This window comes from Pinus tabuliformis, chromosome 4_2 (assembly GCF_031772625.1).
Source record: "Pinus tabuliformis cultivar Carrire ecotype Pingquan chromosome 4_2, CPIR1, whole genome shotgun sequence".
NCBI classification, from domain to species: Eukaryota; Viridiplantae; Streptophyta; class Pinopsida; order Pinales; family Pinaceae; genus Pinus; species Pinus tabuliformis.
Genome location: NC_142304.1, coordinates 86185278 through 86329456, shown reverse-complemented (window position 1 = coordinate 86329456; position 144179 = coordinate 86185278).

The following is a 144179-nucleotide window of genomic DNA, read 5'->3' as shown; positions in this document are numbered from 1 at the left end:
CTATCCACAATTTCTGTAGTTGAGGATCTAATTTTTACCATATATTCACATAGAGATTAGAGTAGTTTATGGTGTTGCTCATATATGCTAATTTAGCATCTTGTGCCCATCATTGTAAAATGAATATAGGAGTCAACAAATAATTGTGTTTCATTAATGAGACTATATTAGAGTCGTTATAATTGTATTGATGTGAGGGTTGAAGGAGATAGGGTTTGTGACAACCAAAATATAGAGAAGACATAATCTACTAGGGTTTGATATATTTGGGTGACAAGGAACAAGGATATGTGGCGAAGAGATTAGTGAAAAATTAACGGTCGGCTTGGTGGTATTCATGCTTGTTTGTTGGGGACCCTTTGAAGTGGCTACAAGTGGATTAGTGAGATGCCTTCCTATACCATGTTTGCTAGTTATTGTTTGTTGTTCATGGTGGATACCCTATCTAGGATTTAGAAGCATTCCAAGTGTCCTTGTATTTTTCAAGCTTAATGGACAAGTTTTTCCAACTTTTGATAAGCTAGTTGGTATGTTCTTGTAACTTCATTTGTTGTATAACGAAAGTACCCTGATGTCCACACATTTTATACATATAGATTTGGCTTTTAGAGTATATTCCCATAGAAATTAAGTAGTTTCTAATGTTGGGTACAAATGCTAATTTAATATAATAGTGAGTATAATTTGTTGAGTAAGATGATTGGACGATTGGATGCTTGAATCAGACAACAAGGATCCTTTCTATGAGAAGTGCTTGACATTTGGAACGCATGCTTGGAGAGTCCAACACTTGAGGATTGATCTCTTGACATGTGTACACCTTGGAGAGTGAGAACATGACTCTTTCTCTTGTATATTGAAATGGCCCTTGGATGTCATTCATTAGACACCCTTACTTTAAGGCTATGGACCACATTAGTGTTAGTGGGCGCCCACTAACAATAATGTGGTCCATAGCCTTAAGGTAAGGGTGTCTAATGAATGACATCCAAGGGTCGTTGCATCCCTACGTCAAGCTTTGCCAATATTTCGCCAAAAGGTAATAAGGTGGCAACAATTAGCATATCTCCATTAGGATAATATGTTAGGTAGAGCAGCCAAAGCAACAACATCCACCTTAAGAATTCCTTGGCAACAAAAATAAGAAATCGCCAACACATCCACAACATTCCCCTTTAACATTCTCATCAGGAATCAAATATGGAATTTTGGCCTAAAGAATATTTGACCAAGTAAATATTATATCACATTGGAGCATACGCGTTGAGTAAGAGTATCTATGCACTATATGTTCAGCTTGGACAAAAAGAATCCTCATCGTGTGAATTGTCTAACACTTCAAGCCCATTAATGTAGAGAGCATCATTGGAGGATTTATCTCTTTACATGTATACAAGTTGGAAAGTGAATGCCTGAATTCATTACCTTATCTTGTAGATTAGGCACATGATTCAAGAAATTAAAGAAAATTCAGAAAATTTGGCAAACATTTTGATTGTTTTACTACTCTAATCAAATCTACTTGTAACAATGTTTTGTAACTGTAGTTAGACATGCGAGCCTCCCCTTTTTAGCTCTGCTTCACTAAAAGATAACTTGTTGTACTAATTGAGGTTCCTTATTTGACATTGGACACAAACTAGCTTGCATGACTTGCCCTAAACACCTAGAATGCATCTTAGCCCCCAATTAGGCCATGGATTATTCACGTGGATCCTTGGATCACTATGCTATAAGAGCTTTTATAATGTAAACTTAGAAAATATCCTAGAGGACTTGGATGATATAAGTGAGAAATTAATGATGGACTTCGTGGTGTTCATGCTAGTTTGGTGTGCACCCTTTGACGTGGCTACAACTAGCTTAGTGTGATGCCTCGCTAAACCACGTTTTCTAGTTATGGTTTGTTGTTGATGGTGGATACTCTATCTAGGGTTTGGAAGCATTCCAGGTGTCCACATTGTTCTTTTTCTTTCAACAATGGGTCATCCCTGAATTGGGGCTTCGACACCATTGGGTAATAACTCAGCCAAACCCGTGTACACATCTGGTACCATTAACGTACTAAGGTGCCAAACCGTAGAAACCTCCAACATATAGGCTCACACCCCCAATCAACCTGCACCCAAGAATGCACACCCTTCTCTGCATTTACGATCCCTCAACCTATGCCACTACCTCCAGGGCATCTTACTCAACCGGAAAGAGATGCTCTCAAACTCCTGCAGCTCGAGTAGTTCTTGCTGGTCTTTGACCCTTCAAAGTATGCTCCAAGTCCTTATATCAAACCCTTGAATCCTCCAACCTCCTGGTTCACATCACCCATCAACCTGAACATAGGCAATGTACGTCCTTTTCTGCACCTAAAGTTCTTCGGGCTATGCATGTGGGGAATCAAGCGTGGACTTGTAGGTATTCATGCGAGTTTGTTGTTCACTCTTTGAAGTGGCTACAAGTATCTTAGTGTGATGCCTTGCTAGGCCATCTTTAGTAGTTATGGTTTCTTGTTGATGGTGGATGCCCTAGCTAGTGTTTGGAAACATTTGAAGTGTCCTATCCTATGACAAGCATGAACGACATGTACCAACTTTTCATAAGCTAATTGGCCTGTACTTCTAACTTTATTGTTTGTAGAAATGAAGTACATTGCTATCCACAATTTCTGTAGTTCAGGGTCTAATTTTTACCATATATTCACATAGATATTAGAGAGTATACGGTGTTGCTCATATATGCAAATTTAGCATCTTGTGCCCATCATTGTAGATTGAATATCGGAGTCAACAAATAATTTTGTTTCGTTAATGAGACTATATTAGAGTCGTTATAATTGTATTCATGTGAGAGTTGAAGGAGCCAGGGTTTGTGACAACCAAAATCTAGAAAAGACATGATCTACTAGGGTTTGATATATTTGGATGACAAGGAACTAGGATATGTGGTGAAGAGATAAGTGAGAAATTAATGGTCGGCTTGGTGGTATTCATGCTAGTTTGTTGGGCACCCTTTGAAGTGGCTACAAGTGGCTTAGTGAGATGCCTTCCTATACCATGTTTGCTAGTTATTGTTTTTTGTTTAGGATTTAGAAGCACTCCAAGTGTCCTAGTATTTTTCAAGCTTAAAGGACATTTTGTGCCAACATTTGATAAGCTAGTTGGTATGTACTTGTAACTTCTTTTGTTGTATAGAAAGCACCCTGATCTCCACACATTTTATACATGTAGATCTGACTTTTAGAGTATATTCCCATGGAAATTAAGAAGTTTCTAATGTTGGGTACAAATGCTAATTTAATATAATAGTGAGTAGAATTTGTTGAGTAAGATGATTGGACAATTGGATGCTTGAATCAGACAACAAGGACCCTTTCGATGAGAAGTGGTTGACATTTGGAACCCATGCTTAGAGAGTCCAACACTTGAAGATTGATCTCTTAACATGTGTACACCTTGTAGAGTGAGAGCCTGACTCTTTCTCTTGTATATTGCAATGGCCCTTGGATGTCATTCATTAGACACCCTTAGTTTAAGGCTATGGTCCACATTAGTGTTAGTGGGCACCCACTAACAATAATGTGGTCCATAGCCTTAAACTAAGGGTGTTTAATGAATGAAATCCAAGGGTCGTTGCATCCCTACGTCAAGCTTTGCCAATATTTCTACAAAAGGTAATAAGGTGGCAACAATTAGCATATATCCATTAGGATCATATGTTAGGCAAAGCAACAAACTCAACAACATCCACCTTAAGAATTCCTTGGCAACAAAAATAATATATCACCAACACATCCACAACATTCCCCTTTAACATTCTCGTGGGGAATCAAATATGGAATTTTGGCCCAAAGGATATTTAACCAAGTAAATATTATATCGCATTGGAGCATATGCCTTGAGTGAGAGCATCCGTGCACTATATGTTCAACTTGGACAACAAGAATCCTATTCATGTGAATTGTCTAACATTTCAAGCCCATTAATGTAGAGAGCGTCACCGGAGGATTTATCTCTTTACATGTGTACAAGTTGGAAAGTGAACGCTTGAATTTGATACCTTATCTTGTAGATTAGGCACATGATTCAAGAAATTAAAGAAAATTCAGAAAATTTGGCAAACATTTCAATTGTTTTACTCCTTTAATCAAATCTACTTGTAATGAAGTTTTGTAACTGTATTTAGACATACGGGCCTCCCCTTTGTAGCTCTGCTTCACTAAAAGTTAACTTCTTGTACTAATTGAGGTTACTTATTTCACATTGGACACAAACTAGCTTGCATGACTTGCCCTAAACACCTAGAATGAATCTTAGCCCCCAATTAGGCCCTGGATTATTCATGTGGATCCTTGGATCACTCTGCTGGAAGAGCTTTTATAATATAAACTTAGAAAATCTCCTAGAGGACTTGGATGATATAAGTGAGAAATTAATGATGGACTTTGTGGTGTTCATGCTAGTTTGGTGTGCACCCTTTGACGTGGCTACAAGTGGCTTAGTGTGATGCCTCGCTAGACCACGTTTTCTAGTTATGGTTTGTTGTTGATGGTGGATACTCTAACTAGGGTTTGGAAGCATTCCTGGAGTCCACATTGTTCTTTTTCTTTCAACAATGGGTCATCCCTGAATTGGGGCTTCGACACATTGGGTAATAACTTAGCGAAATCCGCGTACACATCTGTTACCATTAACATACTAAGCTTGCAAACCGTAGGAACCTCCAACCTGTAGGCTCACACCCCCAATCAACCTGCACCCAAGAATGCACACCCTTCCCTGCACTTGCGATCCCTCAACCTATGCCACTACCTCCAGGGCATCTTACTCAACTGCAAAGAGACATTCTCAGACTCCTGCGGCTTGAAGAGTTTTTGCTGCTCTTTGACCTTGCCAAGTATGCTCCAAGTCCTTATATCAAACCGTTGAAACCTCCAACCTCCTCATTCACATCCCCCATCAACCTGCACATAGGCAATGTACACCCTTTTCTGCACCTAAGGTTCGTCAGGCTAGGCATGTGGGGAATCTAGGGTGCACTTGTAGGTATTCATGTGAATTTGTTGTTCACTCTTTGAAGTGGCTACAAGTATCTTAGTGCGATTCCTTTCTAGGCCATCTTCCCTAGTTATGGTTTCTTGTTGATGGTGGATTCCCTAGCTAGTGTTTGGAAACATTTGAAGTGTCCTATCCTATGACAAGCATGAACGACATGTACCAACTTTTCATAGGCTAATTGGCCTGTACTTCTAACTCTATTGTTTGTAGAAATGAAGTACATTTCTATCCTCAATTTCTGTAGTTGAGGATCTAATTTTTACCATATATTCACATAGAGACTAGAGCAGTTTATGGTTGTTGCTCATATATGCAAATTTAGCATCTTGTGCCCATCATTGTAAATTGAATATAGGAGCGAACAAATAATTGTGTTTCATTAATGAGAGTATATTAGAGTCGTTACAATTGTATTGATGTGAGGGTTGAAGGAGGTATAGTTTGTGACAACCAAAATATAGAAAAGACATGATCTACTAGGGTTTGATATATTTGGGTGACAAGGAACTAGGATATATGGCGAAGAGATAAGTGGAAATTAATGGTTGGCTTGGTGGTATTCATGCTACTTTGTTGGGCACCTTTTGAAGTGGCTACAAGTGGCTTAGTGAGATGCCTTCCTATACCGTGTTTACTAGTTATTGTTTGTTGTTCAGGGTGGATACCCTATCTAGGATTTATAAGCATTCCAAGTGTCCTAGTATTTTTCAAGCTTAGTGGACATGTTGTGCCAACGTTTGATAAGCTAGTTGGTATGTATTTGTAACTTCATTTGTTGTATAACAAAAGTACCCTGATATCCACACATTTTATACATTTAGATCTGACTTTTAGAGTATATTCCAATGGAAATTTTAAGAAGTTTCTAATGTTGGGTACAAATGCTAATTTAATATAATAGTGAGTAGAATTTGTTGAGTAAGATGATTGGACGATTGGATGCTTGAATCAGACAACAAGGATCCTTTCTATGAGAAGGGCTTGACATTTGGAACCCATGCTTGGAGAGTCCAACACTTGAGGATTGATCTCTTGACATGTGTACACCTTGGAGAGTGAGATCCTAACTCTTTCTCTTGTATATTGCAAAGTTTGACGTAGGGATTCAACGACCCTTGGATGTCAGTCATTAGACACCCTTAGTTTAAGGCTATGGGCCACATTAGTGTTAGTGGGCGCCCACTAATAATAGTGTGGTCCATAGCCTTAAACTAAGGGTGTCTAATGAATGACATCCAAGGGTCGTTGCATCCCTACGTCAAGCTTTGCCAATATTTCTCCAAAAGGTAATAGGGTGGTAACAATTAGCATATCTCCATTAGGATCATATGTTAGGCAGAGCAGCCAACTCAACAACATCCACCTTAAGAATTCCTTGGCAACAAAAATAAGAAATCACCAACACATCCACAACATTCCCCTTTAACAGTCTCGTGGGGAATCAAATATCGAATTTTGGCCTAAAGGATATTTGACCAAGTAAATATTATATCGCATTGGAGCATATGCGTTGAGTAAGAGCATCCATGCACTATATGTTCAGCTTGGACAAAAAGAATCCTCATCATGTGAATTGTCTAACACTTCAAGCCCATTAATGTAGAGAGAATCACTGGAGGATTTATCTCTTTGTCTACAAGTTGGAAAGTGAACGCTTGAATTCGATACCTTATCTTATAGATTAGGCACATGATTCAAGAAACTAAAGAAAATTCAGAAAATTTGGCAAACATTTCAATTGTTTTACTCTAATCAAATCTACTTGTAACGAAGTTTTGTAACTATATTTAGACATACGGGCCTCCCCTTTGTAGCTCTGCTTCACTAAAAGGTAACTTCTTGTACTAATTGAGGTTCCTTATTTCTCATCGGACACAAACTAGCTTGCATGACTTAACCTAAACACCTAGAATGCATCTTAGCCCCCAATTAGGCCGTGGATTATTCATGTGGATCCTTGGATCACTATGCTGGAAGAGATTTTATAATGTAACCTTAGAAAATCTCCTAGAAGACATGGACGATATAAGTGAGAAATTAATGATGGACTTGGTCGTATTCATGCTAGTTTGGTGTGCACCCTTTGACATGGCTACAAGTGGCTTAGTGTGATGCCTCGCCAGACCATGTTTTCTAGTTATGGTTTGTTTTTTATGGTGGATACCCTAGCTAGGGTTTGGAAGCATTCCAGGTGTCCACATTGTTCTTTTTCTTTCAACAATGGGTCATCCCCGAGTTGGGGCTTCAACACCATTGGGTTAATACTCAGCCAAATCCGCATACACATCTGATACCATTAACATACTAAGGTTCCAAACCGTAGGAACCTCCAACCTATAGGCTCACACCCCCAATCAACTTGCACCCAAGAATGCACACCCTTCTCTACACTTGCGATCCCTCAACCTATGCCACTACCTCCAGGGCATCTTACTCAACCGTAAAGAGACGTTCTTAGACTCCTACGGCTTGAAGAGTTCGTGCTACTCTTTGACCTTGCCAAGTATGCTCCAAGTCCTTAGATCAAACCCTTGAATCCTCCAACCTCCTGGTTCACATCCCCCATCAACTTGCACATAGGAAATGTACACCCTTTTCTGCACCTAAGATTCGTCAGGCTATGCATGTGGGGAATCAAGGGTGGACTTGTAGGTATTCATGCGAGTTTGTTGTTCACTTTTTGAAGTGGCTACAAGTATCTTAGTGTGATGCCTTGCTATGCCATCTTCACTAGTTATGGTTTCTTGTTGATGATGGATGCCCTAGCTAGTGTTTGGAAACATTTGAAGTGTCCTATTCTATGACAAGCATGAATGACATGTACAACCTTGTCATAGGCTAATTGGCCTGTACTTCTAACTTTATGTTTGTAGAAATGAAGTACATTGCTATCCACAATGTCTGTAGTTGAGGATCTCACTTTTACCAGATATTCAGATAGAGATTAGAGTAGTTTATGGTGTTGCTCTTATATGCTAATTTAGCATCTTGTGCCCATGATTGTAAATTGAATATAGGAGTCAACAAATAATTGTGTTTCATTAATGAGACTATATTAGAGTCATTATAATTGTATTGATGTGAGGGTTGAAGGAGGTAGGGTTTGTGACAACCAAAATCTAGAGAAGACATGATCTACTAGGGTTTGATATATATTGGGTGACAAGGAACTAGGATATGTGGCAAAGAGATAAGTGAGAAATTAATGGTCGGCTTAGTGGTATTCATGCTAGTTTGTTGGGCACCCTTTGAAGTGGCTACAAGTGGCTTAGTGAGATGCCTTCCTATACCATGTTTGCTAGTTATTGTTTGTTGTTGATGGTGGATACACTATCTAGGATTTAGAAGCATTCCAAGTGTCCTAGTATTTTTCAAGCATAATGGACATGTTGTGCCAACTTTTGATAAGCTAGTTGGTATGTACTTGTAACTTCATTTGTTGTATAACGAAAGTACCCTGATGTCCACACATTTTATACATGTAGATATGACTTTTAGAGTATATTCCCATGGAAATTAAGAAGTTTCTAATGTTGGGTACAAATGCTAATTTAATATAATAGTGAGTAGATTTTGTTTAGTAAGACGATTGGAAGATTGGACACTTGAATCAGACAACAAGGATCCTTTCTATGAGAAGTGCTTGACATTTGGAACCCATGCTTGGAGAATCCAACACGTGAGGATCGATATCTTGACATGTGTACACCTTGGAGAGTGAGAGCCTGACTCTTTCTCTTGTATATGGCAATGGCCCTTGGATGTCATTCATTAGACACCCTTAGTTTAAGGCTATGGGCCACATTAGTGTTAGCGGGCACCCACTAACAATAATGTGGTCCATAGTCTTAAACTAAGGTTGTCTAATGAATGACATCCAAGGGTCGTTGCATCCCTACGTCAAGCTTTGCCAATATTTCTACAAAAGGTAATAATGTTGCAACAATTAGCATATCTCCATTAGGATCATATGTTAGGCAGAGCAGCCAACTCAACAACATCCACCTTAAGAATTCCTTGGCAACAAAAATAATAAATTGTCAACACATCCACAACATTCCCCTTTAACATTCTCGCGGGGAATCAAATATGGAATTTTGGCATAAAGGATATTTGACCAAGTAAATATTATATCGCATTGGAGCATATGTGTTGAGTAAGAGCATCCATGCACTATATGTTCAACTTGGTCTACAAGAATCCTCATCATGTGAATTGTCTAACACTTCAAGCCCATTAATGTAGAGAGCACCACTAGAGGATTTATCTCTTTACATGTGTACAAGTTGGAAAGTGAACGCTTGAATTCGATACCTTATCTTGTAGATTAGGTACATGATTCAAGAAATCAAAGAAAAATCAGAAAATTTGGCAAACATTTCGATTGTTTGACTCCTCTAATCAAATCTACTTGTAACAAAGTTTGGTAACTGTATTTAGACATATAGGCCTCCCCTTTGTAGCTCTGCTTCACTAAAAGATAACTTATTGTACTAATTGAGGTTCCTTATTTCACATTCGACACAAACTAGCTTGCATGACTTGCCCTAAACACCTAGAATGCATCTTAGCCCCCAATTAGACCCTGGATTATTCACGTGGATCCTTGGATCACTATGCTGGAAGAGCTTTTATAATGTCAACTTAGAAAATCTCCTAGAGGACTTGATGATATATGTGAGAAATTAATGATGGACTTGGTGGTATTCATGCTAGTTTAGTGTGCACCCTTTAAGGTGGCTACAAGTGGCTTAGTGTGATGCCTCGCTAGACCACGTTTTCTAGTTATGGTTTGTTTTTTATGGTGGATACCCTAGCTAGGGTTTGGAAGCATTACATGTGTCCACATTGTTCTTTTTCTTTCAGCAATGGGCATGCCCGAGTTGGGGCTTCGACACCATTAGGTAATAACTCAGACACGTTTGCGTACACATCTGGTACCATTAACATAGTGAATACCATTCCATTCAGAGACTACTCGATCTGGTCCTTCTCCCCAGCTGCTCTAGAGTTGTTATCTCCTCATAGCAGGAATAAGGGTGATCCTTCCAGTCCAATGGATAGGCAGAAATGAGAGGCATATAATTGGATAACCGGATAGATTTCTTTTTTGGACTGATAGATATAGGCGATGAGGTACTATCAATATGCATAAGTATTATACCCAACAAATTCTGTCTATAACTGAGTGGGTCAAAATGATTCTTTAAAACCTAGAAGAGTCCATCCTACATCTGGATATGATGTGCTATTTAAATAGCAGATGAAGAGGACTGTAGATCCACCACAAGAGTGAATGATTCCAACTGAGAATCCCACCAATTTTGAGCCACACCTTCCATCTGGAGAATCACAAGTTCACTTGCTTGCTATCAGGAAGTTGGGGCATTGCTCACTGGGGCATTGGAGCATTGCTCACCGAAGTTGGTGTTGCTCCGCCTTGCTCGATTTCCCACTCGTTTCCAAAAATCTGAACAATTTCAATTGCTTTCCATCAGGAAGTTGGGGCATTGCTCCCTGGGGCATTGGAGCATTGCTCACCGAAGTTGGTGTTGCTCCACCTTGCTCGATTTCCCAGTAGTTCCCAAAAAACCTCTCGCCTTAGTGATGGTTGGAGGAAGCGGGGTTGGAGGACGCGGTGCTGGGTGCTTTGTTTTCAAAAAAATAAATTTAAATGTAGCCACACCCTTTTAGAATAAGAAATTTAAATTTAAATGTAGCCACAACTTTCTAGAGTGTTTTGTTAAAGAAATTTAAATGTAGCCACGTTATTTTAGAAAGTGAATTCTATTGGGCCTTCATCCATAGAATTGATCATTCTTAGTGTTATTTGCATTCCATAGCATCCCATTATATCTCATCCATAAATTCAACCTAAATAATATAAATATTTGATGACCCATGTTTCAGGTTATATTAAAAAAAAAATTATACAAATATCACATTTTATTTTTTGAATTTAATGTTTATTTCAAAATTGTTATATAAATTATTTCATTTAATTTAATATGGTTTTAATAATATTTTAAAACATCATGAATTTATTATTTGGACTTTGATTTTAAAATATTTTTGCATATAAAAATTAAAATTATGTGCTTTTATAGGAGGAGAACGGAGAGGTGACCATGGACGACTAGGGTTTGGGACAGACCTGCACAGAGCACGACGATCTGTCATCGCTCATCAGTAATAAGACAAACACTATACGACAAAGGAATAGTAAGAAAGCGATGGAAACCCCCCAGGGGGAGGATATGGCGCCTCCCCCTAATGATGCTGAAAACATTCCAATGCACACAGAAGCTGTCAGGAAGGAACACCAGGAAGATGCCGGAACAGATCCCGAAACTTTTCCTAACAATACGAACAGGAATGAAGCTCCCAAGGCGACGTCAGCTACTTATAAGCCTGTAGCTATCGAAAGACCTAAGATTGGACTCCCAAGTCACCGGATCAACACTCAAATCCAGTACATGAGGGATCACACATTGATTGGAAAGTTTATAGGCTTTTGGCCCACAAAGAAAGCTTTGCATGGCTGGATAACAGCCAAGTGAAAACCGAAAGGGCACATTACCTTGCAGTTGGGGCCTAAAGGCTTCTTTACAACGACTTTCAATTTTATAGAAGATCGAAACAGAGTCCTTGATGGAGGACCTTACTTTTTCAACACAGCAGGCTTATATCTGAGAGACTGGATTGAAAAATTCAATCCGGATAAAGAAGATTTAAGCTGGGCACTAGTTTGGATCTGCATTTATTCCCTCCCTTTGGAGTACTGGGAAGAAGACTCGCTGCAAGATATTAGGAACGGTTTAGGGGAATTCATTAAAATCGTGGAGGAGACAAAACTCAGGCGTTATACCTCCTATGCCCGCATATGTGTCTATATGCATCTCAGCAAAGCTCTCCTGGACGCGGTAAGTCTGTACCATGATGATTTTAAATGGATACAATCAATAGATTATGAGCATGTTCCATTGCGATGCAGGAAATGCCATGCCCTTGGCCATCTATTCTGAGACTTCCCTTCAAATCTGGAAACCTCAACCTCCTCCATTTCGGACAAACCTGACTTGGATGGGTTTACCAAAGTCACCAACCGTAAAAAGAATCACAAAAACCCTCTTCAAGCCTTAAAAAACTTGTCGCCAATGCCTCTATGCCATCCACAAGCAATAGCTTTGAGACCCTGAATCAATCGGAACTAAATAACTCTTAAAACCCTGACCATTCAGAGGAAATCCCCAAGATGACTCCTCATTCCACTCCCTCGAGCTCTAAGAAGGCCCAAAAGTCTGCGCAATCTATAGATCTTAACTCCGCCTTTCCCGGTCATTCCTCGAAATGTAATACTCAGGTCATGGAGGTTGATAACGTGCAACAGGAAACCACAACTGTAGCGGAAACAACAGCAGAACGAAGTGAGACCCAACACATGGAAGAGGAGCCGAAGAGCTTTGACATTGGAGATCTGGACATACTAGGACTAGAACAAGCTTGCAAGAAAAAAGAATACGACAAGATCCCAGAAAGGCAACTGGAAACCTTAGAAGTCATCCTCTCCAGAGCACAACAGCAAAGATCTCTAGGCATCCAACCTAGGAGTCAATGGGATGGTAAAAACATTTCTAAAGACAATAAAAAAAGAGGAAGGAAAACTGATCTTCAAAGAACCATCTGCATTGGGGAAATGCTGGTGGAATCAGGAAGATGTTCCAAGCTTACAAAGTATTACAATCCCCTACCTAACAATGCATTGAGCCAGGAAATACAGACTGATAAAAAACATGATTCAACAGGAGAAACCCCAAGTTTTCTTCTTGCAGGAAACCAAATGTAACTCTACATTACTGGACTAGACACTTGCAAAAGCATGGCCAGGCAGCAAAGCGATAGCAGTGGATGCCTTAGGTGCATCAGGAGGACTAGCAATAGTCTAGAATGAATGCGCTATCACTCTAAATAACATTCATGCGAATAAGCATTTCATTCAAGCAACCTTCCATATTACAGGGACAAATGTACATGGTCACCTAACCAATGTCTGCTTCCCCCAAGAAGCAATGAATAAGATAGACATACTGAATACTTTAGCTTTGACCAACTCTAAAAGAACTCATCCAATCTTTATCATAGGAGGAGATTTTAATATGATAAAAAAGCTAGAAGAAAAAAGAGGAGGCAGGGCCAAACTGGACAATGAAAGTATTCACTTCAAAAACTTCATCCAAGATAATTGGTTCATAGATATGTCATTCAACAATGGAATATACACATGGAATAACAAACGAGCAAGTGCACAACAAATTGCCTCTAGATTAGATCGATTCCTGGTATCTGACAATGCAATCCATCTTAGAGGAGACTTCTCGGCGTTGATCTTACCAATATCAGGATCAGATCATTAGCCTATCGCATTTCAATGGCAAAGGCCAGAAAACACCACATGAAGGCCTTTACACTTTGAGGCTTTCTAGATGTCACATCTAGACTTTAACAACCTGATTAATGCGGTTTGGAAAAATTTCAAACCCCCGGATGGCACAAAAATGTATCAATTCCAACAAAAGCTCAAAAATCTCAAGAACAACATTAAACAATGGAATCAACTTACCTTTGGCAACATCTTCCAAGCACAAGGCATTCTACATCAAGAAATGAAAAAACTACAGCAGAGGATCATCATGGAAGGAAGATCTGAAGACCTCTCAGAGTATGAAAAACATCTACAAACACAAATAGCCGAAAGAGCAAAGCAATAAGAAATACTTTGGAAACAAAAGTCAAGAGTTAGATGGCTTAAAGAGGGCAAAAGAAACACAAATTTCTTCCATCGTACTAATATCCAAAGAAGAATGCATAACAACATCACCTATATCCAGAATCCGCAAGGGGAACAGCTAGAAAAACATGAGGATGTAGAACAAGAGTTTCTTACTCATTTCAAGCAGGTCAACCAAGAACCTCAGATAGATCATGTTGGAGAGGTAAATCCCCTCCGTGGACAGAGGCGATCCCCACTAGCCTAAAATGGGTCTAGCAACAATCAAACAATGTTATCACGCAAGTTCCTAATTGCAAATTAAAGGTGGATTATGAGAGCCTATTGGGATTCCAACGCTAGTGTTGTAGAAGAGTTGACACTCCCGTTCCTTTGCTCCGACTGGTCACGATCCTCACAATCTCCGTGAATGGACACCTACACATGCAAAGAACGACATGAATACAAGCGTAAAATCCAATAGATGCAATTATATATCGGTCAGAAAAGATATAACTCCAACATCATCACAATGAACAACAAGAATGGAACCATAATGATAGTCATTTATTATTGATAATCAACAAAGGAGAATACAACCATAGTTTTGACGTCAAATCCTCCTTTGGCTGGATGATCAGCTACATAGGTCTTGCAAATCTTGTCAGGATTGGGAACAAGCCTCTCTCTCTTTGATTATGAATGCAAAGAAGACTCTTACAACAATCTCTCAGACTTCTGACAATATAATTCTCCCTATGCTCCAAACTCCCTTGTCAAATGCAACAGAACAAGCTTTTATAGATGGAGGAGGAGGAAGAGATACAATGAATCCAGACATCCATGGGATTGGCATTATCCTCGAAAAGCTATTATGGATAGAGGAAAGGGAGATACGATGAATCTCGACATCCAAGAGATTGGCATTATCCTTAAAAAGCTTCATGAGTCGAAAGGAAAAAACATTCGGGCGTGCGTTTGTTAAAAAGCTTTTCCAAACTTGGTTGGCTCGGGTATAACTCTGAGACAGAGCGCCAACTAGCGCGCCCTCTTTGGAGGATTTCCCCCATTGGCACGGGTAATACACTGCGGATCCGCGCTAATGGAAAAAGGGACTTTTTAAGGATATTCTGCAGGAGATGTCTTCAAGGCATATGAAGTCCATACTTAGGGGAACATAATGCAAGTTTTTTTAAGTTATGTCACTTCTTACAAGTCCCGGAATGAGTCCTCCAAAGTGCGGGAAAAGGGTAACAGGGACGGTGACAAATGGTGACAAATTACTGTGTAATAGGATGCCCCCTAAAGCATGAGGCCCGAGAGAGAGAGAGAGGTGAAATGCTTTACAAGAACACATGCAGCTGCCGCCGGAGAATCTACATAGAGAGGTACAACTGATAGCTCAAGTACATGATATAAGTGGTATGGGCGCAACCATCCATAACAGAGTACATAATAATCTAGATCCAAGGTATGGGCGCGGCCATCAGGTGAGGATCGATGAATAGACTCAGGCATGGTCGCAGCCATCCAGCGAATGAGTCATGTAACAATAATCCACAAAACCGTAGCCTGGATTCCAACAGATAAAATCCAGGGTCTTGCGCTCCATCTCGACCTGAACAAAAGTACAAGTTCAAGCATGTGAATACATGAGTTGAAGTCGAACATGCTTGAACATCGTCTGATTACCAGTCAATAATGAAAATTGTTAACAGACGCGAGAGGTACCACCATTAATGACAATGGCCCTCAAGGTACTATAGGTACAATCTACAGCGTGTGAATCAGTGAGCTGGCATCGAACACCCGTAGAATCATTTGATCGGAGGCCAATGATGAAAACCTCACGTCGAACACAAAGAACCTGCCATTGAGGCATGCAGGCTCCAAGGCACCGGAAGGGAGTCTCTAGATCAACTTCCTGGATAATGAGCTGGAGTCGACAGGAGGTGACCTTTATTGAAGGTGGGCCATAGTGTTTCCCACATCATCAACACGAGACAGAGGAAGAATGTTGTGGTAAATTAGAATTATGTGAGCTGTCAGAGGGAGGTTGTTATTCTGCAGAGGTCAACTTCTCTTGAACATATCGGTGGCACGACAATGGACTTGGCAATATTTGACATCAATGGATCAAAGGTCATGGTGACGAGGCAATGAGAAGATGAAAGGTCAAATAGGATCACCCAAATCCATGGAGGCAAGTGAAAAACAAGATGAGATGTCCCCACCCAGACATGAAAGCAGACAAGTGCCATGTTCAAGAGTGACATAATGCCGACACGACAATAATTATGGTTCCATTTTCCCTCACCATTTTTGGCAAGTACCCCAGTTATTTTTATTAACAAGCTTGACAGGGATAACATATGCTTGTAACGTCATCTCGACGGACTCCAATGTCATCAAGTTTTAATGAGTCTGACAGAGGAAGAATTCAACGTCTTTTCATGTTTAGAGAGTTTGAAAAGACAGCAGAAAAGAAAACTCCAAGGGTGTCCTTTTTCGTAAAGTTGTGTCTCTCGAGCCCAAAAAATTATAAAACAATGCTCGAAAGAATCGCCCAACCATTACGATCGAGGAGTACTTTTCATGAGTAGTGATTTCGACCTGAAAAAGTAAAAAAGCAATCGAAACCACGTCGCTTCGTAACCATTAACAAACCTGAAACGACAAGGGTCCGACGATCTTTTCGTTTTTACATGGTCGGAAAAGAGTTTAAAGATGACCGCCTCTTATTTACGTTTAACGCGTCAAGAGGGATAACTCGGTGATCTTTTCATGTTTAGCGAGTCAGAAAAGAGCTGAAAGATGACTCCACAGTGACTTTTTCGTGTATTTACCGAGTCCGAAAAAGTATAAAATACAACTCGTTTCACCATCGAAGTTGCGTAAAAGACCTGTCGCTGCACAAAAAGCAAGCGTAAAATCCATTTTCGACCAAAGATATATTAAAATATTCAAAAAGTAACTTTTTAAACCTAAGTCAAAAAGTTATAAATATGGTGAAAATGGTAAAAATAGAATCACTTTTACTTTTTACCTCTCTGAAGAGTAGCAGTGGTCTGTTTAGGGAGTGAACTTCAAACGGTGATTATAGCCAATCCGTGCAACCATTCAGGATTTCGTCGGTTCCAGGTAAGAGGCGCTTCCCTTAGCTCCATTTCCATACATTTTTTTATGCATTTTTCTTCTTGATTGGCCTCTGCAAGGGGGAATTGCAAAATTTAGGGCTTCGCCCATTGGGGCGGGTATCCGGTACGGACCCACGCTAATGGGGCGATTTTTCTAAAAGGGTCATGCTCATTGGCGCGACTGTTTTAGAAACAGTCGCGCCAACCACGCAACTCAATTTTCCGCTTAAAATTTCCCAACGCATTTTAAATCTAACTGGATTGTAAGCTTACCTGTGATCTAATCGTGATTTATATGTTCTTGTGGATGTAAAGAAGCAGGAAAAATGGTAGTAGAATGGAAGGAACGAGAACATGATGCCGAGGATGCTTTGGCCCTTGAGGATGAAGGGTGCATGAATGCCCTAAGGGACTGCAGGATTAAGAAATTCTTTCTTACGCCTTACTTGCGCGCTCAGCTCAAGCTACTACAATTCATAATTGATCTGTGGAATGTTGATGACCAAGTGTTCCGTTTTTGGGACCAAGTGCTGGGGCTCGATGTGTCTGATGTCTACTTCATCACGGGGTTGTCACGGAGAGGGGTGAGGCCTATTTTGATTGGAAGTAGACCTTTCGGGGAGAAGATGACTGAAGTTCGAGACCGAGTGTGCCCAGGAGCACAATTTGGAAGGAACAGTGCAAAGGTGGATATTCCCACCGTTCCGGACTTGATTCTCAAGGTGATACTATTCACCATTACTCAAGCTGCAGGGGTGCAGGCACCCCATGAGGCGAGAAAAAACGATCTTCTGTTAGCCACAGAATGCCTAAAACCTACCATCTTTGACTGGGCCACCGCAGTGACTACTAACATCAAGAGGCAGCTAACAAAGTGCAAGCGAGGAAAGGTAAAGCAGTTTGGGTATGGCTTGATCGTGGTATCGTTCTTCTTGGAACGATTACCAATTTTTCAGGGATAGGGAGCTATAGTGGCTGATCCTTTGCCACGAGAGCCTAGGATGGCTCGCTGGGCAGCACTGATGCCCAGGGGAGGAGGGGGCCAGCAGATGTCCTGGAGGCCCGAGTTCTTTATATGGCTCCGCCGTTAGCTGATTGTGGTGGAGGATTGGTCATACGCAGTGACTGACTTCATGGGAGACCCAGATCTCCCACTACCCAAGGGAGAGGAGTGGGACGAAGAGCTGGGTAAGATCTCTTTTTGTTTTCTAATGTTTTATATGTTTTTTTTTTCGTTAATACATTTTTGTCCTAACAACAATTGTATATACATGCAGATGTTGGCCTAGAGCGACCAGTTGGCATGTCTCCCATCACTCGGAGGAACCAGCCCGCAGCCGACCCTCAGGAAGAGGGTGCCGAGGGGGATGAACGGATTCAGAATCTCGAGGGACTCGCCCGAGGGATTCCTAATTATGCTAGACTAAGAGATATGCCACTAGCATACCAGAGGCACACAATGGGGGTGCCTAATCGTTTCCATCATCTGTTGAGACGCTTGGTGCACGCGGTGTTGTGCTATCATGAGCACCATCGGGACTAGACTCCTAGGTTTCTTTTTCATGCATATTTTTTGAGAGACATGTCGTCTCTAGATGTATTTGAGAGGAACATGTATTATTTTTTGAACTGTATGATGCACGTGGTGCAAACATTGCGACACACACACACACACACACACATATATATATACATATGCCTATTTCTATGGTTTTATTATTGTGCTTTATATGCTTTCTTGCATGATGTTTTATCTATTATGCAAATGTCTATCTAATACATGGTTAGCCAATGCATCAGTTAATGTGTTCAATTGTCTTGGAATATGCTGATATGTGATGAAATCAAAGTTACTTTCTAACAATCTCACACGTAAATACAACCTTAGAATGCGATGGTCTCTGACGGAATATTGCCCGTTAAGCTGGTGGACGACAAGTTGAGATTCTAGGTTCACTACCAGTGCACGAATGCCGAGATTAATTTCTTCAGCAAGTAGTTCAATTACAGCACAATATTCGGTGACATTGTTAGTGGTACGACCCAAACACACACCTTGAAGATCTATCAACTCGCCATGAGGATCATAGATCACCGACGCCGCAGAGGACAAGTTACGAGTATTGCAGCAGGCACCATCAGCGAAACCAACATAAGGTGTATTAGACATCTGCACAAGAAGCGAAAGACACAATAAGTGGCAGTTACGCCTTCAAAACTAAAACACACACACACACAACACACCTGCTAAAGTACATGTATGTACAAAACAAAGTGTACAAGCATCATGCATAGTACTTTTTCAAGTACAGCCCATTTCAGGGCTTCCCGAGAGGGTTCCCTTCATAGTCAATTAGCTCATAGGCCCCTTTTTGCAAAACTTTCTTGACAATGTAAGGACCTAGCCACATAGGCTCGAGTTTTCCTGCTCCCAGCTTATCGTTTGCCTGATCGTATAGCAGGACTAAATCTCCCTCAACAAAAGAACGTGGATGGACAGTCTGATCGACGTGAGTCTTGACTCGCTTCTTTTGTGCTTCAATGGCCAAAGAGGCTAGGTGACGGGTCTCATCTAGCCATTCCAGGTAAAGAAGGCGTTCTTCTAGCGGAGTAGTGTTGGGAAGTAGTTCGACAGCCAATTTTAATGAAGGGATTTCACACTCGATTGGAAGGGTAGCCTCCAGTTCATAAACTAGTTGAAATGGAGTGAAACCGGTGGTATCCTTCACGGAGGTTCAGTAGGCCCACAAGGCAGGGAACAACATCAAGTGCCAGTTAGACTTATGCATGCCAACGGTACGCTGAAGCATTGTAACCAAAATATTGTTGATAGCTTCAACTTGGCCATTGGCCTGAGGGTAGTATGGAGTCGAACTATCGTGCCGTAAGCCCAGTTGGGTTGTTAGTTCCGTCATCATATGATTACGGAAATGCTTCCTGTGATCAATGACGATGGCTTGAGGGACGCTGACTCATGAGATAACATGGTTGAACAAGAATTGTGTCGCTGTGTGACCCTCTTCAGTTAATGTGGGCATCGCCTCGGCCCATTTAGTGAAGTAATCAACGGCAACGATAATATACCCATGTCCCCCGGCTGAGCAAGGGTTACAAGTCGTATAATCAATGCCCCATTTTGCAAAAGGGCCGACGGTGACAACAGGGTGCAATGGAGCGGGAGGCGCACGCATCTTCCGCTGGTATATCTGGTACTCATGACAAGAGCGGACGACAAGAATGCAATCCTTAAAGATAGAGGGCCAAAAGTAGCCAGCAAGGAGGATTTTTTGGGCAGTGGCATATCCGGACATGTGACCACCACAGGCGCTAGAGTGGAAGTCATTCAAAACACGCTCAGCTTCCTCGAGAGTTAGACATCGGCGGAGAACAGAGTCGGCCCGAGGCGGTATAGTGTATCCCCAATGATACGGTATGGTTGAGATTGATGACAGACCCTTCGCCAAGCGTCCTTGGACAGGCCAGGGTGAAAGGAGGACGTTTGCAGATATATGATGATATCCCCTTACTAGGGATCGAGGGTGCTAATGAGAAACAAAGTCTCATCCGGAATATGATCCTTTGAGTGAGAGGGTAGGGAAGAAGATGGCAAAGAGCAAAGTAACTCAGCAAATACAAGGGATTTCTTGGACTTCGCAGTGGTAAATTCCAAGTCAAACTCTTGGAGGATGACAATCCACTTTGAGTACTTGCCCCCCAGCAACTGGCGTGACAAAATGTACGTCATGGGGTTGCAATCAGAAATCACGGTGGTAGTGCCCAACAGAATGTAGTGATGGAAGCGTTGGACAACACAAACGACGGCCAAAGCCAACTTCTCGACATAAGCATATCGAGTTTCTGTGTCTAAAAGGTTGCGGCTAAGATAATATACAACATTCTCAGTGTCATCATCGTCAGTTTGAATGAGAACCATGCCGATAGTGGTGTCGGCGACGGCCAAATACAGAGTATAGTCGCGATGATAGTTCAGAGGACACAACAATGGAGCGGAAACAAGGAGACCCTTGAGACGCTCAAAATATTCCTGACCGACGGTATCCCAATGGAAAGGGACGTCTCGCTTTAGCAACCATGTGAAATCTTTAGCCACCTCGGCATAGTTTGGAATGAATCGTCTCAGAAAGTTTGCTTTACCCTGCAAGCTTTGCAATTGTTGTAAAGAAGCAGGGGGAGGAAGATTCACAATAGCCTCGACTTTAAGGGGATCCAAACGGATGCCCTCTCGGGAGACGATGAACCCAAGAAGTCGGCCGGATTCAACGTAGAAGACACATTTGTGAGGATTGAGTCTGATACGGTAGTGTCAGCAGCAAAGAAAGATATCGCGAAGGTGAGTAGGGTGGTCCTAACGTTTGGCTGAATGAGCTGGTAGATCATCCAGGTATGCTTGTACAATGTGGCGAATGTCATGAAAAGCGTAAGACATTGCACGTTGGAAGGTAGCACCAGCATTTTTGAGACCGAAAGGGAGCTTCTTATAAGCAAAAGTGCCCCATGGACAGATAAAAGCGGTCTTGTGTTGATCAGCGGGGGCAATATTGATCTGGTTATACCCAGAAAAACCGTCCATAAAAGAGTACATTTCGCTTCCGGCACACTCGTTAATAATTTGATCAATGAATGGTGTGGGGAAATTATCTTTAGGACAGGCCCGATTAATATCACGATAATCGACAAAAACACGGATGATACCCTGTTTTTTATTCACAGGCATGATGTTGGAGACCCAATCTGTGAGTGGGATAGGGTAAATAAAACCAGCTTTAAGAAGCTTTTCCACTTCCGTCTTAATGGCTGCAGCCTTGCGGGGGTGTACGGGGCGTAAACGTTGACGAACAGGCTTAGCACCTGGATACGTGAGTATCTCATGCACCACTATGATAGGATCAATGCCGGGCATTTCTTCGTAGGACCACGCAAAGACGTCACGAAATTCGCGAAAAAGATTGGTATAGAGTTGAATATCCTTCGGAGTACAAGGGACTCCAATGTGAAGATGTTCAACAATCCCTGGTTTCACAAAGATGTCGATAGGCTGGGTTTGCGTGATGTTCGCCATATTTCCTTCAGAGGACACTTGATAAACTTGGATAGGTGTTTGAAGGGTTTGAAATGGGAGACAAGGAGCAAACCGCTTGAGACAAGTAAGCATATCCTGATGGGCAGGGAGAAACGAGGAACGATGGTGAGAATGATGCCAAGGAGGTTCCTCGCGAGACATAGTCTCGATAATGGCTTCGTCAGAAGGGAATATTTCTTTTAAAGGGTCTGAAGAAGTCTCATCTCAAAGCCATGAGGATGGAGCGAATGAGTCGGGAACCTTGCTCAAAGGAGCAGGTTCAGGAGAGGGAGCCGATGCAATAATGACTTCGACGTAGTTGAGCTCGGCAGGACTCAACGACATCTCATCGCCCCAAGATTCTACTTGATCAGTGGGAGGGAAGATCCACGGATCAAAAATGAGTAGTAATCATATTGACGGAAGCGATGTTAGGAGGTGGGCGAGAAAAAACACCCATGAGGGCGGGATCTTTAAAAAGCCAGGCTCCCAGACTCTCATATGATTTGGAGGTATGTTCCACAAAAGGGATGTTGCCTTCAGAAGAGGAAGCGAAGAATGAAATCTGGTCTACGGTAACAATCTTCCCTTGATGAGGGAAACAGATGATACGAAACAAAGATGAAGCTACAACTTGCATCGCGTATGTGCAGCTACGTCTGAGAAGTAGGTTGTAGGTAAGATTAGCATCAACAAATTCAACTTCCATCTCGACCGTCTTCCCTTCCAAAGAGATGGGAAAACGTTGGAGTACACCATAGGGATGGGATGCTCTTCCATCAAAAGCTTCCAAGGTTGTGGGAGACTGGCTCAACGTCGGAGAACCAATAGCTTTCCAACAGGCAACAGACATGATGCAAGTTGAAGCACCTTCATCAATGACTGTACGATGAATCGTTTTGGAATTAATAATAGCCTTTATGAGGAATGCGATTTGGTGAGGCAGTCTCGGCGTATGGCTTTCCAAGTCAAAAGTAATCAGATCTGAGTCGGCCGGGTCTATGCCACCGATAGTCGATAGCAAGGACTTCCTCTGAGAAGGGCAGCTCTGGAGAACTTCTAAAGCGGACATAGCAGACGAAGTCTGAGCTAAGTCCTCAACAATATTGTAGTGTTGTGCAGCACGAGCATTTGGGTTGTAAGAAGATTTCTGGAGTACTCCTTTTGGAGGGGGTCGAATAGGCATCTCAGTGCTAGGTCTCTCGATGTGGAGCGGGCCTGAACTGGATGGAGGAGCACTAGAGGGGACCTCAGGCTCTTTCCCGACAGATGATGGATATTCTTTTGTTCGAGTACTGATGTGGACAGGTATCGTTCCAACCATAAATACTTGAGAACCGAAGGAAGATGGAGGTTGAGAGGGGTTAGCCACCATTTGAGTTTGTTGCAAGGGAAAGGGTTCTTTGAGCACCGCAGGAGTCCTAGGGGCGCCTTTCAACAAACAACTAACTTCGGACCATCTAGGGCGGTCTTTGGTATAGTGATCGTCATCACAGATAAGACAATGATACTTGGGTTTGCGCTTGGCACCTTCCTCAGGCGGAGGTTTAGGGGAGTCCTGTTTAGGTTGATCTGGCTTATTCTTCCCTTTTCCTTTCTTTTTTCCTTTCGAGGCTTTGTCTGCCATGGTGGAATGGATGGCATTGACCTCGGAGGTAATATTTGAATTGGGTGTAGCCTGAGAAGTGTGTTCATTCGAAGCATTTGATTTTTTCTTCCCAGGGTTCGCAGAATTTTTCTTCAAGGATGAGTTAACAGAACCAATAATACCGTCAACAGTTGGTGTTGGCGGGGATTTGGATGTTCCTAGTCTCGGGGCATCAGGAAAATAATCATACAATGTACGAGACTGGGAATAAACCAAGTCAAGGTACAGAGCGCGCGCGATTGCTTACTCTTCAGTGACACATGCCCCCATGGCAATGTCCCGTGCTATTGGAGGAACAAACGAAGTCGTAAACCAGTCGGTAAGAAGTTGGTCGGGAATCCAAAACTTGATCTGATCCGGATCTAAACAGGAACGCAACAAATTACAGAGATAACCATATACAAAAGATGCAGCGGAAATAATACTTCATTTCATTAATGGAAAATACTGAAATATGCTTACAAACAGAAATGGCAATAAACTAGCTAGGGCGATGGTAGCTTATCTCTGAGAAGAGATGTGATGGCTACATGCCTCTGAACTGTGTTACAATGAGGCTCGAAGGCCTATTTATTGTTGAGAAACAATGGAAAAACCCTTAACATTCCAAAACCTAACCCTAGGAGATGAAACGCCAAACTGTGGGCCCCGTTTGGGGGTAAGTTGGTACATCAACTTCCCGAGGTCGTAACTTTGGCATATGATCTCCGTTTGACGCGTACAATAGCTCATTAGAAAGATCTATCCGAGCACTATCATTGTTGGAACGGGCAACACCAGTCCATTCCATGGACCCGTGTTGCCCCCGGATTCCCCAAAAAATGTCGTTTAGGGCCTCAAAACGGCTCCGGAAGTTCAGGACCCGAAAAACTGCTAAAAATAGTAAGTTGTGCTACAATTAAGGAAACTGAAAATGCTGAGAAAGACAATGGTGGGGGTCCAGGTGGACTTGGCAGGTGGCCACCAATATCCACCTGGATCATTCCTCCCCCCTTAGGAAGCAATGGTCCCCATTGCGTTGAGCTCCTCCATGAGATGAGGAAACTTCTGCTGAACTTGTTCCCTGGTGAGCCACATGCCTTGCTGAAGGAGTTGGCCCGCTTTGACAACGCGATACAGTTGGATATTCTATTGGCGAGTGTTCTTGATCTGTGTGTCCATGATCCGATCAGTTGCAGCTTGTTCCATGCAATCTGGATTTAATTCTGTGGGTTTGAGCTGTTCTGCAATGTCGGATGTGTTTAGCAATGGTGGAAAGTATGGCCGAAGGCGGTCCACATTAAATACTGGGTGCAGGCCAAGGAATGGGGGAATGCTGAGCTCATATGCATTGTCTCCCATAGCCTTAGTAATGGTGTAAGGACCATATCGGAGTGGTCTCAATTTCCGATAGGCTCTAGTAAGGCGTTCCTTTTGCAAATGCAACCAGACTTTGTCGCCCACCTGAAACTTGTGTGGCACCCGATGTTGATCATGTCGCTGCTTGTACTTGGCATTTGATTTCTCAAGAATGTCATGGACCTGCTGGAGAATATGTTGGATGCGCTCAATGAAGCTGGTGGCCTTATCTGTTTCGGACTGGACATGAGCTGAATTCATGTGAGTAGCTGCAAGTGGCATGGCCACATCAATGGGGCATAGTGGCTGGAATCCCAAACCCACCTGAAAAGGGCTATGGCCAGCGGAGCTGTGAAGAGCTCGGTTGTAGCTGTGTTGAACGTAGGGGAGGCTCTCGTCCCATGTGCGTGGATGCTTTGAGTTATACATGCGCAGAATGTGCACAATCATCCTATTGACAACCTCTGTCTGGCCATCAGTTTGAGGATGGAAGGCTGTGGACTTCGTGAGTTTGGTGTCCAGCATTGACCAGAGACTGGACCAAAAGGTGCTAAGAAACCGACTGTCCCGATCTGAGATGATAGACTGTGGGATCCCAAAGTGCACCCACACTCGTTCAAAGAAGAGTTTAGCAGTGGCTTCTGCTGTGATATTCTTCTTGCAGGCCATCATAATGGCCATCTTTGAGAACCTGTCGACGACCACAAAAACACAGTCATTTCCATGCTTAGTGGAAGGAAGGCCTGACATGTAATCCATGGAGATGGATTCCCAAGGTCGACTAGGGGTAGGCAACGGGGTATAGAGGCCTTGCTTCTTAATGGTCGGTTTGGCAATGGCACAGGCAGTACATGATCGGATGTACTTCCCAACATTCTGTCGAAGATTCGGCCAATAGAAATAGCTTTGCAGTACTGCCACTGTTTTCTCAACCCCGAAATGCCCAGCAGCCCGACTGTAGTGTGCTTCCCAAATCATCTTGGCACGCTCACTTGAAGGAACATAGAGGTGACCGAGGTGGCATAATAGGGCATCCTGGAGGTGAAAATCTGCAACCTGCCGACCCTCCAAGAGTGTCTGGTATGTGTGGCCGAATTCTGGGTCGTTTTTGTAGAGAAGTGACCAATCAGAAGTCTCGTGCCCGCAAGAGTTGAGCACGGTGGTTAGCGCCATGATCGGTGGTCGACTGAGGCAATCTGCAACATTATTGGTGCTGCCCTTTTTATACTTGATATTCAAGTGAAACTGTTGCAGGTATGTAGACCACTTCTGATGGCGATCATTCTGCAATTTCCCTTGGGTCTGTATGAACTGCAGAGGTCGGTGGTCTGTGTGGATGACCATTTCCTTCCCCAAAATGTAATGCTTCCATTGTCGGCAGGCCTGTACAATGGAATACATCTCTTTATCATAAGTGGGGTACTTCCGGACTGTGTCTGAAAGTGTTTCACTGTGATATGCCACTGGATGTCCATGTTGAGTAAGGACTGCCCCAATAGCATAGTCAGAGGCATCTGTCTCGACCTGAAATGGTTGTTGTAAATCTGGTAACGCGAGCACTGGTGCCGTGCAGAGGCGATCCTTCAACTCCCTGAATGACTTCAGTTGAGATTCAGACCAAAAGAATTTTGCTTTCGCCCCGCCCTTGGTGACTTGACTCAAGGGCCAAGAAATATGAGAAAATCCCAACACAAACCTGCGGTAGAAGTTGGCAAGACCTAGAAAGCTGCGGAGCTCTGTTAGAGTGGTTGGAGAGGGCCAATCCCGAATGACTTGGACCTTGGCTGGATCGACATGCACCCCCTGTTCATCAATGATGTATCCCAGATACTGAACCTCGTTCATGCCAAAAGTGCATTTCTCCAAATTGGCACATAGCTTGTGTTGCCGCAGTGTTTGGAGAACCTGTCGGATGTGGTGGAGGTGCTCTTCCCAACTCTGGCTGAAGATCAGAATGTCATCCAAGTATACTACTACAAAGGAGTTGGTGAATGGCCACAAGATGTCATCCATTAGCCTCATAAAGGTTGCAGGAGCATTCGTCAATCCAAAAGGCATGACCAACCATTCGAAGAGGCCCTCCTTGGATTTGAAGGCAGTCTTCCACACATCTGAGGGTTCAATTGGTACCTGGTGATATCCTGACTTCAGATCGATCTTGCTGAAATATTTCGCCCCCTTTAGTTGGTCTAGGAGGTCATCAATCCGCGGGATCGGGTACCTATTACGGACAATGATCTTGTTCAGCGACCGATAGTCAATACAGAGTCTCCACGTCCCATCCTTCTTCTGTACCAACACTATCGGGCTCCCACAGGGCGAAGAACTCGGACGGATGTGACCTTTCTGCAGGAGCTCCTGAATCTGCCTCTTGATTTCATTGTTCTCCAGAACAGAGCGCCGATAAATTGGTCCATTGGGTAGCGGCGCACCTGGGGTCAGATCGATGGAGTGCTTGACTTGACAGTGCAGAGGAACCCCTGTCGGGGAGGTGAAGATGTCTTCGTACTCCTCCACAATCTTGTCCATCTGTAGCTGCCGTGCAGAGGGACCCCGTTTGGAGGCCGCGGCCACTGTCTTCTTCTTCCCTTGAAGGCGTATCATCAGGAAAACAAATTTCCTGGTTTTGGAAATGATCTTACTGCATTGTTTTGCAGTAATCAAAGAGATGGCAGCAGGTGGTGCTACCTCTGGTATCCTGAACAACTTATTTCCCAATGTAATAATAACAGCACGGGGCCTTGATTCATACACAACATGTCGCTTCCACAAGTATGGTTGTCCTAGTAATACATCACAAACTTCAAGGGGAGCAATGTCACACAATACCTCATCCGTGAAGGGCTTGATGTTGTATGGAAGGCGACACTGCTGGCTCACGCGAAGATCTCGCCCGTGGTGAAGCCACCCAATGGTGTATGGTTGTGGATGTGCTGTGGTCGGTAAGCCCAACCGCTTCACGACCTCTGCCGAAATGAGGTTCTTTTGACTCCCGCTATCAACAATGAACTGTATCGGGGAGCCCTTTACCCACATCTGGGAGTGGAAGAGACGCTCCTCCTCCTCTGGATCTTCGGGTTCATTTTTCTGGATCTTTGCGGTAGCAACAGTGGCGCTGGGATCCGCATCAATGATCTGCTTCCCTTTTTCATACCCCTTATCGGGTTCTGACTCAGAGTCGGAATATGCATCTGATTCTGAAACCTTTAGCTCAGCCACCAGTGACTGCTTGGCCCGACACTCACTTGTGTTGTGAGTGGAGCTCTTATGGAACTCGCACCATTTTCCATTGTCCTTTCTCGGCTTCGTGGCGTTGCTCTTTGCTTACAGCTTCGGCTGGTTGTCTTGGGTTGTCCCGCCTTGGCTTTGTCCTTTGTTCTGTGGTTTAGGGGCACCTTTCCCCTGCTTTGGATTCGCAGATCCAAAGTCTCGCTTCTTTTGTTTGAACTTCTGCTCGACCTTGACGGCATACCGGTATGCTGCGCCGAGCGAGGGGATGTTTAGGAACTGTATTTCTTCCTGGATGTACTTGTGCAGGTAGCCACGGTATTTGAGTATCAAATGTTGCTCCGAATCCTTGATACCCAACTTTGTGCGAAGGGTATGGAAAAGATTGGTGAACTCCGGCACGTCTTGGTCCCTTCCCTGCCGCAGCGTGGTCCACTTTATGTATTCATCCTCATAGCTTCCGACATGGTAGTACTGCTCCTTGATGGCATCCTGGAACGAGTCCCAGGTGGGTGCGGCTGAAAATAGTGAGCCAGTACTTTCATCCTTCTGCTCGCAGTAGGTTTCCCACCAGTCCTTGACGTGGGGGGCTGCTTTGAGAAGAGCAAAAACAATATTTTCCCGACTCGAAAATTCATGAACAGAAAAATAACCCTCTAGCAGATTTAACCATTTATCTACGGCATCGGCGTCTATCTGACCCTCGAATATGGGGATTTCAAAATTAACTTGTACCTTAAAGGGTGTGGCGTTTCCAGAGGAGCTGCTGGAAGCCGATGCGCCGCTTCTGGGTAGCCGCTGAAGGAAATGCGCAAAGTTGTCCATCATCGCGTTCCGTTGTCGCTCGAGCGCTTCTTCGAGCAAGATTTTGATGGGATCTCCTACCCCCTCGTCTTTCTTCTCGTCCACCATGGGAGGCCGTCGGGATTTGCGAGGCTGGTCTTGCAAAGGTTCAACCAGTTCAAGCCCTAACTCCTTATATCCCGACCTTGTTGGGGACATGCAAAGAAAAACAGAGAAAAAGCAGACCGCTCTGATACCACTGATCCGGATCTAAACAGGAACGCAACAAATTACAGAGATAACCATATACACAAAGATGCAGCGGAAATAATACTTCATTTCATTAATGGAAAATACTGAAATATGCTTACAAACAGAAATGGCAATAAACTAGCTAGGGCGATGGTAGCTTATCTCTGAGAAGAGATGTGATGGCTACATGCCTCTGAACTGTGTTACAATGAGGCTCGAAGGCCTATTTATTGTTGAGAAACAATGGAAAAAACCTTAACATTCCAAAACCTAACCCTAGGAGATGAAACACCAAACTGTGGGCTCCGTTTCGGGGTAAGTTGGTACATCAACTTCCCGAGGTCGTAACTTTGGCATATGATCTCCGTTTGACGCGTACAATAGCTCATTAGAAAGATCTATCCGAGCACTATCAGTGTTGCCCCCGGATTCCCCAAAAAATGTCGTTTAGGGCCTCAAAACGGCTCCGGAAGTTCAGGACCCGAAAAACTGCTAAAAATAGTAAGTTGTGCTACAATTAAGGAAACTGAAAATGCTGAGAAAGACAATGGTGGGGGTCCAGGTGGACTTGGCAGGTGGCCACCAATATCCACCTGGATCATGATCATACGTCGATGTCGTCTCCATTCATGGATATGATCATAGACATGCGTAGCCGTTTTCTGTCTTAAGGATGTCAGGAGGTGTGTACCTGTTTCATATCGAATGGGCAACTGAAAATGAGTGAGAAATGCCATAGCCAACGAGTTAAAATCCTGAAAGGATTCGCGAGTGAGCTCAATATACCACTTAGCTACAGAGCCAGTGAGAGTCCTTTGAAAAAGGCGAAGCCGAATCGAATCGTCAACCCACGAATTGGATGAACACCACAAATGATAGGTCATGACGTGAGCTTGAGGATCTTCATTAGCTTTACCATCGAATTTGGGACAATCACCGTGAATTTTCGTCGGAACTGGAGGCCAATACGGATTATGGAGAATGGGATCATTGGTCAGTTTTGACACATCCGGTAATTCTAAGGTTGCTAAGAAGGGTAACTGAGGGTTGAAGGACATCTGGGGCTGCGGGTAGGATGGAGCACCAGGGTTCCAACCAACTGGTGGTTGCCCCCATGGGCTTTGTCCGGACAGATTTGGCCCCATATGGTTTTGTCCGTAGGGATTCTGTCCATAGGGATTTTGGTTCTGCCCCCCAGTGTTCCATGGATTACCAAACTGTCCTGCAGGAGCACCATATGGTTGCGGATAATTCTGATAAGGATTTGCCTGCAGTTGTTGATGATTTTGATATGGGGCAAACGAAGGTTGCCCTTGGGGTTGCTGGTAACCATAAGGTGACTGGACTCCAAATTGAGCTTGAGAAACAGGCTGAGTTTGATAGACTGGTTGGGATTGAACACCAACTTGCATTTGAAAACAGGATGGGGCTTGGGGTCTAGCCTAGGGCATAAAACCGGGTTGAGCTTGCGAGACAACAACCATTTGAGTTCCTGGTTCAGCAGCGCCAGAGGGATGTCCTGTAGGTTGGGCTATCTAGCCAGAAGGGTGACCTAGTTGATATTGAGGTTGGCCCACCTACCCAGAAGGTTGTACTTGCTAGGGGTGGAGTTGTTGTTGCACAATTGAGGGTTGTCCTGACAGACTAGATGGCCGAGTGGGCTAGGCAGTTGGTTGGCCTGATTGGATTTGAGGCTGGCCGACTTGCCCAAGTGCTTGACTATGCTGGATAGTGGGTTGACCATACGGTTGACCAGTTTGTCCAGATGTTGGACCATACTGGACATTAGGTTGGTTTGGGTGAACATACGATTGACCAATTTTTCCAGTAGGGTAACCTTGTTGGATACCAGGCTGGCCTTGTTGAACAGAAGATTGACCTGGGTTACCAAAAAATTGATCATAAAAGGTGAAATACGGACCACCAGAGGCCAAAGGTTGTCCTTGGAAGGCTTGTCCTTGTTGGCTCCCAGGTTGCCCTATGTAAGACTATTGGTCTTGATTAGGTGGCCCTTGGGGTTGACCAAACGATACTTGGCCACCGTGATAATAGGTGGGGCCCCAATCAATTCATAATGGGACCGAAATCTCAACCATCGGTTGAGACGACAAAGGCCTACCAAGATGTCGTAAATACTGGTCGTATGGTCCCTCTGCTGGGACATTTGACGTAGGATCAACGACTCCGAATATAGAGGCCGAAGGACCACTGAAAACGGGGGTCGAAGAAGCTACACATACCGTTGGAATGGTTGGGATTGAGGTAACAGACGTACTGCGACTTTGTGGAGTAAAAGGCTTCGTGGTGGGAAAGGCAAGTTGTGACCAAATAGAACTCGTGGAGGGAGTCCTAGAAGACATAACATCTTTTAATGCTTTATAGCCTGGAGGTAGTCTCCTAGTAGTAGGGATGCTACTAACAGGTATAGGTTCCGTTGCGGTGGGAATTTCACCGCTCGTCGCAACGGATTCTTCAGTTGAAGTAGGGGATACTTCCGCCATATCGGAAGAAAATAGTGGGGCCAAAACACAAGGGGAAGTGTATTCCCAAAAAGGGATACCGTCTTCAGAAGGTTCCCAAACGGGGTTCCAATGAAATTCGTAAGTCTCGTCGCCTGGAGCACGAGAATTAATCGGTTGTATACTCGGAATAACATGAAGAGTATCACTCACAACCGGTATCTCGACAAAGGATGAAGATGAAATTGGTAATTCCGCCAGGATGAAAACTTCACAAAATCCTAGGGAAGCTAACGAGAAAGGGCCCTACTCAAACTAACGCAAACAAGATCTAACCGGGTAAATGTGAATCGCGGCCGAATAAATTTTAAGACAAAGGAACTGAACTTGACCTTTTCATGTTTTAAGAGTCGAGGAAAGGACAAAAAGATGACTCTAGTCTCCTTCGAATGTTTAGTGAGCCCGAAGTGACAAATGCTCAGGTGAGCCTTTTCTTGTAGGGAGTCCGAAAAGGATCAAAAGTGACTACTCTGGAGAACTAGGCAAAGGGTTTACCAGACAATCCATAAAACTGCATATACACCTTGGCAATCATTTGAAAACCGCGGACTTCCCATACGGCAGTCAATCTTCCCGAATGTTGTGTTCAGTGCATTACGGCTTGTAAGGCGGCAGACACGGCTTCTTGTGGATAAAGGATGATAACCTAGTGGGGTCTCCACATATACTCGACGGTACGTGGGAGCACAAATCCTTGCTAGAACACTATCGAGTGACAAAAGGAGGAATCACCCAACCATGATGTGAAACAATAGTGACTAGGTTTAACGTTGCCGGAACACATCTCTAGCCTAGACCTCTAGATGTATGCGTTAATTTCCAATGCATTTTTAGATTCATTCAGCTCATTTTATGGTTGATCTTTGATTAGGTTTCAGTGTCCAGGTCCTACCGTATGTAATCTCTCACAATTTCCTAAATGAAAGCTATATGCCAAAATCTATCATTTCATTCGATGAATGCTAACTACGGGAGAGTTGAGATCTTTCAATCAAACAAAATGATCATAAAACAATCAACAATGACTCTAATGTAGCTAATGGCAATAAACGAAACTTTTTTTTTTAAAGTCACTAATCGCTTAATGACAATGAAAAGCTCTAATTTCCATTAAATAATGCAATGCAAAAGAGATTGTTCGTTTTCTTTTCGTTGGAAAAATGCACTAAACAAATTTTGAGAGATAGTAACAAAGAGTAAAAAGACAAATTTCACTCAATGAAAACAGAGCCAAGTCTGAAACACCAAGACAATCTTTCAAACCAAGAAAAATCACGAAAACCTCAATGAGCTATGTAATCTAAGCCCAAATGAAGCCAAGCGAAATCTAAACAAAAAAGAGGTAAATTGCTCAAACAACACAATAAAAACCTTTGACAACCACTAGACAAGTGCAAAAAGTAGCCAAGAAGTCGACTAGACAATCAAAGAACCAAAAACTCCGACGGAAGGCTTGATGCACAAAGCCACTAGGTGCCCTAGGGCTGGAATATGAAATCGATGGAAAGAGGCAAACACCCGAAGGATGAAGGTAAAAAACCAGTCAAACAAAGCTCTTACACACTCCAGTAGTTGAAAAAAATGTGATAAGACAGAAATCCAAGCTCAGAAGGCTTCCAAACAAGCAAACTAGAAAAGTTCACAGGCCTGGCGCGACTGTCAGGCTGTAACTTGTGCTTTTAAGGGATTAGCGCGAGTTGCTTTTGTGCAACATGCGCCCACTGGCGCGACTGTCGAGGAAAAAACCACGCTAATCAAGTTTTCTAAAATAAAAATGAGCAGTCCACGGCTTGATCAATAGTATCCAGACAGACCAGGCAGCAAGAGACAACTTAAAAATTCAACCCAGAAAGCTTATCTAAGCAATCAAAACAAGAGAAAACCAAGGTGCAAGAGAAACTCCAAGCTGTTTGGTTCGTAAACCAAACCGGAGATTGACCGAAGTGGTGTTGATCTACTTCGCTAATGTAGAGCAATAGCGTTTCGAAGGCTACCTGGCTGTACTTCAGGCTCCGTCCAAAGTTTACGAATCAAACAACAAATAGCTTCCCCAGCGGAGTCGCCAAATTGTTGGAGAGGTAAATCCCCTCTGCGGATAGAGGTGATCCCCACTAGCCCAAAATGGGTCTAGCAACAATCAAACAATGCTATCACGCAAGTTCCTAATTGCAAATTAAAGGTGCATTATGAGAGCCTACTTGGATTCCAACGCTAGTGTTGTAGAAGAGTTGACACTCCCGTTACTTTGCTCCAGTCGGTCACGATCCTCACGATCTCTGTGAATGGACACCTGCACATGCAAAGAATGACACGAAGACAAGCGTAAAATCCAATAGATGCAATTATATATCGGTCAGAAAAGATATAACTCCAACATCATCACAATGAACAACAAGAATGGAACCATAATGATAGTCATCTATTATTGATAATCAACAAAGGAGAATACAATCATAGTTCTGATGTCAAATCCTCCTTTGGCTAGATGATCAGCTACATATGTCTTGCAAAGCTTGTCAGGATTGGGAACAAGCCTCTCTCTCTTTGATTATGAATGCAAAGAAGACTCTTACAACAATCTCTCAGACTTCTGACAATATAATTCTCCCTATGCTCCAAACTCCCTTGTCAAATGCAACAGAACAAGCTTTTATAGATGGAGGAGGAGGAAGAGATACAATGAATCCAGACATCCATGGGATTGGCATTATCCTCGAAAAGCTATTATGGATAGAGGAAAGGGAGATACGATGAATCTCGACATCCATGAGATTGGCATTATCCTTAAAAAGCTTCATGATTCTAAAGGAAAAAACTTTCGGGCGTGAGTTTTTTAAAAAGCTTTTCCAAACTTGGTTGGCGTGGGTATAACTCTGAGACAGAGCGCCAACTGGCACGCCCTCTTTGGAGGATTTCCCCCATTGGCGCGGGTAATACACTGTGGATCCGTGCTAATGGAAAAAGGGAACTTTTTAAGGATATTCTGCAGGAGATGTCTTCAAGGCATATGAAGTCCATACTTAGGGGAACATAATGCAATTGTTTTTAAGTTATGTCACTTCTCACAGGTCCCGGAATGAGTCCTCCAAAGTGCAGGAAAGGGGTAACAGGGACGGTGACAAATGGTGACAAATTACTGTGTAACAGATCGATTGTAGGCTATTGAGAAAATTACTAAGAATGTCCCAAAGATCATAACAGAGGAACACAATCAGCTCCTCCTTAGGCCAATACCTTTAAAGGAAGTGGAGAAAGCCATGTAATAACTCAAAGAAGGGAAAGCGCCTGGCCCAGACGGTTTCACATCCAATTTCTTCCATAGCTTCTGGGATCTAATCAAAGAGGAGGTCTGGCAAGTCGTTGAGGAATCCAGAACTAATAGATGGATGCTCCCCTCTTTGAACACAACCTTCATAGCTCTCATCCCCAAGGAAGAACATTCTCAGACTCCGGACAAATTCCAACCTATTGCTCTATGTAATGTCATATACAAAATCATCTCCAAAGTTATTGCTTCTAGACTAAAACCTCTGTTTCCTTTACTCATATCGCCCAAGAAATTAGGCTATGTGGAAGGACGAAAAATCATGGATGGCATCATTCTCACTCATGAGATTATTCACTCCTTAAAGCAATCCAAAAAAGCAGGTATGCTCCTAAAAATTGATCTCTCCAAAGATTTTGATAGTTTAAGCTGGAAGTATATTCAAAAAATGCTGATATTCTTTGGCTTCTCACCCCCATAGGTTAGATGGGTCATGAGTCTCATAACGTCTACCTTTTCCATTTTGATCAATGGGATCCCTTCGACCCCCTTTCACGCCTCCAGAGGAATCCGACAAGGAGATCCCCTCTCCCATTTTCTGTTCATCATAATGGCGGAAGGACTGGGAAGAAGCATCAAGGAAGCTCTTCACTCCCAGCAACTGAGAGGACTATCCTTTCCCAACACCCCTGCCTTCACCCACCAACAATTCGTGGATGATAACATGTTGTTTGGCCACCCCTCGGTCCAGGAAGCCCTTAAATTAAAAACCATTTTGTTTCAATTCTCGGATGCCTCTGGAGCTTGCATTAACAAGACTAAATCCCAGATCTTTTTCTTTCATACCCCTGCTATAACCAAATCCTCAATTGCTCAGATCTTGGGATTTACGATAGCTACTCTCCCCTCTAAATACCTAGGTGCTCCTATGAAAGTTTCTGTTTTAAAGCACTCATCTTGGCAATTGCTCTTGGAAAAATTGGAAGCCCGTCTCTCTTCCTGGACTTATAGAGCGCTAAACATGGCAAGCCATCTAGTCTTAATCAAAGTTGGGTTGCAATCCATGCCGCCTTACCTTTTTTCAGTTCTGGCAGCGCCAAAATGGGTTCTCAAAGAAATTAAACATCTTCAAGGAGCCTTTTTATGGGGAAACACAGGACAGAAGTGAAAATGGGCTTTGGTAAAATGGGATACAGTATGCCTTCCAAAAATTTCTGGAGGTACTGGGCTTCATGATCCTCAACATAGTAATGCGGTCATGGGAGCACGCATCTAGTGGAAATGGATCTCGGAACCGCAGACTCTCTGGGCTATCCTTTGGACAACAAAATATGCCAATAATCGACTAGTAGATGACTTAATCCGACTCACAGAAGTTGGCCTAGGCTCTCTAATCTAGAATGCAGCTAAACATCACAAGGATGTAATTCAACAACACAGCTTCTGGGAAATTAGGAATGGTAATAATGCAAGGTTCTAGGAAGACTCATGGCAGCAAAGACCCAAGCTAAAGGACGTGATCAAACCCCACCAAATACAAGACTGGGAAGGGCAATTGATGGTAAAGGTAAATCAACACTGGAGGCCTAACCACACACTAGGATACAAGCAATGGCTGAACTCGGATCACATCATCAGGCAAGGCACACAACTCATCAAGGACAATCCGGAAACAGAGTTATCAATCAGGAAAATACGCTAATTTGACAAGAAGGATATAATTAGATGAGGTTATGAGGCAAGAGGAACTTTCACTACACAAGAGGCTTATAATTTAATTATACGAAATCAAATAGCCAAAGACCCACTATGGAACAAAGTATGGACTCCCACTATTTGGCCAAAAGTTTCCACTTTCCTCTGGCTGCTATACCAAAATAAAATCCTCACTTGGGACGACCTACAGAAAACAAGCTTTCATGGGCCTTCTATGTGTCCCAACTGCAAACAGGCGGAAGAAACCACTGATCACCTCATAAATTCTGGCCCATTGGAAAATCAACTATGGGAAAAAGTTAGCTTCAGATGCCAAAAAGATGGAAGAGTTAAGGAGGATATCCCAAACACTGTGCGCACTTGAGCAACCAACCCTTCCAAAAGCAAACTGTTAAATGCTTTATGGAAACTTATCCCAGGTTTCCTTATGTGGATTGTTTGGAAATAAATAAATTGTCGCATCTTCAAGGACCAATCCTCCCCTTTAGAAGTCTTATGGAATAATATGTGTCAAAACCTTCGGGAAACCTTAATGCTTCAAACATGGTATGAAGAGGATTATCCCACCATTCTACAGGAACATAATATATGGGCAAACTGGAACCTTCAGTGGAACCATATGCAAGCAAATCAGGGCAAGACTTCATCACAAGGAAATACACCAGACAGATGGATCCCTCCGCCCCAACATATGATACAACTTAACTTCGATGGAGCGTCTAAAGGTAATGCAGGCAAAGCAGGATACAGAGGAGTCTTCAAGGATCACAAGGGCATTCCTCTTCTAACCTACATCGGCTCTATTGGTTGGGATACGAATAATTCAGCTGAATTAGAAGGAATATGGCAGGGGCTTCTCCTTGCTCAACTCCATGATTTCTTCCCACTTATAATTGAAGGGGATTCTCAGATTCTCATTAACATTGTTAATCAGATTCTGCAGGGGACTCCATCACACAAAGTTGGAAGCAGTTGGAGATTGGCAGAACGATTAGAGCACATTGAACAATGGATTTCAACCTATAGAGCAGTAACCCTTAAACGCACTCATAGGGATGGAAACAAAGTAGCAGATCTTCTAGCTAACATTAGAGTAGATAGTGGAAGGACCTTACATGCAAGCACACTTAATACTATCGCCACTACTCTTTAGTTACAGGAATACAATGAATTGGTGCAGATTGAAATGGTACAGGAAGAAGAAACGCACTTGGATGTGGGTGATTATCAAGGTCAGTAAGATGATGAGAGGGTTACGTGGCGGAAGGGTTGGCCACATAACCACATGCATCTTCCCCCATGCCAACCTGAGACGCATTCAAGGCACCTCGCAGGTGCCATTTAATGAATGTTATGGCCAAGACAGAACCACAACACTCATAGCTATGGCTCCCGCAGACCATAATGCAATTCCTCCCCCACTGATCCATTGTGTTTGCCCTCCACTGGCCACAGAGCCCTGTTCGCGCACTGTAACAGGTAGCAAATGCTGGTTGCTAAGTTGCATTGACCTGGGCAACGGATTTCATTATTCCCACTCCAGACTCTACAACTTAGCTCAAGCCCAGACTTCCTTTGTCCATTCTCTGCGCAGTTACTCCACCATCCCCTCTGCTGTTATCCCAACTTTCAATCCTACCATGGTCCGACACCAAATGCGAAGCAGGAGAGGAGGCACTCGCGACAGGAGCTTGCGCCCTCCTGCAACGCCCAGCTCTGACTCCATCTCCCCTACTTCCTCAGCTGAAAATCGCAATCTGCATAGCTCCTTCTTCGTGCGTTACCAAAACACCTGCAGCAGAAGGGAAAGGGCTAGGTTCCATGGCACAAGAAGGGGGGATGCGGCTGTTCACACTGCCAATTTTCCCCTACCTCTGCATCCAGCTCCCCATACCACGCAATTCCGGTTTCGCAGCACCCTGAATCGTCCCGTAATCATAGCCACCGTTACAATCACTTTCACTGAAGAAATTGACCCGCCAACCCCTCTGCCTGAGCACAATGATGAGCCGAACAAGGCAGAACCAAGCATCAGGAGCATTCGCAATCCCGACAATCAGCAAGCAAACGAAGATAGAGCCACCCTACATGGTAAAGAGTTGGCTGGCAGCCAACAAGCTGCGAAGGTAAGCTTGGTGACATGCAGGCCTCAGGCAGTCGACTGGGCGACACGTCTAGAACGCGAGTGGGCGCAGGTAGCATCGAGGGAGTTCATCCAGCACATGGCAGTGGCACGTCAGATGAGGATGACGATCCAGACAAATATGTGTGTCCGATTGTGGAAGAATCGGCCTCAGACAATCTCTAGTCTCAACACTTGCCAGCCAGGTGTCGTTTTAGCCTGGTGGATGCTTTTTCTTGATGACTAGGCAATTACGGTTAAGTTTGTGTGTTTTTCTGGTTATGAATCTGCAATATCTAAAATGTTTTGTTGGTTTTTTAGTCAAAACTGATGACCCATGTGTGGGCTTTTTGATTTCTTGGACTAGTTTCCCCTCTGTTGGGGTAGTCAATGATAGATAGTCTTACTGTGTGATGAATGATGTTCAGTACTTTTGAGGCCAGGCCTCACTGTGACTACTTTTCTATATCATACTAATAGAACAATTTTACTTAGAAAAAATAAAAATAAAAATTATGTGCTTTTATATTTGGGCATAATTACGGTTGATAATGGCAATTGAGACGAGTCCATCCCAGAGTTCATCTCATAAACGGTGCCAGTTCATCTCATAGCTAACACAAGAGTATACGGTGTCCCAGGGTTTTATTGCCTTGACAACGTATTTGGTAGCCTACGGAGCTTTTATTTTTATATTAAAAAATATTTTAAAATTATAAACATTATTTTATTAAAAAATTAATATATCAATAATTATTTATAAATTAACATAAGAATATTTTAATTTATTTATTAATTTAATTTATGTTAAAAAAATTAATATCAATTTAAAATAAAAAAAATTAATATATTAAAAATTATTTATAAATTAATATAAGAATATTTTAATTTCTTTATTAATTTAATTTAATTTATGTTAAAAAAGTTAATATCAATTAAAAAAAATAGACATTTAAAAGTTTTTTCTAAATATTTAAAAGTAACATTACTTTTTAAATAAAAATATTCATGAAAAGTATTATCTTTATAACATCATTCCAAATGAGATAATAAAAGCTAAATTGTTATAAATATATTGCAATATTTTTTAAGGATGTAATTATAATAATATTTATTTATTTAATTGGAGTGAGAAGTTTTGGAGAATTATTAACTTAAAAATATTGATTCTTATTATTTCATCAAATATAATTATTTCATAAATGTCACAAATAAACCAATTATAACTGGGTTCTAAGAATTTGAACTATAAAACAAAGGAAATAAATTCTTCACCAAATAAATTTTAACATTCATAACACAATCATGTATCATTTGTATAACTTATGTAATATTTTTAAAATAATAATATTTTTTATTAATTAAAAAAAAAAAGATGATATTACAATGTTTTATTATTGATATTAAATTTATTAAATAATATTTGATAATAATAATTACAATAATAGTATTTTGATATTAATATTATTATTTTTTTAAATATTATAATAATTTTAAAATTAAAAATTTCAAAAGTATCAACATTATATTTATATATATATATATATATATTCAGATTTTTTATTTTATTTTTAATACAAACAAAAATAATGTATTATGTTAATAATTCATCTTGAATAACAACACAAAAATACAAAAATAACTAATAATAAAAACCATGAAAAATAATAATAATAAAAATTATAATAATTCATAATAAAATGCAGTAAAAGAAAAGAATTGCATTTCATCACCCATACACTCTAAGCCCAAATATTCTTTTACGATTCCTGATTAATTCTCTGTATGTACACTTACAAATTGACGAACTACTTGTATAGATATTTCTCTCTAATTCTCTATAATTATGCACATGCTCACTATGTCCATATTCCACATGATCGATCCCAATTGCATAAATATTTTTCCCTAATTCACTATAATTATGTACATGCTAATTATGTCCATACTCCACATGATCGATCCCAATTCCCTAGTATGCACCAAATGACAGTGATTTATCACACCCAGGCTCCACCAAATGATAGTGATTGATCACCCCTAGGCTAGGAATTTCAAATCCGAGGCATTCTAAAGTCTCTACAACTCTAATTTCATTTCAATCATTTTACCAAAAAATGTTGAAGGGTTGGGAAATCCACCCGCCATTAACACCTTCAAACTCCAGATCTATTGAATCCTAACTATGTCAATATGTCCTTGCTAATCATCCAACTATAATCACATGAACGTAATACAACAAAAAAATAACCATTCAATACGAAGTATATGAAATGGATTGTAGTTATGCTTAAAAGACATTAGAAGCCATGTCCCAAGCCAAATGCAATACAAAAAAAGAACCATTTCAATATGAAGTATATAAAAATGGATTATATTTATGCTTAAAAGACATTAGAAACCCTGTCACAAGCCATCCAAGTTCATTATTATATGTAAACTCTTTAGTGTTGAAATGATGATATAAATGAGAAGGGCTACTACATAAATAACACATGGTGATAAATCCTAATAGCATGCCTTTGTATCTCATAATTCATGATTTATTTACATGCACACAGATATGCATCCATTACTATTAATTTCATTGATCTTTTGATAGTATTAATTAATCTTTAAATACATTTTATTTTAACATTTCCACAACATTGATTATATAATTCTAAATTGAAATTTAAATTAATTAACACAACCTATACAACTATATATTCGTCTACAAATTTAGCATATATATATATATATATATATATATATATATATATATATATATATATATATATGAAAGCACGGAAACCCATAGTACTTTTCCACATTTTGTAGATGGTAAATTAGGTAAACCCTCGGCCCTAGTTACGGGGCCTTACCCCAAGGGAATGGAAGAGCGTCAAACCTATGATCAATAATAACTAGCAATAATATCAAAGAACTTCACATCTAGCCCTTAAGGCACTTTTTTTCTATATATAAAAAAAATACAAGTGCCAATACTATTTAATTTAACCATTAACGATATTAATTAATTTTTGAATACATTGTCCTTTTATATTCTCACAACATAGATTATGTGATCTTAAATTTAAAATTCAAAATCATTTACACACTCTCTACCAACATGATTCTATGCATAAACTTGTAGTGCCCTTATAGTCCTATATAAACTTTGACCTCTACAACACAAAGAAAGAAGTATAATCTCAAAAAGAGTTATGGAATAATTCATATGGATAGGGTAAATATTACAATGTGTTATTAATTTATAGTGGATATAAAAAGATATCTTATAAATAGAATCAAGAAATAATGTAATTATATAAAATATAATATATTTATGTAGTAAAGGTAATTATATTGAAATACAAAAGTTTCAAATAAATAATTTTGTCTTTAGATTGGGTAAATATGGAGGGAGACACGATAGCTCATACATGTCAACCATTTCCCCCTTCAAAGGAAAATACCTTGGTATCATCTTAATGCATGGTAAAATCCCTAGCATGAGACTCAGCCAAATGAGGCAATAACCCTCCCCCAAAGGGAATGCTAGTACGATCCAAGTTGAGACTTCTAGAGCCATATTCAACCTATCAATCATTAATATCGAGGGCATTTATGAGAATTATAGGCAAAGGGAGGTGAAGAGATCTAGTGGATTTGAGCTTCAGACAAGATGCCTCATCAAAACTAGTGGAAGAGGACAAGTTCATCATCACAAAATACCTCTCTCTTGGGTGTTGAGAAAACATGGTATAGTTATATTGAGTACTATTATTGGTTGGTTTCTCAATCGATGCATTCACAATTTTTCTCTTCGGTATAAAAGTAGAGTGAAAGAGCCCACTCCAAGGGGCATAAGAGTAGAATGGGACCAAATTATAGCACATCTTAAGACATAGAGAACTTACCAATCATTGTGGAAGCAATTTCTAATCTCGTCTTATTTTGAAGGTAGTCTCCCTATATATAATCAATTTTATGGGTTCTAGTTTTAATTTTTGGCGAGACCTAAGCAATTGGGGGAAACAATGTTGAGAGGAGAAGGATAGAGTCAAGGAGGCAAGAAGAAACATGGTCATGGCTCGGTAGGTTGAGCTTCTTCATACTCCCATCCACCATTCAATGAGAGCAACAAGACACACTAGGGTAGCAAAGCAATGCAGCCACGAATTGATCTCAGAGGAGGCATGTCAATTGATGATTGAAGTGGAAAAGTGGATAGTAGAAAAATGTAAAGGATTAATAGAAGGAAAGTTTTAGATGGGTTGGAAGGTTGGCTATCATAACCCCTTCACTCATGCACCAAGGACACAAAGTTTGAAAGGATTGAAAATATATTTTAGACAACCCATGTCATTTTAGCTTAAGCAATGGAGAGAGCTCAAGCTCTTCATGATGATGCTCTTCAAGAATTGAAAGAAAATTTAAATTGATGTGCTAGGGGGTAATGGAAGCTACTTCAAAGTGGAAATAACTTTGAAGGGAGACCTAAAGGTGGTATAGGTAGAACCATTTGGGGAAATGCTACCAACCCCGTCATCTTAGACAAGTTAGACTGAGTAATGGACTTGTTGTTAGCTAGCATTCCCCTTACCACTACTACTGAGGAATATGGAATAATGACACTATCTCAACAAATATAGGCATTATATTCTAGTTAAGGATTCTTTTCATTTTATCTATTGTATTTTTTGCCAATATCTTAGGCATAGGTTAATACAAAGATGCATGGACCTATTTTGGGACCTTTGTTTCTATATATTTTTGTTTAGATTATTTCCATAATGGCCAAACTAGTGAAACTGGGAGTTGTTGACTGGTTTCTTTCCTATAGGCTACTATTCCTCACTCTAATGCTTGTACCCTATTTTTTTTTATAATGTGAATGATTAGTACATTATAGTTTAAAAATAAAAAAGACAACAAAAGGATATTTATACCAAAATCATAAAACACTAATTTTTACATTTTTTTCCTGTGAAAAAGAAACTCGTTATTTCATTCATATTGAAAAGAAAATACATTTTATATATACACACAAAAGTGTGCATTCATCAAGGATCTGCCCAGATCCTTGTGTGGTTAATCATTGCATTGATTATACTACTAGTATATATGCTTACATTCTTCCGACAAAAAAAGTAAAAAATAAAAATAAAAATAAATATAGTACAATTAGGGAGAACAAGTAATGTATGAATCACCAATATTCCCCTTCTTTCCCTTCTTCTTTTGGACCAAGTGCCAGACCTCAAGCTTGGGATCCACTGGAAATAGGGGAAAAACACACATCGATGACTCTGGTGGGTTTTCTTTATCTGATCCTAATCCTTCTGACACATGGGCTTGCTTTATACCCCCCTATTTCATCCTCCCTTTGATTCATTTTTTGTTCTAATTTTGTCACTTGTATCGGTATTGCGTATGTCCCACACTGATTATAAGTAGTATCAATATGATCTTGAATGCCCCATTCCTCTTTTTCTGAATTCTCCACGATTTCTTGTTCTTCTTCCATCTCAAAAGTATATATGTCTGTAAACTACCATCCTCTTGGGTTATTTTCCTTTTTTTTGGGAGTTTTTTTATGTGTGGGCATCTGTTCTTCAAATGTCTTGTTTGGAAATAGTATCTACATTTGAAAATTGTGTTCTCGTAGTCCATAAATTAGGACCACTGGATATCTTTGTGTTTTAGAATAATGTGATCTAGTAAGCCTTTTCTTAAATCAATCTCCACACATATTCTAGCAAAGGTGAAAATGCCTTTCTCAGTTCTGTCATTGTCCCTCTTTTTGAATTTTCCCAAAGTGTTACCTACATCCTCTAGAACCTTATGGTGCAAAAAAGAAAGAGGAAGATTTGTGAGCCTACACAAACCGACATTTTTGAGACCACCATGTTTGTTGCATCAAATTCTGAGAACCATGGGGTTATAAAGAGTTCAACATTTCCCCAAAACCAAGGCCCTTCATTTAAAAAAAAATCATATTCTTTCTCTATATCAAAATGTAAAATGAAGAATCCTTTGGAGCATAGGTATAGGTCATAGTTAGTTGTCCATGAGGAGAATATCCATTGATGTAATGCTTTTGGTTTTGGCCAAAACCCATTAAATCGACAAATGGTTGCCTTTTTTGCATCGTAAAGAAGAGGGTTTTACCTCTGAAAAAACAATTTTCACTATTGGGGGGAGCTCCATTTGTTCAACGATATTATTGTCCCGAGATGTTTTGTATTTATTCTATAGAGGTGGAGGTTTTTTTTTATAACCTCTTTAAAAGAGGTGGTTGTTCCTTTTTTTAATACCTCTCATCCCCATATTCAGTATAATAGTGGATTCCCTTTGTATATGATATTCTTTAATATGGCTTAAATTTTCAAGAACCCTCCCCTCAAATTGTAGATTTTTTCAAAGGACTAGTATGCCCATTTATCCCCAATACTTTTTTTCATTTTTTTAACAATGTTTAAGCTCCTCACCCAAAATATTAAGGTCTTCCCATATAATTTTTTTATAAAATTTTGAAAAGGATCTTGAGCATACCCGCTTTGACCTTTAGTTAGCTCAGATCTAGAAAAATGGAATTCCACAATTTGAGAAGGAAAGACCCAAAAATTTAATGAGAACAAACTACAATCATAACCATAAATGTCTAAATAGAGCATATACTAAACATCGAAGAGAGGGTTTGTGGGGACTTAAACAGAGACCCATAACAGGCCTTTAGGTCATGGCGCTCTTTTGCTCCATATTTTTCATACCCCACACCAACTGTGTAGAAGCACCTGTGGCAAGAAATAAACATACCCCAAAAGCATATAAGCCTTGTAACCCCTTCGCATATGAACTAGAGCAAATGTGCACTGCAATACCAATCGAAAACTCCATTTACATAAAAGTTGTAATATTCCTAATGGAAAAATTAATAGTAATACCAAAACATTGTACAAGGAACAACAGAAGAGATAAGGAATCACAACCCAAATCAAAACAAAATAAACACCAACAAAAGATTGTGAGCCATTTTATTAATATATTGAAAACGAATGCAAACAATGAGTTGAAATGATATAACCTAGGCTTGCTATGAAAGCCAAGAAAAACTAGGAAAGAGCTCAAACCCAAGTGTGGAAGTGTCCTCGAAGTGATCTGCGCACTACCCATAAATAATTTCTTGTTGGCTATTTTCTGGAATGGTGATCTCAAGGCTGAATACTCTTCAGAAGGCTTTGAAATTTTATCCACAAGATGCTCTCACCAAACCCACAAAAACCCAGAAATGATTTGGCTTAAATCTATAACAACCTTACCCCACCCGCCCCGGTGGACCGTCTATTACACTCTATCCAACTCCTCTTGTATTGTCAGAAGAATGGGATTATTATTATTATTATTATTATTATTTCCTTCATTCATTTTAATTATCAATTCTCATTCTAGGATTTGGATGAATCCTCTATGATCCTCAACTCTTCCTTAGAGCCTCTTAACCTCGCATATATATATATATATATATTCCTGAGTACCACTTTTGTGATTCACACCGTAGAAGGTCACAAAGGAATAATCATAGAGAAATTCGTGGAAACTCAATTGCGATTCACACTGATAGAACTTCACAAAGAAACAATCACAGAGAAATTCATAACTCAATTGTGATTCACACCAAAATCCTTCTTTTCTATTATAGAAACATTCTAATCATTTTACAAGTAATTAATATTGATCCCTTCCTTCCTTTATATAGGAATTTTGAGGGAAGCCTCATTTCTCTAGATTCTTCATTTCAAATCAACCCCAAAACAAATAATCCAGGTATGTCCTTAAAGACATGCTCATTTTGAATCATATCTAGAACAACTCATCCAGGATTTTCCTTAGAGATATGACTTTCACAAGGTCCTTCTATAGATAACACTTAAAGTGGACTATGGAAAATTTTAGACAATGGAGATTCCTGAGGAGGAACCCACGAAAGAAAGTAAAGAAAATTACAAAAAATTAAACACGGTGGAGATTCCTGAGGAGGAACCCACAAAAGCAAGTAAAGCAGATTACAGAAAATTAAACATAATGGAGATTCCTGAGGAGGAACCCATGAAATCAAGTAAAGCAAGTTACGGAAAATTAAACACAGTGGAGATTCCTGAGGAGGAACCATGAAAGCAAGTAAGTTGTGCACCACTCATGAAACAAAGCAAACCGTGCTACACAAAGGATATTAATCATGGGTGAACCCCTCGAAAGTCAAGAAAGATGAAATGAGAGTCTACCAATCTTGTCCTTTCGGACTTCTGTCAGAGTCATATTCATAATTAGAATCACTGGGTACTTCATGATGAGGATCAAGATTTATTCTAGGTATGATTTGAGTGAGCCAAGGTGGCTCATGTCCAAAGAAAGGTGAAAAAGATGAAGATGCTATAAAATTATCACAACTGGCTGGTAGAATACCGATTTCTTAAAAATAATCGATGTTGATGTTGAAGTGATGGCCTGTTGGAGAGATGTTAGGGGTGATCAATACTGTGGTACCTTGATAAATCAGGTCATATCAAAAGATATCATATCTCATACTACCTTCTTCCATATATTTATGAAGAAAATGTAAAGTCCAATGTGGGCTTACTTTACCTAGATCATATTTCCTTGGAACAAATGAATACTTCATCAGATCGATCCATTGGCTCCAGTGTCTGAAAGGGTAAACAACATCTTCATAATACATTATAATAAAAATTCTTCCCCAAGCTCTAGCATATTGCAGAATTCCATAATAATCCATCCAAGTTATACTTGGATAAAAGATATAAACAATTTTTGGGTGGTTTTCCCTGGCTTGACCAAAATAGATATGATTATTATTAATGAGGCTTAAATTGATGTTATAATTGTGTCTCCCATCCTCAGAATTAAACCATTTTTCTAAAATCATTTTCTGGATCTCTAATGGTAATGCAAATTTTTTTTTGGGAAAAACCATCCCTGTAGAACTGATAATGACATGATGGGCATAAATCGATTTGGGATTGGGGTTTTGAAGAAATTTCTCCTATCTCGATTTTTTTTAATGGATATAACCGTTAGATCTCTTGTTCCTTCTCTGGTCATCATGTTAGCGAGATAGTTTTCTTTCCTTTATTTATAGATAATATCAAAATCAAATCCTTCGAGCCAGAGTGCCCATCTTAGGACTCGGGAATTCCCTTGTTCCAACATTTTTTTTATTTTGTATCATACCTTTCATATGTTTGTGATATGTTTTGACAGTAAAATGCACACTTTTTAGGAAAAGACGAAATCTTTTAATCCCATTCTTAATAGCTAATATTTATTTATAGGAGGATGGATATTCAATTCAGTTGGCGAAAATGTTCCTGAAGCATAAGCGCAAATATCATCTCTCTTATGATGATTTAGTATAAGAATAGCAGCCCAATAAGAGTCAAAAGCATTCGTTTCTAAAATGAAAGGAAAATCATTAATTTCATATTTGATGCATTGAACTACTACAGTCATCTGTGGTAACCATACTGAATCCTTTTTTAATCTTTGCTGAAGAATTTTGGTATCGTTATCTTGTTATGGGTAGAATTTCCAAAAATAGTTCAAACATCCCAAGAATCTTTGGATAGATTTGATATCATGAAGTTGGTCCGGAAATCTCAATAGGGATTGTAGAACATGAGGTTGCAATTGAATCTTCCCTTGGGAAATATATAGTCCAAGATATTCGATATTGGTTTGAGAAATGATGAACTTATCCTGAGTGGGAGATAGAACTAAGTTTTGCTTAAAAACAACCCACTAAAACAATTCAAAATGCTTCTTGTGACGTTGTATGTCTCTATTGAAAACTAAAAAATCATCAATATAAAAATAATAAAATCAAAATTACGGAAAATATCTTCCACGCGTTTTTGAAATTTAGAAGGCACATTCTTTAGGCCAAATGTCATAACTTTCCATTGGTATTTCCCTCCTGGAACAACAAAGGCGGTCTTATATCTATCCTCAGGATTTATGTCTATCTACCAGAAATCACTTTTCAAATCAAAATTTCTAAATACATTAGCACCTGATATTTTTGCAAGAAGAATATCTTTGTTGGGTAGAGGATACCTGATGGGTTCCAACGCTTCATTTAATTCCTTGAAATTGATCACCAACCTCTTTTTTCCTCTTTTTTGTTCTGAGTGTTTGTTGACATAGAAGGTTGGGCACACCCATGAACTTTTGCAGGGTTCAATTTAATCTTCTATCCAAGAGTTGTTTGATTTCTTTCTGGCACAAATTTTGCTTTGTAGAGCTCATGTGGTTGGCAGATGCTTTTTTTGGTTTTTGATCAAACCCTTTTTTGAAAGGAAGTGATAAAAAATACTTTTCCTGGAACCAAAATGCCTCAGGATGCTCTTCTGTGCATTCTATTCTAAGCTTGTGTGGAATGCCTTTGAGAACTTCTTGCCCATGAAGGTTAGCATGTTTGATAATCTTTTTAATGTTTGACAAGTCTTCAGTAGCTTCAGTGACTGTATCCACATTATCAAGAGGAATCCTACTAGAGTATATATTTGTCACCGAGACAAATACTTTCTCATTTTGGACACTAAATTTGATCTGGTCCTTATCAACAAGCATAGGCATGTGTATTTTTACAAAATCTTGGCCAAGAAGAAATCAGATCCACTATCGTAATTATACAAAGTAACATATACAATTGTTGAAGAAATATATATAGGAAAATCATGAGCTACATAAGAAATCTTCATGAGTTGTTTGTTAACAACTTTGAAATGTACCTTTGTTGGTTTCCAATAATAAGTTGGGAGAGCTTTGTAATTGTAGCAACTACTCATGGCTCCTGTGTCATTTTGGGAATCCAGCTGATAGTTTTTGTATCCTGATATCTTGATGGAAACTGGAATGACCATAATATCTCCAATGCCACTGATTTCTTTTGGTGGTTCTTGTTCTGTGCTCAATCCAATTGGTGTGTGTCTTGTCAAATATAGACGATACAAATTTATAATCAAGTTCATCTAATTGTTAGACCTTTAGTTGAATCTGTTCTACTATGTTGACCAATTGTTGTCTATATTTTCGTAAAATTTATTCAAGTTTTATGATGTCTTCAAGGACATCATTGTGGTCGGAGTCTCTGTTGGGTTTTGGTGTAGATTCTGTCTAAACCATTATGTAGGAACAAAGTCTTCATCAGGCTGGGACCCCATAGTCAGTGCATCAATTTTCTTTTGGATTCATCTCCTTGGGATAAATAGGCTTGGATTGAGTGAATCCATCTGTCTCTAGAGACTAGTTATCTGTTGTTAAGTCTTATTAAAAGAAAACATAAGGCAATTAGAGAGATATGTACAATCGCCTTCACTTGTAGGATCATCTGTTACTGAAATTTTTTGAAATGCATTTTCAATGTCACTATCAGAATCAATATTCATAGAAAAGTATTCAAATTCAGAATTTGAGTCAGAGACTAAATCCCAGTCAGCTGGATTATGTGAGGAGTTTAAAAGTTCCATAAACTTATTCTAGATCCCTCTTTTGTTATTTTCTAGACATTTATTTTCCCAGTGATATTTTCTCCAAACATTTTTTATTCTCTAGCTGGTTTTGATCTCTTTCTGAATACATATCTATTCTTGGGGAATTTGCTTCCTTGATGCTCCTTCGTTTAGAATGGTTAGGGAATCTACGTCATGGGCTTGAGCACTTAAAATTTTGTCTTTGGGATATATGAGAACTCTCACTGGAGAAGTTCTTAAAGCATCCAAAGTTTGTGAGAAAGAGTTGAAAAGATCAGGACTAAAACTTAGTTGTTTCATGACATTCTTTCAGGTATTATAAGCTGCACACTCGTTCCTAAGAATTTGAAGAATATGTTGTTGTAAAGAATCTAAGGATAGTGCTTGTCCGCATGGGGTAGCTCAAGTGGCAATGGCCGTGGAAATGAAGTCTCACCGAACCGGAGATCTTGGGTTCGATTCTTGTGCTACCCTCCCTGGAAATGGGGTGAATAAAGGACATGTAAAAACTCGAAAATGAGAAGGTCCCACCTAAGCTTACAAAAAAAAAAAGGATAGTGCTTGGTGAACAAGCTATGGAATTTTTCCTGGCATTGATGCTATATAATGATGTAGATATGCAATATTTTGGTGGTCTATGATTTTATAGTACAAATTTTGCATGGTGCAATAGTATTCATCTAACAAATCTAGGTTGCACAACCTTTTACTCATGAACTTTTGTTCATAATGGTCAGAATATGTTGATAGAGTACCAAGAAACGCATGGGATAATGCCATTAACATTGATTCAAGTGGATCTTCATTTTAAAAGATTTCCATTTGTTAAGATCTTTTTAATGTTTCCCACCAAAGTCTAGCATTCCCTGTTAGTGCCCATGTCACTTGTATGACTACATCCTTTCATGTAGTCTTGAGGTTAAATTTTCTTTTTCTGGCCCATGCATTAATCTGTTGTAGTAATATCAGTGTTTGATCTATGTTTAAACAATCACAATTAATGAAAAAGGTTGATCCTTGGCTGTTAAAAGAGGAGTAGTTTCTTCTCGGGCTTCTGCTGATGACATGTGATGAGCCCATTTAGAAGATGGACTGGTTTTTGATTGAGATCCAATATCAGACCCTGTAGTTCTTGTAGCTTTATGTGAGAAGTTAAGATTCACTTCTCTTATGTTTATAAGACTCACCAGTGTCTTCTTGTCCTGCCATCTTGATTTTATAAGTTTTGAACTTTTCTGACTTGGTTTTAATCATATCTAGCTTTTCTCTATCTAATCTAGCTCCATCTGTTATTCTTGAAGTATATAAAATTCATTAAAAATAGCTTTCAAAGATAAGGTAGAAGATGACTTAGAATTTTTGACATAAGAAAAATTCAGGCCTTCAGCTTTGACTTCTTCACAATTTGGAGGAGATCTGGGTCTAGGTAAAGAGTCTTGAAAGCTAGACATTTCCTTATTGATAGCTCCTCATTGAGTTATGATTTCTTTTAATTGCTCCTCTTGCACATTCTGATGACCATACATAGTATCATATGTTTGGTGTATCATTATGACATGATCTTTGAATTAAAGAACATCTTTGGCTAAATCAATTAAGTTTTGAGCCAAACATACAAACTGATAATTATTGTAATTGAGAAATTTGACTGGCTCGGTAGGTTCATCTTCTAACGATGATCGATAATGCAAGAACTGAAGATCACTTTGAACATAACCATTTTTAAATTTTGGAGTATTATTTGTTGGATCTAAGCTTCTCTCAGGAAGTGTGATTATGTTTCCAGGTCTTTCTTTGGGAAGATCGTACATTTTTATGTCAGATGTGGGAATCATGATACAGTCAGGACAATCAGAATGTTGACCATGGTGTGGCTGGGAACTTGATGGAGTATCAATAGTCTGGTATTTATATTTGGGATTTTTTGTATTATTTTGAAAATACACACAAGATTGAGAAGTGATGGATTTATTCATATGTACATGACTACCAAAACTAGTAGTAGGTATAGTAGAAACTGACAATCTCGGAGGAATAGAATCTTTTTCAAGACGTGCTGATAGAGTTTGATTTAATGGGTTTGGAGTCTGGAATCTGAGACTAGTTCTGCCATCTCCTATGGTACCACTCTCAACTAGTGGGATGTGTTAGCTAATTGGGGATAATTTTGGGAGAGAGGTTGGTACGAACTTGACCATTCTTCAGGAAGAGTTAGCTCACTAAATCCAATCTGGAGTGGAGTTGCATTGCTAGGGGCGACTACAACTCCTTCTTTGAGTGCTCGTTTGTGTACTTTGGAATTTATAGGGGGCATGCTTGATGTGACAAAACGGATACAGAATGTGGTATGAAGTTGAGCTATTTGGGTATTAGGAGCAAAGTTAAACCCATGGAATTTAATAAATGCTTGCAGGAATTCATTAATGTAAGGGTATGTCAATGAGACCTGGTAGCAAGGAATCACTGATGACCATGCATCATTAAAATCATTAGCTCTAGAATCAAGGACAGAAGTTAAGCATGAAGTATTTAGTCCAGGTCACACGAGACGATTGATTATGAACTTTATAAGCCCAATATGAATGTATTTAAATCCATTTTCAAGACCCAACTCTACATCTTCCTTATGGATCAAAGGAACTTGGCATCAGAGCCAAACCAAGGTAGAGGTAGAAAGGGTTACATGTTGTAGGCGAAAGCTGAAGGTCGTACATCTTGATAAGTCCCTGTTGAAGACCAGTTGAGGTTGTGTTTTAGGCATGAAGGCATTAGACCACGAATTGCAAAGTATTCTTGTGATTTTTCAGGTGTCTCTTACTTTCTCTCTTTGGATTATATGGATTCTAGGAAAAATTATTTGTTTTCTGAATCACGTAAAGAAGCACATGAGAAAAAATGGTCTTAGTTGTCTTAGTTATTAAATAAAGAAAATAAGGATGTATTGTATAATACATGAGTTATCACTCAAGAATTTGATCCTCAGCCAAACTGGACTCCTAGATATTGATGCGGATAAGATATATAATATGTCAGTGTTTAAATTTACAAGTACTAGTCTCTTTCGATTTTCCTCTGTGAATATTCCTATTTCCTTGTTTGAGCAATTCTACCAAGTTCCTTTGATCCATAAGGAAGATGTAGAGTGGGGTATTGAAAATGGATTGAAATACATTCATTTTGGGCTTATACAGTTCGGAATCAATCCTATGGTGTGACCTAGACTAAATACTTCATGCTGAACTTGTGTCCTCGATTATAGAGCTAATGATTTTAATGATGCATTAATAGGAGACTTCCAAAGTACTTTAAATAATGGTCTTGCATGGTCATCAATAATTCCTCACTATCTGGTCTCATTGATAGACCCTTACATTAATGAATTCCTGCAAGCCTTTATTCAATTCCATGGGTTTAACTTTTCTCCTAATACCCAGATAGCTCAGCTTCATACCACAATTTGTATCCATTTTGTCACATCAAACATGCCCCATATAAATTACAAACTACACAAATGAACACTCAAAGAAGGAGTTATAGTTGGCCCTGTCAATGTAACTCCATTCTAGATTGGATTTAGTGAGCTTACTCTTATTGAAGAATGGTCAAGTTCGTACTAGCCTCTCTCAAAAAATTATCCCCAATTATCTAACACATCTGACCAATTGAGAGTGGTACCCACAGGAGATGGTAGAACTAGTCTCAGATTCTAGAATCCAAACCCATTAAATCGAAGTCTATCAGTACAACTTGACAAAACTCCTATTCCTCTGATATTGTCAATTTCTGCTATACCTACTACTAGTTTTGGTAGTCATGTACAGATGCATAAATCCATCACTTCTTAGTCTTGTGTGTATTGTCAAAATAATACAAAAAAACCCAAAAATAAATATCAAACTATTGATACGCCATCTAGTTCCCAACCACACCATGGTCAACATTCTAATTTTCCTGACTGTGTCATGATTCCCACATCTAACTTAAAAATGTATGGTCTTCCCAGAGAAAGACCTGGAAACAAAATCACACTTCCTGAGAGAAGCTTAAAGCCAACAAATACTACTCCAAAATTCAAAAATGGTTCTATTCAAAGTGATCTTCAGTTCTTGCATCATTGATCATCTTTAGAAGCTGAACCTACCAAGCCAGTCAAATTTCTCAATTACAATAATTATCAGTCTGTATGTTTAGCTCAAATCTTAGATAATTTAGCCAAATATCATGTCATAATGATACACCAGACATATGATACTATGTATGCTCATCAAACTGTGCAAGAGGAGCAATTAAAGGAAATCATAACTCAATTAGGAGTTATCATTAAGGCAATGTCTATATTTCAAGACTCTTTACCTAGACCCAGATCTCGTCCCAATTATGAAGAAGTCAAAGCTGAATGCCCGAATTTTTCTTACTTCAAAAATTCTAAGTCATCTTCTACCTTATCTTTGAAATCTATTTCTGTTGAATTTGTAGATACTATAAAAATAACAGATAGAGCTAGATTAGCTAGAGAAAAGCTAGATCTAATTAAAACCAAGTTATAAAAGTTCAAAACTTATGGAATCAATATGGCAGGACAAGAAGACATTGGTGAGTCTTCTAAACATAAGAGAAATGAATCACTTAACTTCTCACATAAAGCTGCAACAACTACAAGGTTTGATATTGGATCTTAGTCCCAAACCAATCCATTTTCTAAATGAGCTCATCACATGTCATCAGTAGAAGCCCAAGAAGAAACTACTCCTTCTTTTAACAGCCAAGGATAATCCTTTTTCATTAATTTTGTTTGTCCGAACATAGATCTAACATTGATCTTATTGAAATTTATTAATGCATGGGCCAGTCAAAGAAAACCTGACCTCAAGGCTACATGGAAGGATGTATGCATACAAGTGACATGGGCACTAATAGGTAATGCTAGACTTTGGTAGGAAGCATTACAAAGATTTGAACAATTGGAAATCTTAGAAAATGAAGATCCACTTGAAGCAATGTTAATGGCATTATCCCATGAGTTTATTGGTACTCTATCAACATATTTTGACCATTATGAACAAATGTTCATGAGTCAAAGGTTGTGCAACCTAGATTTGCTAGATGAATACTATTGCACCATGCAAAAGTTGTACTATAAAATCCCAGACCACCAAAATATTGCATATCTGCATCATTATATAGCATCAATGCTCGATAAAATTCTAGAGCTTGTTCACCACGCACTATGTTCTCAAAGTATCTCAATAGATACTCTATCCTTAGCTTCTTTACAAAAGCATATTCTTCAAATTATGAGTGCACAGCTTACAAGACCCGAAAGAATATCAAGAAGCAGCTAAGTTTCAGTCCTAATATTTGCAACTTTTTCTTAGAAACTTACCACTTTGGATGCTTTAAGAACTCCTCCAGTAAGAGTTCTCATATATCCCAAAGACAAAACTATGAGTGCTCTAGCCCACGACATAAATTCCCTAACCGTTCAAAACGAAATGAACATCAAGGAAGAAAATTCCCTAAGAATATATATGTATTCAGAAGGAGATCAAAAACCAGCCAGAGAAGATAAATGTTTCATTTGCGGGAGAAAAGATCACTGTGAAAATAAATGTCTAGAAAAGAACAAAATAAGGATCCAAAGTAAGGTTATGGAACTATTCAACTCCTCACATAATCCAGTTGACTGGGATTTAGTCTTTGAATCAAATTATGAATTTGAATACTTTTATGTGAATGTTGATTCTGATAGTGACATTGAAAATGCATTTCAAAAAAATTCAGTAACAGATGATGCTACAAGTGAAGACGATTGTACATATCTCTCTGATTGCCTTATGTTTTCTTTTAATAAGACTCAACAACAAATAGCTAGTTTCCACAGATAGATGGATACTCAATGCGAGCCTAGTTATCCCAAGGAGACGAATCCAAGAGAAAATTAATGCACTAACTATGGAGTCCTAACCTGATGAAGACTTTGATCCTACAAAATGGTTTAGGATAGAATCTGCACCAAAACTGAATAGAGATTCCGACCATTATGTTGTCTTTGAAGACATTAGAGAACTTGAAGAAAGTTTATGAAAACATAGACAATAATTGGTTTGCATAGTAGAATAGATTCAAATAGAGGTCCAACAATTAGACGAACTCAATTCTAAATTTGTATCGTCTATATTTGACAAGAGACACACACACCAATTGGACTGACCACAGAAGAAGAACCAACAAAATAAATCATTAGAATTAGAGATAGGATGGTCATTCTAGTTTCCATCAAGATACCAAGATACAAAAACCATCAATATGCCCAAATTGACACAGGACCCAAGAGTAGTTGCTGAAAATACAAAGCTATCCCAACTTATTTTTTTTATTTTTTTAGCTGTGGTTCACGGTCATTGAGTGGCCGCTACATCCACGGTAGAGAAGTGGGGCAGTTCCACCCGAAAGGATCTGCCCGTCGGCCATAACAGGCCTAACCTTGAGGGTGTCGAGGAGATTTGACCTCGTGACCTCCCAACTGGGAAAGTGCTTAGCAACGGGAACTCGACCATTTGAGCTATCCCTTGGGGCTTATCCCAGCTTATTATTGGCAACCAACAAAAGTACATTTCAAAGTTGTTAACAAACAACTCGTGAAAATTTATTATGTAGCTCCTGATTTTCCTATATATATTTCTTCAACAATTGTATATGTTACTTTGTATAATAATGATACTGGATCTGATATTCTTCTTGGCCAAGATTTTTTAAAAAGACACATGCCTATGATTGGTTATAAGGACTAGATGACATTCAGTTTCCAAAATGAGAAAGTATCTGTCCCTGCGACAAATACATACTCTATCAAGATTCCTCCTGATAATGTGGATACAGTCACTAAAGCTATTGAATACTTGTCAAAAATTAAATATATTATCAAACATGCTGACTTTCATGGGCATGAAGTTCTCAAAGGTACTGCACATAAGCTTAGAACAGAAGGGACAGAAGAGCATCCTGATCCATTTTGGTTCCGGGAAAAGTATATATATATATATCTATATATATATATATATATATATTTTATTTTATTTTTCATTTCAGAAAAGGGTTTGATCACAAACCAAAAAAAGCATATTCCAATCACGTGAGCCCAACAAAGCAAAATTTGTTCCAGAAAGAAATCTAACAACTCTTGGATAGAAGATTAATTGAACCCTGCAAAAGTTCATGGGTGTGCCCAACCTTCTATGTCAACAAACACTCATAACAGAAAGGAGGAAAAAAGAGGTTGGTGATCAATTACAAGGAATTAAATGAAGCATTAGAACCCATCAGGTATCCTCTACCCAGCAAAGATATTCTTCTTGCAAAAATATTAGGTGCTAATATAGCCTTTGTTGTTCTAGGAGGGCAATATCAATGGACAGTTATGACATTTGGCCTGAAGGATGTGCCTTCTAAATTTTCGAAACGAGTGAAAGATATTTTCCATAATTTTTATTTTATTATTGTTATACTGATAATTTTTTAGTTTTCAGTAGAGACATCACAAGAAGCATTTGGAATTGTTTTAACAGGTTGTTTTTAAGAACAACTTAGTTCTATCTCCCACTCAGGATAAGTTCATCATTTCTCAAACCAATATCGAATATCTTGGACTCTATATTTCCCAAGGGAAGATTCAACTGCAACCTCATGTTCTGCAATCCCTATTGAGATTTCCAGACTAGCTTCCTGATATCAAATCTGTCCAAAGATTCTTGGGATGTTTGAACTATATTAGGAAATTCTACCCATAACAAGCTAAGAATACCAGAATTCTTCAACAGAGATTAAAAAATGATTTAGTATGGATACGACAGATGATTGTAGCAGTTCAGTGCATCAAAGATAAAATTAAGGATTTACCATCTTTGTCCCTTCCTGAACAATATTTTCCTTTCATTTTAGAAATTGATCTTCTGAATCTTGTTGGGTTGCTATTATTCTACAAAAGCATCATAAGAGAGATGAGATTTGTGCTTATGCTTCAGGAACATTTTCTCCAACTAAATTGAAATATCCATCCTCCCATAAAGAAATACTAGATGTTAAGAATGGGATTAAAATATTTCAGCTTTTCCTAAAAAGTGTGCATTTTACCGTCAAAATAGATCTCAAACATATGAAAGGTGTGCTACAAAAAAAAATTGTTGGAACACAAGTATTCTCGTGTCCTAAGATGGGCAATCTGCCTCGAAGGATTTGATTTTGATATTATCTACAAAGCAGGGAAAGAAAACTATCTCGCTGATATGATGACCAGAGAAGGAACATGATATCAAAAGGGTATATCCATAAAAAAATTCGAGATAGGAGAAAGTTATTCAAAACTCCAATCCCAAATCAATTTATGCCCATCATGTCATTATCAGTTTTGTTGGGATTGTTTTTCTAAAAAAAATTTGTCATTACCATTAGAGATCCAGAAAATTATTTTAGAAAAATGGTTCAATTCCGAGGATGGGAAACATAATTATAACATCAAATGGAGCCTCATTAATAATAATCATATCTATTTCGGTCAATCCAGGGAAACCACCCAAAAATTGTTTATATCTTTCATCCAAGTATAATGTGGATGGATTATTATGGAATTATGCAATATGCTAGAGCTTGGGGAAGAATTTTTATTGTAATGTATTATGAAGATGTTGTTTCCCCTTTCAGACATTGGAGCCAATGGATGTATCTGCTGATGTATTCATTTGTTCTAAGGAAATATGATATTGGTAAAGTAAGCCCACATTGGACTTTACCTTTTCTTCATAAAGATATGGAAGAAGGAAGTCTGACATATGATATCTTTGGATATGATCTTATTATCAAGGTACCACAGTATTGATCACCCCTAACAGCGCTTTGATAGGCCATAACTTCAACATCAAAATTGATTATTTTGGAGAAATTGGTATTCTACCAGCCAATTGTGATCCTTTTATGGAATCTTCATCTTTTTTAGCTTGCTTTGGACATGAGCCACCTTGGCTCGCTCACATCATACGTGGAATAAATCTTGATCCTAATAATGAAGTACCTAATGATTCTGATTATGATATGACTCTGACAGAAGTTCGAAAGGACAGGATTGGTAGACTCTCATTTCATCTTTCTCAGCTTTCGAGGGGTTCGCCCATGAAGAATCTCCTCTATGTAGTATGGTGCATGGTTTTCTTTCTTTCATGAGTGGTGCATAGTTTACTTTCTTTTGTGGGTTCCTCCTCAGAAATCTCCACTGTGTTTACTTTTCTGTAATCTGCTTTACTTGATTTTGTGGGTTCCTCCTTAGGAATCTCCACTGTGTTTACTTTTATGTAATATTCTTTACTTGCTTTCATGGGTTCCTCCTTAGGAATCCCCATTGTGTTCAATTTTCTTTAATCTACTTTACTTGCTTTCTGGGTTCCTCCTCAGAATCTCCACTGTGTAAAAATTTGTGTAGTCCGCTTTAAGTCTTATCTACAGAAGGACCTTATGAAAGTCATATCTTTAAGGAAAGTCCTGGTTGATTTGTTTTAGATATGAAAATGATCATGTCTTTAAGGCTAGTCCTAGATTATTTCTTTTGGGGTTGATTTGAAATGAAGAATCTAGAGAAACAAGACTTCCCTCAAAATTCCTATATAAAGGAACGAAGGGCTCAATTTTACTAACTTCTAAATGATCATAATATTTCTATACTAGAAAATAAGCATTTCGATGTGAATCACAATTGAGTTTCTGTGAATTTCTTTGTGAGGCTCTATCGGTCTAAATCACAATTGATTTTTTGTGATTGTTTATTTGTGAGGTTCTACAGTGTGAATCAATGCCTCTGCTTTATCAGATTCATGATGAATTTAAATGTATTAGCCCAACCAAAAAAAAAATTGGTGCCTTTACAAATGCTTACCCGCACTGGCTACATATCTATATATTCTCGGTGCCTGCAGAACTAAAATAAAAGTAAGTCTTTATGCATACACGCTTTAGGGAAAATCCCAGTCTTCAAAATTATTTAACAAAGTCTTTCTTTTTAATTTAGTCCCGTATACGAGACATAGTTCAATTAATTCAGTGCAATACTTAATTTCAACAACCAACATATACTAATGTCTCTAACCAGGGACAGTTCGTCCCAAGAGATTTAGCAATATTATATTAAAACTTTGAAAATTCTACACTATTACAGTTTATTAAACTTTAAGATATGTGGATTTAATTGTAATTAGTGCATGCATGTGAATGGAAATTATGCAGAAAAGTAGAGAAGGACAAAATAATCACACACACACACAAGATATGCTCTCTCAGAAACCCTTTCAGGAGAAAACCCAACTGGAAGGTGAGGCTGCTTCGCTCTCTCTCTTTGTCTGGAAATATGGATGCGGGTACAAAGAAGTAATATATGTGGCCTGTGGGTTGCCACATTGCACAGATCCTCTCTTTGTTCTCTACCTCCTATCTCTCTTGGTTATCTTTTCTCATCTATGGAACAAAATTCCCTCGAAAGAATGGAATTCCTCTTCCTCCTAGTGACTGGTTATAACACAACCTGGTAGCCTACTAGTGGTTAATTTTGACTGAATCAACTCTTAACTAGAGTTACAATATAGACTCTTCTAGAGTCTTTTACATCACAAACACGTGGTTAGACCACTTTTCCATAAATAATGGGTTTGACTGTCATCATCCCGAACCATAGGTGTGAAAACAAGAAGGCCAACGTCTCAGTGGTAGACCTTTTGCATATAGACTCTGATTGACGCACTTCTTGCGTCGTTGGAAATATATTTGTGTCTAGAATAGCATTAAAAGGTGTTACATTCATGCAACAAACTTTTACCCCCCAAAAAGCATCATTTGATGCCTCAAAATGCTCCCAGAAGGTTTGAGACCTCGTTTCGCCAAACTGGGTCCCACTAGTAAAAATGGTGCCGTGAGTTGATTCCTCCTCTTTTTCCACTCCAAATGGATGGATATGGATGAAAAACAATAGAATGATGCAATTAAGATTATACCTCCCCATTTTGGGAGAATTTTGGTCCTCAAAAGCTTTTACTAAATGAGGTGTGGAAATTTTTCCTCCACCTTCTCTCTAGTGTACCATTAGCTTTGCCTGGAAGTTGTCCCTTCAACCCAATCTACCAAAGGTCATGTTGCCCCCTATATTTTAGTTCTTTACCTCTTTTGCAAAACTGTATCTTCTGTTAACTCTACCTAAGCATCTGGTGCCAAATCCTCCACAGAAGGGAGGACCTATTCCTCTTCTTGATCTAGCATGGAAGGCTCATAGAGTTTCAAATTATCTACATTCACAATTGAGTAAATGCGCATATGTGGTGGTAAAGTGAGTCGATAGGCATTATAACCCACCTTTTTCAAGTATCTCAAAGGGAACATACCTTAGAACCTTGATTTTTTACCAGGCCCCTGCAACCTCTCCTTTTTCAACTGTAGCCATACTCTGTCTCCCATCTTGAATGATTTCTATGTTCTATGTTGATCATGCCTAGGCTTATACTTCTCCTACGACTTTTGCAGTGTTTTTTGTATCTGTAGATGGACTTGGCTGATCTTCTCTATAATTTGTTTAGACCTAAAATCATCTCCTGTAAGATCTTCCCTCACTCCTTGCTGCCCATATGCAATATCCAAAGGGGAAGGTGGAAAATATCAAAATCAAGTCTCAAATGGGGACTTTCATGTAGAACTGTGGACTACTCTATTATAAAAATGTTGTATATATACTAGATTCTCATCCCGGGTCTTCAGATACTTTGGTTATATCCCCTTAGAAGTTGCACCAAATTCATGTTGACTACTTTTGTTTTCCTATCTATCTATGGATGGAATGTTTTAGATCTCTTTAACTTTGTGTCCATATTCTCCCGCAATGTAGTCCAGAAAGCACTGAGAAATATTGTGTCCCTATCTAAAGTGATGCTCCTTGGTATCCCAAAGTGAACCCAGACCTGTCCAAAGAACAATTTTGATGCTTCTTTTCTGTTGATGGTCTTTTTATAGGGCATCAGAACACACATCTTGCTGACCCTATCAACTACCACGAACAGGTAGTCATGTCCCTTCTTGGTTGTTGGTAAACCTCCCACCACAAAGTCCATGGAAATGCTTTCCGAAATACGAGTAGGTACACGTAAGGGATGATATATACCTTGTTTCCTATTGTTAGGCTTCTTGGTACAACAAAGCATGCATCCTCTTATGAATCTAGCCACCTTCTCTTGCATCTTGGGCCAATACACATACCTATGCAAGTTAGCCATGGTCTTCTGTTGGGTGCTATAAGGTGTCTTTTAAAACTCCTAATTGCCTCACATTAATTATCAACCTGGGTATGTTTTTTTGTTTCAAGAGTGTACACAATATGTGCACATGATATATCTACGGAGAGTAATGATTTAAGATAATTTACGAAATTCAATACAAGAGTAAAGGGATCAAATCATAAATCTCAAGCTTGTAACTTCAAGGAGAGTAATCTATCTAAGCATCAAAACTCAATCTTAGTGAATCTATCAATCATCAAAAATCAATCTTAAATAAAACGAAGACTCAATCTTAATCCAAAGATTCTAATTGCAATTACGTCAACCAAGTGCACCATAGCAATAACAAAGCTCTTTCAGTTGAATCTAAACTACTGTATAGAAATAAAGCATCTGATCTAATCAATAACATTCTGTCTTTTAATTAACGAGAGATGATTCTTATTTAATAACTAATTCAATCCACAATAATTGACAAAATTAAGAAGTAATGAAATAAATAAACGAAATCCACACCAATGAAAGTAAATCAACTGTAAAATTTTAAATCAGAATAATTAAACTTGCAGTAACGGAAAAGTAAAAGTACAAAACAAGGAGCAGCAGTGAAATCCACCAGTGACCAGTCCCAAGCCACCAATGAATACTGCTTAACTACTTTATAATATCGCAAGTGAACAACAACTCAAATTATGTATTAATCATCAAGTTCAAATGTCATTACAACGCGATGTGTTCTTCAAAATCATGTTCCGTATATTAAAATTACAATTGAACTAAAAAGGCGAGAAGTTCCATCCTTTCTTCATTCATTTGTCCCTTCTTTATAATAAAAGAGAAAAAGAGATAAAAGTGATTCCTCAGGATCACGAGATCATGAGGAATTCGCAACTTAATGCTATTATCAGACAATCTTCCAACTTGCGTTGATCCTCTTGATTCATTCCTTGATTTGTCCTCACAAGACGCGCTCTTTCCCCCTGTTTAGCCTTTGTCGTTCAGTATTTTGAACAACAACTGTTCCCTTTGCCAATTTATGCATAAAAGGCAATGAAAGTTAGTTTTGATAATCAAATCATATCAAAAGCAATTTCATTCATTTCTTATCAAAATTCTATCAACATATTACTACATCAGGGCACAAATGCATAAAAAGGAGGAAAAAGATAGTGTAATCAAGAGTAAACTTATACCTATTGCACGTCCCAACATCTTCCATACACCAAAGTTTCCTGGAACCTTGGAGGCGTGAGCCTCTTTAATTAGCTACAATTTCTCACCTTTAAGAACACAGCTTATCTAGCTTGTAGAGTAACCCATCTTGGAGATGGTAGTCAATAGTGTTGTCGCCATCGTGCACGTGAATCTAACTCTGCAACTGCTGATACACCTCCTTGAAGTCCTCATTTTTGGAATATGCCTCTCTGTATGCATCATGAGTGAATGGATCTGTGTGCATAATAGTCTCCAAAGCTATAATATTTGATGTGGGCAGCCTTGAAAGCATATCAACCAAATTTTTTGCGTTGCCCTTCTTATAATTGATCACCAAATGAAACTGTTGTTATCACCAAAAAATGATCACGTGGCCATTTCTAACTAGGCGGATTGAAATACACCATGTATGATTAATTTTACCATAGTAAAATCGCTTTCATCATGAGAATAATTTAGTAAACCAATTTTATTAAATTATTTTCTAATTAAAATAAAAAAAGCCATGAGAATAATTGAATAAATCATTATTTATTTAATTTTCTCTAGGAATAATTATTAAATCATTGTTTGATAATTATTCTTTGTCACATATGACTAAATCGCCTAAGAATAATTAAATAAATCACTATTTATTTATTATTCCTTAATTTTGGAATAATTGTTAAATCACTATTTAATAAGTTTTTCAATTTGACACTTTCCAGTAGACCTGTGACAACATCCCCGAGATTCGAGCCACTTTTCTAGCCCAAAATACTAACCTTTGCCCAGAACTTGTTATAACCTTCAGAATCCATCAAATACATGATGAAAATGTAAACAAATAAAAATCAACCTCAGGAATAGGCCTGAGCATGCCTAACCGGGACTGACATTCTGTCAAACACTTGGCATTAATGCAACCTACAGGTCTAGGATACAAGACATAGCATAAATGATTGAAAGAACTTATGAAACATAACTAAAAGGATCACCTCCTTCTCCATTGAACTATTATATCATCAATTATGTCTTGCATCCATCCATTTAACAATTATAAGTAAATACATGAAATAACCATGACATGAACTAGTCATTTAACCATGCTTATAACCGACATAAAACCATATAAATACGAGAGATATGATAGCCATTAAATCCACATATAAACTAGTGAAAAAGTAAGAGAACTTAATTTTTATTAATCATAGGAAAATCCAACCAGGTTCGGGACTTCCACGTAGCACCCGACCGTACACATGATTGAACCAAATATCTCTTTCACCAGTCACCCCCATGCCATATTCCTAACATGAATGTGGGATATCATAGAAAAAACAAGCGAATCCAGAGGTTAACCACCTCCACCCTCACCAAACCGTGATCGCACCAAAACCGGTGCTCTGATCACAAGTGAATTGAACTTGGAATGCCATCAAGAATCCATCACCATCCTTGATGAATTTTCGTCTCCTTGTCTCTTAGACTTTACCGCAATCTAATCCTAGATCACTAGGCCCTAAACTGAGACCAGACTCTCGGGATTTACCACAATCCAAGCCCGGATCACTAGGCCCTAAATTGAGACTTCTCCCTCAGGCTTTACCGTGTATTCCGCCAAAAAGGGTCAAGGGACTCCTAAGCCTTTAAGAATGAAACTTAAGACCACCTCCGCCCCGGATTCTGAAATCCATCCAGCAAACTAAATCTCAAAATCGAGATAAACATCCCAACATACCATGGCATCCAGAAAAAGGCAAGGCTAGGATGAAAACCACTGTCATAACCCAGAAAAACCATGCCTCTGATAGCAACAGAACCATACACCAACATGAAATTTAAGCCATGCATGTCCAAACCAGCTAGGAAATCACACCTGCAAAAGGTTACCTGCAAGTATTCCTATTTAAGCTGCCTGCTCCTGCTTTCCTTCCTTGATCCTTTCTTTCCTTCCTTTCCCTTTGCTTGCATTTCCTTCCTGGATCCAAAGATAGAGTGCTCCAAGAAATCTCTAAGTAAACGAGAGAGAGAGAGAGAGAGAGAGAGAGAGAGAGAGAGAGAGAGAGAGAGAGAGAGAGATAATGAGAGAGCTCCAAAATTGAACTAGCCAAGATCTTACACTGACTAAGTTTGAGCCATGAACCTGCCAACTGATCCTCAAAATACTTTTTAAAAATGAGGCCTCTAATTTTTTCAATTCCCATTATTTTCCTATGACCTTTCACCTTAATTTTCTCCTAATTTCAATTATTTTCATAAATATATGTGCAAAAAATGTCTTTTTACCTTTTAATGCCTTTGTCTTAGCCCTTTCCAATTTCCTTAGCCAAAAACTCACATCCAGTGATTCCCACTAGGATATCTTTGCCCAACATTCTTCTTGGAATAAGTGTCCCTTAGCTGTGGTCTTATTTTACCTTTGTTAACTTTTATTACATGAAATTTTCACAAGGGCTATTACAGAACCCTCCCCCTTGGGGAAAATCAACCCCAGTTTTAAACCACATCACAACCTCAACAAAACCACTAAAAAAATATATATTGCCCATGGAGCTTTATAACTTAGCTCATGGTGGCATTTACATCTCTATGCATATACATACATATACCAAAACATCAACAAAACATATGCCAAACATATACCAACATCAAACCAAAACTGCTTTGCCTCAACATACAAACAATGAAGGATATAGGACCCGCATCTAATCCTCCATCTCCCATGTAGCTTCTTTAGGCCCATAGTGCTTCCACTGCACTTTAAATTGATCTATGGCTATGTTAGTGAGCATGATATGTTTCCATTGCAATATGTGTTGAGGCTCTGAATGGAACTCTCCTTCTTGTTCCACCTTCAATACAGACCAATAAATAACATGATCAACATCCTTTATATACTTCTTTGGCAATGAAATACGGAAAACATCATGGGATTTCACTATTGGAGTCAATGCAAGTTTATATGCCATTGGTCCAATCCTCTCAAGGATCTCAAAAGGCCTACAATACCATTGTGATAACTTGGCACATGAACCAATCCTCAAAGAGTTTTTCTTGGGCTTGATGCACAAATACACATGCTCCCCAACCTGAAAAGGCTTGAATACATTATGTTGATCCATATAACTCTTCTTTCTATCTTGTATTTCCTTTGAATTCTTCTTTATAACCTTCATTTCTTGCTCCATGTCTTCCAACATGTCTGGTCCAATAAGTACCCTATTCACTGGATCAATCCAGCTGATGGGTGTGTTACAACTCCACCCATACAATGCCTCGAAAGGAATCATCCTCAATGACTCCTGAAAACCATTGTTGTATGCGAACTCTACCAAGGGAAGATAATATTCCCACTTCCATTGTTGATGCATCACATACATACTCAAGATGTCCTCCAATATCATTTTGTCTGTCCATTTGTCTACAGATGATAAGTTGTGCCGAAGGCCAACTTTGTGCCCAAACCTGTAATTAAATGCTTCCAAAACTTTGAAGTGAACTTCACATCCTTGTCTGACACAATCTTCCTTGGAACACCATGTAGTCTCACTATCTCTCTGATAAACACATGTGTTAGTTCACTAGATGAATATGTAGTCTTTACTGTAATGAAGTGAGCTATCTTGCTCAAACTGTCGACCACGACCATAATAGAATCATGTTGCTTCACTGTCCTTGGAAGACCTATAATTAAATCCATGGAAATGACCTCCCATTTCCATTCCGGAATCACTATAGTCTATATTAAATTACCTAGATGCTTACTTTCCGCCTTGAACTACTGACAATCTAAGCATCTAGCCATGAAATCTGCCACTTCCTTCTTCAGGTTCAACCAATAGTAAAAATTCTTCACCATGATCAATGTCTTCTGATATCTTGGATGACCCAAGTACAACTGGGCATGAAACTACCTTGATATAAGCTTCTTGAGGTCATTGCAATTCGACACATAGATCCTGTTTCTAAATATCACCGAACCATCTGTTGTGAGACGATAGTCTACATCCCGATCACCTATACATGTACCTGCACTTGGACCGGTACCTGTACATGTGCTTCGCTGTAACCTATGCATAATTTCCATGTATTTGTCATCCTGCTATCCTGCCTGCAAGATCCTATACTGTAACTCTGTCCCATAAGAGCTCAGAGCTACTATATGATTTACCTATACCTTCCTGCTAAGAGCATTCACAACCCGGTTCTCCTTTCCTTTGATGTATCTGATATTGAAGTCGAACTCACTAATGGTGGCAAACCATCTAGCTTGCCTGGCATTCAAATTTGACTGATCAAACAAATACCTCAACCCACTTTGACCGCTCATCAATGTAAACCTCCTACCAAGAAGATAGTGTCTCCACATCTTCAATGCATGTATAATCACTGCTAGCTCAAGATCATGCGTTGGATAGTTCTGCACATGCTCATTTAGTTTCTGTGACTCATATCACACTACCTATCTTTCTTGTATGAGAACTCCACCAAGTCCTCTCCTGCAAGCATCTGTACACATTATAAAATCCTTGTCTGGATCCAAAATCTTTAGCCTGCTGCATGTTTCAATAACTTCTTAAGATGCTTAAAACTAGCCTCACATTCTTCTGTCCATTCAAACTTCTTACCTTTCCACTGCAATGATGTGATAGGATATTTAATGCGTGAGAAGTTCCTGATGAACCTCTTGTAGTAACCTACCAATCCCATAAATAAACTCACCTCATCCACATTCTTAGGAGCTTCCCATTCCATGATGGCCCTTATATTTTTGGGATCCACTGCTATGCCATCCTTGGAGATAACATGCCCCAAGTAATGTACCTCAGTCGTAAAGAATATGCATTTTCTAAGTTTAGCATTCAAATTGATGCTCTCTTAGCAATCTCAACACTGCTACTAAATGCTCGACATGTTCTTCCTCATTCTTAGAATATATCAGTATGTATCAATGAATACAATTAAAAACTTGGCCAGATAAGGACACAACACAATATTCATCAAACACATAAATGTAGCTAGAGCATTAGTCAAACCGAAAGAAACAAAAACAAACTCATAATGCCTGTACCTGGTCCTGAATGCAGTCTTCAAGATATCCTCTTCCTTGATGCGTACCTGATGGTATCCTGATCTCAAGTTGATCTTAGAGAACATTTCTCCTCCCTTCAACTGATCAAACATATCATCAATTCTCAACAATGGGTACCTGTTATTGATCGTTTATTTGTTCGGATGCCTGTAATCAATTCAAAATCTAAGAGCATCATCTTTCTTCTTCGCGAACAACACTGGTGCACCCCAAGGCGATACACTTTGCCTAATGTACCCCTTATCTTCTGAAATTTCTAAATCTAACAGATCGGAAATCCTACTGTAGTAAAATGATTTGTAATACCTACTTATGTTCTTCATTTTAACAAGTTATTTTTAGAAAATATTGATGAAAATACACTACAACATACACCAATATACATATCAAGTACTGAAAAATAAGTGAGACAACCACACAAAGTACACACTTATTTTTGGACTAAACATCCCCAAAAAAACACAGTGTGGGAAGATCGATGCAATAGATATGAGGGTTTTATTATCAAGCAGATTTCTAAGAAAACTATGGTTCTGAATCTAGCTCACCCAACAGAGAATAAACCCAGTAGAAGTACCTCTATCTGGGGATAGATATTTTAGTGAGTCCAGCAACTGGATGAACAAACCCCATATGTGACTATGTTGTCCACAGTGCTGTGCAACAATGGCTACTTCAAGCTCTATGCTGGAACTGCGTCACCCTCCCAGTGAGCCTTCCTGACTTAGAAATTCATATGTTGAATTGCGACTTGATCTACCTCACAAAAACCCCAACGTTGATTCTAAGTGACTGCATCAGCTCCTCTAGCCTCTGTTTCACCCCTTCTGGAACTGCATTGTCTCTCCCTGATGCTACCCTACCTCTCTGTTATGTATTCTTGGCATTGGACTGAAGTCCCTCTGCCGAACTACCCCTCTGCACTAGAAACTCACTCCGAAATTCTCAGCAAACCACGCCCCAAAATTTCGAATTAGCTCAAGTGCTGCTCTCTGAGTGTGTGTTCTCCAAATGACCCCAAAACTCCCTTTATACTTTTCCTGTTGAGAAATCAACAACCATGATCTAATCTCTAATCAATGACTAATATTAAATTAGACTTGATCCTTGTCTCTTAGAGGATTCTCACCCATGTTTTCATTAATACTAATTAATATTTTAATTTTCCTAAGTTTAGACTTAGGAACCCAATTAAAAATATTAATTATTTTAACAAAATACAATCGCGTGGAATTTCACCAAATGATTTTTTGGTCTTGGTTATCTCATGTGTTTGAGCCCCTCAACAAAATTTCGGAGCTAGAGAACATCCGATGCTACCCAAAAATCAACACTCTTACCGAGTAATGTGCTCTAGCAATACTTCCCAACAAAAGTCTCAGACTGATCCATGAGATTGATCCTCAGTGCTACTGATGCTCGTCTTGTTGCCCCTCATCCATTGCGCTGTTGTAATTTGTACTACTTCCCATGAAACTTCCGCTGTCACTGCTCCATTTGTACTGTAGCTCCATCTCAATTTGTTGCATCATGCTACCCATAACACTGCCACTACTAACTGCTGCAATGCAACTCAGTTGCTGAGAAGTATGCAAATGAAAATCCACCCAAAAGCTGACATTTTGGTCAGTCTGGATGCCCCTTGATGTTGAAGATATCTCTGCTACTAATATGTGCTGACCCTCTGATGCTACTGTGCTACTGTTGTATCTTCTCTGTGCCTTTCGTATTGCTACAACATTTCACTGTGCTGCTTCAGACTTCGGCACTCTAGATCTGCCACTGTTTCTCCATCATCCCTTGCACTAACTGTCTCCCGTAATTATGTTACTGTCATTAAGGGCTCCCATAGCCATATGTGATCCATGAGTTTGGGCACCTCAAGGATCCTGACCTCCTTGTGTAGTCCTCCCGACTACAGCTCAATATCGGCCCACCTCTTCTCTAGAGGTTCATGAGCACTCATGGCGCAATCATCATCGTCATCCTCTTTGTCATCTTTCATTCGAGCATCATTTGAGTCATAATTCTCATCCTTTCCCTTATTCCAAGGGCATTGCGTGGCGAAATGACCCATTTCTCCACGTCTAAATCATCTAACTTTGGACATGTCCTTTTTCTTTCATTTCTGTTGCCATTTTCGTCTTGCTGATGTGAGAACCACATATTCAACTTCCTCCTTCTTGATTCTGACCTCTTTTTTGCTGCTTCCCTTCTTGGTCAACCATATGATCTCTTCCTGTCGAAGAGATGCCCATATCTCCTCCCAAATGGGAAGAGAATCCCTACCCAAGATGCTTTGGACAAAGGTTCCCCAGTCTCTAGTGACTGCATTCAGGGCAATCCTGACCATAAATTGAGGATCTGGTGTAGCCCCTGTGGAAGTTAACTAGGCATGGATCCTTTGCAACCTGAGAAGGAAGGGATCAATTTCTTCGCCCTTCCACATCTGAAACTATCTTAGTTGACTCTCAAGCAACATCTTCCCCTGGATGGAGTTTCCCTCATACAATGTGGTCAAGGCCTCTCACATTTCCCTTGTTGTGTCTTTCTCAGCAATATGTGGGATCACATGATCCTTGACCCCATCTAAGATCATGAAATTCTATTTTTCCTGAGCCTCCTCGTACTTCTTGAGAGGATCAACACCAATTGGAACAATAACTGTCCTCAAGGCATAATCCTTGATGCAATTTTTATCCAAAACTGTTAGGATCCTCACCTTCTAGATGACGAAGTTGGATGCTCCATCCAACCTGTTTTGATCCCTCAGTCCGTTAACTTCCATTTGTGATCAAATGAATGTCAAATTAGTTCTCTTCTCCCTCTTTCATTGCTACCCCATCAAAACTCAGATCTGGATTTATTTAGCACCAAAAATCCTCTAATGAACAATCTACCTCTGAATTTTGATTTCCTTCACAAAAATCCTTCTGCCAACCACTATCGAACCACCCCTCTCTGATCTCTCTTTTTTGTTGCTCAACGCTGGATCTAGATTTCTTGGCAAGAAATATTCTGAGGAACTGATTCCATCTACTTTTCTTCTGCCCCACTAGGTACTGTTTTGCACCAACGAAATCAACACCCCACCAACAACTCTAGATGAAATCTGCGCTACACCTCTAGCCTTGGGAACCGTAAAAATGAGACTCAATAGTGTCTGCGATGACCCAACAATCATTGTACTGCCCTCTGCAGCAACAATGTCACACAATCAGTCTGACGCAGGCTCTGCTGAGCCTCCCTTGGTGCCTGTGTCACCCCTCCTCTACTCTCTTGGTTAGAATATGCACTGTCTCTCGGGACAACTATATTCACACACATATTTTCCTCTGTCCTTTTTTCGATGGCTTCAGTCCTCCTTGATCTGCAATCCCTCTGATACCATGTGAAAATTTCTGAATCTAACAAACCAGAAATCCTACCGTAGTAAACTAATTTGCATTACCTACTTGTGTTCTTCATTTTAACAAGTTATTTTCAAAAAATATTAATGCAAATACATTGCGGCATACACTAATATACATATCAAATACTAAAAAAATAAATGACACAACCACGCAAAGGACACACTTATTTTAGGACAAAATGTTCTCGGAAAAACCCAGTGAGGGAAAACCGGTGCAACAGATATGAGGGTTTTATTATTAAGCATATTTATGAATACAACTAGGGTACCAAATCTGGCTCACCCAACAGGGAATAAACCTGACAGAAGTACCTCTAGCTGAAGACAACTATTTTGGTGAGTCCAACAACTAGATGAACAAACCCCATAGGTGATTGCGTTTTCCCCATTGTTGGGCAGCAATGGCTACTCCAAGCTCTATGCTGGAACTTCATCACCTCCTGTAGGAGCTGCGTCACCCTCCCCGTGAGCCTTCTTGGCTCAAAAATCGATATCCTTAACTGCTGCTCGATCTGCCTCACAGAAACACCACCGTTGCCTCTAAGTGATTGCATCATCTCCTCTAGCCTCTGTGTCACCCCTTCTGGAGCTGTGTTGTCTCTCCTTGGTGCTGCTCTGCCTCTCTGCTATGTATTCTCGGTCTTGGACTAAAGTCCCTCTGCTGAACTGCCCCTCTCTGCACTAGAAACTCACTTTGAAATTCTCAGTAAACCACACCCCAAAATTTCAAATTAGATCAAGTACTACTCTATGTGTGTGTGTTCTACAACTAACCCCAAGACTCCCTTTATACTTTTCCTATTGATAAATCAACGGCCATGATCTAATCTCTAATCAATGGCTAAGATTAAATTAGACTTGATCCTCGTCTCTTAGAGGCTTCTCATCCATGTTTCATTAATACCCATTAATATTTTAATTTTCCTGATTTTAGACCTAGGAACCCAATTATAAATATTAATTATTTTAATAAAATACAATCCGGGTGGAATTTCACCAAACGATTTCTATGTCTTAGAGATATCATGTGTTCTAGCCCCTCCACAAAATTTCAGATCTATAGCACATCTGATGCTACCCAAAACTAAACATGTCCAACATTTCCTTACGTTGCAACTTCAACTCTACCAACTCATGTGTACTCATCCTATAAGGTGCTTTTGATGTTGGAGCTACCCTTGGCACCAAATCAATAGAAAAGTATACCTCCCTGTGAGGTGGAAACCTTGTAATGTCCACAGGAAATACATCCTGAAACTGCTGCAAAATTGGGTATCTTCTTAACACATATGCATCCTCAACCTCCTTACCCTTGTCACTATAAATGTGTACTGTAAGCATCAGATATCCTTTTCTGCAACTGTGCTTAGCCTGCATAGCGGTAACCATTCTCACTAATGTAGGATTCTTCTTCCCCTGCAAATTCCTCTTTTCCATCCACACACTCAATGGCCTTGTCGAAGCAATCCACCTTGATTCTGTGAAGGTATAACCAATCCATTCCCAAAAGCATACTATATGATCCCAATGGAAATACATTCAAATGTGTTGTTGCAGGCATACCTTTAGCTCCAATGCACAAGCTCTTACCCAATGGTGAAGTCGCTTCTTTGTACCTATAGCCATCTATACCAACCAAGATTTTTGGATGCACTTCCACACTTATCCACCATGTCAGGATTAATATAAATATAGTTAGATCCAGGTTCAATCAAGATAGAAACAACTTGATCAAAAATTTCACTATCCATCTCAATGATTGATGTCTGATGATATTCCTGCATGTTGTCTACAAGTGCATAGATCTGAGGAATGATATGACAACCATCACCAAATGTATGCACCTCTTGAGCACTGTAGATATGGGGTCTACCACCACTCTGATACTGCAGACAATCCCTCTTACGATGATCCTTACCACATATCCACGTCGCTTCTCAACTGTATTGAATCTCTTGTAAGGAACTACATTTTCTTTCTCAATTGCATCTTGAGGTCTTCCTCTCTTTGGTGGCCATTTTCCTTCATTTCTTTTCAAGTCATGATTAGGCTCAACTTTGCGCTTTGACTGCTCATAAAAATGCTTAAACTTTAGGATGGCCTCCTCAAACAATCTAGGCTCATCGAACTCAATTTGGTCTTTGTATGCAACTGGCAGTCCGTTGATGAATATCTGAACCTTGGCCTTCTCCTCCTTGAGGTAAGGCACATATCTCAATGGATCCAAAAACCTACTAGTATACTCATCATCTGCCATGGAACCCATTTGCAACTCATAAAACTCCTTAGCTCTGTCATCATGGTACCTCTCGAACAAGTACTTCTTCTTGAAGAGCATTTCAAATGCATGCCAAGTCAAATATCCCTCATGCATACCTTTGACATTATTCACATCTTCCCACCAAATATATGCTTTACCTTTGAGACTGAAAGTGGTTATATTTGCTTTCATATTTTCTAAATAATCGTGCAATGAAAGAATTTCTTCATACCAAGCAAACTTCTTCTTCATCCTATGATGTCTTCATCTCTCCATCAAAAGTAGGTGGCTTTGCCTTATTAAACTCATCCAGAAAGTATCCCCTATCACTCCTGTAAGGATGATAATGATGATGATCATGATGTATGTCAGAGCCAGAACTGGAATAGTATGCACCTCGATCACCTCTCCTATCTGGAGTGTCCAACAACATGCCATCTTTGATCGTGTCATATCTATCTGACTTGTGTCTACTAGGATACCTACTACCATATTCCACATTAGTTCTGTCCTCAAGTCCATGGCTTACCTGAAGTGGTCCCTGTCGTTGCAAATCCGACAAACTCTAAAGTAGTATCGCATTCACCTCTAATTGTTTCTCTTGTGCCAATATGATTTTTTCATTGTCTTCTTTGCAACTCCTTATTTCTTCCTTCAGGCTTCTCAATGTGTCTGCCAAGTCAAAAGAGTTCCCCACACCACACTGCCCATTTGATGTGTAGGGATATTCTATGTAGTCTACCACCTTGCTAGCCATCTGATCTCTTTCCTGCAAGGCATACTATGTCAATTAAACCAAATTACAATAAACTAACGTACCTTCGCATAATTCGGGGAGGATACCTTGTCTGCAAGATCACCAAATAAATGTGATACATGTATAACATAATCATAATATCATATAGACATATATCAAATAAGTGCATCAACGCATAAATATCATTCTAGTTAGAGTCCAGTCATCAATGCAAGGCCATATCAATAATGCATGCTATGACCTCATGCATGACAACAACCATTACTCCATTGCACACATATCCACATGAAAATATCAACATGCATAAGCAATGCCTAATCAATTACACATACGTATGAACACATGTAGGCGAAAATAAGTGATTAATTCTTGTAATCAACCTACAAGACTGATACATGTAATCAAAACATTCAAGAATGCACCTGACATGCAAGGATGTAGTCAAGTGACATATAATAAACATGTAAGTGGCATATAACCATATGCAACTAGTCATATACTTCTGACGTTTCATCCCACAAAATCACACCAAGTTCCTCATGACAACCTTACTACAATCATGATCAACATGACACAATGCAACAAGCACGCGGAATGAAAGTGTAAGAGAAACACATGCATTCATGACCAACACATTCACCCAAGGAGAGTGAAACTTGGCTCTGATACCAATATATAACACCCCCTCCTCCCAAGTCCACCTAATAAACCGTCCAATCGGGGTAAACATGCGACAAGAGAGGATACTATAAGGGATTCAACTTCCTTGGTGACCTTAAGGAAATGGAACCGACAAAACATATCAAACAAACCCATCCACATTAGAAAAAACACCCTCAGGAGACATGTTACCCACTCAGACATCCTGTCCCTGGTCCCACCGATGATTTAAGCCTTTTATCCCTTGGTCACTATCATGCTATAGGCAAGACAACGACGAGAAGGAAAAGTCGCTCTCATAGGCCTATGTGCTAATGTCCCCAAGATTTGAGCCACTTTTCTAACCCAGAATCTAGACCTATTCCAAAAACTTGTTATAAACTTCAGAATACATCAAAGACATGATGACAATATAAACAAATAAAAAATAAACCTCAGGACTAGGCCTGAGCATGCCCAATTGGGACTGGCATTTCGTCAAACACTTGGCATCAATGCAACCCACAGGTCTAGGATACAAGAAAGAGAAAAAATGGCTGAAATAAATTATGAAACATAACCAAAAGGATCACCTCCTTCTCCATTGAACTATTATATCATCAATTAGGTCTTTCATCTATCCATTTAACAATTACAAGTAAATACATGAAGTAACCATGACATGAACCAGTCATTTAACCATGCTTATAACTAGCATAAAACCATATAAATATCATAGATATGATAGCCATTAAATCCACATATAAACTAGTGCAAAAGTAAGAGAACTTAGCTTTTATTAGTCAAAGGTAAATCTGGCCAGGTTCAGGACTTCCACGTACCACCCGATCGTAGACATGGCTGAACCAAATCTCTCTTTCAGCCAGTCACCTCCATGCCATATTCCAAGCATGAATGTGGGATCTCATAGAACAACCAAGGGAATCCGAAAGTTAAACCACCTCCACCCTCACCAAACTGTGGTCACACCAAAACCACTGCTCCGATCACAACCTAATCGAACTTGGAATCTCATCTAGAATCCATCACTATCCTTGAGGAGTTTTCTTCTCTCCTGGGCTCTCAGGCTTTACCGCAGTCCAATCCCGAATCACTAGGCCCTAAATAGAGACTAGTCTCTTAGGATTTACCACAATCCAAGCCCAGATTACTAGGCCTAAATCGAGACTTCTCCCTCAAGCTTTACCGTGTATCCTGCCAAAACTGGTCAAGGGATTCCTATGCCTTTGGGAATGAAACTTGAGACCACATCCACCCCGAATTTTGAAATCCATCCGGAAAACAAAAGCTCAAAACAGAGATAAACATCCCAACATACCATGGCATCTAGAAAAAGGCAAGGTTAGGATGAAAACCACTGTCATAACTCGAAAAAACCATGCCACCAACATCAAGAGAACCATACACCAACATGCAAAGCTATGCGTTTCCAAACCAGTTAGGAAATCACACATGAAAAAGGTTACCTGCAAGTATTCCTACTGAAGCTGCCTGATCTTGGTTTCCTTCCTTGATCCTTGATTTCCTTCCTTTACCTTTTCTTTCTTTTCCTTCCTTGATCCAAAGATAGAGTGCTCCAAGAAAACTCTAAGTGACCAAGAGTGTGAGAGAGAGAGAATAATGAGATAGCTCCAAACTTGAACTGACCAAGAGCTTACACTGACTAAGATTGAGCCAAAAACATGGCAATTGATCCTCATAAGCATTTTTATCAATGAGGCCTTTAATTTCTTTATTTTTAATTATTTTCCTTCAATTTCCTCCTCACATGCAACCTGTGACCTTTCACCTTACTTTTCTCCTAATTTCCATTATTTTCATAAATAAATATTCCAAAAATGCCTTTTTGCCTTTTCCTTAGCCAAAAACACACATCTAGTGATTCCCATTAGGATATCTCTGCCAAACATTCAACTTGGAATAAGTGTCCCTTAACCGTGGTCTTATTTTTCCTTTATTAACTTTTATTACAAGAATTTTTCACTAGGGCTCTTACAGCATCCCATACTATTGATGGTATTGTTGGAACCATTTCACAACCTCAAATTCAACCATATGCTCCACCTCAGATGAGTTATGGTCAACCCCAAGGAGGGACTAGTTCCTCTTACATCTATCCCTCCCCTAATCTCCCACATGGAAACTCTTATCCAGGTCCCAACACGTCATATACATATCCCCATCTACATCAACAGCTGTCAGAGTCAGATGCTTCTCCACTTGTTTATCCTAATGTTGCCCATCTCCTTATTATCTATATGCACCACCTACCTCTGTAGCCATGTCGACCCCAACACTTAGCCCCCCATGCCTCCACCTCTCCCACAACAACAACCTCCTCCACAAGGTCAGGTGTATGCTCAGCAGAGTGTGTCCAATCCCCTTAGACCCATAAAAAGGAAAAAGGGGAAAAGTAACCATAACTAGCCATCTCAAGGTAATCGAGGTAGTTAGGGTCCACCACCTATTGCACCTCAAGGAAACTAGTCTAATCCCTCAACCCAACAACATGGCGAACAACACAAGAAAAACAAGGGTCTTAGTATGAACAAACCTTGTGCCTATTGCGAAATATATGGATATTATACTCGTGAGAGTCCACTTTTACCTCAGACGCATCAAGTATGGGAAGCTCAAGCAACTTCTTCTAGAAGATCACAATCCATATCTCCTCCTCCTCCTCCTGCTTCATCTCAACTAGTTGTTATTCCCAATCCTTTTCCTCACCAAGGATATCTTACTGCTCAACCTACACATGGTCATGCAGATCCCCCAGCTCCACCATCTAGTCATAATGATTATCAGATTCTTATGAGTTCAATACCAAGCAATTCAACCTTCAGACTTGATCACACTAATATGACAAGCCACCCGCTAAGTCAACGATTGAGTCCCAACCCCAAGTTTCCACTGAGCCTCTGTCGTCATCCAATGGTACCTTACATGTCACTCCATCTAATGCAGACGTTATCCCCAAGATCCCCAAAGCTCCATTACGTCAAAAAGTTTCTTATAATAAATCCGCCCATACATATAGCATAGTAGATGACTTGGCACAATCTCTTGCTTCCATGTCAAGGCTGGAAGTCCTCTAGATGTGCCCATCCCAACGAAAAGGTCTACTCTCTGCTTTGGGTGATATGGATCCTCATGATGATCATATGATTTTCTTTGATATTGAAAAGTCGAAACATCCTCCTTGTTGGCTTGATGGGCCCTGACCCACGTTCAACATTAATTAGCCAAGCAAATCCCTACACTACTGGCACTTTTGGCATCAATCCATGGAGTGTGGACTGAAGTCTCACCCGAAGCAATATGAGGGGATGCGAGAACCAAGTTTCTGCACCTTGACATGGCAGTGATGTCACTTTATACCCTAACCCTTCCTTCACACATATCGATAAGACTTTTAGGGCTTATCAATATACTTCCCTTATTTGTCCTCTAGACCTCCATGAACGTCTATGACTATCTTTCACGTACCCTAAATAGGTGATCCAGACACTTACACGCCTCTGTAATTACTCTTACTTCTGTATTTACCCCGATTAGCTTAAGTAGTGGATAACTCCAACATGCATTATGATTATCTTCACATAAATAGACATTCTTACTTGTGTTCATATAATGAAGTAAAACACATAGATTCACGCATCAATACAACATTAAATCATAAACCTAGTAATTAACATAACGTAATCACATGAATTCATAATAAAAGTAAAATAGCTCATACACAGGTAATTCCAGAATAATTTTCTTTATTGATGTTCAAATATCTCTTACAGACTCTAACTACCCTGTGCACATAGCTGCAGGGGTCCGCACACTCAGCTGCAGAGTTCTACCCTAGGCCTCTATGCACTCAGCTGCAGAGACTCTCTCCTACATTAAGACTCTTCACTCTTAGCCCTCACAGACCCATCACATCAATGAATATTCAAAACATATCTGTACTGAACTACCAAAACTGCCATAGCCTCTTCTAAAATTCCCTTTTAATCCATTCCCATGGTCCGCAGACAAAGGGTGGATCTCATAAAGCCGACATAATTTACATAAACTAAGGGCAGAAACCCTTGATGACTCTTTACATCTTCGCAATTCGGGACCAAAAAATGCAGAGAGTTTACATTCTTTATAAAAACTTGGGCCTTTAGCCCCAAAAATTGGGCTTTTAACCCCAAAATTGACCCTAGGGGACCCATTCCCAATAGGCCCCCAACACAAATATGGTGACTCACCCCCGAGTCACTCTGCTGGAGCGGAGATCTTGTCGCGAAGACGTCCCAGCTGCACCTGTAATACTGCAACCTTAGCAGTACACTGTGTCGCCGCCTGCTTAGCTTGTGCGACCAGCTGCTCCATTGATGGTGTTGCGTTATCTGCCTATATTTTCTGCTGCATTTTCTGCAGACTAGCCAATTTTCTTTTGATGGTGACTGTGAGAACATATTCTTCATCTAGCCAAGGCCCCAATCTGGCCTTTAGTACTACCTCCTTGCGTTGTGTTGTGTCCACATGTTCTTTCAGTGCCTTTTCTTCCTGCAACTTAGCCAACCTTTGTGTGATGGCGATGGTGCACGTTGTCATTTTGACCTCATCATACTTTAGCTGCAGCTCCCTTGCCTCTATTTCTAGCCGCTGCACGTTGGGATCTTCCTACAGGCTGGTAACTAGTTCGAGCTACTATCAAAGAGTGAAGTGAAATCCTTCACTGTGGTGTCTACTCCAGCAACTGCATCCTTGATAGATCCTCGCGCTGTGCTCTGACTCTGGTGGAGTCGAAGGCTGGGTCCTCAACTCAAGTTGTGTGATCTTAAGGTTCAGTTCAAACTGAACCTTAGCCAGCTTTGTCCTTGCGTCGTGCACACCTGCAGTGAGCTTCCAAATTCTGGCATCGACTGGTGCATCTTCTGGGATGTTTAGCTCCTAATAGTCATGTAAGCCTCAACTACCACAACTATGGTGCGCTCATTCTTCTCTATGATCTTCTTAAGGAGACTGATCACGAAAGTCTTTTCTAAGAACATCTGGACATTCTTGACCTTCTGCTCGTTGATCATATTTAGCGCGCGCTGCTCTCTGGCCTAAAGTTCTGCGATAACACCGTCTTGCAGGGTGTTAAGGGCCTCACTTGGCAGCACGACCAAGTTCAACCCAAACTTCTTGAGAGTGTTGATGATGGCCTTGTCAACTTCCACTTCTGTAGTCAATGCTCCATTTGGCAGCATGACGACCCGCGGATCCAAGGAGCGGATCAGCTTCGTTGCTTCTGAGGTCCTAGGTGCTAAGCTAGTTGATGCTATGTTGTGTTGTCCCACATTGGTCTACACATGAGTGGCCTGGAACTACAACTTGTGTAGACCCGCTTTAATGGCGATCAAGGCATGATTCTACTGCTGCAATAGTTCCGTGGTCGTGTCCCTCATTGTGTCCCCGATATCATTCAGATCACCTTCAGTCAAAGTGATCAGGTCAAGTGATGACTTGCTAGCCTTGGACTTCTTCCGCAGCCCTAATTTTTCCTGCTCCCTCATGCGCTTAACCTAGAATGGAGTAGTCTCCAGGTATGCACCTCCCTATCTTGATAGTTGCTCATCTTCCTCTATCTATGAAAAAGGAGACCTTTGACTTCAGTCAGAGTTGTGCTCTTCCTCTTCTTCCTCCTCTTCTGTCAGCTTCTTAGTAGCACACTCTACTTTAGCTTTTTCCTCGACCTCATTTTTCCTCCTTTCCTCCAACTGCTGCAATTTTAACCTAGCCTCTTCCTTCTTTTGCTTCTCTGCAGACTTAAACACCTAGCTGACAAGTCTGAGGCCATGCGCCACTCTGTTGGCCAAATCTCAATGACCACAACGATTGCATCATCTGTCTCCAGGTATGGAAGATCATACCATTTTTGTTCTGGGTCCTTCTGTGCTTTTATGGAAACGCAGTGGAACTTCTCCCTGAACTCCACATATTCTGGCAACTACTCAAAGACAGTTTGTGAGAGCTGCAACTTGCAGTGAACTGCGGCGTGGATGATTGCCTCCATTAGCACCCATAACATATTACTGTCTTTGACCCTCGCGAGGAAACTGGCTATCCTCCGGTATCTCCCACGCAACCAACACTATTGATAACGCTAACAAAGAGTAGTGAAAAGTTTTATTCTCGTCTTGGGCTTCTCTGTAGTTCGCGAGGAACTCACTGCACAGGTAGCACACCTAATTAAATTGTATGCCCTCCATGCACTGAGCCGCTAAAGACACAATTGGTGCTGGCACCTCATTTCCGCGACACTTTCTCATGATTTTCCCAGCCAAATCTGGGAGGTGACCTTAATCGCGGGGTCAATTATGCTAGAAATTGAATAGCCACGTGGTTTATTGACCAACTTAAACTTATGCTTCATTCACACGGCAGGGTCACACTCACCCGTTATGGGCGTGCGGTGGTAATGTGGCACCCATAGCAGGTTTAACAGGCTTACTTTTTCCACCCCTGTGATCCACTTCTTCAGATCTAGCACGATGAAACCTGTATCTTTGTAGAACACTCGGGTCATGAAGGCATCAGTCACCAAGTGGGGGAATCACTCTATGTATGCCAAATCCCGAATCCTCCAGCTTGAGAGAGGGGATTCGCACCAAGTGCAGCCTTCAACTGTAATTTGGTATGGCAACAATGGGGTATTCAACATAAATTTTCCCTCATACGGGCCCTTCAGGACCTTCACCTTGCCTCGATGCAGGGGTATGTATTCCGACAACTTGGAAATAGCATCTATGTCCTCAATTTCAATGTCCTCATCACCCATATCCACATCTTCGGTGCCCTCCTCAGATTCTAGGTCGACCACCTTGCCTTTCTCCTGCGCGGTGGGCTTTTCTTTCTGCAGATGTTTCCTAGGTGACGTGCGCACAGGTTGTGCCACTTTTTGCTTGTCCTTGTTCGCTTTAGGCCCCTTTGTAGTCAGCATAAGCCTCAGACTGGGAGACCTCGGTGATTTCGGTACCTCTGCACTTGCAATCTTAGGTGAATCTCCCTCAGATGCCATCGATCCCTCAGTAGTTGCGGCTTCCACGGGTGCCGACATGATGCTAGTTAGGAGCTCTTGGGTTTCCTTGGGCAGCTTATCAAAGACTGAACTCTCCACCAAAGCCTCAAAACTCTCAAGGTTCATGCGTGTCTAAGAGTTCAACACCTCAATTCTCAAAAGACCAAGTGTTTTTTGTTGGGCGGCCATCTGTAATTTATATGAAAATTCGAATTTGAATCCGACCTTTCCCCCCAAAATTCGCTCATAAATGCTAGATTGGTGACAGATTTTCAAAGATCTCGCTTTTAAATTTTGACTTAAATTTTTCCCCCTACTCCTTTTAGTTGTTTTCTCACTATCAAATCATGAATAGTGATCATAATGGTCACTTCCTGGTGGCCCTACGTGATCTCTCCTCCTATAGCGCAACTCCCTTCGCACTTCTGTTGACATTGTGACATTCCTTCTTTCCACGTAGTCCCCCAGTCACGCAACTCTACAACCTGGGCAGTGTAGTTTATAGTCCCGCGCCTCCATTCAGCTGCCTGGAGTGATAAGACTGTGCTTCCACCATATAGTCATCTGGCCAGATCCTTGGTGTATGGCTTCAATCGACTGCCATTTACCTTCCCTGGAAATAGCTCCCCATTCAACTTCATGAGCTGAATTGCTCCACCATCGGTAATCTCTTTAACGACATAGGTCCCTAGCCAATCCATCGAAAATTTTCTTGGAATTTATCAAACTTGATATCATATAACAAAACCAAATCATTTACCTTGAAGGTGTGCATATTGATGTGTTGATTGTTCCATGCTTTTTCGCTCCTCTTTTTAACTTGCTGATGTAATCCAGCCAAAATTCTATCCTCTTCCAACTCTGTTAGCTGTGCAAGCCTTTCTTCTAGGGCTCCACGATCCGTCATTCCTATAAATTCTATTATGCGCAGACTAGGTACGATGTATTCCATCGGCATCACAACTTCTATTCCATAAACAAGCCTGAAAGGCGTTCAGCTAATCAGATTTTTGCAAACTGTACTTCTGTAATCCCATAGCATCGTGGGTACACGGACATCCAAGTCATTCCTTTATGCATTTTAGACCTTCATTAACGCATTATCAGATACCTTATTAAATTCTTCCACCGTCCCATTAGCCTGCGGGCGATATGGCGTACTCTTCTGATGATAAACCTGGGACTCCTCTGTCAACGCGCTGATCATCTCATTAAGAAAATGCATACCGTGATCACTCATAAAAATATTTGGGAAACCAAATCTAGTCAGTACATACTCAAAGATGAACGTTGTTATTTTTTCCCCTGTACAGTCCTTCATAGGCTGTTCCTTCACCCATCTTGTCAAATACTCAGTCACGGTGATGATGTACCACGCACTTGTCTTCTCTCCTAGAGGCTGAATTGGTTGTACAAATTCAATCACCCACTTTTGGAATGGTTGTAATGACATCTGCGGATTTAGAGGAAGCTCATCCCTTCGCGATGGCCTGCTCATCCTTTAACATGAATCACATGCCTTATAGTAAGCCTTAGAATCCTTATGAAGCATCAGCCACCATAGCCCAACACATAAAATTTCCTTGGCTATAGCTTGTCCTGCATAATGTCCTCCCGCGGCTCCTCCGTGAGCTTCAGAAAGGATATTGTTCCATTCAAAGTCAGGTACATAACGTCGTAGAATTTCATCCAAGCCCATTTTACATAAATGACCTGCAATGATAGAAAATTCTACCGCGTGCACCACCAATTCCTTCTTTTGTTGGTTAGTATACTCTTCTGGATCCATTCCTATCCTCAGGAAGTGTATAATATCTTCAAAGTGACTATCTGCAATGTGCACTGACGAAAGTTGCGCGTTAGGCAATCCTTCCTCCAATTTAGAGGCTCCTCTCCTGTTTCAATGCGTGATAGATGATCTGGACCACTAGATAATTTTCAATGCGTGATAGATGATCTGGACCACTAGATAATAGTGGTTCATAATCGCAGATTAGTTCAGTATAGCATGGTCCTTCTACAAGGTCCAGGGGCACTACTACGTGGAGCGATTTCTTCTCAAATATCATCTTCCACTTCTTCAATTTGATTACCCCATTCATGTCAATGGTCCATTCGATCCCAAGGAGAGTAGGGTAGGGATTTTCGTCATCCATAATCTCTATCACTTCAAAGTCAGCCAATGCATTTGCGCCCTCAATATCCACTGTCACTTCCTATAATCTTCCCATGGGGATGATTTTCTACTGATTTTCCATCCTTAACTGAATTAGAGACCATTGCAGCATAGGTCTCCCCATCCTTTCCCATGTCCGTTTAGGCAGAACATTCGCGTCTGACCCCAGATCCAGAATTACTTGATCCATCTCATATTCTCCTATTTGTGCAATGAGCCTCATCTCACGCCTTGTTCTTGACCTATTCTTACTAACCTTCCTAACTATGTGCGGTCCATCAAGAGCGTTTTCTTTCCCGACACACTTATTTATCAGTACCTTTAGTTCTTTTACAACCTTGCTCTCACGCAAGAGCTTCATATAGGTCTCCAAGAAAGTAGTAAGCATGGAAGGGTCCATCACTTTAGCTGGCCTATCCTGACTTCCTGAGGTAGAGGCCTCAACAAAGCTTTTCTTCACTTCCATAAATGTTTCCTGCACGTGCTTCAAATCAAACTCAACCTTTTTTTCTAGAGCTTTGTGGACCCATTCACTTTCTTCAGGCTACTTCCCCTTATCTTCGTGAGTCGTCATCCCACTCTATAGCACAATATTTACCTTGGGATCCTCTTCACGAGGCTTAGCCCTCATCATCTGCAGGCTTAGGGTCAACTCTGCCCCCTTTTCACGTATCTTAGCTAGAAATACCGTGCAATATTCATTTGTGTGGTCAAACTAAGTACAATATCGGCATGACATATGCATCAAATTTGGGCAGTCTCACGCGTAGTGTCCCGGTCCTCCACAGTTGTAACAAATGGCATGTCCTTGATCTCTACCAGGTTCTCCTCCACCTTGGCCTCGTCCGCGCCCTTGATATTTGCCTCGCGCTCCCCCAGCACCTTGTTCCGGAGGTCGGGTTTCTGCCTGCACCCAATATGCGAGCGTTCTATCCATCATCAACTCATAACTATGACAATTGCACTCATCATGACCCACCGATATAAAAAAGTTGTAGAAGAGCTGTTGCGGTGTCTGTACAAATTTCTGCAGCAAATGGCAATAAAACATCATGTGTTTTCTAGCTACTTGAGAGATAGCACACCATAGCGCAGGCTCTGCACTCGGCCCCGCTTGAGCCTCCGATCTCAGAGGTATTGGTCCTCCTGCTACAACATAATTTGTGAAGACTGGGCAATGATCTTTGTCATGCCTCTGGCTTTTGCATTTTAGGCACCAAACTTCTTCGCGCACCTATGGCCGAAATGTTATATCGTTCTTCAGACTCTGCATTTCTAGGAAAAGGTTTTGTACTGCACATGAATCTCTTGAACCCCCAAATTAGCATCTTGCATTAGTGTCTCATGCAATCTCATCGCAATATCCAGAGATTCTGCTTGGGTCCCAATATTTTGTTGTGATAGCGCAACCCTTAGATGAGGCAGGAGCAAAGCCACAAACCATTCACGATGCTTCCCATTAGTCAGATTCATGTTAGCTTCACAGATATTGCATTTCAATCTCTGATCCAGCTCCCAGGGTCTCTCACCGGGCCTCATCATTATTTTGTCAAATCCAACGATTGATTGCGCTTCAGACTTAGGCCTACTGAATTCCTTATTCAGCATGGTTTGAATATCTGCCAACACAGATGTCGGGTTATTAGTGTATTACTTAATGTACCATGTTAGTGTGCATTCCTGCAAAGCACTAACCAATGTTTCTTTCTTAATATGATCATCTGTGATACCCTGAGCTTCCCATACAACCTTCGCTATGAACCAAAACTCGTCCGGATCCTCATTTCCCAAGCCCTTGAACACATGTGTCTTTATTGGGTTTGCCATATTGAATGGTGGCGGAGGTGGTGGTGGTGTAGGTGAAGGTGTATGAGGTGGAGGTGAAGATGGAGGCGATGTGGGTGTATGGGGTATTCGAGGGAACCCTTTTTTTATCAACTTAACAATGCTCTACGGAGAAGCTTGTGTTGCTTCCTCGTCGTCACTCAGAGGAAGTTCAATAAGTGGGCTATATTCAGTGTCTGTTTTCCCTTTGTTCTTGAATGTCTTTCCACTTCACGTAGCCCAAAAAATCAAGGTAGTTTCATAATCCGCTTTTCACACAATAGAATCTTCATCCAATTATTTAAAGACCTTAAATACTTACCTCGCAACCCCTTGAAGAAGCGGCGCTCCGCTTCACTGTAACTGACCGAGGTATCGACCAAGAACTCTGTCATGAACCCTCCTACAATACAATCAAGCCAATGATCAACACTGTGTACAATCTTATCTTCAGAGGCTTCTAATCTCCACAGTAATTCTAGGGTCTAGACTATGGAACCGTCAAGCCTCCACCTTCTTTGGTTGTCTGCCAATTTCATGATCCACTCATATAATTCAACCGGGAAGGAACAAAAGAAGATTTCTTGTATCTCTGTGTACAGATAACCATTGTTCTTTCGTCGATCATGGATTCCTATTCTCTCATGCCGCGAATTCATGGATCTTTCTATCCAACCAGTCTTTGATCTCCTTCTTATTTGGATTCCAATGACGTGACATCACACATCTTTTTATGCAAATCATGTCCTGGCAATGGAACCATTTTTTGGCTTGATGGGCCCTACCCCAATTTCAACATTAATTAACCAAGAAAATCCCTACACTACTTGCCCTTTCAGCAACAACCTGTGGAGCGCGTACTGAAGTCTCACCCGAAGCAGTATAGGGGGATGCAGGAACCAAGTTTCCACACCCTGAGATGGCAGTGTTGTCTCTTTATACCCTAATCCTTCCTTTGTGCAGATTGATAAGCCTTTTATGGCTTATCATTATACTTCCCTTAGTTGTCCTCTAGACCTCCGTGAAGGTCTATGACTGTCTTTCACGTACCTTAAATAGGTGATCCCGACACTTACACACCTTTGTAATTACTCTTACTGCTGTATTTACCTCGATTAACTTAAGTAGTGGATAACTTCAACATGAATTATGATTATATTCGTGTAAACAGATATTCTTAATTTCGTTCATATAATAAAGTAAAACACATAGATTCATGCATCAATACAACATTAAATCATAAACCTAGTATTAAAATAACATAATTGCATGAAGTCATAACAGAAGTAAAATAGGTCATACACAGGTAATTCCAGAATAATTCTCTTTATTGTTGTTCAGATCTCTCTTACAGACTCTAACTACCCTACACACATAGCTACAGGGGTCTGCGCACTCAGCTATGGATTTCTACCCTAGACCTCTGCGCACTCAGCTGCAGAGCCTCTCTCCTACACTAAGACTCTTCGCTCTTAGCCCTCATAGAACCATTACATCAATGACTCTTCAAAACATATCTGAACTAAACTACCAAAACTGCCTTAGACTCTTCTAAGACTTCCCTTTTTATACATTTGTTATAGAAATTTTTGTGCCTTACAGCATGAAGCCTGAAATGTCCATAATCTAAGGGATCCAAAGTCCCTAAACATGTTGTTCATACCCCTAGAGGAACAAGGCCAGAAAACCACAACACTGAATAAAAGTTCTCCACCTGAAAACACTCAAAAACAAGGCAATTCTGGATCATGTCAACTGCTCCACTGAGCATCTGCGCTGAATGTCAACTACTCCACTGTCTACCTGCGTTGAATGTCAACTGCAAAGAAGGCTACCTGTGCTGGGCGAGTTTGGACATGTGGCACAGTCATTCCTCAAGGTGTCAATGCCCATGAAGCTTCCAAAATGACACTTGGATCAGGGAATTCGACTGGTGATGAGTAAGAGGTTCTAGATCTCCAAGTGGAAGCAATAACCTCCAAGTGGACTCAAGAACTGAAGAATAACTGAAGTGAGAGAGGACACTAGTCAGCTTCATGCCAGCCTCAAGCTAACTCATCCTTTCTCCAAAACTCCTATATATAGATCTCTCTCATGAGGTCTAGGGAGGCTGGAATCTTGTGAATGTAAAGAATTGTTGTTGGTTTGAGTTTAGAACTATTGGGTGATTTGCTTTGAAGGAGGTGAAGAGGAGATTTCTTTCTGCTGGGAAGGTGATGCTGGATTGGGCCTTTTATGGTTGTATCACTTCCTAAACCTTACTTCTTCCATTAATAAAGCATTTGAGGTTCTTCTATATGCATGTGTCTCAATGGTGTGTTGTTATACTTGTGTATTTGATTTATTCTAATCCTTGAATCAATTATGAATTTATGCTTCTTGTAGTTTCCCTCTCTTGCCATTTTACAGGATCTTGGTGTAGTTGGGCCAGTGAAAGAGCAAGGAGCTGGGGGCAAGCAGCAAGGAGAGAAGATTGGATCAATCATTAGCGAAAGACATCGGTTAGTGGATCTCTTTCTCCCCTCTTTTACATCTCATAAAGAAGTAATCTCAGATAGCTTTGCTTTGATTGTTGCTAAGGAACTATCACCCTTAGAGTGGGATAGGCTCATTCTGTATTGGATACTTTTCCCAACAACAAATTGGCGACTCCACTGGGGATCGTATCTTGTTGGTTGTTTGTGTTTTTGCTATTCATTTCCTAAACACAGGGAGTACCGAATCGAACTGCATTTGGATCTTTCAAATGCAAAGTAGAGGGCAGCTACTCTAGCTCAGTTTCTGGGCATGTTTATGATTTGAAGAGCTGATCCACAAGGACTCTGAACATCTCTTAGTGATAGCTTTTCATCATCCTTTTCATCCTTTAGTGTGTACTTGATTGATAGCTTTGATTTGGCCAAAAACTGTTGATTTTTGAGCAATCTGTAACCCGGAAACCAAGAGAAACGAGAGTTTCTCTCTTCATTGCAGGCACTGTGAAGGCAGTCTGCATTTCATCACAGGTCTCGAAGGGGCTACCTGCGCTGAATGTCAAACTGACAGTGTTCTACCTGCGCTGAACCAGTGTGGCCTTGTGCAACTGGGGTTTTCTGCTTTCTGTTGCCCTGTTTTCATCCCTGTTTTTGCAACCTGTTATCAGTCAATGTAAAATATATAAATATCAACTTAAAATATATTGAATGAACCTAACAATGCTTTGCAACATAACGCTCATCGTAGAGGTCTAGGTAGAGACGTGTTCCGGCATCGTTAAACGTAGTGACTGTCGATCTCGAAGAAGGTGGGTGATTCCTCCTGATAGTCGGTGGCACTAATACGGACTTGTGCTCCCACGTACCGTTGCGTATATATTGGGAGACCCCTATAGGAACAAAGCCTTTATCCATAGGAAACCGTGTCGGCTGCCCTACTGATCGTAATGCAGTGAACACAGCATTCATGAAGATCGACCACCCGTACCGTAAAACGTATTCTGTGGTTTTGCGAAACGTTTGGCACACCCTCTGCCTAGATCTCCAGAGTAGTTTCTTTTGGCCTTTTTCAAACTCTATAACTGAAAAAGTCCATCCGAGCATTTGTCACTTCGGGCTCGTTAAAACATCGAAGGAGACTAGAGTCATCTTTAGCTTTTTCTCGACTCTTTAAAACTAAAAAAGCAAGTTGTGTCTAAAAGCGTCTAATAAAATTCATTCAATTCGGAAACACAAATTTCCCCTTTTAATATTTTGGTTGATTGAGTAATCCGCAATCGTGGAAGAAAGTCAATTGAAACCCCGTCGTTTGCGGAGGCTTACGAGTCAACCGCCTTTGTCTTCGGAATCGAAAATAGTACGGACAAAGCGAACTCGTTTAACCGGTTCAAAATCTCCTATAAAAGTTAGAACAAGTGTTCCAACTACATCTGAGGTTTCGGTTACGCCAAACATTTCTGGAAACCCTGCCTCTATAGAAGAAGTTCAACAGCCACAGAAGGACAGTAATACTGATCCTAGTCTGGGGGCAAATACTTGTATAACTGAACCAGTTCCATCTGTAACCGGTCTAGAGAGTTTTGTTCCTCAAACAACTGTCGTTGTCGAAACAACCACTTCTTCAGCACCAGAAATATTTTACGGACCTGACGGTCTTCCTCTTCCACCGGGTTTGATTGAGATAGAGGAAATTGCAGAGGATCGGCAAGCAAGTACTCCAACCCATTTTGGAGTCGGGGTCACTCTATTTCCTTCATCAGAAGTTAATCCACCAAAAGTGGAGGTTCCTGTAGAATCGCTAGGCAATCTATTGGATAGACTTAAAATGTCTGAAAAACCATCATCATCTAGGACTGTGTCAAACGACACAGCGACAGCAGAAGCACCTGCCATCACTCCGACAATGTTTGCCGGCATACCAGCTGTCCTGACTAGCTCACAACAGCTAGAAGGAGTTCACCAAGGGACTATTTCGACAGTGTGGTTTGTTCTAGTTTGTTCATCCGGAGTAATATCCGGCAACTCTTATGTTGAGACTCGCCAAATTGATCCATTTGGAGGTCAATTTTGGCAATCCAGTCCCCAAGGACAATCAATCCCCTTTAGTTCCGGATTGCTACCGTATGGGGGGCAGTATGCCCTTTCATTATCCCCTCCGGGAGGGTACCCATACGGGAGTTCACAACAGTATTCAGGTTATACTGGAATTGCATCAAGTAGTTGGGTACCTATGCTACCTCAACAACCAAGGGTTGTATATTCTATGCAACAGTGTGTACCTATGACGAACATCCCAACCACACCGGCTATTGTAACAGTGTCACAAGTTCAAGCGATGCCTGTTGCATGTCAACCTCAGGTTGTAATGCAACAGCCCCTTGACCATGGGTCACAACCACAATCGCCAACTGGTGGGGCGACACAGGTCCAAATGGGTACAATTACCCCACACCTCGGTCCAACGGTTAGCATAGCACAACAGAACATGGCTTCACAACCATGGTTAGTGTAATACCAACAACCACAATTCCAGCAGGTGTACCAAGGTTCTGAGCAGCAGATCTTTGCGAACAGTGGAAAACCGTATATCCAAAACGGTCAAAACCAACCACTTTACAGTGGTCAAGTCCACCAACCGTATCAGTCATACCAACATCAATTACATTATGCTGGTATGCAAAGGCCCACTGCTCAAGCGATTCCATCGTACCCTGGTTATGCTTCGCCTAACCTAAATCAACAGTTACCATTCGTGGCGACTTTAGAGTTACCCGATTTACACCGGTTAACCAACGATCCGATTGCTTATGCCCCTTGGTGGCCAGCGATTCCTCACAAACTTCCATCTGACATTCCTAAATTCAATGGAAATCCAGGTGAAGACCCATCGAATCACGTGATGACTTTTCATCTGTGGTGTTCGTCGAACACCCTAAACGACGATTCGATAAGGCTTCGCCTTTTTCAGAGGACATTGACAGGTCCAGCGGCTAAATGGTATATTGAATTACCTAGAGCCTCTTTCAACAATTTTAGTTCCCTAGCCACGACTTTCTTAACCCATTTTCAATTACCGATAAGGTATGAAACGGGAACAGAAATATTAACCAACTTCAAGCAGACAACTGCCACCCATATATCTGATCATATACATGAGTGGCGTCGTCGTCGTAGGATGGTGAAAACATACGTTCTCGATCAGTTGTTAGCTGAATGGTTTATAAAGTCGTTACTTCCTGCTATAACGGAAGATGTGGCCAAGGGGGGAGTCGTAACAGAGGAGCAAGTTATCGCTCGTGCACAGTATTTGGACTTAGTTTATACTCAGTCCGGCACGCTCTACGACAAAATACCTGATGCTCCTAGACCGGAATTTTCAATTCCTCCTCCTCCTAAATCCAACAGTGACTCTCATGCCGGTGATGGCGTGATTGGCACGGCAAATGCGAAATCGATAAAGGCTTCGTCAAAGAAAGCCCGTAAGAATTCCAATAAAAATGCAAAAGAAGAGATTCTCGCTTCGGAAGTAAATGTCGTATCAGCAAATAAAGGCAAAGAAACCAATCAACCAGGAAGCAAGAAGAAGCAAAACAAAGGGAAGAAGAAGAAACAGGGTGAATCATCTCCTCGAAAAAATTCTTCAAACCCTCGTGGGCAAGGGAAACCAAATTATCTATGTCAAATATGTGATGAAGAGGATCATTACACAAAGAATTGTCCATTCAAAGCTGAGTTAAAGAGGTTCTTTAAAAGTTCCCAAACCTCAGCAGTGTTGACTGATCTGTTCCCAAACCCAGGTCAAAATATGGTTGATAGTGGAAATGGTTCCCCGTCTCAAGTGCTTATGTTGTCGGTTTCAAAACAGTAGAATGATGCTTTGATTTCGACAAGGAACAAAGATTACGGGAATCCTCAGCTGTCGAACGACAAAGGTAAAGATCAACCAAGTAGTTCGACGACAACTTCGAAAGAAGTTGTACCGCCCATCATTCCTGAATTAACAATAAAACCGCCAAAGGGTGTAGTACACAAGTCGACATTTAATCCTCGCGCCAGAGCGGCGCAGCATTATAACATAGTGGAAGATTTGGCACAATCGCCATCCGCTATGTCGACTCTTGAGGTACTACAAAATTGTCCATCCCAAAGGCAGGCTTTGTTATCGTCTATTGGTGGGGTTGATCCTAAGGATTCCAATCTTGTATCCTTTGATCACAAAGGATACGATCCTCAGTTACCAGCTCAACTAGCTTTCCTTATTCAAGTGAAAGCCCTCAACAAAACTGTTCACAGAACAATAATTGATGAGGGAGCATCAACATGTATTATGTCGATGAGTTGCTGGAAAAATTTAGGATCTCCAACCTTGTCGCGATCTTCGACGACATTAAAAGCTTTCGACGGAAGGACTTATACCCCATACGGTATCCTTAATAACTTGAAGGTTGAACTGGGAGGAAAAACAGTAGAAATTGATGTTGAGGTCATCGATGGAAATCTTTACTACAACATCCTACTGGGTAGACCATGGATTTATGCCATGGCAGCTGTTGTGTCGACTTATTTTAGGAAGCTCGCATTCCCGTTTGAAGGAGGGATTACGGTCGTCGACCAACAGAACTTCCTCCCTAATGGTTCACAAGTTACAGGAAGCATTCCCATGATCCATGAGAGAAACCATTCGCTTCAAGATATCAGAGTAGGATTATTGAAAGACCCCACATTGATGGGAACTTTCGCGCTACCACCTCCTATTTACATAGGAAATATACCGTTTGTAGCAACCTGCAACATGATATCTTCCACGAAGGTCGCAAAAGACAATTTCAACATGGATCATGCAGTTGTTCTACCCCCAAGCCCTTTAGAAATATTGTAGCAATCAATGTTTCAAGCATGGGAGGCGAACCCAAATCAACGCTCGTCAAGCGTTTGGGTAGATAGGTTTAGAGAATATGGTACCCCATTAGATCCTTGGTCGAAAGTACATGGGACCGATGAAGGAATCTTACAATCAATGTTGATTGAGGGGACACCATGGAATGATCACCACCATCGTTCCCTTCTTCTGGAATATGAAGAAGATACTCAAAGTGACCTTTATCACCCTTCAGTTTTTGAATATCTAACAAATACTGTAAATACGGTGGATTCCGAGCGAAACTTATCCAATATTGAAGAGACTATAGCCATAAATATCTCGACTAAAACAAATGTTGTAGAGAATATTTATGTCGGCAAAGGTTGTTCCCCTTCAGAACTGGAAATATATAACGCTCTTTTTCGCGAATTTAGAGATGTCTTTGCTTGGTCATATGATGAAATGCTAGGCATTGACTCGAGTATCGTCGAACATGAAATTAAAATGTATCCTGATGTCAAACCAGTAAGACAACGGCTTTGGCAGGTGCACCCCAAGAAAGCTGCTGCCATTAAGGCGGAAGTCGAAAAACTTCTCCATGCTGGATTCATCTACCCGGTTCCTCTAACCGATTGGGTATCGAATATTGTCCCTGTTATGAAAAAACAGGGAACAATTAGAGTGTGTGTCGATTATAGGGATGTAAACCAAGCTTGTCCAAAGGACAACTACCCTACACCCTTCATCGACCAGATAATTGATGAATGCGCCGGATGTGAAATCTTTTCATTTATGGATGAATTTTCCGGGTATAATCAAATAAATATCCGCCCATAGGACCAGTCAAAGACTGCATTTATTTGTCCGTGGGGCACATTCACTTATCGAAAATTACCCTTTGGTTTAAAGAACGCAGGGGCGATGTTTCAGAGGGCAATGAATTATGCCTTCCATGACATCAAGAACATTGTTCAACCTTATCTTGACGACCTTCCGGCTCATTCGGACTGATCATCCGCAACATTTAAGAGCTATATTTCTACGTTGCCGACACTACAAGATAAGACTCAATCCGCACAAATGTGTGTTTTGCGTCGGTTCTGGTCGTTTACTTGGCTTTGTAGTCTCTAAGGATGGGATTCGTCTCGACCCCTGCAAGGTTCAGGCAATCATTAATTTGCCTCCGCCTTCAAATTTGCTTCAGATTCAGAAACTCCAAGGGAAATCAAACTTTCTGAGGAGGTTCATTCCAAATTACGCAGAACTTGCTAAAGGTTATACTCGTCTTTTGAAAAAGGATGTACCTTTCGTCTGGGACCAGGTGGCGCAAGCTTCCTTTGATGCTCTGAAAGATTGTCTAGTAAAAGCATCATTAATGTATGCCCCAGACTATCAAAGAGATTTTAACCTGTATCTGGCTGCAGCAGATACGACCATTGCGATGGTTTTAGTTCAAGAAGTCGATGGAATTGAACATCCTATATGTTATTTAAGTAAAAACTTAAATGATACAAAAAGTAAATATTCTTATGTTGAAAAACTAGCGCTTGCGGCTGTTCAAGCGATTCAAAGGTTTCGACATTATGTCCTCTTTCGGAAAACTACTATTTTGTTAGATTGCAATCCCATGACTTATATACTATCGCGACAGTTGCTGGGGGGCAAATATTCAAAATGGATAGCGATCCTTCAAGAGTTTGATCTGGAATTTGTAAAATCCAAATCAAAGAAAGCTCTAGTTTTCGCAGAATTATTATGCGATCTCCCATCGTCATCCAACGATGAAACATCAGAAGAGTCAATCGTGGACGAAAGTTTGTTTCTGATATCTGTAAGCGATGAGTGGTATGGAGATATCATAGTTTATCTCCAAACCCAAAAATTCAGGCCAAACACCTCTCACTCCGAACAAAAACTTATACGATACCAAGCAAAAGACTACATGATCGTCGGTGATACACTTTACCGTCGTGGTATCGATACAGTTCTGAGGAGGTGCCTAACCCATGAGGAGGCCGAAAAAGCCCTGAATGAGTGTCATTCAGGCGCGTGTGGGGGACATCAATCTGGATATGCAACAACACAAAAAATCTTACGAGCAGGATACTTCTGGCCAACCCTGTTCAAAGATTCCATAACCGCAGTCAGAAGTTGCCATGCTTGTCAAATTTTTGATAGCAAAACCAGACGACGACCCGCACCTTTACAGCCGATAGTTGCTGTTGGGCCCTTCGCCAAGTGGGGCATCGATTTCATGCAATGTAACCCCACCTCGACCGGGGGGCATGGGTATATTATAGTCGCTGTTGACTATTTTACCAAATGGGCCGAGGCGATGCCTACATTGGATAACACTGGTGAAACAGCTGCCCTTTTCTTTTTCAATCATGTAGTCGCCAGGTTCGGCGTACCACAAGCTATAGTGACAGATCATGGATCGCATTTCCGCAATCACATGATGGTCGAATTAGCTGCCAAGCTAGGGCTATCTCACGACAGCTCTACCCCATATTATTCGCAAGCCAATGGACAAGTTGAAGCAATCAACAAGGTCCTGAAGCGTATGTTGCAAAGGATGATCGGAGTTCATAAAAGAAGGTGGCACCTAATCCTGTACTCAACTTTGTGGGCTTACCGAACGTCGGTAAAGAACGCGACCGGGTTCACACCTTTTCAACTGGTGTATGGCCTGGAAGCAGTCTTGCCGATCCAGTGCGAAATTTCGTCACTTAAACTCGCAATTGATCTCCTCCCCGGAACTTCAGAAGAAGAGGCTCGGTTCTTGGAATTAATCCAATTGGATGAAACCCGTTGTGATGCCGCTTTGGCTAACGAAGCCCATAAGAAACGAGTCAAGGCTCAGTTCGACAAAAATGTCAAACCCCGTGTCTTCTCAGAAGGTGATTTGGTCTTGCTTTATGACCAAGAATCCGATAAATTGGGAGGAGGTAAATTCAAGTCCTTATGGATGGGCCCCTATATTGTTAAAAGGGTGTTAGCAAAAGGAGCCTACGAGTTAATGGATTATGACAGAATTCCACTGGCGCAGCCCCGTAACGGGTTGTACCTCAAGCGTTACTATGCTTAAATAGTAACCTGCATGCGTTTGTTGTATTTTGTTTTCGCTAAAGTGTTTGTTCTGGTCGAGTGATCCACCTTTTTCATTTGTTGCAGATGTCGAACCTTTCTGGAGACATGTGTTGGATATGCCGATGGAGCGAGTCGTAGTTCGCGGAACCTATCCTCCGCAGCCTAGGCCATTTTTTATCCAAGCGGCGAGTTAGTAAGTTTCAGAGGTGTGTGTATTGGGAAATCAACGAATAACATCGCTGAGTATAGCGCATTGATAGAACTACTCTCTGATGCCATCACACGTGGCATATGCCGACTAATTGTCAGGCTAGACTCACAGCTCGTAATACTACAACTCAATGGTATATATTCCGTTCGCAATCCAGCTATTTATCGCATGTTCCTAAGGGTTAAGATTTTGGAAAGACAATTTGATTCAATTCAATACCAGCATATTTCCAGAAACTTAAACACATTAACCGACTCATTAGCAAATTATGTGTTAGATAGACATTTGCGACATTTATAAAAGAGACACATCATCAATGATTGTACATATGGATCATATAACTCAACCAGAATAAAACTCGAAAATCAAAATATATATAAGCTGTTTATTGTTCATACATAATGTTCTGTAACCAAGACAAAAATTGGTCATATGACCTAAAACTCAAAAAGATGCTAGGGGGCAACCTAGCCTAGTGGTGCTCATGATAGCACGTCACGGCCTGTGCAATCATGCGCAAGAGACGAGTCCATCGTCTAGGCACAACAGTAGTGTGTCGCTGCAGCTGTAAAGGTAACTCATCAATCCTCACATCGGGAATGCCAAGACTAAGGCTCTCAACCTGCTCCTGCACAGCTGTAAGGGTCTCAGTATCGTCAAGGTCGCGGAGAATAACTCTCCTAGCAGGCTCCACTGCCGGGGCAGCAACTGGCGGTCTCGGACGAACTGCTGGACGGACAGGACCAACATCTGCATGCACCCAAGAGTATGATTAAAAGTCTTGACAGAATAAAGCACAACAACATTATGAATACGAACAGTAAATGGTGATATGGTCAAAGAGTTTACCAATAACGCCCCATTGTTCGCCATCAGGTAGCACCAAATCCGGATCACCTCGGAAATCCATACCCACATATGGATACTCAGAAAAGACCATCTCCTGGCGCTCGAACCACCTGAAGAAGGCATCAGTGAAAGTGATCTGAGGTTGACCAGCATGCATAGACATGTGATCGACCCACCTCTGCATGCGTGGCTCGGTCGGAGAAGGCAAGTCGAGTATAATATACTGAGGCTGCATCAGTGGGATTTTCTCCAAGGCGAAGGCAGTCAGAATAGAACCAAATCCAAAGTTCTTCAGCTTCCCGTCCTTTACCTTGGTCAACTGACTTTTCATCTTAACAAGTACTGCATCACACCAGTTGAATACTTTCGGTTGGAGACACTCCAAGGCGTGCTGCACATAAGATCTGTTGGCAACATGTAGAGCTGCGCTACCGGCCATCCTACCAATGGTATACAGAATGGACCTGAGAGACCTGTCAGTAATCTCACGGATAACAACCTTGCCATCTCTGCTCGGCTGGGAACCTTCCCTGCAATACTGGCAGACATAATCTCTCACAGAGTCGGTCCCCCGGGTCGTACCTGACAAAGAAATGGGGGCACCTCTCCTTGACAATCCAGTCAAGAAGTAAATGTCCTCTATGGTCAAGGGGATAGATTTTCCCCTAATCTGGAATACTTGGTTAATGGGATCCCAAGCATCAAGCATATACTGCAGCAAAGTGATTTGTGCTCTCATGTTAGAGATACGGAAAAACTTCAGTAGGCCACAGTTCCGCAGCGCGTTCACCGTGATAGGGTCATGGAGGGAAATCATGTCCTCCTCTTCATGTTCTCATTCTTGCCATGTAAGGGACATTTTGTTCAAAGATCCCTGCAAAACAAACAAGAGAAGGAGTAAGTTCCTGAGTTTGATGAGAAACTGGAAAAAATTCATCAAAAAATGTGCTAAAAACTCAGTTTTCTGAGCCCAACGCAGGCAGAGAGTGTCCCACCTGCATTGAAGGTCAGGCTGCCTTAAGGCAGCTTGACATTCAACGCAGGTTTCGAATGGGAAACCTGCGCTGAAGTTAGGGTGCCCTGGCAAAACCCCTGAGGCTTAGAAAAGCTGGAAAACAGGCACAAAACTGAAAAAGGAAACCATGAAAAGAAAGAGCTAGGGTTTAGCTCCTACCTGGTCCAGACGGCGCTGAAAATCGTCCGCAGAATCTCTCGGAATCAGCTGGTGAAAATCAAGGGGGAAGAGGCACCTCCAGAGCTCCAACAAACCAAATGCAAATGAAATGGTAAAATGAGAGGTAAAAACACTTTTTAATAGCTTTTTACGTAGTTCAAAGCAAAATATTAAGGTTTTCATCTCATGATTATGTATTTCTAACAAAGTTTGATGCAGCAATTGAAAATGCAGTACTATCCTTGAAAAGAGAAAAGCTATTTATGGTAAAAATCAAAATTTGACTATGTAATCGAGCAGTTTTAGCATAAAGTTCATGCTAGTTAAAAAATAAACGCAAGAACCGAGCAGTTTTAACGCGGTCTTCATGCTTGTTAAAAAATAAATATAAGCAGTGAGCAATGTTTCCTCTAGAGTTTAAGCTCATTTTTAAATAAAAAATGAACCTATCCCGGTAAATAACCGTTGTGATCGTAAATTTATTAGCCATAAAAGCCTTGGTCGTGTTTGCACCTGCCACCTCCACTTTCATTTGGCCGATTGTTCACCTCCATATGATTGTTTACCCATTTTGAGGAACAGCTGCGAAGAGTGATTTCACCTAGCCATCCTTGTGACACTGCCGTGATTGGAAAATTCCAACCTGTACCTGGAATCAGTTGCTATCCTTGTTTATCACTCGTTCCTCAAAAGACGAGTCTTCTTTAAGCTCTTTCCATCTGACTCGTAAAATATGAAAAGATTGCCGAGTTTTGGCCTTCCAGCTCGTTAAAAGGACCGGAAGAGCTATCCCTCCTCTAGATTTTAATCTTTTTGGACCTGAGGGATTATTGCACAAAAAGGTCGAGCGCTTGTTTTATTTGGCTTGTTAAAGTTATCGAAAACTCATCCCTTTTGTATTGTTTTACACTTTTTCGGACTTAAGGGATTAGATGACGAAAAAGGAATTTTGGAGTTAACTTTATGTACCTTTTCAGACTCTCTAAAAATGAAAAGGGTCGAGTTTTCCTTGTCGTTAGACTCGTTAAAATGCATTAAATAGCGACAAACTTGTCTTTAGACGAGAACGAGTTTCCCTATCGCTAGGCTCGTTAAAACATAGCGATGGGCTTGCCCAAAGGGCAGGTTATAGAACAAGCATATGTTATCCTCCTCAAGCTTGACAAAAATAAAGAGGTACTTGTCAGAAATGACTGGGGAAAAATTGGGAGAACCTCAAAGCTTTAGTGGTAGCAAGTCGCTCTTGAACATGACACTTTTCCTCCGTACCACATCGGGTTGGGTTGTTTCATTCACCGGTCTCATCAACATGGTCTCGCCAAACCATCCACATTTGGGGTAATGCTACCAATCCATCGCATCAGTGTCGTTATATGTTCAAGAGATGTTATTCAGAAAGAGTCAACCGTGTCCCATCCACTACCATACATCATCTTTCATCCTTTCATGACCGCCACCCTGAATCATATTTCATAGATTGTTTTTACCTCCATTAAAATCATTAGCTCCGTTCCGTGTCACTGATGTGGGATTCATTAAGGCCCTCCTTTGACGGATCGCTCCTTGTCGACATCAGCTCATTATCCAAGGAGTTGATCTAGGAACAACCCCTTCAGTACTTTGAAGCTTGCATGCCTCAATGGCAAGTTTCTCACTTCTGGCGACAGGTATACATCAATGACCTTCGACCACAAGATTTTGCGTGGTGTTCGACGCCAAGTCATTTATTCATACCACGTGGATTGTACTTCCGTACCTTGAGGGTCATTATCATTATCGGTGATTCCTCTCACGCTTGTTAACGGTTTACATCATTGACCGGTAATCAAGCGATGTCTTTCCATGTTCGACTTCAGCGCAATTCTCACATGGATCGACTTGTACTTAGAGTGAAGATCGAACGAGTTTGAAGACCCCGTATCTAGTTTCATCCATCCGGGCTGCGATATATATTCAGGAAATATAAAGACATTTGACATGTACATCATTGCAGCAGATGATCATCCTACTCAAAGGATGATAATTTTCACCAAAATTATCAGTCTACCATCAGACGATCGTCTGTTCTATGTACCAAAATGAATTTATAAAGCTAAGCATGGGAATGCCCGCCTCAGTTAGATCATGAAAGAAGTATGAAAAATAATGTATTGTATTGTATTTTATTACAGGTCACCTCTCAGCGATTGAATGAACTTCGGATCCTCTTGATAAAGCATTTCACCCGATAAGCGACCTCATACTTTAGGGGGCAACTGTTATAGACATTTTTGTGCCTTACAGCATGAAGCATGAAATGTCCATAATCTAAGGGATCCAAAGTCCCTAAACATGTTGTTCATACCCCTAGAGGAACAAGGCCAGCAAACCACATCATTGAATAAAAGTTCTCCACCTGAAAACACTCAAAAACAAGGCAATTCTGGATCATGTCAACTGCTCCACTGAGCATCTGCACTGAATGTCAACTGCTCCACTGTCTACCTACGTTGAATGTCAACTGCAAAGAAGGCTACCTGCGCTGGGCGAGTTTGGACATGTGGCACAGTCATTCCTCAAGGTGTCAATGCCCAGGAAGCTTCCAAAATGACACTTGGATCAGGGAATTCGACTGGTGATGAGTAAGAGGTTCTAGATCTCCAAGTGGAAGAAAGAACCTCCAAGTGGACTCAAGAACTGAAGAATAACTGAAGTGAGAGAGGACACTAGTCAGCTTCATGCCAGCCTCAAGCTGACTCATCCTTTCTCCAAAACTCCTATATATAGATCTCTCTCATGAGGTCTAGGGAGGCTGGAATCTTGTGAATGTAAAGAATTGTTGTTGGTTTGAGTTTAGAACTATTGGGTGATTTGCTTTGAAGGAGGTGAAGAGGAGATTTCTTTCTGCTGGGAAGGTGATGCTGGATTGGGCCTTTTATGGTTGTATCACTTCCTGAACCTTACTTCTTCCATTAATAAAGCATTTGAGGTTCTTCTATATGCATGTGTCTCAATGGTGTGTTGTTATACTTGTGTATTTGATTTATTCTAATCCTTGAATCAATTATGAATGTATGCTTCTTGTAGTTTCCCTCTCTTGCCATTTTGCAGGATCTTGGTGTAGCTGGGCCAGTGAAAGAGCAAGGAGCTGGGGGCAAGCAGCAAGGAGAGAAGATTGGATCAATCATTAGCGAAAGACATCGGTTAGTGGATCTCTTTCTCCCCTCTTTTACATCTCATAAAGAAGTAATCTCAGATAGCTTTGCTTTGATTGTTGCTAAGGAACTATCACCCTTAGAGTGGGATAGGGTCATTCCGTATTGGATACTTTTCCCAACAACAACATTCCCATGGTCCGCGGACCAAAGGTGGATCTCATAAATCTGACACAAGTTACATAAACTAAGGGTGGAAACCCTTGATGACTCTTTACATCTTCACAATCCGCGACCACAAAATGCGGAGAATTTACATTCTTTATACCAAGCTTGGGCCTTTAGCCCCAAAACCTGGGCTTTTAACTCCAAAATTGACCCTAGGAGACCTGTTACTGTAATAAACTAATTTGCATTACCTACTTGTGTTCTTCATTTTAACAAGTTATTTTCAAAAAATATTAATGCAAATACATTGCGACATACACTAATATACATATCAAATACTAAAAAAATAAATGAGACAACCACGCAAAGGACACACTTATTTTAGGACAAAATTTTCTCGGAAAAACCCAGTGAGGGAAAACCGGTGCAACAGATATGAGGGTTTTATTATTAAGCATATTTCTGAATACAACTAGGGTACCAAATCTGGCTCACCCAACAGGGAATAAACCTGACAGAAGTACCTCTAGCTGAAGACAGCTATTTTGGTGAGTCCAACAACTAGATGAACAAACCCCATAGGTGACTGCGTTTTCCCCATTGTTGTGCAGCAATGGCTACTCCAAGCTCTGCGCTGGAACTTCATCACCTCCTGTAGGAGCTGCGTCACCCTCCCCGTGAGCCTTCTTGGCTCAAAAATTGATATCCTTAACTGCTGCTCGATCTGCCTCACAGAAACACCATTGTTGCCTCTAAGTGATTGCATCATCTCCTCTAGCCTCTGTGTCACCCCTTCTGGAGCTGTGTTGTCTCTCCTTGGTGCTGCTCTGCCTCTCTGCTATGTATTCTCGGTCTTGGACTAAAGTCCCTCTGCTGAACTGCCCCTCTTTGCACTAGAAACTCACTTTGAAATTCTCAGTAAAGCACACCCCAAAATTTCAAATTAGCTCAAGTACTACTCTATGTGTGTGTGTTCTACAACTAACCCCAAGACTCCCTTTATACTTTTCCTATTGATAAATCAACGGCCATGATCTAATCTCTAATCAATGGCTAAGATTAAATTAGACTTGATCCTCGTCTCTTAGAGGCTTCTCATACATGTTTCATTAATACCCATTAATATTTTAATTTTCCTGATTTTATACCTAGGAACCCAATTATAAATATTAATTATGTTAATAAAATACAATCCGGGTGGAATTTCACCAAACGATTTCTATGTCTTAGAGATATCATGTGTTCTAGCCCCTCCACAAAATTTCAGATCTAGAGCACATCTGATGCTATCCAAAACTAAACATGTCGAACATTTCCTTACGTTGCAACTTCAACTCTACCAACTCATGTGTACTCATCCTATAAGGTGCTTTTGATGTTGGAGCTACCCTTGGCACCAAATCAATAGAAAAGTATACCTCCCTGTGAGGTGGAAACCTTATAATGTCCTCAGGAAATACATCCTGAAACTGCTGCAAAATTGGGTATCTTCTTAACACATATGCATCCTCAGCCTCCTTACCCTTGTCACTATAAATGTGTACTGTAAGCATCAGATATCCTTTTCTGCAAATATGCTTAGCCTGCATAGCGGTAACGATTCTCACTAATGTAGGATTCTTCTTCCCCTGCAAATTCCTCTTTTCCATCCACACATTCAATGGCCTTGTCGAAGCAATCCACCTTGATTCTGTGAAGGTATAACCAATCCATTCCCAAAAGCATACTATATGATCCCAATGGAAATACATTCAAATGTGTTGTTGTAGGCATACCTTTAGCTCCAATGCACAAGCTCTTACCCAATGGTGAACTCGCTTCTTTGTACCTATAGCCATCTATACCAACCAAGATTTTGGATGCACTTCCACACTTATCCACCATGTCAGGATTAATATAAATATAGTTAGATCCAGGTTCAATCAAGATAGAAACAACTTGATCAAAAAGCTCACTATCCATCTCAATGATTGATGTCTGATGATATTCCTGCATGTTGTCTACAAGTGCATACATCTGAGGAATGATATGAAAACCATCACCAAATGTATGCACCTCTTGAGCACTGTAGATATGGGGTCTACCACCACTCTGATACTGCGGACAATCCCTCTTACGATGATCCTTACCACATATCCACGTCGCTTCTCAACTGTATTGAATCTCTTGTAAGGAACTACATTTTCTTTCTCAATTGCATCATGAGGTCTTCCTCTCTTTGGTGTCCATTTTCCTTCATTTCTTTTCAAGTCATGATTAGGCTCAACTTTGCACTTTGACTGCTCATAAAAATTCTTAAACTTTAGGATGGCCTCCTCAAACAATCTAGGCTCATCGAACTAAATTTGGTCTTTGTATGCAACTGGCAGTCCATTGATGAATATCTAAACCTTGGCCTTCTCCTCCTTGAGGTAAGGCACATATCTCAATGGATCCAAAAACCTACTAGTATACTCATCATCTGCCATGGAACCCATTTGCAACTCATAAAACGTCTTAGCTCTGTCATCATGGTACCTCTCGAACAAGTACTTCTTCTTGAAGAGCATTTCAAATGCATGCCAAGTCAAATATCCCTCATGCATACCTTTGACATTATTCACGTCTTCCCACCAAATATATGCTTTACCTTTGAGACTGAAAGTGGTTATATTTGCTTTCATATTTTCTAAATAATCGTGCAATGAAAGAATTTCTTCATACCAAGAAAACTTCTTCTTCATCCTATGATGTCTTCATCTCTCCATCAAAAGTAGGTGGCTTTGCCTTATTAAACTCATCCAGAAAGTATCCACTATCACTCGTGTAAGGATGATAATGATGATGATCATGATGTATGTCAGAGCCAGAACTGGAATAGTATGCACCTCGATCACCTCTCCTATCCGGAGTGTCCAACAACATGCCATCTTTGATCGTGTCATATCTATCTGACTTGTGTCTACTAGGATACCTACTATCATATTCCCCATTAGTTCCATCCTCAAGTCCATGGCTTATCTGAAGTGGTCCCTGTCGTTGCAAATCCGACAAACTCTAAAGTAGTATCGCATTCACCTCTGGTTGTTTCTCTTGTGCCAATATGATTTTTTCATTGTCTGCTTTGCAACTCCTTATTTCTTCCTTCAGGCTTCTCAATGTGTCTGCCAAGTCAAAAGAGTTCCCCACACCACACTGCCCATTTGATGTGTAGGGAGATTCTATGTAGTCTACCACCTTGCTAGCCATCTGATCTCTTTCCTGCAAGGCATACTATGTCAATTAAACCAAATTACAATAAACCAACGTACCTTAGCATAATTCGGGGAGGATACCTTGTATGCAAGATCACCAAATAAATGTGATACATGTATAACATAATCATAACATCATATAGACATATATCAAATAAGTGCATCAACGCATAAATATCATTCTAGTTAGAGTCCAGTCATCAATGCAAGGCCATATCAATAATGCATGCTATGACCTCATGCATGACAACAACCATTACTCCATTGCACACATATCCACATGAAAATATCAACATGCATAAGCAATGCCTAATCAATTACACATACGTATGAACACATGTAGGTGAAAATAAGTGATTAATTCTTGTAATCAACCTACAATACTGATACATGTAATCAAAACATTCAAGAATGCACCTGACATGCAAGGATGTAGTCAAGTGACATATAATAAACATGTAAGTGGCATATATCCATATGCAACTAGTCATATAGTTCTGACGTTTCATCCCACAAAATCACACCAAGTTCCTCATGACAACCTTACTACAATCATGATCAACATGACACAATGCAACAAGCACACGAAATGCAAGTGTAAGAGAAACACATGCATTCATGACCAACACATTCACCCAAGGAGAGTGAAACTTGGCTCTGATACTGTTGAGGGCCCTGAAATCGGGTCAACAACAAGGGGGATACCCACCCGGTCAGGAACCTGGTTGGTGGCTCCTTACCCGTTTGGTGTAGCGGGTCCGACTGGGGATAACGGGACCAGCTTCCCGATCTAAGGGGTGTGTGTGTGTGTGTAGGGTTTGATTATGCTGTTTCTTTGAGAACTTTTGATAACTAATTTAAATATAACTCATGATTTGACTATAAGCTACTGAAATCTAATGAAAACAACATATGCAATCTACGCTAACCCGGGGTATGTCTTTTCCATCACGCGATCTAAAAAATATTTCATATAATAACTGGTAATGAAGATTATTCAGCTACTATAAGAATATAAACCATTTAAGATAAACCATTCTGCATAAGTAGTTAAACAGGACAGTTGTGGACTGCATATCGCATGATAAATCATTCATATGTCAAGCATGAAAAAATGACTCCATTGTACAAAAGTGCCAAATGGTAACCACACATTTATACATTAACATATAAATAACATCAGCTGTATATCACTCTAAGTAAATAAGTAGAAATTCATCAAGAGATAAAAGTACCATTTATGACTAATTTTTACTCACAAACTTCAAGCAATAATGATTTACTTCTACTTACTTCTAACACCTACTAAGAGTACATAAATGCAACATCAATAGCAGACATTAAGATGCAAATATTAATAAATCCGATCCTTCCATTCATCAAAACCTCCTCTGAGGTGCAGAAGTGCATGTTCTGAGGACAAGTTTTTGACAAATTTCTAGACCCTTCTCCAATGCAATGAGAAGGGTTAAAATACTATGTCCTAATCCTAATAATAGTATTATTACAAAATTAAGGATTCAGTTTTCAAACGACCGTCCTTTTTCTAATATAACTAAAACAAAAAAGAAACAACATTCTAAATAAAACTACTTGTGGACTTGGTCTTTGAAGTTGCATGTTTCTAACATAGGCTTGAGAAGAGTCGGCTGGTTAATTTCCGTTCTGAGCTGGGCTGCGAAAACGACATCTATAAGAGCTGGTGCTACCTTCTCGGCTGTGTTCATGATACACTTCACTGTCATCCATTGGCTATGTGGTTTAACCAGGTACATCCAGTAACTTTCCCAATTCAGTCCAGCCAGTGCTTGGACAAATTTCCCTTTTGCCTGTGCCTTTTGCCTCCATTCTGTCTCCAGTTGCAACTTGTTTGGTAGGTAGCCCGGGGTGGTTTCTAAAATCAAATTGGCTCTGTGTAAATTTTCATTTACACAGTCGATAAGAATACTTGCCTGTGTCGCTGCTGCCTCTGCTGCTTGCTCTGCCTGCGTGATCTGCTCGTCCCATTTATTAAAAAGCATTTCTTTATGATTTTCATTAATTCTAGGTGCTCCTGCTCTTTTTCCCTTCTCATCATCTTGCCAAGTCAGATACTCTGTCACTCTCTTGTCGTTCTGATCATATTCGCTTCGCAACTCCACCACCTGACTGGTGATTTTGTCGCTTAGCTCACAGAAGTGCCTCCACTGTGATATTTTACGCCCCAATTCTTCTTGTTGCTGCAGTAGTTGATCGTTCAAGCCGATGGACTCTGAAATAAACTCTGCAAGCTTAGGTTCATCTCTGTGCATTTCTTGCTCCGCCTGCAGTTGTTTTTCTTTTTCTTCAAGACTCTTTTGGTAGCCTATCTGCATCTGTTGGAAGTCTTCTTGGAGCTTTTCGAGCTGTCTGGAGGCTTCATTGTTTGCGTTGGCTTGCTGTAACTGTTGTTGTAGCAGCTGTATGTGATTTTCTCATTACTTTAAGAGTTGTTGAACTTCAGAGGCCTTGTCAATAGTTGCAGAAGCATATGCTTATGCAATTTGAGACAGCTTCGTAAGATTTTCTGTAGGATTATTACTTGGGTCTTTCCACAAGACGTCTAAATGTTCAGCGTCTTGAGACAGTGCATTTTCGAGCTTTCTTTTCTTTCTTTGTCTTCTCACGACTGCCTTTTGCTGGGGACTGTAGAACACATCTAGCGGGGGAATTTCTTCTACGTTAAGTAGAAGTTCTGAGGATGGAGTGATGGAGAGATCTTCTACTTCTGTGGTAACGCTGACTACGGTCGGAGCAATCTCTTGCACCTCCTATGTGTCGTTTGCGGGCGTCTTAGGGACTTGCCCTTTGAGGTTGATTAATTCATTGAAGGACTCCCACTCTTTATCTAGCTCTACTACGACAAGAGGAGCTTCAATAACCGGAGGGGGAACATCTCTTGATGGCGAGGTGATAACTTGTTGCTGAAACATTACACTGGACCGAGTTGTATCTTTGACTACTTCTTCGTTAATTCTTTTTTCATGCACAGATTCTTCAGGATGTTCGGAACCTTCTCGCGCGACGTTGGACTTAGATTTGGAAGTGTTGGAGTTCTCGCTGAGGTTGATGCTCAGAGTTGGCTCTCTAGTACGTATTCATAACCTTTCTAGTGGAATGCTGGCCAGCCTTCTATCTCTATATGATGTGAATTTCTGGAGTTCACCTGGAGAAAACCTTGACTGAGCTTCTCGCAAAATCTCTTTGAGTGAGCTCTTACCTTGAAAGAGATCGTCAAACAAATCTTTGTGTCTGATGAACACTCTTATCTTGACGTTCGTAGTAAACTCTTGGGAAACTTTATTTGGGTCGAATGGCCTCATTGGGAACTTATATAATTGAAGGCACGTCACGTTTTCCACCTCATCAAAAGCGTGTCCTGCATTGAATAAAGAGAAGGCCCCACAATTGACGGGAAATTGAGGCCAAATGGCCTTTTTCTTATCTTTTAATTCTTTGGTTAAGCCGCCTTCATAACAGGCTTGATAAGAGATTTCTCGAGCCAAAAGCTTATCTGGGACATACAAGGGTAGGACATGTGGAGGAACAGTGCTTCCATAAACTCGAATGTAAGTAAACCATTCTTCCCCAAACCATCTTGCGATGGAGATGATGTCGGTCACGGCTTCGGGAGAGAACCTTGGGGGGTCCTTACCATATATCATTCTATACATGGGCAATATAAGCCCATGGCAAATCTGATAAAAATGAGGGGCAAACTGGGAATCCCACAAGACTTTGTGATAGACGTGAATAGGCAACGGGTCTTGGGTAGTCCATTTCCATCCCATAATGGGGAAATTAGATACAATGCAAACAGAATCCATAACATAGGCAGCCAAATAGAAAGGAGGATAGACCCTTTGAGGAAAGGATCTTTTGGACCTGTAACTAACCACAGCCGTATATAGAGTATCGGAAAGAATTTTAGCCCAATCTACTAAACCGGCATTTGTAGCAGCGTCGATTAATGGCAGCCACTCAGATGAAAACTTGTTGATATCGGGCATACCAAATAACCTACACAGCATGGCTGCAGCAAAACAATATGGAGAAGTAAGGGAACCAGTGCTGTACATACCTTTCTTATCCTTCTTTAACGTCTCGTCTCTTCTAGACCATTCTTTAGTGGTGTCAGATAGATCTGGGTTCTCCATTGCGAGCTTCCTAAGAAATTCTGCATTATAGGTCGCTTGCGGTTCGGGCAGATGGTACATTAGCTTCAGATCTTGGGCGGCGAAAGATCCCACAATCCCATGTCCCTGAATTTTGAATTGTCTGTTGCTTAATTCTGCATCATCCAGAATCCACTTGACCATATCTGTGTATGGTAGAATCTTAGGCCTTGCCGCTATTCTGTGAAGGAATGAACATGCTAGGTCTTCTAGGGTTGCTTCAGAGGAGTGTGGTGTAGCTGCAACGACAGTTACTTTCATTATTCTCGGCTTCTCCTCTTCTAATAGCCTGTACATGCCTTCCCATGTGGAGATTCCTGCATCTCGGTTGCAGGCTGTATCTGTGTATAGGGGCGCCATCTCCTTGGTCTTCTCTCTTGCTTCGGAGCTCTGAGATTTGTTCTTCTTTCCCATCTTTACTTTGCGTTTCTTTCTGAGTCGTCTTTTCACTTTGTTCCTGCAAATTACAAGTGAAATGGAATGTCCGATCAGAAAGTTGATGGGAGAGTTTTAAATGCAAGAGATAAATCAATTACGCCACCTTACGTGAAGCAAATATCCAACAAGGCACGCATCTTTAATCCTCTTAATGACTGACAACCAATCTACTTACTAACATTAAAAGCGCATGATTTCAGGTCAGGTAATGGTAAGTAGCTTTTCCTTTGAAAGGTGCACCCGAAGGATCCGTACTAAGGTGATTTTATGATTTGCTAATGTACCCTCGCATGTCGCACGATCGCAATATCGCAGATCGCAAAACCTAGTGCTTGCCAAATCTCATCTGGCTTGTTTCTGCGATGTGCGATCTAGCGATCGCAATATCGCAGATCGGCGAATTTCTTGGCTTTTCGTTATGGACATCAGTATGGTGCCATGCGATTTCGTTATTAATCATGAGGGTGGCGCGTATTTTGATTTTTAGAAGAGTAACGGAAATGTTTCCCATCTTTTTTGTATATGCGACTTTAAAAGACCTATCGTCTTCCATAGAAAAATATCTAAGATGCCTTTTCTAAATTATGATTTGTAACTAAAAGAAAGTCTATATTTTCTTAAAAATTTTATCTAAGGGTCCCCATTCATTCGGTATCATGATCTGATACTAAATGAAAAAGGGGGGGGTTGTTGCTGGCCACAACAATTGGCGATTCACTTGGGAGAACCAGTTATCTCTGTTATTTCTATTGACGCTTTTAAAAACTTCTGAAAAATTTAAAAATTTTGAACTTTATTATAAAAAGATAAGACAAATGAGACTTCAAACTGCCTATCATGTTTCGTTTCAAACTCTTTCCGTTTCAATTATTTGTACACCCAGTTCGTCTTTGCATCTAAATCAGCTGTTACTTGGTCTTTGTAAAACATAAAATAAAGTCTTCTCTATTTATCAGTACTTTAGTCTGCTCCTTAGTCGCAGGTAGAGCCTCTGCAGCCAGCAGGCGTCCATAGCCTCGACAGGGTTACCTTTTAACCAGCAATGATCCTTTATCCTGCTTGAGGTTACTCGCAACATTCCAGAGAAAAATCATTTTTACACACTTTTCCTTTTTTAATTCTCTAAAGAACAATGTCTTGGTTTGGTGGCCAAATTATGACACAGTCATTCACTTGATTTACACTTTTGCTGAACAAGCCGGCTTGTGATGAGATCTCTTGTCTTTTGATTGCAACAATCTTAAGTCGTTGCCCTGTTTTGATAGACAGTATTGGCAAAGTCAGCAAGTTATAATATCTGTGATCATGATAAGCCGGCTCGTGATGAGACCTCTTATTCTTTGAGATATAGTGTTTTTCTTGGGTTGTTTCTCTGAATGCTGTAATTTCCTTTTAGCAGGGAGGAAGTCGTTGTTTTTCCTTAAGAAAGTTCTGGACGAAAATGATAGGGCGATAAGGGCTGTTTTGACAGAGAATACTTATCTTAAGATTGATACCTTTCATTGTGCTGACCTAAAACAAATCCTACACTGAGATAGCTTTCTTTAAAATTTTGGAGTTTGAAACTATCATCATATATGGGTTGAAGTTCTAATGATAATAAAGATCAAATTTTCTTAAAAGATTCACTGTTGATGGTAGCAGAAGTTCCAAACTTTAAACAGAGACAAGGTATCTTCAGTAAATGTCAAATGTTACTGAACTAGAACAAACATTATTATGGAAGAAATTAAAAAGGAATGATTGGCGAATATTTTCTGAGGTTATGAAGAGAATATGTATAGCCTTGCCTATCAGTTATTAAAAACAAAAACCTAACTACACTACTCCTACTCCTACTCTTATTCTAACCATGTACAGGAAATAACTATGTGAAATGATATTTCCAATGGAACCATCTATTCATCTTTATCCCTAGCCGAATGAATCTTCTAAGCTTTAAAAAAGAGAATCGAAATTTTCTTGGATCGTAATTGTTGGCTAAGAAATAAAAACACAGAACCTCAATTGGAATTTTGGCTGATTTTTTTTTCTTATGCAAAGTTGTTTCCAACTGGGTACCTATTGGATCATAAAAATCAGAATGAATTTCAGTTGTGAATTGATGATGTCGCAATAGGAAGGATAACAAGTCAAATGGTGGACAAGATTTTTTTATTTCAATGACTTGTAACTTTTTATCTGTTAATTTTGAGTTTTTTGTGATTTTGTTCGAAAAGAAAATTCTCATATGTAAGTCGCTAAAACATAATCTATCAAAAGTTTGAAGATTTGAAAGGAAATCTGATTTTGTACATAATGAGTTTGAGTGAGAAAGGAATGATTGGGAATTTATACAAATAGTGTTACAGCACGACTGGGCTTTACCTGTAACATCTTACTTTTCACCAAAACTGGCCAGGCTTTGTGAATAGGGAACTAGGTCGTGATTACAAACTGGGATGGAGCTTTCCTTATGATACGAATCATAGATCGGGGTATTACCTGGGATAGTAAAATCATTTAAGTGATCTTCTACTTCGAGATGAGGGTGGACTGACATGATTTCTATTTTAAGATGTCCTCTGTCCTCTCACCCTAACTGAGTTATCTGAGAAAACTCAACAACATTATCATCGTCAAAGTAATTATCACAAAAGACTCTACAGATTTCCGTAGGTCCCTCCTTTTCATTGTATGTTTTCTGACAAGGGATTTCAGGCAATCCCTTTTTATCCTTGATCGAAAGCTGTATTAATGCAATCTCTTTAACTTGAAGACCCAATGATGAGTCATCTAAATAACCCTCTGTAGTTTTTGAGACGTCTTGAATATTAAGAGGGGAAAGGTTGTCGTCGCTAAAAACATTAGGATAAAGAGAAAAATGCAAATCTGGAACAATACATTTAAAAACATCATAAAAGAAACTTTGTTCATCAGATCTATCACAAATGTCGGGCTTTAGATCATACCTTTTTGCACTGATACTTTTTGAAAGAGAAACATTTGATTGATCTAACCTTGGCATCTGCATTTGTTGACTTGCAATGATATTGTCAGAGTCATCTTTTGTTTCCAAGGTAATTTTGCTTTTAGCATCCTCATCTCTCTTTACTGGTAGTAGAGCATGCATGACTCCCAGGCTTTGTAGGTTTTCTTCATTATGGATGCTTTGTGTATTCAACTTGGAATGATCATTCATATTAGAAGAAAAGCTAACAAAGGTAGAATTAATTTCTGATTGGTCAGACACAGGAGGTAGGAAATACTCATCGTAATCTGAAGATTCTTCATCTGTGAGCTCATTTTCGAGATCATACTGTAGGCATTTAAGATGAAATCGCATATTGAAATCCCTTACGGGTTCATCTTGTTGTCTAAGATAATCGATTTCATCATATACCTGGTCGTAATCATAACAATCAAGTTGCAAGATGAACATCTTAACGAACTGGTCCCAGCTGTGAATTGATGCAACTGGGAGGGTTTTGCACCATTTTGTAGCTTCTGCTGTGAAGGTAAGAGTAAAAATCGTGCACAAAATGCCTTCATCAATTTTCTGAGTATCAGAAGTTGAAACTTTTTGTATGAACTGAAGGGCGTGATTGAATGCAGAAGAGTTTTTCTTACCATTGAACTTTACCTGAGACAATAGCCTTACCACGTTCGGTGGAATGTTGGAAGAGGTATGAACATAGATGCAACTCCAAATAGGATCTTCATGAGTAGTCATCCTGTTTCAAGATTTATAATTCAAAAACATTCCAACAGGTATTATGCTCAGGCCCTCCTTCTAGCGCCAAATATGTTGAGGGCCCTGAAATCGGGTCAACAACAAGGGGGATACCCACCCGGTCGGGAACCTGGTTGGCGGCTCCTTACACGTTTGGTGTAGCGGGTCCGACTGGGGATAACGGGACCAGCTTCCCGATCTAAGGGGTGTGTGTGTGTGTAGGGTTTGATTATGTTGTTTCTTTGAGAACTTTTGAAAACTAATTTAAATATAACTCATGATTTGACTATAAGCTGCTGAAATCTAATGAAAACAACATATGCAATCTACGCTAACCCGGGGTATGTCTTTTCCATCACGCGATCTAAAAAATATTTCATATAATAACTGGTAATGAAGATTATTCAGCTACTATAAGAATATAAACCATTTAAGATAAACCATTCTGCATAAGTAGTTAAACAGGATAGTTGTGGACTGCATATCGCATGATAAATCATTCATATGTCAAGCATGAACAAATGACTCCATTGTACAAAAGTGCCAAATGGTAACCACACATTTATACATTAACATATAAATAACATCAGCTGTATATCACTCTAAGTAAATAAGTAGAAATTCATCAAGAGATAAAAGTACCATTTATGACTAATTTTTACTCACAAACTTCAAGCAATAATGATTTACTTCTACTTACTTCTAACACCTACTAAGAGTACAGAAATGCAACATCAGTAGCAGACATTAAGATGCAAATATTAATAAATCCGATCCTTCCATTCATCAAAACCTCCTCTGAGGTGTAGAAGTGCATGTTCTGAGGACAAGTTTTTGACAAATTTCTGGACCCTTCTCCAATGCAATGAGAAGGGTTAAAATACTATGTCCTAATCCTAATAATAGTATTATTACGAAATTAAGGATTCGGTTTTCAAACGACCGTCCTTTTTCTAATATAACTAAAACAAAAAAGAAACAACATTCTAAATAAAACTGCTTGTGGACTTGGTCTTTGAAGTTGCATGTTTCTAACATAGGCTTGAGAAGAGTCGGCTGGTTAATTTCCGTTCTGAGCTGGGCTGTGAAAACGGCATCTATAAGAGCTGGTGCTACCTTCTCGGCTGCGTTCATGACACACTTCACTGTCATCCATTGGCTATGTGGTTTAACCACGTACATCCAGTAACTTTCCCAATTCAGTCCAGCCGGTGCTTGGACAGCTTTCCCTTTTTCCTGTGCCTTTTGCCTCCATTCTGTCTCCAGTTGCAACTTGTTTGGTAGGTAGCCCGGGGTGGTTTCTAAAATCAAATTGGCCCTGTGTAAATTTTTATTTACACAGTCGATAAGAATAATTGCCTATGTCGCTGCTGCCTCTGCTGCTTGCTCTGCCTGCGTGATCTGCTCGTCCCATTTATTAAAAAGCATTTCTTTATGATTTTCATTAATTCTAGGTGCTCCTGCTCTTTTTCCCTTCTCATCATCTTGCCAAGTCAGATACTCTGTCACTCTCTTGTCGTTCTGATCATATTCGCTTCGCAACTCCACCACCTGACTGGTGATTTTGTCGCTTAGCTCACAGAAGTGCCTCCACTGTGATATTTTACACCCCAATTCTTCTTGTTGTTGCAGTAGTTGATCGTTCAAGCCGATGGACTCTGAAATAAACTCTGCAAGCTTAGGTTCATCTCTGTGCATTTCTTGCTCCGCCTGCAGTTGTTTTTCTTTTTCTTCAAGACTCTTTTGGTAGTCTATTTGCATCTGTTGGAAGTCTTCTTGGAGCTTTTCGAGCTGTCTGGAGGCTTCATTGTTTGCGTTGGCTTGCTGTAACTATTGTTATAGCAGCTGTATGTGATTTTCTCGTTCCTTTAAGAGCTGTTGAACTTCAGAGGCCTTGTCAATAGTTGCAGAAGCATATGCTCCTGCAATTTGAGACAGCTTCGTAAGATTTTCTGTAGGATTATTACTTGGGTCTTTCCACAAGACGTATAAATGTTCAGCGTCTTGAGACAGTGCATTTTCGAGCTTTCTTTTCTTTCTTTGTCTTCTCACGACTGCCTTGTGCTGGGGACTGTAGAACACATCTAGCGGGGGAATTTCTTCTACGTTAAGTAGAAGTTCTGAGGATGGAGTGATGGAGAGATCTTCTGCTTCTGTGGTAACGCTGACTACGGTCGGAGCAATCTCTTGCACCTCCTGTGTGTCGTTTGTGGGCATCTTTGGGACTTGCCTTTTGAGGTTGATTAATTCATTGAAGGACTCCCACTCTTTATCTAGCTCTACTGTGACAAGAGGAGCTTCGATAACCGGAGGGGGAACATCTCTTGATGGTGAGGTGATAACTTGTTGCTGAAACATTACACTAGACCGAGCTGTATCTTTGACTGCTTCTTCGTTAATTCTTTTGTCATGCACAGATTCTTCAGGATGTTCGGAACCTTCTCGCGCGGCGTTGGACTTAGATTTGGAAGTGCTGGAGTTCTCGCTGAGGCTGATGCTCGGAGTTGGCTCTCTAGTAGGTATTCATAGCCTTTCTAGTGGAATGTTGGCCAGCCTTCTATCTTTATATGATGTGAATTTCTAGAGTTCACTTGGAGATAACGTTGACTGAGCTTCTCGCAAAATCTCTTTGAGTGAGCTCTTACCTTGAAAGAGATCATCAAACAAATCTTTGTGTCCGACGAACACTCTTATCTTGACGTTTGTAGTAAACTCTTGGGCAATTTTATTTGGGTCGAATGGCCTCATTGGGAACTTATATAATTGAAGGCACGTCACGTTTTCCACCTCATCAAAAGCGTGTCCTGCATCGAATAAAGAGAAGGCCCCACAATTGACGAGAAATTGAGGCCAAATGGCATTTTTCTTATCTTTTAATTCTTTGGTTAAGCCGCCTTCTGAACAGGTCTTATAAGCGATTTCTCGAGCCAAAAGCTTATCTGGGACATACAAGGTAGGACATGTGGAGGAACAGTGCTTCCATAAACTCGAATGTAAGTAAACCATTCTTCCCCAAACCATCTTGCGATGGAGATGATGTCGGTCATGGCTTCGGGAGAGCACCTTGGGGGGTCCTTACCATATATCATTCTATACATGGGCAATATAAGCCCATGGCAAATCTGATAAAAATGAGGGGCAAACTGGGAATCCCACAAGACTTTGTGATAGACGTGAATAGGCAACGGGTCTTCGGTAGTCCACTTCCATCCCATAATGGGGAAATTATATACAAGGCAAACATAATCCATAACATAGGTAGCCAAATAGAAAGGAGGATAGACCCTTTGAGAAAAGGATCTTTTGGACCTGTAACTAACCACAGCCATATATAGAGTATCGGAAAGAATTTTAGTCCAATCTACTAAATCGGCATTTGTGGCAGCGTCGATTAATGGGAGCCACTCAGATGAAAACTTGTTGATATCGGGCATACCAAATAACCTACACAACATGGCTGCAACAAAACAATATGGAGAAGTAAGGGAACCAGTGCTGTACATACCTTTCTTATCCTTCTTTAACGGCTCATCTCTTCTAGACCATTCTTTAGTGGTGTTAGATAGATCTGGGTTCTCCATTGCGAGCTTCCTAAGAAATTCTGCATTATAGGTCACTTGCGGTTCGGGCAGATGGTACATTAGCTTCAGATCTTGGGCGGCGAAAGATCCCACGATCCCATGTCCCTGAATTTTGAATTGTCTGTTGCTTAATTCTGCATCATCCAGAATCCACTTGACCATATCTGTGTATGGTAGAATCTTAGGCCTTGCCGCTATTCTGTGAAGGAATGAACATGCTAGGTCTTCTAGGGTTGCTTCAGAGGAGCGTGGTGCAGCTGCAACGGCAGTTACTTTCATTATTCTCGGCTTCTCCTCTTCTAATAGCCTGTACATGCCTTCCCATGTGGAGATTCCTGCATCTCGGTTGCAGGCTGTATCTATGTATAGGGGCGCCATCTCCTTGGTCTTCTCTCTTGCTTTGGAGCTCTGAGCTTTGTTCTTCTTTCCCATCTTTACTTTGCGTTTCTTTCTGAGTCGTCTTTGCACTTTGTTCCTGCAGATTACAAGTGAAATGGAATGTCTGATCAGAAAGGTGATGGGAGAGTTTTAAATGCAAGAGATAAATCAATTACGCCACCTTACGTGAAGAAAATATCCAACAAGGCGCGCGTCTTTAATCCTCTTAATGACTGACAACCAATCTACTTACTAACATTAAAAGCGCATGATTTCAGGTCAGGTAATGGTAAGTTGCTTTTCCTTTGAAAGGCGCGCCCGAAGGATCCGTACTAAGGTGATTTTATGATTTGCTGACGTACCCTCGTATGTCGCACGATCGCAATATCGCAGATCGCAAAACCTAGTGCTTGCCAAATCTCGTCTGGCTTGTTTCTGCGATGTGCGATCTAGCGATCGCAATATCGCAGATCGGCGAATTTCTTGGCTTTTCGTTATGGACATCAGTATGGTGTGATGCGATGTCGTTATTAATCATGAGGGTGGCGCGTATTTTGATTTTTAGAAGAGTAACGGAAATGTTTCCCATCTTTTTTGTATATGCGACTTTAAAAGACCTATCATCTTCCATAGAAAAATATCTAAGATGCCTTTTCTAAATTATGATTTGTAACGAAAAGAAATTCTAGTTTTTCTTAAAAAATTATCTAAGGGTCCCCATTCATTCGGTATCATGATCTGATACTAAATGAAAAAGGGGGGGTTGTTGCTGGCCACAACAATTGACGATTCACTTGGGAGAACCAGTTATCTCTGTTATTTCTATTGACGCTTTTAAAAACTTATGAAAAATTTAAAAAATTTTAACTTTATTATAAAAAGATAAGACAAATGAGACTTCAAATTGCCTATCATGTTTCGTTTCAAACTCTTTCCGTTTCAATTATTTGTACACCCAGTTCGTCTTTGCATCTAAATCAGCTGTTACTTGGTCTTTGTAAAACATAAAATAAAGTCTTCTCTATTTATCAGTCCTTTAGTCTACTCCTTAGTCGCAGGTAGAGCCTCTGCTGCCAGCAGGCGTCCATAGCCTCGACAGGGTTACCTTTTAACCAGCAATGATCCTTTATCCTGCTTGAGGTTCCTCGCAACATTCCAGAGAAAAATCCTTTTTACACACTTTTCCTTTTTTATTTCTCTAAAGAACAATGTCTTGGTTTGGTGGCCAAATTATGACACAGTCATTCACTTGATTTACACTTTTGCTGAACAAGCCGGCTCGTGATGAGACCTCTTGTCTTTTGATTGCAACATTCTTAAGTCGTTGCCTGTTTTGATAGACAGTATTGGCAAAGTCAGCAAGTTATAATATTTGTGATCATGAGAAGCCGGCTCATGATGAGACCTCTTATTCTTTGAGATATAGTGTTTTTCTTGGGTTGTTTCTCTGAATGCTGTAATTTCCTTTTAGCAGGGAGGAAGTCGTTGTTTTTCCTTAAGAAAGTTCTGGACGAAAATGATAGGGCGATAAGGGTTGTTTTGATAGAGAATACTTATCTTAAGATTGATACCTTTCATTGTGCTGACCTAAAACAAATCCTACACTGAGATAGCTTTCTTTAAAATTTTGGAGTTTGAAACTATCATCATATATGGGTTGAAGTTCTAATGATAATAAAGATCAAATTTTATTAAATGATTCATTGTTGATAGTAGCAGAAGTTCCAAACTTTAAACAGAGACAAGGTATCTTCAGTAAATGTCAAATGTTACTGAACCAGAACAAACATTATTATGGAAGAAATTAAAAAGGAATGATTGGCGAATATTTTCTGAGGTTATGAAGAGAATATGTATACCTTTTCCTATCAGTTATTAAAAACAAAAACCTAACTACACTACTCCTACTCCTACTCCTATTCTAACCATGTATAGGAAATAACTATGTGAAATGATATTTCCAATGGAACCATCTATTCATCTTTATCCCTAGCCGAATGAATCTTCTAAGCTTTTAAAAAGAGAATCGAATTTTTCTTGGATCGTAATTGTTGGCTAAGAAATAAAAACACAGAACCTCAATTGGAATTCTGGTTGATTTTATTTTCTTATGCAAAGTTGTTTCCAACTGGGTACCTATTGAATCATAAAAATCAAAATGAATTTCAGTTGTGAATTGATGATGTCGCAATAGGAAGGATAACAAGTCAAATGGTGGACAAGATTTTTTTATTTCAATGACTTGTAACTTTTTATCTATTAATTTTGAGTTTTTTGTGATTTTGTTCGAAAAGAAAATTCTCATATGTAAGTCGCTAAAACATAATCTATCAAAAGTTTGAAGATTTGAAAGGAAATCTGATTTTGTACATAATGAGTTTGAGTGAGAAAGGAATGATTGGGAATTTATACAAATAGTGTTACAGCACGACTGGGCTTTACTTGTAACATCTTGCTTTTCACCAAAACTGGCCAGGCTTTGTGAATAGGGAACTAGGTCGTGATTACAAACTGGGATGGAGCTTTCCTCATGATACGAATCATAGATCGGGGTATTACCTGGGATAGTAAAATCATTTAAGTGATCTTCTACTTCGAGATGAGGGTGTGTCATCATTCAACTGAGCCTATCATCATTCAGAGGGTTGTCATTATCATGTCAGTGTCTAATGAGTCATTTCACACCTTGTTTAAGTGATCTTTTTCATATTCAGCTTTGCAGTCCCCAAATGCCTTTGATTGTCAAGTTGCAGATGAAAGCATGGAAGTTGACATATTTGATCAAATGATACAAGAAGGATCCCTACCTTTTTGTTTCGAATCATTTCAGTTTTTGAAGGGTAGGTTGTATAGTAAATCTTTAAATGGACAGCCTATAACAAATCAGCAATCTCTCAGTGTTAATATTGAGGATGAGACAGATGACAAAATTCTTGAGCAGCCTGTAGCATCAGATTTGCAGCTACCAAATGAACTTGAAGGGCAGATTATAGATGAAGGTATGGCAGCCGAAATACATGATTTGATGATACAGGAAGGTTCTATACCCTTTTGTTTTGAAGCATTTCAGTTTATAAGGCAGAATTCTCATAAAATCTCTCAAGAACAAGATGAACAGCTAGAAGGATGTCATGCATTTTCAATGGATACATTACAGCAGTCTTTTCAAGTTTTCATGATCCAATAGCTGATGTTTTGGATGAGGTTTGCAGTCAAAGTCTTTCTCCATTGACCACATGTGAGCTTGAAACATGTGCTGATATGAATTTGATCCGGCAGTCAGTTTCTTTGTCATTTTCAGTAGGGGTCTCGTCACAAGGCTCAGATCAAAGTTTTCATTCATGGTATGAGGAGAAGAGAAGTAATATATTGGATGAGCCAGGTTCCAGCGTGCTTGAATTTCAAGATCCTTATGCAGTGTTTTTGGAGGCGGCTAGAGCATTCATATCCTTCAGCGGATCTGTTTCTAAGTTGTCATCGGAGTTGCCTTTCATTAGTTCTCTCTTGTTGGTCATAAGTGAGCACTTGCAGAGAATTCGAACAGCAGATGAGATACTTACTTGGTTGCATTGGTTGTTTCATTTCACTTGATCAGGTGATGAATGAAACTGTTAGAGTAGGTGGTGATGAATAAGCTCCACTTTGAGCATCATTTTCAGTTTTTCGGTTGTGTTTAAGTATTGAGTCAGTTTTTAGTTGAGTGAGAGTCAATTTGTGTTGTCAAGTCATTAGTTTTCAGTCATGCATTTCAGCTTGAGTTTTTGACTCCATTGCCCAATGGCTGAAAGCACTGGTCTGCTCTCCCAGAGGTCTAAGGTTCTTGGCACCTCCAAGGAGCTACCATCCCCATTGGAGCCAATGTTAGTGTCAGTCTTTCCAGCCTTCCTACAGTGATCAAATATGCTCTTACAAAGTGTTCTCAGAGTGTCAAGGTCAAATTTTGTCATTTCAGTGAGTCTTCAAGCAAAATTTGGTCACTAGGCATTAGGTCTAGGGTTTGCCCAAATGTCAGTCCATGTCATCATTCAGCTGAGCCTATCATCATTCAGAGGGTTTTCATTATCATGTCAGTGTCTAATGAGTCATTTCACACCTTGTTTATGCTTCATGTTGCGCCCAGGCAAGGTCATTTCCCTCTCCTAGGGTTTTGAAGGCAATTTCTCTTGGATGGTCAAATCACCGGCAAAACTTGTTTCCTGATGTTCATACACCTTCCCCTATCCTTAAAGTACCTTATCAAACACTTCCCATCCCTTAGATCCGCCAAATTCCTCATTTTTGCACAAACCCTAGTTTCTAGCTAGAACCTGGCAATTTTCTAGGTTTGACCTGTGTTTTGTCCTTTTCGACCCCTTCCCCTCACTAAATCTCTGAGATTCCACTTTCCCCTGCTTCCTAACATCCCTCCCCACTCCCAAAAATTTTCCCAAGAATTTAGAAACCCTCTATCCCCTTCATTTCGCTCCATTTCGACAAAATCCCTTGTTTCACACATCGGGACAAGTTTCACTCAAAAGATGTTTCTGAGCAAGCAAAGATGAATTTTGCAAAACTGAGAGAGGTTTTTCTCCACAACATGCCAAAGAAGAAAAACCTCTTTCACTTTTTACACAGGTGTCATGGTTTGAGAGAAATGTCAAAAATACCGGCGAGAACGAAGGTGCTCCAAGGACGGTTGGCCAAAGCACAAAAACGAAGGAAAACACCCGATCCACTCCAAATTTTGGCGAAAGCCTCTTTGATTGAGCATGGTACTTTATTGGGGACTCCCAGCCCAAATTTCAAGAAATTTGGAGAAAATTTTGTCATTTGTGAATTTTTTGTGCAATTTTACAGGTTTTGGCCGTTGGAGTGGTCTCACCCCGCGCGCGACCACTCGTGGGGATAGCTCAGAACAGGGAAAAATCTACATTTTTGGAATTTTCATGCAAAAATACACTTGCCTATGGATGTACTTCAAATTTTATGGAGATTTGGACTTCCAAAAGCTCAAAATACATGCAAATTTTGACTTTCTGCCCCTTTTTTGAGTTGCAGAAAGCTGCCTTGGGAGAAATGACTTTTGAGGGGTCAAATCAACTCCAAATTCAGAAATTCCAGTGGGGTTGGAAAGTAGACTCATAGAAATTTCCAACAAGCTATCTTGAACCTGATTTGGACACTAGGAAGGCCTTCAAACACAGCTGCCAATGTGCGCGACCACTCCAAGGGAGGGGCGCGACCACTCAGGGAAATTTCACCATTTTGACTATTTCGGCCTGCAAAACACTGTTTTTACTTTGGTTGACTTTTGATGTATGTAAATGATGGATTGTTGGGTAATTTTAATGGCACATGGATACATTTACTCTCCTTTAACACTTCTAGAAGTTTCCTTGATGTAAATAGTGAATATTAAATGCATGGATGGGTTACCTAAGTTTTAGAGGCAAGTTGTTTTGACTGCCTATTATCTAGTGCTCAGTTTAGAATTAGTTCAAACTGCTCCTAGGAAGCTGAGCTCGACCCCTAGAGGTGGGGAAAGGAGTTAGATGATCTATATTATGCCTTCTCTTGCTCATTTTCATGGTTGGACTCTGGAGGGAGAAGCTCTATTGTATATTTTACTTGTATCTCTGCAATTTGAGAAAAAGGAAGACCAGGGTTTTGCAGACATCATTGTGGATTCTTGTGGATTATTATGTTGATGGTGTGTTTCCTACTTGTCATTGTAAGTGTGTTTATGTGTTCCATCCCTTTCTTTACTGCTGCTAATTAAACAAATGAAGTGATAAAGTTTGAATTCATGCATGCCATGCTCAACTTTCAATTTTGTTTAATATTTATGTTTTCCACTGTTTAAAGAGGATTCAAAGTCATTGTTTTCCCTCTTTAGCTCCCTCTCTTTCTTCCTTGATCATCCATCTCAGCTTAAGGCATCAGCACAAACTCCTACCCAGCCCCAAAGACCCACCTGCAAAAACTGAGCTCAATCCCCAGACCATGAATTGCACTCCCTCCAATTGCCACCAAAAACCCCAAAAACTTTAAATCAACACTCCTTATCCGTTTACTAGCCTAATATCAATGTTCCTAATTGGGTCAGCTCATCATATTGAAATATCTACCGAGTTTGACCAGAGAGAGCCTTCTCATACCCCGTAGGGCTAGCTACGAGGTGAAATGGTTTGATGTTGCCTTGAAGATTTACCTTCCTCAGCCTAGGGTGAAATCTCAAGCACTAACAGGGTGGACTGACATGATTTCTGTTTTAAGATGTCCTCTGTCCTCTCACCCTAACTGAGTTATCTGAGAAAACTCAACAACATTATCATCGTCAAAGTAATTATCACAAAAGACTCTACAGATTTCCGTAGGTCCCTCCTTTTCATTGTATGTTTTCTGACAAGGGATTTCAGGCAATCCCTTTTTATCCTTGATCGAAAGCTGTATTAATGCAATCTCTTTAACTTGAAGACCCAATGATGAGTCATATAAATAACCCTCTGTAGTTTTTGAGACATCTTGAATATTAAGAGGGGAAAGGTTGTCGTCGCTAAAAACATCAGGATAAAGAGAAAAATGTAAATCTGGAACAATACATTTAAAAACATCATAAAAGAAACTTTGTTCATCAGATCTATCACAAATGTCGGGCTTTAGATCATACCTTTTTGCACTGATACTTTTTGAAAGAGAAACATTTGATTGATCTAACCTTGGCATCTACATTTGTTGATTTGCAATGATATTGTCAGAGTCATCTTTTGTTTCCAAGGTAATTTTGCTTTTAGCATCCTCATCTCTCTTTACTGGTAGTAGAGCATGCATGACTCCCAGGCTTTGTAGGTTTTCTTCATTATGGATGCTTTGTGTATTCAACTTGGAATGATCATTCATATTAGAAGAAAAGCTAGCAAATGTAGAATTAATTTCTGATTGGTCAGACACAGGAGGTAGGAAATACTCATCGTAATCTGAAGATTCTTCGTCTGTGAGCTCATTTTCGAGATCATACTGTAGGCATTTAAGATGAAATCGCATATTGAAATCCCTTACGGGTTCACCTTGTTCTCTAAGATAATCGATTTCATCATATACCTGGTTGTAATCATAACAATCAAATTCCAAGATGAACATCTTAACGAACTGGTCCCAGCTGTGAATTGATGCAACTGGGAGGGTTTTGCACCATTTTGTAGCTTCTACTGTGAAGGTAAGAGTAAAAATCCTGCACAAAACGCCTTCATCAATTTTCTGAGTATCAGAAGTTGAAACTTTTTGTATGAACTGAAGGGCGTGATTGAATGCAGAAGAGTTTTTCTTACCATTGAACTTTACCTGAGACAATAGCCTTACCACGTTCGGTGGAATGTTGGAAGAGGTATGAACATAGATGCAACTCCAAATAGGATCTTCATGAGTAGTCATCCTGTTTCAAGATTTATAATTCAAAAACATTCCAACAAGTATTATTCTCAGCCTTCCTTCTAGCGCCAAATATGTTGAGGGCCCTGAAATCGGGTCAACAACAAGGGGGATACCCACCCGGTCGGGAACCTGGTTGGCGGCTCCTTACACGTTTGGTGTAGCGGGTCCGACTGGGGATAATGGGACCAACTTCCCGATCTAAGGGGTGTGTGTGTGTGTGTAGGGTTTGATTATGTTGTTTCTTTGAGAACTTTTGAAAACTAATTTAAATATAACTCATGATTTGACTATAAGCTGCTGAAATCTAATGAAAACAACATATGCAATCTACGCTAACCCGGGGTATGTCTTTTCCATCACGCGATCTAAAAAAGATTTCATATAATAACTGGTAATGAATATTATTTAGCTACTATAAGAATATAAACCATTTAAGATAAACCATTCTGCATAAGTAGTTAAACAGGACAGTTGTGGACTGCATATCGCATGATAAATCATTCATATGTCAAGCATGAACAAATGACTCCATTGTACAAAAGTGCCAAATGGTAACCACACATTTATACATTAACATATAAATAACATCAGTTGTATATCACTCTAAGTAAATAAGTAGAAATTCATCAAGAGATAAAAGTACCATTTATGACTAATTTTTACTCACAAACTTCAAGCAATATTGATTTACTTCTACTTACTTCTAACACCTACTAAGAGTACAGAAATGCAACATCAGTAGCAGACATTAAGATGCAAATATTAATAAATCCGATCCTTCCATTCATCAAAACCTCCTCTGAGGTACAGAAGTGCATGTTCTGAGGACAAGTTTTTGACAAATTTCTGGACCCTTCTCCAATGCAATGAGAAGGGTTAAAATACTATGTCTTAATCCTAATAATAGTATTATTACAAAATTAAGGATTCGGTTTTCAAACGACCGTCCTTTTTCTAATATAACTAAAACAAAAAAGAAACAACATTCTAAATAAAATTGCTTGTGGACTTGGTCTTTGAAGTTGCATGTTTCTAACATAGGCTTGAGAAGAGTCGGCTGGTTAATTTTCGTTCTGAGCTGGGCTGCGAAAACGACATCTATAAGAGCTGGTGCTACCTTCTTGGATGCGTTCATGATACACTTCACCGTCATCCATTGGCTATGTGGTTTAACCAGGTACATCCAGTAACTTTCCCAATTCAGTCCAGTTGGTGCTTGGACAGCTTTCCCTTTTGCCTATGCCTTTTGCCTCCATTCTGTCTCCAGTTGCAACTTGTTTGGTAGGTAGCCCGGGGTGGTTTCTAAAATCAAATTGGCCCTATGTAAATTTTCATTTACACAGTCGATAAGAATACTTGCCTATGTCGCTGATTCCTCTGTTGCTTGCTCTGCCTGCGTGATCTGCTCGTCCCATTTATTAAAAAGCATTTCTTTATGATTTTCATTAATTCTAGGTGCTCCTGCTATTTTTCCCTTCTCATCGTCTTGCCAAGTCAGATACTCTGTCACTCTCTTGTCGTTCTGATCATATTCGCTTCGCAACTCCACCACCTTACTGGTGATTTTGTTGCTTAGCTCACAGAAGTGCCTCCACTGTGATATTTTATGGCCCAATTCTTCTTGTTGCTGCAGTAGTTGATCGTTCAAGCCGATGGACTCTGAAATAAACTCTACAAGCTTAGGTTCATCTCTGTGCATTTCTTGCTCTGCCTGCAGTTGTTTTTCTTTTTCTTCAAGACTCTTTTGGTAGCCTATTTGCATCTGTTGGAAGTCTTCTTGGAGCTTTTCGAGCTGTCTGGAGGCTTCATTGTTTGCGTTGGCTTGTTGTAACTGTTGTTGTAGCAGCTGTATGTGATTTTCTCGTTCCTTTAAGAGTTGTTGAACTTCAGAGGCCTTGTCAATAGTTGCAGAAGCATATGCTCCTGCAATTTGAGACAGCTTCGTAAGATTTTCTGTAGGATTATTACTTGGGTCTTTCCACAAGATGTATAAATGTTCAGCGTCTTGAGACAGTGCATTTTGGAGCTTTCTTTTCTTTCTTTTTCTTCTCACGACTGCCTTGTGCTGGGGACTGTAGAACACATCTAGCGGGGGAATTTCTTCTACGTTAAGTAGAAGTTCTGAGGATGGAGTGATGGAGAGATCTTCTGCTTCTGTGGTAACGCTGACTACGGTCAGAGCAATCTCTTGCACCTCCTGTGTGTCATTTGTGGGCATCTTTGGGACTTGCCCTTCGAGGTTGATTAATTCATTGAACGACTCCCACTCTTTATCTATCTCTACTGTGACAAGAGGAGCTTCGATAACTGGAGGGGGAACATCTCTTGATGGCGAGGTGATAACTTGTTGCTGAAACATTACACTGGACCGAGCTGTATCTTTGACTGTTTCTTCGTTAATTCTTTTGTCATGCACAGATTCTTCAGGATGTTCGGAACCTTCTCGCGCAGGGTTGGACTTAGATTTGGAAGTGCTGGAGTTCTCGCTGAGGCTGATGCTCGGAGTTGGCTCTCTAGTTGGTATTCGTAGCCTTTCTAGTGGAATGTTGGCCAGCCTTCTATCTCTTTATGATGTGAATTTCTGGAGTTCACTTGGAGATAACCTTGACTGAGCTTCTCGCAAAATCTCTTTGAGTGAGCTCTTATCTTGAAAGAGATCATCAAACAAATCTTTGTGTCCGACGAACACTCTTATCTTGACGTTCGTAGTAAACTCTTGGGCAACTTTATTTGGTTTGAATGGCCTCATTGGGAACTTATATAATTGAAGGCACGTCACATTTTCCACCTCATCAAAAGCGTGTCCTACATCGAATAAAGAGAAGGCCCCACAATTGACGGGAAATTGAGGCCAAATGGCCTTTTTCTTATCTTTTAATTCTTTGGTTAAGCCGCCTTCAGAACAGGTCTGATAAGCGATTTCTCGAGCCAAAAGCTTATCTGGGACATACAAGGGTAGGACATGTGGAGGAACAGTGCTTCCATAAACTCGAATGTAAGTAAACCATTCTTCCCCAAACCATCTTGCGATGGAGATGATGTCGGTCACGGCTTCGGGAGAGCACCTTGGGGGGTCCTTACCATATATCATTCTATACATGGGCAATATAAGCCCATGGCAAATCTGATAAAAATGAGTGGCAGACTGGGAATCGCACAAGACTTTGTGATAGACGTGAATAGGCAACGGGTCTTGGGTAGTTCATTTGCATCCCATAATGGGGAAATTAGATACAAGGCAAACAGAATCCATAACATAGGCAGCCAAATAGAAAGGAGGATAGATCCTTTGAGAAAAGGATCTTTTGGACCTGTAACTAACCACAGCCATATATAGAGTATCGGAAAGAATTTTAGCCCAATCTCCTAAATCGCCATTTGTGGCAGTGTCGATTAATGGCAGCCACTCAGATGAAAACTTGTTGATATCAGGCATACCAAATAACCTACACAGCATGGCTGCAGCAAAACAATATGGAGAAGTAAGGGAACCAGTGCTGTTCATACCTTTCTTATCTTTCTTTAATGGCTCGTCTCTTCTAGACCATTCTTTAGTGGTGTCAGATAGATCTAGGTTCTCCATTGCGAGCTTCCTAAAAAATTCTGCATTATAGGTCGCTTGCGTTCGGGCAGATGGTACATTAGCTTCAGATCTTGGGCGGCGAAAGATCCCACGATCCCATGTCCCTGAATTTTGAATTGTCTGTTGCTTAATTCTGCATCATCCAGAATCCACTTGACCATATATGTGTATGGTAGAATCTTAGGCCTTGCCGCTATTCTGTGAAGGAATGAACATGCTAGGTCTTCTAGGGTTGCTTCAGAGGAGCGTGGTGCAGCTGCAACTGCAGTTACTTTCATTATTCTCAGCTTCTCCTCTTCTAATAGCCTTTACATGCCTTCCCATGTGGAGATTCTTGCATCTCGGTTGCAGGCTGTATCTGTGTATAGGGGCACCATCTCCTTGGTCTTCTCTCTTGCTTCAAAGCTCTGAGCTTTGTTCTTCTTTCCCATCTTTACTTTGCGTTTCTTTCTGAGTCGTCTTTGCACTTTGTTCCTGCAGATTACAAGTGAAATGGAATGTCCGATCAGAAAGGTGATGGGAGAGTTTTAAATGCAAGAGATAAATCAATTACGCCACCTTACGTGAAGCAAATATCCAACAAGGCACGTGTCTTTAATCCTCTTAATGACTGACAACCAATCTACTTACTAACATTAAAAGCGCATGATTTCAGGTCAGGTAATGGTAAGTTGCTTTTCCTTTGAAAGGCGCGCCCGAAGGATCCGTACTAAGGTGATTTTATGATTTGCTGACGTACCCTCGCATGTTGCACGATCGCAATATCCCAGATCACAAAACCTAGTGCTTGCCAAATCTCGTCTGGCTTGTTTCTACGATTTGCGATCTAGCGATCGCAATATCACAGATCGGCGAATTTCTTGCCTTTTCGTTATGGACGTCAGTATGGTGCGATGCGATGTCGTTATTAATCATGAGGGTGGCGCGTATTTTGATTTTTAGAAGAGTAACGGAAATTTTTCCCATCTTTTTTCTATATGCGACTTTAAAATAACTATCGTCTTCCATAGAAAAATATCTAAGATGCCTTTTCTAAATTATGATTTGTAACTAAAAGAAAGTCTAGCTTTTCTTAAAAAAATTATCTAAGGGTCCCCTTTCATTCGGTATCATGATCTGATACTAAATGAAAAAGGGGGGGGTTGTTGCTGGCCACAACAGATACCAATATATAACACCCCCTCCTCCCAGGTCCACCTAATCAACCGACCAATCAGGGTAAACATACGACAAGAGAGGATACTATAAGGGATTCAACTTCCTTGGTGACCTTAAGGAAATGGAACTGACAAAACATATCAAACAAACCCATCCACATTAGAAAAAACACCCTCAGGAGACATGTTACCCATTCAGACATTCTGTCCCTGGTCCCACTAATGATTTAAACCTTTTATCCCTTGGTCACTATCATGCTATAGGCAAGACAACGACGAGAAGGAAAAGTTGCTCTCATAGGCCTGTGTGCTAATGTCCCCAAGATTTGAGCCACTTTTCTAGCCCAGAATCCAGACCTATTCCAAAAACTTGTTATAAACTTCAGAATACATCAAAGACATGATGACAATATAAACAAATAAAAAATAAACCTCAGGACTAGGCCTGAGCATGCCCAATTGGGACTGGCATTTCGTCAAACACTTGGCATCAATGCAACCCACAGGTCTAGGATACAAGAAAGAGAAAAAATGGCTGAAATAAATTATGAAACATAACCAAAAGGATCACCTCCTTCTCCATTGAACTATTATATCATCAATTAGGTCTTGCATCTATGCATTTAACAATTACAAGTAAATACATGAAGTAACCATGACATGAACCAGTCATTTAACCATGCTTATAACTAGCATAAAACCATATAAATATCATAGATATGATAGCCATTAAATCCACATATAAACTAGTGCAAAAGTAAGAGGACTTAGCTTTTATTAGTCATAGGTAAATCTGACCAGGTTCAGGACTTCCATGTACCACCTGACCGTAGACATGGCTGAACCAAATCTCTCTTTCAGCCAGTCACCTCCATGCCATATTCCAAGAATGAATGTGGGATCTCATAGAACAACCAAGGGAATCCGGAAGTTAAACCACCTCCACCCTCACCAAACTGTGGTCACACCAAAACCAGTGCTCCAATCACAACCTAATCGAACTTGGAATTTCATCTAGAATCCATCACTATCCTTGAGGAGTTTTCTTCTCTCCTGGGCTCTCAGGCTTTACCGCATTCCAATCCCGAATCACTAGGCCCTAAATAGAGACCAGTCTCTTAGGATTTACCACAATCCAAGCCCAGATTACTAGGCCTAAATCGAGACTTCTCCCTCAGGCTTTACCGTGTATCCTGCCAAAACTGGTCAAGGGATTCCTATGCCTTTGGGAATGAAACTTGAGACCACATCCACCCCGAATTTTGAAATCCATCCGGAAAACAAAAGCTCAAAATAGAGATAAACATCCCAACATACCATGGCATTTGGAAAAAGGCAAGGTTAGGATGAAAACCACTGTCATAACTCGAAAAAACCATGCCACCAACATCAAGAGAACCATACACCAACATGCAAAGCCATGTGTTTCCAAACCAGTTAGGAAATCACACATGCAAAAGGTTACCTGCAAGTATTCCTACTGAAGCTGCTTGATCTTGGTTTCCTTCCTTGATCCTTGATTTCCTTCCTTTACCTTTTCTTTCTTTTCCTTCCTTGATCCAAAGATAGAGTGCTCCAAGAAAACTCTAAGTGACCAAGAGTGTGAGAGAGAGAGAATAATGAGATAGCTCCAAACTTGAACTGACCAAGAGCTTACACTGACTAAGATTGAGCCAAAAACATGGAAATTGATCCTCATAAGCATTTTTATCAATGAGGCCTTTAATTTCTTTATTTTTAATTATTTTCCTTCAATTTCCTCCTCACATGCAACCTGTGACCTTTCACCTTACTTTTCTCCTAATTTCCATTATTTTCATAAATAAATATTCCAAAAATGCCTTTTTTGTCTTTTCCTTAGCCAAAAACACACATCCAGTGATTCCCATTAGGATATCTTTGCCAAACATTCAACTTGGAATAAGTGTCCCTTAACCGTGGTCTTATTTTTCCTTTATTAACTTTTATTACAAGAATGTTTCACTAGGGCTCTTACAACATCCCATGCTATTGATGGTATTGTTGGAACCATTTCACAACCTCAAATTCAACCATATGCTCCACCTCAGATGAGTTATGGTCAACCCCAAGGAGGGACTAGTTCCTCTTACATCTATCCCTCCCCTAATCTCCCACATGGAAACTCTTATCCAGGTCCCAACACGTCATATACATATCCCCATCGGCATCAACAGCTGCCAGAGTCAGATGCTTCTCCACTTGTTTATCCTAATGTTTCCCATCTCCTTATTATCTATATGCACCACCTAGCTCTGTAGCCATGTCGACCCCAACACTTAGCCCCCCATGCCTCCACCTCTCCCACAACAACAACCTCCTCCACAAGGTCAGGTGTATGCTCAGCAGAGTGTGTCCAATCCCCTTAGACCCATAAAAAGGAAAAAGGGGAAAAGTAACCATAACTAGCCATCTCAAGGTAATCGAGGTAGTTAGGGTCCACCACCTATTTCACCTCAAGGAAACTAGTCTAATCCCTCAACCCAACAACATGGCGAACAACACAAGAAAAACAAGGGTCTTAGTATGAACAAACCTTGTGCCTATTGCAACATATATGGATATTATATTCGTGAGAGTCCACTTTTACCTCAGACGCATCAAGTATGGGAAGCTCAAGAAACTTCTTCTAGAAGATCACAATCCATATCTCCTCCTCCTCCTCCTGCTTCATCTCAACTAGTTGTTATTCCCAATCCTTTTCCTCACCAAGGATATCTTACTGCTCAACCTACACATGGTCATGCAGATCCCCCAGCTCCACCATCTAGTCATAATGATTATCAGATTCTTATGATGAATTCTTATGAGTTCAATACCAAGCAATTCAACCTTCATACTTGATCACACTAATATGACAAGCCACCCGCTAAGTCAACGACTGAGTCCCAACCCCAAGTTTCCACTGAGCCTCTGTCATCATCCAATGGTACCTTACATGTCACTCCACCTAATGCAGACGTTATCCCCAAGATCCCCAAAGCTCCATTACGGAAAAAAGTTTCTTATAATAAATCCGCCCATACATATAGCATAGTAGATGACTTGGCACAATCTCTTGCTTCCATGTCAAGGCTGGAAGTCCTCTAGATGTGCCCATTCCAACGAAAAGGTCTACTCTCTGCTTTGGGTGATATGGATCCTCATGATGATCATATGATTTTATTTGATATTGACAAGTCGAAACATCCTCCTTGTTGGCTTGATGGGCCCCGACCCACATTCAACATTAATTAGCCAAGCAAATCCCTACACTAATGGCACTTTCGGCATCAATCCATGGAGCGTGGACTGAAGTCTCACCCGAAGCAATATGGGGGGATGCGAGAACCAAGTTTCTACACCTTGACATGGCAGTGATGTCACTTTATACCCTAACCCTTCCTTCACACATATCGATAAGCCTTTTAGGGCTTATCAATATACTTCCCTTATTTGTCCTCTAGACCTCCATGAACGTCTATGACTATCTTTCACGTACCCTAAATAGGTGATCCAGACACTTACGCGCCTCTGTAATTACTCTTACTTCTGTATTTACCCCGATTAGCTTAAGTAGTGGATAACTTCAACATGCATTATGATTATCTTCACATAAATAAACATTCTTACTTGTGTTCATATAATGAAGTAAAACACATAGATTCACGCATCAATACAACATTAAATCATAAACCTAGTAATTAACATAACATAATCGCATGAATTCATAATAAAGTAAAATAGCTCATACACAGGTAATTCCAGAATAATTTTCTTTATTGATGTTCAAATATCTCTTACAGACTCTAACTACCCTATGCACATAGCTGCAGGGGTCCGCACACTCAGCTGCAGAGTTCTACCCTAGGCCTCTATGCACTCAGCTGCAGAGCCTCTCTCCTACGTTAAGACTCTTCACTCTTAGCCCTCACAGACCCATCACATCAATGAATATTCAAAACATATATGTACTGAACTACCAAAACTGCCATAGCCTCTTCTAAAATTCCCTTTTAATCCATTCCCATGGTCCGCAGACAAAGGGTGGATCTCATAAAGCCAACATAATTTACATAAACTAAGGGCAGAAACCCTTGATGACTCTTTACATCTTCGCAATTCGGGACCACAAAATGTAGAGAGTTTACATTCTTTATAAAAACTTGGGCCTTTAGCCCCAAAAATTAGGCTTTTAACCCCAAAATTGACCCTAGGGGACCCGTTCCCAATAAGCCCCCAACACAAATATGGTGACTCACCCCCGAGTCACTCTGCTGGAGCGAAGATCTTGTCGCGAAGACGTCCCAGCTCCACCTGTAATACTGCAACCTCAGCAGTACACTGTCGCCGCCTGCTTAGCTTGTGCGACCAGCTGCTCCATTGACAGTGCTGCGTTATCTACCTATATTTTCTGCTGCATTTTCTGCAGACTAGCCAATTCTCTTTTGATGGTGACTGTGAGAACATATGCTTCATCTAGCCAAGGCCCCAATCTGGCCTTTAGTACTGCCTCCTTGCATTGTGTTGTGTCCACCTGTTCTTTCAGTGCCTTTGCTTCCTGCAACTTAGCCAAGCTTTGTGTGATGGCAATGGTGCACGTTGTCGTTTTGACCTCATCATAATTTAGCTGCAGTTCCCTTGCCTCTATTTCTAGCCGCTGCACGTTGGGATCTTCCTGCAGGCTGGTAACTAGTTCGAGCTACTATCAAAGAGTGAAGTGAAATCCTTCACTGTGGCGTCTACTGCAGCAACTGCATCCTTGACAGATCCTCGCGCTGTGCTCTGACTTATGGTGGAGTCGAAGGCTGGGTCCTCAACTCAAGTTGTGTGATCTTAAGGTTCAGTTCAAACTGAACCTTAGCTAGCTTTGTCCTTGCGTCGCGCACACCTACAGTGAGCTTCCAAATTCTGGCATCGACTGGTGCATCTTCTGGGATGTTTAGCTCCTAATAGTCTTGTAATCCTCAACTACCACAACTATGGTGCGCTCATTCTTCTTTATGATCTTCTTAAGGAGACTGATCATGAAAGTATTTTCTAAGAACATCTGGACATTCTTGACCTTCTTCTCGTTGATCATATTTAGCGCGCGCTGCTCTCTGGCCTAAAGTTCTGCGATAACACCGTCTTGCAGGGTGTTAAGGGCCTCACTTGGCAGTGCGACCAAGTTCAACCCAAACTTCTTGAGAGTGATGATGGTGGCCTTGTCATCTTCCACTTCTGTAGTCAATGCTCCATTTGGCAGCATGACGACTCGTGGATCCAAGGAGCGGATCAGCTCCGTTGCTTTTGAGGTCCTAGGTGCTAAGTTAGTTGATGCTATGTTGTGTTGTCCCACATTGGTCTACACTTGAGTGGCCTGGAACTACAGCTTGTGTAGACCCGCTTGAATGGCAATCAAGGTGTGCTTCTACTACTGCAATAGTTCCGTGGTCGTGTCCCTCATTGTGTCCCCGATATCATTCAGATCACCTTCAGTCAAAGTGATCAGGTCAAGTGATGACTTGCTAGCCTTGGACTTCTTCCGCAGCCCTAATTTTTCCTGCTCCCTCATGCGCTTAACCTAGAATGGAGTAGTCTCCAGGTATGCACCTCCCTATCTTGATAGTTGCTCATCTTCCTCTATCTACGACAAAGGAGACCTTTGACTTCAGTCAGAGTTGTGCTCTTCCTCTTCTTCCTCCTCTTCTGTCAGCTTCTTAGTAGCACACTCTACTTTAGCTTTTTCCTCGACCTCCTTTTTCCTCCTTTCCTCCAAGTGCTGCATTTTTAACCTAGCCTCTTCCTTCTTTTGATTCTCTGTAGACTTAAAGACCTAGCTGACAAGTCTGAGGCCATGCGCCACTCTGTTGGCCAACTCTCAATGACCACGACGATTGCATCATCTGTCTCCAGGTATGGAAGATCATACCATTTTTGTTCGGGATCCTTCTGCGCTTTTATGGAAACGCAGTGGAACTTCTCCCTGAACTCCACATATTCTGGCAACTACTCAAAGACAGTTTGTGAGAGCTGCAACTTGCAGTGAACTGCAGCGTGGATGATTGCCTCCATTAGCACCCATAACATATTACTGTCTTTGACCCTCGTGAGGAAACTGGCTATCCTCCGGTATCTCCCACGCAACCAACACTATTGATAACGCTAACAAAGAGTAGTGAATAGTTTTATTCTCGTCTTGGGCTTCTCTGTAGTTCGCGAGGAACTCACCGCACAGGTAGCACACCCAATTAAATTGTATGCCCTCCATGCACTGAGCCGCTAAAGACACAATTGGTGCTGGCACCTCATTTCCGCGACACTTTCTCATGATTTTCCCAGCCAAATCTGGGAGGTGACCTTAATCGCGGGGTCAATTATGCTAGAAATTGAATAGCCACGTGGTTTATTGGCCAACTTAAACTTATGCTTCATTCACACGGTAGGGTCACGCTCACCCGTTATGGGCGTGCGGTGGTAATGTGGCACCCATAGCAGGTTTAACAGGCTTACTTTTTCCACCCCTGTGATCCACTTCTTCAGATCTAGCGCGATGAAACCTGTATCTTTGTAGAACACTCGGGTCATGAAGGCATCAGTCACCAAGTGGGGGAATCACTCTATGTATGCCAAATCCCAAATCCTCCAGCTTGAGAGAGGGGATTCGCGCCAAGTGCAGCCTTCAAATGTAATTTAGTATGGCAGCAATGGGGTATTCAACATAAATTTTCCCTCATACGGGTCCTTCGGGACCTTCACCTTGCCTTGATGCAGGGGTATGTATTCCGACAACTTGGAAATAGGATCTACGTCCTCAATTTCAATGTCCTCGCCACCCATATCCACATCTTCGGTGCCCTCCTCAGATTCTAGTTCGACCACCTTGCCTTTCTCCTGCGCCGTGGGCTTTTCTTTCTGCAGATGTTTCCTAGGTGACGTGCGCACAGGTTGTGCCACTTTTTGCTTGTCCTTGTTCGCTTTAGGCCCCTTTGTAGTCAGCATAAGCCTCAGACTGGGAGACCTCAGTGATTTCGGTACCTCTGCACTTGCAATCTTAGGGGAATCTCCCTCAGATGCCATCGATCCCTCAGTAGTTGCGGCTTCCACGGGTGCCGACATGATGCTAGTTAGGAGCTCTTGGGTTTCCTTGGACAGCTTATCAAAGACTGAACTCTCCACCAAAGCCTCAAAACTCTCAAGGTTCATGCGTGTCTAAGAGTTCAACACCTCAATTCTCAAAAGTCCAAGTGTTTTTTGTTGGGCGGCCATTTGTAATTTATATGAAAATTCGAATTTGAATCTGACCTTTCCCCCCAAAATTCGCTCATAAATGCTAGATTGGTGACATATTTTCAAAGATCTCGCTTTTAAATTCTGACTTAAATTTTGCCCCCTACACCTTTTAGTTGTTTTCTCACTATCAAATCATGAACATTGATCATAACGTTCACTTCCTGGTGACCCTACGTGATCTCTCCTCCTATAGCGCAACTCCCTTCGCACTTCTGTTGACATTGTGACATTCCTTCTTTCCACGTAGTCCCCCAGTCACGCAACTCTACAAACCGGGTAGTGTAGTTTATATTCCCGGAGCTCCGTTCAACTGCCTGGAGTGATAAGACTGTGCTTCCACCATATAGTCATCTGGCCAGATCCTTGGTGTATGGCTTCAATCGACTGCCATTTACCTTCCCTGGAAATAGCTCCCCATTCAACTTCACGAGCTGAATTGCTCCACCATCGGTAATCTCTTTAACGACATAGGTCCCTAGCCAATGCATCGAAAATTTTCTTGGAATTTATCAAGCTTGATATCATATAACAAAACCAAATCACTTACCTTGAAGGTGTGCATATTGATGTGTCAATTGTGCCATGCTTTTTCGCTCCTCTTTTTAACTTGCTGATGTAATCCAGCCAAAAGTCTATCCTCTTCCAACTCTGTTAGCTGTGCAAGCCTTTCTTCCAGGGCTCCATGATCCATCATTCCTGTAAATGCTATTATGCCAGACTAGGTACGATGTATTCCATCGGCATCACAACTTCTATTCCATAAACAAGCCTGAAAGGCATTCAGCTAGTCAGATTTTTGCAAACTGTAGTTCTGTAATCCCATAGCATCGTGGGTACACGGACATCCAAGTCATTCCTTTATGCATTTTAGACCTTCATTAACGCATTATCCGATACCTTATTAAATGCTTCCACTGTCCCATTAGCCTGCGGGCGATATGGCGTACTCTTCTGATGATAAACCTGGGACTCCTCTGTCAACGCGCTGATCGTCTCATTAAGAAAATGCATACCGTGATCACTCATCAAAATATTCGGGAAACCAAATCTAGTCAGTACATACTCAAAGATGAACGTTGTTATTTTTTCCCCTGTACAGTCCTTCACAGGCTGTGCCTTCACCCATCTTGTCAAATACTCAGTCACGGGGATGATGTACCATGCACTTGTCTTCTCTCCTAGAGGCTGAATTGGTTGTACAAATTCAATCACCCACTTTTGGAATGGTTGTAATGACATCTGCGGATTTAGAGGAAGCTCATCCCTTCGCGATGGCCTGCTCATCCTTTAACATGAATCACATGCCTTATAGTAAGCCTTAGAATCCTTATGAAGCATTAGCCACCATAGCCCAACACATAAAATTTCCTGTGCTATAGCTTGTCCTGCATAATGTCCTCCCTCGGCTCCTCCATGAGCTTCAGCAAGGATATTGTTCCATTCAAAGTCAGGTACATAACGTCGTAGAATTTCATCCAAGCCCATTTTACATAAATGACCTGCAATGATAGAAAATTCTACCGCGTGCACCACCAATTCCTTCTTTTGTTGGTTAGTATACTCTTCTGGATCCGTTCCTATCCTCAGGAAGTGTTGGTTAGTATACTCTGCGGCTGCGTTCTACGAGCAAGTAAAATATGGCTCTGAGCTTCGCAAAAATAACTGGTGGCTCATCCGCCTCTGAAGGGCAATCTCCTGCCCATATCGTGAGTGAAGCCCCAGCTCCCACTATCTAAGTGGTCCAGAACTCACTCGATGAAGCTTTGAAGTTCTCCGAAAGTGCCCTAATTTTCCAGTTCAATGGTTTTTGGCCACGGCTCATAGCACTCCACAATTGGATCTCGGAGGTATGGAAGCCTATCATTTCTGATGAAATTAATATCTACCCCTGTGCTAGAGGTTTTTTTATAGTAGATTTTGAAAATCCTGAAAGCAGACAATGTATTCTAGACTCCGGCCCTTGGTTTTGGGAAAAATCAGGCCTATTCATGAAGCCATGGAACCCATCATTCGATCCCTCTACAGCAGTGATAACCTCAGCACCAGTTTGGGTGAGATTTCCAAGCCTACCCTTGCATCTCTGGAATCTCTCCTCGCTAAAAGCCATCGGAAATGCAATTGGGAAATTTTACTGCAGGTGCCCAGAAACAAAGGAATATGCTAGAACCACCTATGCACGCATCTGTGTGGAAATGGATTTAAGCGCCGGATTCCCAGCTGAAATAAACCTAACAAGTAAAGACTATGTGTGGAACCAGAAGCTTGATTATGAAAGTGTCCTCTTCAGATGCCGATCGTGCTTTGAGACGGGGCATCTAGCCAAAAATTGCCCAAAAGCCTCTGAGAAAAATTTTGCTAGAAAAAACCACCACAGATCTACATGGTGGGAAGGAGCACAAAAAGAACACTACACTATCATCAAAGAAGAAGAATATTCTAGAGAAAATGAGTCACAAGAAATCAAGGAAGAAGGAAGCAACTCTCAAAACAAGCAAGGAGAAAGCCCGCCCCAACAAATCAACAGTTATGAGGATTTGAATACCGCAGAAAATAAATCTTCATCTCCGACTATTTTCAAAAGAACGAACACAATAGATCGCGAAGCTAAGACACCAATGTTCCAAGAACCAGAAGAGATGAAGGAGGTGCAAGACAAAGGAAGTTGGAAGACCGTAGAGAAAAGAAAGAAAGCTACAACACCAATCTCGCCAAGAAAGACGAGGAGCCAGACAAGTAAAAATTAAGAAAATTGTAGGTCCGATAGACCAATTTGGTCTGAGTGGACGTTAACCATCATCATCATCATCAATATCTTCAAAGTGACTATCTGCAACGTGCACTGATGAGAGTTGCGCGTTAGGCAATCCTTCCTCCAATTTAGAGGCTCCTCTCTTGTTTCAATGCGTGATAGATGATCTGGACCACTAGATAATAGTGGTTCATAATCGCAGATTAGTTCAGTATAGCATGGTCCTTCTACAAGGTCCAGGGGCACTACTACGTGGAGCGATTTCTTCTCAAATATCATCTTCCAATTCTTCAAATTGATTACCCCATTCATGTCAATGGTCCATTCGATCCCAAGGAGAGCAGGGTAGGGATTTCCGTCATCTATAATCTCTATCACTTCAAAGTCAGCCAATGCATTTGCACCCTCAATATCCACTGTCACTTCCTATAATCTTCCCATGGGGATGATTTTCTACTGATTTTCCATCCTTAACTGAATTAGAGACCATTGCAGCATAGGTCTCCCCATCCTTTCCCATGTCCGTTTAGGCAGAACATTCGCGTCTGACCCCAGATCCAGAATTACTTGATCCATCTCATATTCTCCTATTTGTGCAATGAGCCTCATCTCACACCCCGTTCTTGGCCTATTCTTACCAACCTTCCTAACTATGTGCGGTCCATCAAGAGCGTTTTCTTTCCCGACACACTTATTTATCAGTACCTTTAGTTCTTTTACAACCTTGCTCTCACGCAAGAGCTTCATATAGGTCTCCAAGAATGTAGTAAGCATGGAAGGGTCCATCACTTTAGCTGGCCTATCCTGACTTCCTGAGGTAGAGGCCTCAACAAAGCTTTTCTTCACTTCCATAAATGTTTCCCGCACGTGCTTCAAATCAAACTCAACCTTTTTTTCTAGAGCTTTGTGGACCCATTCACTTTCTTCAGGCTACTTCCCCTTATCTTCGTGAGTCGTCATCCCACTCTATAGCACAATATTTACCTTGGGACCCTCTTCACGAGGCTTAGCCCTCATCATCTACAGGTTTAGGGTCAACTCTGCCCCCTTTTCATGTATCTTAGCTATAAATACCACGCAATATTCATTTGTGTGGTCAAACTAAGTACAATATCAGCATGACATATGCATCAAATTTGGGCAGTCTCACGCGTAGTGTCCCGGTCCTCCACAGTTGTAACAAATGGCATGTCCTTGATCTCTACCAGGTTCTCCTCCACCTTGGCCTCGTCTGCGCCCTTGATATTTGCCTCGCGCTCCCCCAGCACCTTGGTCCAGAGGCCGGGTTTCTGCCTGCACCCAATATGCGAGCGTTCTATCCATCATCAACTCATAACTATGACAGTTGCACTCATCATGACCCACCGATATACAAAAGTTGTAGAAGAGCTGTTGCGGTGTTTGTACAAATTTCTGCAGCAAATGGCAATAAAACGTCATGTGTTTTCTAGCTACTTGAGAGATAGCACACCATAGCACAGGCTCTGCACTTGGCCCCGCTTGAGCCTCCGATCTCAGAGGTATTGGTCCTCCTGCTACAACATAATTTGTGAAGACTGGGCAATGATCTTTGTCATGCCTCTGGCTTTTGCATTTTAGGCACCAAACTTCTTCGCGCACCTATGGCCGAAATGTTATATCATTCTTCAGACTCTGCATTTCTAGGAAAAGGTTTTGTAACTGCACATGAATCTCTTGAACCCCCAAATTAGAATCTTGCATTAGTGTCTCATGCAATCTCATCGCAATATCCAGAGATTCTGCTTGGGTCCCAATATTTTGTTGTGATAGCGCAACCCTTAGATGAGGTAGGAGCGAAGCCACAAACCATTCACGATGCTTCCCATTAGTCAGATTCATATAGCTTCACAGATATTGCATTTCAATCTCTGATCCAGCTCCCAGGGTCTCTCACCGGGCCTCATCATTATTTTGTCAAATCCAACGATTGATTGCGCTTCAGACTTAGGCCTATTGAATTCCTTATTCAGCATGGTTTGAATATCTGCCAACACAGATGTCGGGTTATTAGTGTAGTACTTAATGTACCATGTTAGTGCGCGTTCCTGCAAAGCACTAACCAATGTTTATTTCTTAATATGATCATCTGTGATACCCTGAGCTTCCCATACAACCTTCGCTATGAACCAAAACTCGTCCGGATCCTCATTTCCCAAGCCCTTGAACACATGTATCTTTATTGGGTTTGCCATATTGAATGGTGGCGGAGGTGGTGGTGGTGTAGGTGAAGGTGTATGAGGTGGAGGTGAAGATGGAGGCGGTGTGGGTGTATGGGGTATTCGAGGGAACCCTTTTTTTATCAACTTAACAATGCTCTACGGAGAAGCTTGTGTTGCTTCCTCATCGTCACTCAGAGGAAGTTCAATAAGTGGACTATATTCAAGGTCTGTTTTCCCTTTATTCTTGAATGTCTTTCCACTTCACATAGCCCAAAAAATCAAGGTAGTTTCATAATCCGCTTTTCACACAATATCATCTTCATCCAATTATTTAAAGACCTTAAATACTTACCTCGCAACCCCTTGAAGAAGCGGCGCTCCGCTTCACTGTAACTGACCGAGGTATCGACCAAGAACTCTGTCATGAACCCTCCTACAATACGATCAAGCCAATGATCAACACTGTGTACAATCTTATCTTCAGAGGCTTCTAATCTCCACACTAATTCTAGGGTCCAGACTATGGGACCGTCAAGCCTCCACCTTCTTTGGTCGTCTGCCAATTTCACGATCCACTCATATAATTCAACCGGGAAGGAAAAAAAGAAGATTTCTTGTATCTCTTTGTACAAATATTTTTCTAACCATTTTTCTTTCGTCGATCATGGATTCTTATTCTCTCATGCCGCGAATTCATGGATCTTTCTATCCAACCAGTCTTTGATCTCCTTCTTAGTTGGATTCCAATGACGCGACATCACACATCCTTTTATGCAAATCATGTCCTGACAACGGAACCATTTTTTGGCTTGATGGGCCCTACCCCAATTTCAACATTAATTAACCAAGAAAATCCCTACACTACTGGCCCTTTCAGCAACAACCTGTGGAGTGCGTACTGAAGTCTCACCCGAAGCAGTATAGGGGGATGCAGGAACCAAGTTTCCACACCCTGAGATGGCAATGTTGTCTCTTTATACCCTAATCCTTCCTTTGTACAGATTGATAAGCCTTTTATGGCTTATCATTATACTTCCCTTAGTTGTCCTCTAGACCTCCGTGAAGGTCTATGACTGTCTTTCACGTACCTTAAATAGGTGATCCAGACACTTACACACCTTTGTAATTACTCTTACTGCTGTATTTACCTCGATTAACTTAAGTAGT